Source organism: Ooceraea biroi, chromosome 14 (genome assembly GCF_003672135.1).
Source record: "Ooceraea biroi isolate clonal line C1 chromosome 14, Obir_v5.4, whole genome shotgun sequence".
In the NCBI taxonomy this organism is placed as follows: Eukaryota; Metazoa; Arthropoda; class Insecta; order Hymenoptera; family Formicidae; genus Ooceraea; species Ooceraea biroi.
The window spans coordinates 1,397,322-1,523,444 of NC_039519.1; the positions used below are offsets into that span (position 1 = coordinate 1,397,322).

Here is a 126,123-nt window from a genome sequence, read left to right on the forward strand (position 1 = left end):
GCTTTTTTTTCTTACTCTTTTCTTTGCAAGTATTTTATATATTTTATATTCTATACATATATATATGTTTAATACAAATTACGTATCCTTTAGGCATATCTAAAATATTTATAAATTTAGTGAAATAGAATGGGCCCCTCCAACGCCCATTCCCGTGAGAACGCAACCAATATATTGTTTCGTCTCTCCGATTGCTCATACGAGGCATGTGAGCAGTAATGCATTTATTTGCAAGAAGTGTTCGTTTGAATAACGCACTCAACGAGCAATAATGTATTACCATACATTTATGACATAAAGTCAATGCCACGTATGTGATGCCTTTGAAAATGACGCATAAACATTTTTAAACTCGGAATAAGCGTCAGTTTGTTATTTCGTTAAATTGTAACAAAATGACGTTTCATACCGACGTTTTCACGTCATTGGAAATCGCTGGCTTTATTTCTTATGCCAGAAATTTCCGCATCTGGCTTTCTTGTACATGTCAGATCACGAATTGATCTGGCTTTGTTGTACAGTTTTTATGTTGGAAAAAGAGTCAGTTCCTGACTTTGCAAAATAGTAAGAAAATGACGTCTCATGCGCTTCACGTCATTGCAATATTTTTCCTCGCATGGATCTTTTCCCAACGCTATAGCAGTAGCAAAGGCGGCAGCATAAATACCACAACTCGTACTATCCGGTTGTGTTTGGACCTTTTCAAAAATCATATCGCTCACGGTTATTTGTGGGAAACGTTTGCGAATATAACCTTTTTCCTTTGCTGCTAATTTGTGGTATGTACAGCCGGGTATGCTGTCATACACATGCAGTTTGGAACCGTCAAAGAAAATGCACCGCCAATGATCGGTACAATTCCCTCCAATTATTTGAATGCTCATGTCGTTATTACTAGCGTCAATGAACTGAGGAGATTCCAAGTACTGCACGCTTTGTGTCTCGAAAGGAGACGTCTCTCTGACGATGCGTAAAAATGCATCTAAAGATTCATCAGTCACTTTGCTATGCAGAGGTAAAATATTCTGCTCCAGCAAAGAGAAAGGAACAATCGTATCGTCGAGAGTGTGTTTCATTCTTCTTGCATCTTCTTCAGTTAATTCTCCGTTGTTCGAATAACTGATAATGATGCAATCATCTTCTTGCTCCTCACACTGAGAAACAGCAGATGGTGTTACTGGACTAATCTGTTCAGCAGTTTCATCTTTCAAGAAGATTTTTCGATCAACTACTGAACTTTTTGTCCTTTTACATGCATCTTTACGTTCTTTAGCTTCAAGTATGTACTGCGGATTTCTTATTGGCAAGTGCCTATTGTGGCGACTGTCCAATATCTCCGGCAGCATGCTTTCATTATAGAAACGTATTAGCAAAGGTAGCATTTGATTTTTCCAAAAACTTTCATCTCTGCTAACACGCACTATTTTAAAGCTTTTAGGCGTCCACACAACAAAGATGCAATAATCTCGCCGTGTGATATTTAATTGACCTTGAACCTGGTAAAAGAATCGATGTTTCTGATTCATTTCATCAGGATTCTTTTTGTCAAACACGGTCTTCAATTGAGGCAATTTCTGTACAGCCTCATCAGCTGTCAAATTCTCAGCTGACAAAGGACATTTAATCTCCAGGAGACCGTCTTCATCAATAAGACCGTCAGGAGAAGCGCCCAAGCATGGATTTTCTTCATCAATAAACAATCCACATGGTCTAATGTCCTTGTTTAACTTTACAGCAATCTGTTTCTTTGCGACGTCCTCCATGTCGCGTTCATATTTCATGGCAGCGATCTCGATGGAAGGAGGAAACAAAATGCTTTTTACTGTCGCTGCGCAAGACGTTGTTGGTCTCATGCGACATACGATTCCAAAATTGGATGCCGTCAACATTTCGCGTCTCAATGAGTGCCACAATTCGCAATCACTTTGACCTCTTGTCTGACATTCAATTTGGTTAGGATTAGCTGCGATTTCGAGCAACCTTTCAACATGATTTTGTTGTAATTGCTCTAACACATGAGGTGGAAGATCTGGTTTTTGCGATTGTGGGCCGTAATAAGAATCTGGCCCTGCCTCTCGCTTAAACCTTTTCTGTCTCCCTTCCACCTCTCTGTATTGTTTAACTTGCGCAACTCTGATTTGTCGTCGTCTTTCTAAATTAGCGACAACAGGAGGAACATTCTTACCCATGCTGTCATGCACTTGTGTAAGAATTTGTTGCGTGTTGTACTGCACAACACTTCCTGCAATTCTGGCATTATATGAACCTCGTCTGCCAAAATGAATGCGTTTTCCACCAATTTCTTTGCAGATGATGGAATCGAACGATTCTGCAGGATTGTTTGTTAAATTTACTAACAAACTGTCAGAATGAGCGCTCAGCCACTTGACAGCACTATCAACTTTTTGATATAGACCATAGAACTGCAAAGATGGCACATAATTATTTTTGTTGCTACAGTTGCTTTCGTTTATATTATGTTGTTTGCATCGCTTATGCTCACCGAAAATATGATTAGGGACATTTAATATGGCTTTTTGCAAGTCCGTAACCTTCATATGGTGAGGTTGCGATCGTTCTCTTTGCACAGCGGCTAATCGCAACACTTCTTTGCGTATTTTCAAAATATTGTTTTTCACAACATTTCGTAACTGTACAAAATTACGCCTCCTATACATGCTTGGCTGAGTCGTTTCTGCTATAGTTCTCAGCTTTTTGCATAGTTGCGAAGCAAATGATTGGTGCATTCAATCTTTCGCACCATCACATGCATCTCGCGGTACGGATCATTATTAATGATGGACTGATATACACTACTATCGCCATCAGCAATAACTGTTTTATAAATCAGTCCATGCATTTCCAGGCTACTGTTAAAACCTTCCGCAATAGCATCGCTCTCCATGCTTGTCGAGCTTGCGTTGCGGTCAAAATTTTTGTAGCATATATGCTTTCGTACCTGGACACCTCGTTCCTCCGCCATGGCGCATAGCGAGCAATATTTGTTTCGGATACCGATGAAGAGAACTTTCCTCGTGTGGTAACCAATTATGGCACCGACGCCGGAAGATGAATCGTACGCAGAACCGTACGACCTCTTCATCCAACTCCCATCCGCTACAACGGTTATATATGGAATGCCATTTATAATGTCATTCCTTTCTATAGCGAGTTGTTTTTCAACCTCGCCTGCCATTTTCATGCTTTCCATGGCAGTTTTTTGGAAATCGTCGACTAAACTTTCTCGACGATTAATGTATGTCTTTTCGGACATACGAGGAATGTTTACAGCCGCACAGAATTCTTCCAGCTGGGCGTAACCAATTCCCATTGTAACAGTTCCTGCTACCGCAGCTGTATTAACATCTAATACATGCGGTTCCATGGGTTCCGACCAGATGTAGTCTTCATAATTGCACATTTGGCATTTGAAGAACAACTGCGTCCTTAACCCACGGCGATTAGAATTTATGAGTTTCCAATCTTTAAATTGGCACTCGATTCCTCGCGCATGCTTATCAAATGTTCTGTGGATTTCATTCCACATATAAGAAATGTCGACAATGCGACGGCCTTCAGGCAGGTTTTCCTGAATACGACCGGTATCCAGGCCGCCACTTTCGACAACCAAATCGTTGTCATCTTCATAAGGCGTCACAGTGCCACCAGCACGCGTGCTTTCCTGGATACAATTTGTATCCAGGCGGTCACTTTCGACAACAGTATTGTCATCGTCGCTAAGTTTCAAATTACTAGTAGATATACCTATAATTGACGCTGACTCCAGACATCCCTGTTTGACTGCGGAACTACTTTTGGATTCCATCTTGTCGTCCAAATATTGCTGCCTAGTACCGACAGGTTTTGCAGTCCTGGAGTCTTTAGATGTTAGCTCCATTGCCCTCATTAGTTGTCTCCTAAGAAGGAAAAACATATTTCATTACTCTGTTACCCCTATTTAAATAATATGCCATAAATTTCATATTATGCATTTCTTCATATAAGATTATTTTGAAAAGTCTGCAGTATGACACAAAGTCTTTTCTCATAAATACTTGTATAATACAATACGTAGTGCAAAACCATATACAGATAGTACAGATAGTAGAATGAATAAAATGTTTTTGAAACATTGTTGCCTCTTATATATTTTTGTAATTACAATGTAAGTGTAAAACACATGTGATGTGAAACATTTCTTATAAGAAATTAGAAATGAATCACATCTGGTTGTCGTGCATGTCAGCCCACGAGGTATCTGGCACTGAAAACTATTGATACATATGTATAATTCATTTCATAAAAATAATAATGAACAAAAGACTGCCTTCCTTTTTGAAAAAAGATATGTAAATAGAACAATTGATTATAATGTATATTTGCTACTTTTCACCCGAATTATTTGCTCAATAAAATAGAATTAGTGCAATATAAGAGTGTATTTTGATTTAGGTAGATTATATCGTAGTAGCTACTGCAGCTAAGTAAATGACTATAAATTTAATCAATCCATCGATCTATCTGTATATGATAATCAAATGCAATAATTAGAAATCAGGTGTAGAAGCTTTCAAATATAGAAATGTGTAATAAATGTAAGAGATAAAAAAAAACGTAGGATTATTAATAATGACTTACCGTTTCATACATGTTTTCTTGCGGGAAAGTCTCCGAACAGAGAAGGGCAACGATTTTTTAGTTCCTTTGTGTGGCATGATATGCACGTACACACTTCACCTTACTTCAATCCTTACACACCTTACTTCACTCTATGTAAATACACAAAGTACAATTTCTTCCGCGCTGCAATGAGTGTAGCGTGCAACGCTCGAGTATCTCAACGGTCGAGTTATGTAGCGCTATTTTGTTTCGCGAGCGCGAGTCGGAGCTCGCATCAGCGCATGTGTGAATTACCTGACCTGCGTGACTGCGAGTATGTATAGCCGCACTTCGTATCAGCACATATATGCATATATATGTTTGCGCGAATCAGCTGGCTTCGCGGCTCACTGCTTCCGCACTTATTTTCAAACAAATATTGCTTGAGCAATGAGATATTTCATATGTTTCTGTGTATATTTATTATGTCATATATTTCACATTTCATAGAAAAAAATTTTTTATATATATAAATTTCCAGAACACGTTTTAAATAATGTTTCCATTGTTATTTTTACATGTCACAGTATGTCTACATTGAATTTTATTAACGACTACGGTAAGTTCCATTAAATGTAAGAATAACAATGAATTTTAAAATTATTCAATAACATCTTTCTCCAGTACATACAATAATAAGTCCAATTTATTTGTTGAGATAACTGGCAATACATTACAAATCAATCGTCGTCATAACGTTTCGACTTTTTTTTGGTAATTATGAAGTGTGATTTTGTAAATTGCAGCAAAACATCGTTTTCTGAAAGTAATATTTCATGTCTGTTACGAAAAAATAGGAAGCAATTATAAAATAGTATTACTGACATAAAGTAACTAACATAAATAAAAATTACATAACAGAATTAAGTAGAAACACACAGCGAACAGTAAGAGTGACATTCTCGAGCAAAGCTGACAATACTGTGTTGTTAAAAATACTGATGACTGGTCTAAACAGATGTTGTTTTTCTAAATAGCGTCATATATGCAAAGCAAGTTATCTGTATCTTTTTACAAGTACATATGTTAAAAATGTCAGGAAGAACATAAAGAAAAACGGTTTCTTTTAACTATACCGAAAGAAGTGGATTGTATTATAAAAAGAGGAAAAATATGCTAACGAATAAGCGAAGAACGGGAGTTATTTACTGAATTTACAGTATTGTAATTCATGTTATATTGGACAGACGAAGAGGCATTTAGAAACGCGTATCAAGGAACATATATATCTGACAGCATGTAGATAATCACTCCGTCGTAAGTAAGCTACATGTTGCAACCATGAGTTTTACTGGTATAACGTGAAAATTATTCATCAAGAAAATCATATTAAAAAGAGAGAAACAGCTGAAATGTTCTATATAAAACGATATGATAACGCTATTACAGATAACTTGCCTTGTACATATGACGCTATTTTTAAAAATGCATAACATCTGTTTGCTTTGACCAGTCAGCAGTATTTTGAACAACACATAGTATTGTCAGCTTTGCTCGAAGATCATGGTTGTCACTCTTACTGTTTGCTGTGTGCTTCTTTCTAATTGTTTTATGTAATTTTTATTTATGTTGCTTTCTGTCTGTAAGTAATGCAATTTCTAATTTCTTCCTTTTTTAAACAATTTACCTAAGGGCCAATAAGGGCCAAGGGTAATATTGTGTTTCATATATCAGTTATATCATGAAACGTAAATTTCAATTGTTATTATCTGTTGCGTATACTTTAAAGTAATTCATGATGCGGTCGGATTGGAAAATATGCAACACAACAATAAATTGTAATGCATAATAATATTTTACATTATGTCATTTATTTAATTAAAACTAAACCCATTCCCAATAAATTAATAACATTCATATCATTACAATTACATTACATGAAACATGTAATAAAATTACATGTAATATAATTACATGTTAAATGTAATATAATTGTAATGACATTAATGTTATTAATTCATTAATACCATCGCAACACATTATAAGAGAATTAAAATGTATTATATTAATATTATATTATATTATACGAAATAGCCACGACCGCCTTGCGGTGTTCCTGCGATCTTGTTAGAAAAACGATACGTCAACAAAGATTATATACATCTGACAGACCGCGCGGAATCGTTGAAATCATGTTGTGTCAACAAAGCCTCAGTTGTTGATAGAAGCGGTGCGCGTTAGCATGAGTGAAAGAAATCGGGCAGTAGTGCACACGTACGCGGTTTTCGCTTGTGTGCGTCGCCCTCTCCTACGGTGAGCCGTTGGGCCGCGGCTGCAAATTGGGATCTCTGCGCAACGCGAGGCGCGACCGTGCCTGTTTCTAGCAGCGCCGACCAATCCTTAGTTCGAGCTGACCTTCCACCATGACAAGATGTAAGTATGACTGCAGTCCTATTCACTTTTCTTTCTCTTTTTCTCTTTTCTTTCTCTTTCACGACTTTTATTTTTTTTCCTTTTTCCTATCTAAATGAGATTATTTATTTTAATTTCAATTTTTGTTGCAGCCAAAAGCAGCAGAAAAAGCTGCACGACAACGACGACCGCGACAGAGACAGCGACGACCGCGACGGAGGCGGCGATGACCGCGACAGAGACGGTGATGACCGCGACGAAGACAGCGACGACCGCGACGGAGACGGAGACGACTGCGACGGAGGAGGTGGCGACTGCAACGACAACAACGATGACAATGGTGACGGTGACGGTGACGGCGGCAACTCAGACGCCCCCCCTAAAAGCCAGTGGGATGCCGCGGAACAAAATTCATACGGCTGGTATGCCGTACGATACAGAGAAGAAGGTAAGTCGTACTTTTATGAATACATACACAGATTCCGCGCATTTGATAGCATACGGTAGCATTCTGTGTCACTCTCGCTCGGACAAGTTGAGTCGAGCGAGAGTGACACAGAATGCTACCGTATGCTACCAAATGGAATTGAGTATCGTAGTGCTCGGAATTAGATGCATATTTTGGCCCGATTTCTGAGGCGACGCCTACTATCCCCCCGCTGCTCCTTCAAGCACGGACAGATCGCGTGTGTGATACTGTTTTCTCAGGAGCGTCTCTAGATAAGAAATTTGTCGGAATCGTATGTTATACATTATTATTATTATTATTAGCTGGCATTCAAAACTCGAAAGTTCATAGCTGCAATTACCAAAGTTCGCCATCGATCCCTGTCCTGAGCTACTGCCTCCCAATCCCCACTCTCGGCGCCTATATCATTGAGATCCGACTGAATATTGTCTACCCATCTACGTCTTGGTCTACCTAACGGTCTCTTGCAATTTGGTCTACCCGTCATAATTTTATACGCGGTTCTATCCTTTTCCATACGTGCGACATGACCCGCCCACCTTAATCTGCGTGATTTAATTACATTAATTATATCCGGACTATCATAAAGTTTATGCAGCTCGACGTTGTGTAGCCTCCGCCATTCCCCCGTTTCCTCATCGCGTTTCGCCCCGAAAATTTTCCGTAATACCTTATTCTCGAAAACCCTAAATTTCTTTTCACCTTGTAAAGTAAGTGCCCACGATTCACTTCCGTACAAAGCTACTGGGAGAATAATGGTTCGATATATTCTAAGTTTTAAACGCTTAGATAATAACCGCGACTCAAGTAATTTACGGACCGAATAAAAGGCTGCATTTCCCGCGTTGATTCTTTTCTTAAGTTCTACCCCAGTATCGTTTCCCTGATTAATAATCGTTCCCAAGTATTTAAAATTGTCTATTCTTTCGAATATATTATCGCGAACCTGTAAATTATCGTTATCCTGATCCCTACTAGTTACCATGTATTTGGTCTTTTCCACACTAACCTGTAAACCGAGATATTTAGCATAATCTATCAATAATTCCGCATTTCTTATAATCGTTTCCTTATCGTCGCCTAGCCACGCAGTATCATCCGCATATGTTAAAACTTGAGTTTTACCGTTCAACTGCAGGCCATCCCCACTCTTCTGTACTTCTCTAATTGCATATTCTAAAACTAAATTAAATAAAAAAGGGGATAATGCATCGCCTCGTTTTAGCCCACTATGAATATCAAAAGTGTTTGAGATTTTGTTACCGACTTTTACTCTACCCTTTGTCTCTTTTAAACAAGTCTGAATTAAACTATTTAATTTTTTGGGTACCCCTATATAGGCCAGAATTTTAAACAGTGTCGTTCTGTTAATTGAATCGTATGCTTTTTTAAAATCTACATACAATTAATGGACTAGTTGACCAAATTCCCATTTTTTCTCTAAAATTTGTCGAAGAGTAAAAATCTGATCCGAAGTTGACCTATTTCTCCTAAATCTGCATTGATGATCCCCGATTATATCTTCTGCGTATGATGTCAATCTCGCGAGTAAAATGTTCGACAAAACCTTATAACAAGTTGATAAAAGAGAAATTCCACGATAATTATTGCAATCCATTTTGTCCCCCTTTTTAAAAATCGGAACTATCAACGATTCTGTCCATTGTTCCGGCAGCTCTTCTTTATTCCAAATAATTTTAACTAATTTATGAATTTCGTTCGTTAACTTCTTTCCCCCCAATTTTAATAGTTCTGCCGGAATCAAATCTATACCCGGAGCTTTGTAATTTTTGAGCCTTTTAATTGCATTTTTAGTTTCTAACACCGTCGGTTCGTCGATTAAAGGTTCCGCCGTATATACTTCTAAGTTTTCGACAGCCGGATCATTTTCAAATTGAACGTTTAACAGCTGATCAAAATAATTTTCCACGTATCCAAAATTCCTGCCGTGTCCGTAATTAAATTCCCGTTTTCGTCTCTGAGTATCTCCGTTTTAGGCTGAAACCCTTTTCTCCAGTTATTTATTCCTATATACATCCCGCGTACGTTTTTATTTCGACAGTTTTCATCGATCTCCTCTACCTTACGTTTTAAGTAGTGACGCTTCTTACTTCTAACTAAATCCCTGGCCGATTTACTACTTTTATTATATAGCTCTTTGTTAGTGTCCGATTTATCCGATAGCCATCTTAACCGCGCCTTAGTTCTTTCTTTAATCATGTTTTCGCATTCCGAATCAAACCACGGTTTATTTTTACTTCTTCTGCAATAACCGATCGTACTTTCCGCCGATTTAATCACAACATCCCGCACGTTTTCCCATTGCTTATTAACCGCGTTATCTTCCGTTTCGTCGACTTCTTCTAATGCCTCGAATCTATTAACTACTTCGACCGCGTATTTGACGCCGTTGTCTTCTTCCGCGAGATTACGTACGTTTATGCGCTTAATTCCGGCCGCCTGTTCTTTATTTTTCCTTGTCGAAAGACGCTCTCTAATTTTTGCAATGACGAGAAAATTATCTGAATCACAATCTGCCCCTCTGTACGACCTAACATCAAGAATATTCGTGTGTCGTCTCCTATCCACGAGAACATGATCGATTTGATTAATCGTATTTCCGTCCGGGGAAATCCACGTTTGCTTATGTATGTTTTTATGTTTGAAGCACGTGGTTTTGATAATCATATTCCTACCGGTCGCGAAGTTAATTACCCTATTACCATTTTCGTTGCTGCCATCGTGTAGGCTTTCCAATCCGATGGTCGGTTTAAAAATTTCCTCTTTACCAATTTTCGCGTTAAAGTCCCCTAACACGATTTTCATATAATCGCTTGGTAACTGATCTATGATGTGTTCGAGCTCGTCGTAAAATCCGTCTTTAATTTCGTCTTCCTTATCTTCGGTTGGCGCGTGTGCGTTTAATATCGCGATTTTATACTAACGACCTTGTACGATAAGTAACCCTAACCTTTCCTTGACGAACCTAATATTCCTGATCACGGACGTGATTTTGTTGTTAATCAAAAAACCGACGCCAAAACTATGGGTTTCCGACCCCCCATAGTGTAGTGTATACGCGCCCGAATTTACTGCCCCATTCCCGTCCCACCTAGTTTCTTGTAACGCGACGATCTCCGTTCTGTATCTCCCTACTTCCCGTATCATCATTTGAAACGCGCCCGGTCTATATAAGCTTCGAACGTTCCACGTACCTACCCTGATATCCCCCCCGTTTTTCGACTTTGTGCCGCATGAATTCCTCAAAGTACCCCTCACCCGGAGATCCGAACGGAGGGGTATTTTACCTCCGGAAAATTTTACCCCGAAAGAATTCATGGCGAAAGAATTCTGGTTGTTTCTTGATAATAGTCGTTTTACGGTGTGAGTTTATTAGACCTACACCCAACCCCCGAACAGGAGGGCCATTTCCAGTCGGCTGTCCGCGGCTGCTTATTCAATTTATTCGCAGCTAGCCCCACATAGAGGCCGTTCCTCTATCCGCAACCTGAGGACGCGCTGTGTCGTGGTGTCTGAGACCTACTCTCTTAGGGAGTTACTAAACCTAGTTAACCTACCCCTAAGACTAGCGGCTGTTGTGCTAGCACAGATGTTATACATTATTATCACAAATATTTATTTCTTATGTAAAGACGCTTCTGAGAAACAGCGTCATACGCGCGAACGACAGCCCGTTCGTCCGGCCCCAGGGGAGGAGGGCGGCAGCAGGGGAACAGTAGGCGTCGTCTCAGCAAACGGGCTCAGGAAATGTGCATGTAATGCCGAGCACTGCACTTACGCTTTACGTATGAGATTTTCTATGTATAAAAATGTAATGATATAATGCAATTTTATTTTCAGCGCAGGAAAGCTGCCGTTCAGCAGGCCCTCAAGAGGGAGAGAGAGAGGGTGGCACGCCGGCAGAAAGAAGGGACAGCGGCGGCTGGCTCACCGGCGCCGACGCCGCCGCCGCCACCGTCGCAAACAATCTACGTACCCCCCCGCCGCCGCCGCCGCCATCAATGTATCCGTACTACGCGCACGGATACCCGCCGCCGCCACCGCTATCGCGATAAATATATTTTAAAAATATATGTTTTTTAAATTATATATGGTGCAATTTTCTTTCCTTCTTTCTCCTTTTCTATTTCCTTCAATTTATCGTGTTTATCTATCCAAAGTCGTATCTTTTTTCTTTCGGTCAGACTCTCTCTCTCTCTTTCATCTTGTTTTTTAGTTTTGAAGTATCTACATATAGTGTATTTGTAGGAAACTACAAGGCTGCGGAATGTATTAATTTTCTTTGGTTTTATAATTAAAAATTGTATAAAAGTTATATGCTTTTGGAACAAAAGAAACAGCAATAATGAGCAAAGCTGGATGTCGTTACTTAATCCGATCCTTATTTATTAGAGTTCAAATATATATAAACGTTTCAGTTCCTATGTTGGACCATCTTCAGTATAACAAACGCAATCAATGCCAAGGTTGAAGTGATATATCAATGATTATAATTCTGTCAAATAAAGTTATTCCGTTATAAAACAAATACAAATTGCAAAAATATCGGATTTTGTACATCTTTTGGCCCTGAAAAGGACCGGTTAATGTATAGTCAATGTATATGATTAGGGTCGCTCGTTGATGTTACGTACCTGCGGTCGGTTCGCTGAATCACGAATGGATTCGATTATCTGGTTTGAAGGATAATGAATATTAGGTTGATGTTGTGCATAACCCATAAACCAGATAATAGAGGCAATGTGTGCACAGGTACCGACAGTGCGAGCACTGGATTTGCACGTGCAGTAATAGCCTTGTATAGGATCTTCATTTTCTTGATCGTTTTCGTCCTCATTTGTAGATTGATATGCGATCCAAAGCTGATGTTTTGCGGCATTACGGAAGCGAGAAAATACTCTTGCTCGCAAAAAACCCGGTTCTGGTAGTCTGTTCCTATCTCTTAACATTTCAATATGCAATTCTTCATCTTCATCTCTTTGTTTATCTTGAATGTACGATGGTGCAAGTTTTACTTGGTATACTCCGATGGTAAGGTTCTTTAGGTATTCAAGAGTTAAAACTGGAAAGTCTAATATTTCTTCAGCACTCAATCGAACCCATCTCTGAACGTTTCTGGTGGCGAGATTTTCAGCTTCAACCAAGGCTTTTACAACATTTGGTTCTCTCGCTTTCTGGAGTAATTGTTGGGCCAATTGAGCATTAGCTTCTCTCATAAAAATAAGAGGATGATATCTATTTATAATCGCTCCAGCTATTCTGTAAAAGTCGCCTACATGTGGAACATGCTGAATTTGCATTGTTTGCTGAAAGAATTTGAATATGGATTTAAGATGTCCATTCCTCGCTTCTACTAACCACCTTAACTTGGTAACTAAATGTGACTCGTTAGCATCTTCCGTTCCGAGTTGACGATCACCAGGTTCGAGGAGCGCCGGCATTTTCCATACAGTACCTAAGCGTTGAAGTAGTTCAGTAGAATCCCTGTATCCCCTATCAACTATAACAATATCATTTTCTTGTAACCATCTTCTCATTCTTTCTGCATCGGTTTCAAATTGATTTCGCAAGATAGCAGCATCGTTATTACGGGCATCAGAAAAATATGGTCCTTGGATGTCAAGTATATACCCGTCAGGGGCCACTATAAGGACAGGTTTAATTAAATGACGGCCCTTATGAACGCAGTATGATTGCCGAAGTACTCTAAAATTATTACTTTTCATGATAAAGGTGTAAGTACCATCAATAATAACAATAACACGAGGAATATTGGGTTCTGGATTAAACAGTTCATTAGCGAATTCTGTCACATGTCTTTCGATGTAATTTTCCCTTGTAATTGCGTCTAATCCAATATTACTGGGCACAAAACGCCTCATCAATGACTTCCTGACGGTAGCAACAGCCCTGCTTGCAGCTGGTCTGTCTGAGTACTGGAAAATACTTGCTAGAAATTTATCAGATAGCCCCTGATGCATTTTACACAAAAATGCTAGCAAGTCTTTCTTACTTACGGATCTATAGCCACCTTCACGACGAGGTACACTGTCGCAAAACGTAAATAACTCTCGAAACTGTTCTTTCGTCACAGGACAAAAACATTTAAACTCTTCATCAGTTATACTACTCTCATCTTCGATTCTCGTGATACTAATCGCCACCTCACGCAGACTTTGCAAGAATACTTGGAGTTCAGGTCCTCTAATAACATATGGTCTATTCACAAAACGTAATCTAAGCAATAAATGAGGTAAAAGTACATCCTTATCATTCAAATGATGTCTACATGACTTGACGTTTTCAGGAATAAAAATAGTAGTAGTGAGTATAAGCGGGTTCTGATCCACTTTTGGGGAGGGAGTAAGATAGGGCCTAACCCAGGTCAGTTATGACTCATGCGCGGTCCTAACCCATATCGGTTCTGAGTCAGCGGCGGCAGTCCAAACCGGGGGCGGGTGAGGGGGGGTATGACGTCACGAAGGGTATGTTTTATGACCCTGCGTCACTTTTCTATCTCTAATGTAGGGAAAATTTTCTAAGAATATGACGAACCGTCATATCTCTATTTGAGTGCCGACACTCGGCTGTTGGAATGTTTAACATGTTATAAGATGTAAAACATTTCAGCGGATAAGCGAAGTTGAGGGCATTTTTCAAACCTTATCATAATCTGCATGGTTCAGGTGATTGAGTGAGTGGTTATATGGGCAACCCGCTCCAAGTTCAATCCTGACATAGGTAAGTCATTTTTACATTACATCATATCGTCTAAACGTTTATCGCGAGTGGTACAGGACCTAGTATGGTATCATAATGCATTCGATAGCACGAAAAATATTTTTTTATCATAATGTACTCGATAGCATGAAAAAGTATTTTTATCTAAATCCTAAACTTTCTATCGGAAAATACAAAGGTGATATAGACTCGCTCGCTGTTGGAAGTTTATTACCTGCGATCCCAAATATTAACAACAAATCCCCTCCACCATCTAAAAATTCTAAATTTTGAAACTAATCTCTTTGCCACGCCCCCACCCACGCCTCCAACCAATCGCTTTACGCGATGTTTCCATCCATAAAATTCTAAATTTGTGGTAAACTCCTCCTCCCAAGATATTTCCCTAATATAAAAGAGTAAGGAGTTCGAGTAAAATTCTTTGTATGAAAAAATCTGCGTGAAAAGTGGTGTCTAAAATAGCGTCTCAAAATGGAACTCTATCAAATCGAAGAAGATGTTGCAGCAGAGTCATCGCAAGTAACAACATTGGGCGAATATTTCGCATGGGCGGAGCGATGTGAAGAATGCATCGAAAAATTAGAGGAACAATGCCGTGCTAAGCGTCCACGACTATCTCTAGGACGAAATCACTTGTTAGTGGCTCGAATCACGCAGCTCGAGGGATTGAAGAAAGAATTGGAAACACGTTTTATACATGTCGGCGGCGGTGACCACGCCGAACAGCCTTCCAACACAAAACTCTCTTGGCGAGAGATTGATACCGCGTTCAAAAACCGAATTCTCACCGGTGCGGTGATCAACGTGGATTACATCGACTCGCGACGATTCTTGGAGGACGCTCGTGATGTAGTGCTAGAGCATGTGCGCAACGCTATTGATAGACACAGCAATGTAAAAGTGAACACCATGTTCAATGGGGAGTTCGTGGCGGGTGAGAAGACCGCTAATAAAAGTATAAACACGAGAAATCGTGAACTCTTTAAGACATCGGATTTGCAAGAGTGGTTCACGCAATACGTGATCGAACCCACCCTAGCGTCTCTCGAGGAGTTCCAGGAGCGCGATAGCGGGTGGGCATTGTCGCGTATATTGAACTTGACCATCAACGTGAACAGACACAATCCGATGCACGCTGGATGTCGCATTAAATTACCGGAGAAGATAAAGAAGAAGAAAGCAGTGGTGAACGTGCAATCGAAGGACAATGCGTGCTTCGCGTGGTCGGTGATTGCCACTCTGTATCCAGCAGAAAGACACACGGAACGTCAATCTTCATATCCGCATTATACAACGGTGCTGAATCTCAAGGGCATAGAGTTTCCAGTGTCGTTGAAGCAAATAAAAAAATTTGAGCTTCTGAACGACATCTCGATAAATGTATATGCCATCCAGGAGAAGAAGAAGAAGGAAGAGGAAAAACTCATGATCGTGCCGATACGACTCGCTGATGAGAAGAAGTGCAAGCATGTGAACCTGCTATACATGCAGGATCCGCTTGACAACGTGGGACATTTCGCGTACATCAAGAATCTGTCTCGGCTGGTGAGCTCACAACTTAGCAGCAATAAACGAAAAAAATATATTTGTGATCGGTAAGTAGTGTTATTATACCTTTATATAATCAGCAAATACTTATGCATTGCTAGAATAAATTAAGTAACAAATCCATCCATTCTTGCAGATGTCTACATTATTTCTATACCAACGAGAAATTGGAGGCCCACACCGCGGATTGCCAACGAATGAATGACTGCGCCATCGTTCTGCCAAATGAAGAGGACAAGTGGTTAAGTTTCACCAACTACAACAGGAAGGAGAGAATACCGTTCGTCGTGTACGTCGATCTGGAATGTATCCTGCAGAAGACGGAGGAGGACGACCCGAAGCTGTACCATCGTCACCAGGTATTCAGCATCGGGTATTACGTGCGATGTAATTATGATGCGTCATTATCCGGATACCGATCCTGTCGCGATACCGACTGCATAGCGTGGTTCGTCGAGAAATTAAAAGATTTAGCGCATCGCGTGAAAGCAATTTTGTCTATAAATGTCCCCATGAAAAATCTAACACGAGACGAGTGTGAAAAGTATAATAGTGCAACGCATTGTTATATCTGCGAGAAACCGTTCGCGTTAGACGACACACGAGTATGCGATCATTGTCATCTCACCGGTCGGTACAGAGGTCCCGCACATTCTAATTGTAACTTAAATTACAAAGATTCCTATACCATTCCGATAGTGTTTCATAATTTATCCGGCTACGACTCACATTTTATCATTAAAGAAATAGCTACCGCGTTCGAGGGCGCTATCGATGTATGACCGATAAACAAAGAAAAATATATTTCCTTTAGAAAACATGTTAATGAGTCAGATGACAAAAATGGCGTAACCACGTGCAATTGCGGTTCATCGATTCATATAAATTCCTGAGCAGTAGCCTGGATAAGTTATCGTCATATTTAAATAAGGATAAACTCAGAATTGTACGATCCGAATTTGCGCACCTCTCTACCAACGACTTTGATTTACTTACGCGAAAGAGTGTGTTCCCGTACGAGTACGTGGATTGCACCGAAAAGTTGGAGGATACTCGCCTACCACCGCGCGAATCGTTTTATAGTTCACTAACCGGTAATACGGTATCCGAGAGCGATTACGCGCACGCTGTCAACGTGTGGCAACGGTTCATCATTCGAACGCTCGGCGAGTACAGCGATTTATACTTAAAAACGGATATCTTGTTGTTGGCCGACGTATTCGAGAATTTTCGCGATAGTTGCATCAACAGTTACGGTCTTGATCCTGCGTATTATTACACTTTGCCCGGTTTTACGTGGGACGCGATGCTCAAACATATGCGTATAAATTTTTAACTCCTTACCGATATTGATATGGTCATGTTCGTAGAACGTAGTATACGCGGCGGCCTGAGCCAATGTTCACACAGGTACGCGCAAGCTAACAATAAGTACATGCAGTCGTACGACCCATCGAAACCTTCATCTTATTTAATGTACTTTGATGTTAATAATTTATACGGATGGGCAATATGTCAGCCACTGCCCTATGCGAACTTTCGATGGGTCGATGACACTTCCAATTTCAACATGATCGCTGTCACTCCCGATTCGCCAAAAGGATACGTACTCGAAGTCGATCTCGAGTATCCGCGACATCTCCATGACGCGCACGCTGACCTACCGTTCTGTCCGACGCGCGATAAGCCGCCAGGCAAACGGCAGGATAAGTTGATCGCAACTTTATGCGATAAGAAGCGGTACGTTATTCATTACCGCAATCTACAACAGTGTACGCGTCACGGTCTTCGCATCACAAAAATTCATCGCGTCTTAGAATTTGCACAATCTCCATGGCTCCGCGAGTACATCGAACTGAACACGCGATTTAGGGCAGCAGCTAAAAATGATTTCGAGAAAAATTTATATAAACTGATGAATAACGCGGTATTCGGAAAAACCATGGAGAACGTGCGCAATCACGTGGATGTAAACTGTTAGCGAAATGGAACGGAAGGTACGGCGCGGAGACAATGATCGCAAAACCGAATTTCCATAGTCGCAGCGTCTTTTCGGAAAACCTGGTCGCGATCGCAATGCGTAAGCTTGAGGTGAAGTTCAACAAACCGATCTACGTGGGTATGTGCATCCTCGATATATCCAAGGTCTGTTTGTACGAGTTTCATCACGAGTACATGTTACCTCTTTATCATGATAAATGCAAAGTTGTGTACACGGATACCGATAGTTTAATTTACCATATCGGATGTGATGATGTATACGAGCAAATGAAACGCGACATTCCGAGATTCGATACAAGCGATTACGCGTCCGACAACATATATAATATTCCGCTCGTGAACAAAAAAGTACCAGGTTTAATGAAAGATGAGAACAATGGCGCGATAATGACCGAATTCGTTGGACTTAGAGCGAAAATGTACGCTTTGAAGGTAGATGGTAAAAAAGATACGAAGAAAGCGAAAGGTGTTAAGACCAATGTAGTCGCACGAACAATAACGTTCGACGATTACATGCAGTGTTTGAAAGACCGCATAGAAATGACTCGAGATCAATCCCGTATACAGTCAAAGCTGCATAACGTGTACACCGTTAACGAGACGAAAATCGCTCTGAGTCCGCATGACGATAAACGATACATCGTACCCAAGTCTACAAACACCTTACCATGGAGACATTACCGCGTACCGTTATAAAATATGTATCATAGGATAATAATAAAGAGTTGTATTTCATTGTATTTTCTTATATTTTCATATGTTGTATACATCATATTGTTATATATCCTTATGTTTGTGAAGAAAGAAATAAATGTATTAAACAGCTTTGTCCTTGTGTATCCATGAATTGTGCGTCCATCGAATCCCAGCCACTTCACATAGACCTTGTCACCTCTCCTGCGCAGTATTTTCTCCACGAGATACACGTTCGGATACCTCGCACGATGCAACTCGTGCTCATAGAACGCTCCAGAGATAGATTTTCCACGATAATCCTCGAGTATATAGGTCACGGGATTGGTATGTTGCACTTTGACGATCTTAAACACCTCGGTGGTCCAATTTGGTGTGTAGCCCTTTTCAAAGACCGTCTTGTACTTGCTGACGCGTACCGAGTCGCCTACTTTGAACCTGGCTAGACCCGCTATCTTTATCGCGCTGTACACCATACTCAAGAGTCTCTCAGCGTCCGCGGGGGTAACGTCGGCGGGTCGCATGCCGATCGTTCGATGTTTTCGGGTGTTGTACTCCGCAACGAGCCGCGGTAGCGCGTCGACCCACTTGTAATTTCCGTTGAGCGTAAACATCTTCCACATGTTATTCTTCAACGTTCGGTTGAATCGCTCGACGATCGAAGCTTTCAACACCGAATACGTGGAGTAGTGATTGATGTTATGTTTCCGCATGAGTCGTTGTACGTCAGTATTGTAAAATTCCTTTCCCTGGTCGGTTTGCAAGTTTTTCGGATATCTCTTGCTCTCTCGAATTATCCCGGCGATCGTAGCAGCTACCTCACTTCCACCTTTGCTCTTGAGTGGCACGGCCCATGCGTACTTGCTCAGCACGTCGATGACAGTAAGTATATAATAGTATCCTCTGTTGACATGAGAATACGGACGCATCTCAACGAGGTCAGCTTGCCACAGATCGTCAAATCCACACACAATGACGCGTCTTCGTGGAAAATTCCTTCTCACTGGTGCATGTAGTTCTTCGACGAGTCGACGCTTTTCGAAACATTTGACAGCAGATTTCACCGATGTCATATCGTAGAGAGTGAAGAGCTATCGACCAATCAGCTCGTAATGACGTTTTCCAATACACTGTTGCGTTTATATTTAATTTTTCGGATGCTTCGATCGGAGCTCCATTATAGCATTTTATGCCTCGTCAACGATCTCACAATGGCCGATCTCTCCCCCCATATCATATCGTTAAATTTTTTTGAGCTGCATTAATCTCTTCTTGCTCATGCTTCATGCTTCGTGTTCCATCGTTGAATTCTTTTTGATATGCATCCAAACGGGTGTTAACGTTTTGGAAACGCTCAATGAAGCCTACCTCTGTATCGTTGATTCTGTTTGACACATGACTTATAAGCGTACTGTAAACGGTAGGGAATCTTTTATCCATCTTATCTATTTTTTCATTTAATTCAGCGACTCTTCTATCTATTTTCCGGTCAAGACTGTCTCGGTAGAAATCTAACATGGCGATTTTTTTCTGCATATCGATGATTTCTTTCTCGAGCTCTTCATGTTTAACTCCTAAAGTATCGATGCTCTTCTCCATATTAGATTTCGTAGCAATGTTATCACTCGTCTGAAATAACGTTTCAGACTCGTTGATCGTCATCTTCGCGTTACAAGTAACACCGCTCGATTGACTCACGTGTTCAATGGTACGTTCAATTTATAATGATATCAGCCTCGCGAAGTTCGTTCCACGTTCTTAAAACTTGCGTTCTCGTTCGTTCCATGTTCTTGACTCGTTCGTTCCACGTTGTTGAGCCGTTTATACACGTTCGATATACGTTCAAACACGTTCGTTAGCCGTTGTTGAGCCGTTTATACACGTTCGATATACGTTCAAACACGTTCGTTAGCCGTTGTTGAGCCGTTTATACACGTTCGATATACGTTCAAACACGTTCGTTAGCCGTTGTTGAGCCGTTTATACACGTTCGATACACGTTCAAACACGTTCGAAAGCCGTTCGCTATCTGTTCAAACACTTTCGTTAGCCGTTCAAACACGTTCGATATACGTTAGTTCCACGTTCTTAAAACTTGCGTCCTCGTTCGTTCCATGTTTTTGACTCGTTCGTTCCACGTTCGATACACGTTCAAACACGTTCGTTAGCCGTTGTTGAGCCGTTTATACACGTTTGATACACGTTCGATGTGAGTGACGTCGACGGATTGAGTCATCCTGACGATACACGAATCAATTTATTATGAGACCAGCTTCTCGAAGTTCCTCGATGATCGACAGCATCTCGTTGTCGTGAGAGTTGTTTCCGGCCTGACGCGAAGCGTTGAGCAATCGTAGACGCTCTACCAGCTCGTTGGGATCGTCCCAGTGCACGTAATCGATCGCATTGTCGTTCAGTGTCATAGCGCGGGGTAATCCTCTTCCGGATTTCGTCTTAGGTTCAGTTGGTAGTAACGGTGCGATTATGTACTTGTACTTGTGTCCCCTGTTACTCTTTACCTGACCTCGCGCGATGTGATCGCGTCTATACGCGTTCGTCACCAGCAACATGCTCTTGTACTTTTCCAAATCGTCAACCGTGTACGCGATGTCATCGGGAATTCTCTTGAAAACCAGCTCGTAAAGACCTGGTGTACCTTTGTATCGAACATTGTCGAGAATTATGTGATCTTCATGGTCTACGTCGAACGGTTTACAACCGAACTTCATTCCATCGTTGCTCAAATAAACTCCGTAAACGTTATCTATGTCTTTGTCACCGCGTATGACAGCCCCGATGAACTTTTGGCCCAGTGGACCCAATTGAGTTCGCAACGCTTCTTGACCCTCTAGCGTTTGTACTTCTCGTTGAACGGACGTTGCGAACGATTAGTTCGTGGTTTCGAAAACGTTCTCGTCCTCGGTTGGAAGATTCATCGGTGGTTGGATCGTCGTACGCGGCGTAGAGGTTATCGTTGGCGCATCCGGTGCATCGCTCGATTTGGTTCGAGGCTGTTTCGATTTATGTGATTCGTGATCCGACGAGCCGTTCACTAGTTTCCTCTTTACCTTACTCCTTATCACATTCTTCTTCTCACGCTTCGGGGCGCGTAGTATTTCAAGCCCTACGTCCGGCTCGCGCTTCAGGGTGCGGGATACTTCAACCGCCACGTCCTTCACCGCGCGCGTGCTCGAGTTGTCAATGATCTTTTGCAGTGGTTCGATAATAGGTCCGAGATGTGTCCTCACAGCGATATCGTCATCGATCATACCGGTCTTCAGAGCATGATGTTTCTTGCGGATTGATTCGCTCGTTTTCTCAATCGCCCTCGCGATTTTTTCACGCTCACGAATATCGCTGCTCCCAACCATGTTGTCGATCGTTCGCGTTTCACCCCGACAGGATATCGACAACGACTAACCGCTCTGCGGTACCGCAAATTCGTTAAATCCTCTTCTGTACCGCCCGTTAGTAAGCGCACTATCCTTGTCTATCACTAAGAATCCATACTCGCGTTGCCAACAACTGTGACACAATGAACAAAAATCACCGTACGGCATGTCGGTATTCACGTGATCATTATACACGTGTTTCAAGTTGGTACCATCCTGTTTGAACAGGATCAGCAGGTTCGCGTTGTCGCGTATAAGATGTTTCGGTATTCTCGCATACGTCTGACATAGATAGAAGGAGTCGACGTTCGAGTGACGTCCCATCGAGAAGTATTCTCTCACCGTATCTTGCTTATCACACGCCACGTCATCAAAGATGAAGATCGAGTTTGGACGTGCCTCGCACGGTGGAATGACGTCACTGTTATTGGAGAACGTAAAGTAACCGATTTCATCGATTGACATCATCAGATTCTCTAGGTACTGATATTTCAGCTGCTGTAACGACTTCGAGTACACGTACACGTTCTCGAAACGTACACCGTGCGGACTTTCCAGTAAGCTTATCAGAACATTGGTTTTACCGCAGTTCGAGGGACCGCAGATGATCACGCGTATAGTGGTCGGCAGCATCGGGCCATGTTTACGTATCGCCTCATTGTCACCCATCTGTCGTAATCTGTCGTCGCAGTTTGTAACCCGTATCGTCAATGGTTGCCGCACGAATCTCATTTTGCCACTGCTAGGTGCGGAGTCACACTCGTATTTATAGGTGTGTGAAACCGCGGATCGCTCAGTGTCAAAATGTTTGTCACGCTGACGAGTCCTTCCGATATACTTGATTTAACCGCTGAGCAGTTACAATTTGTGCCAAAGGTAGTTCTACTGCAAGTGTGTGGGAACTATATCGAACACGTGTGGAACAAGCTCCCGGAACATATAAAGGTGGATGCAGAGATGCAGACTTACCGCCATTGTTACGAACATTACAATCAACCGTGGCAACGAACGCACATCGACGGTCCGGCACCGTTGATTAGGAATTGTTGTGAATGTCAGCGCTCGCGACGAACGAATCAGTGAAAGGCGGAAGTCTGCTGAATCGTGCGATAAACGCGCTTCCTTTCGAGCTGCACATCCCCGGCTATCAGTTTTGCGGTCCGGGTACGCGACTCGCGAAACGGTTAGCCAGAGGTGATCCGGATATAAATCCATTGGACGCAGCGTGCCGCGAGCACGACATAGCGTATTCTCGGAGTAGAGATCTCACTGAGAGACACGCGGCGAATAGGATACTCGCCAAGAGAGCGCGAGAACGTGTTTTCGCGAGGGATTTGACTCTGGGAGAGAGAGCCGCCTCCACGGCTGTCTGGACAGCGATGAAGGCCAAGACGAAGTTCGGTATGGGTCTAAGGACGATGAAGAAGAAGACGACGAAGAAAAGAACGACGAAGCAACGGATACTTCCGATAGCGAAACGCGGCGGTGTATTGCCGATTCTACCGATGTTGGGTACGCTCGGATCGTTGGCCGCCGGGGCAGCGGGGATCGCTAAAGCGGTGAACGACAACAAAGCCGTGCAGCGTCAACTGCAAGAAATGCATCGTCACCATCGCGCGATGGAAGGTCGCGGACTGTATCTCGCCCCGTACAAACGAGGACAGGGTGCAGTAACGAAGAAAAAGAAAAAAAACGTCAAAAAGGCGTTAAAGATGCCTGCGGGTGTAACCAACGTGCAATTGGATCAACTGGCAAGGCGTATGCGCGTGCCTTTCTTTCGCGGTGTTTTCATGCGTAATGGGTTACCGATGGGTGGTGTACGTCGAAATGAGAGCGGTATCGTGAATTTAGATGATGCGGATGGCCCCGGTACTCATTGGGTAGCGTATGCAAAGAGAGGCGACCGCGTCCTATATTTCGACAGTTTCGGTAATCTTCAACCTCCCAAGGAACTGGTGCGCTATTTCGGAGATGCGGTGAAGATTCAATACAATCGTACATCATATCAAACGTATGACCAGAGTATCTGCGGACAGATGTGTCTAAGGTTTCTCCAAACGGTCGATGATCAATATGAATTTAAAGCCTAACGAGGTGCTTTGAATATTCAGTATTCGCTGGATGGTTTCTTCTTCATCATGTCTCTGACACTTACGCTGACCGGGAGGAGCAGTATCCTCACGGCAAACTACTTTCCAGCCATAGATTTGAGCGATGGTGATTACGAACTCGGTCTGGTTGTCTTCGAAACGTATCACACAATACCAAACGTGAACGCTTCGAACAATAAATTCTACTTTGATGAAGACGATATGGAGATTACGATTCCCGATGGATCATATGAATTGAACACCATAAACCAATATCTAAAACGCACGCTCATACACTCACAACATGTGAAACGTCCCATCGATGGTGCACGGCGCAGCGTCACGCATCTAACGAAACGAGTGGACGACAATGATGATGATTATCCGATAGTACTGCGCGCTAATCACAGCACGATGAAGAGTGAAATCAAGTGCGCATACAGAGTGAATTTCAGCAAACCTAATAACATAGGATCGCTGCTAGGATTCTCTGCGAATCGTATCTTACAACCGGGAAAATGGCACGAATCGGATGTATCGATAAAAATAATAAATGTAAACATTATTCGTGTGGAATGCAGCGTGACTGCCGGTGCATACAGCAATGGCAGACGAGTGCACACGATACATGAATTCTCACCGAGGGTGGAACCCGAATATAAAATATCAGAAACGTCTGCGCAGATCATTTACCTTCCGATCGTCGTCAGGAGCGTTACGGAGCTAACGATACGCGTTGTAGATCAAGAAGGACGACTACTCGATTTTCGCGGCGAGGAGATTACCATTAGATTACACGTGCGGCGGCGGCAGTAAGAGTAACGGAACGTGGAAGCGTTGGTGATGCTCGTGTTAAACGACAATTTTGCGAGAGGTAATATTTTTCCGAGGAAGTCAATTGCTGTTACGGTATCGAGTGATAATACAACTCAACAACCTGATAAAAGAAGGAAGCTCACCGCATCGAACGTGGCATTTTTGAGATCTTTGGGTTTCGCAGTACGAAATATCTAAAATGACAGAGATTCTCAACATCGGGGACAAGCCGATCTTTGATGATCGCATCATCAAGATCGAGACTCACACGTACAATTCGTATGCCAACACAACGTTTGGATACAGCGATGAGATACGAATACCCATACAGCAGCAGGATCTGTACACGTTACCATGCGAGAGTTTTCTCTACGTCGAGGGTAAATTAACGATAAAGAAACCCGCAGCGAATAAGCATGTGGTATTGGAGAACAATTGCGTGGCGTTCATGTTCGATGAGATTCGTTATGAACTCAACGGTGTGGACATTGATCGCAGCAGAAACGCTGGAATAACCTCCACTCTGAAAAACTATGTATCTCTGACGGCATCAAGGAATGGGATGTTGAAGAATGCTGGATGGGATATCATGAATTTTTCAAACGGCGAAGAGGGTCACTTCAACTTTTGCGTACCGCTTAGCATGCTGCTGGGATTTTGTGAAGACTACAGACGTGTGGTGATTAATGCACGTCATGAATTGATTCTCATACGATCGCGCAACGACAACAATTGTCTAAGAGGAGATGCTGAGATCCAGCCCGAGATTGAATTACTCAAAGTACAGTGGCGTATGCCCCACGTCGCATTGAACGAGATCAACAAGCTGGCTATGCTACGAACTCTGGAGAGTGGAAGATTTCTGAGCATGAGTTTCCGCTCGTGGGATCTGCAAGAATTTCCTCTGCTGCAGAGTACAACTAAGCATTCATGGACCGTCAAGGCAACAACGCAACTCGAGAAGCCGCGATACGTCATCTTTGCATTGCAAACTGGTCGAAAGAATAATATAACGAGATCGATAACTCGATTCGACGATTGCAAATTAACTAACGTGAAACTTTATCTAAACTCGGAATTTTATCCATACGACAATTTGAACCTCGATTTCAACAAGAAGAGATATGCCATCCTGTATGATATGTACGCGCGGGTTTCCAAATCGTATTATGGAGGCAATCATGATGAGGTGTTTCTTCCCATCGACAAATTTGGATTTTGCGGTTCCTTCGCCGTCATCGATTGTTCGCAACAAAGCGAATCTGTGAAGACTGCCACCGTCGACGTGCGATTAGAGTTCGACTGCATGGAAGACATACCGGCGAATACTACAGCCTACTGTCTCATCATACACGATCGCGTGGTCGAATACAGCCCGTTGACCAACGTTGTGCGCAGAATCACTTAAGCGCGCGATAACATCGAGAACCTGATATATAAAACATCTGTGATTCATCGAGAACGATTGTAGTCGTCTTCTTCTCGACGCGTTGATACAACAACAGCCATGTCCGTGCCAACATTTGTGGATCTGCAAGGCTTCATCGTCGGCGGAAACTTTGTCGTGAAGGAGTTTACCGTGCTGAGAAATGGAAATATTCTCTCTCACTACATTTTTGGACCCTGCGGACCATGGCGCGGTCTCACTAGAGCGGAGAGATCGCAAGCCTCTTGGCTGACGGCGCATCATCATGGAATACAATGGGAGGATGGAACGACTCCATACTGCTGGGCCAGGCGTTTGATCACGAAGACGGTAATGGACGATGACGATGACGATGACGAAGCATCACCCATCGTATATGTCATGGGACTCGAGAAACGAGAATGGTTGCGGAATCTGCTTCTGGATGACGATATCTACATCGAGACTATTGATGCTCACTACGAGGACATACCACCGTTGAATAAGCTGGACGTTATGCACACTTTACGTTGTAACAAACATGTATCACACTGCGCTTTGCAAAATGTATTTAAAATGTTCAACTGGTGGTCTCAACAAAAAAATAAAATATATTATGTATAAAATACGTTTTCCATTTTTTTTACTTCCTTTTCTCCTTCTTTTACAGTAAAGAACCCCCTCCCCAATTGTTGTAAAGAATCCCCTCCCCTGTGGTAAATAATCGTATACACGTTCGAACCTGTTCGCACACGTTTAGTTTAGATAATTCACTCCCCTGTTGCGGTAAAGAATCCCCTCCCTATGGTAAAGAATTGTATATATACGCGTTCAGACGTGTTCGCGCACATTCAGTTTTACATCTGCCACAGCGTGTGAAAAACCTCGATTCTAACCAGCAGCAATGTATACCGGTTAGGAGAGCAGCAGCAGCATGAACTATTACGTTCCATACGTTCCGCCTCATGATGCTGAAACTCCATCGAAAAAATGTACCACGTAAGTTACAGAATTCTCCATTGTCTTATACTTTGATTTTTTAATTTATGGAGAAAGTATTTTTACTCATGATTTTTTTTCCATAGCGTTTTACCCGCACGTCGCGCGATTCGCATACTGAGCAGGCGATATGCACTGACGGCTATGTGGTATAAGTACTTGGAAATTGGCATCAACGTTGGTCCGTCGAGCTATGTCGAGATTGCGATAGGAGATAATCGAGGGAACGAGTTGATCCTGTCTCTCGAAACGTGGAAAGGACTCTACGAACAGCGATGGGATATTCAGAACCGTCTCCGCAAGGATGTTCGCGACCGCCCTATCAGCGTTGGACCGTTGACGGTGCGAATCAGTGAGAGTCCAGTATCTGATACAAAACTCATATGTCTGGGATCATCTAACGTACGTTTGGCGATGACCGAATCGACGTTCTTCACCATGTTCAACCTGGACCGATGTATCAATTTGATGTTCGACCGCTTGAACCATATGGTCGATAAAGTCGACACAAAGTTCACACAATTTTCAAACATGGTGTCCACCAACCCTAAAAATGTATCGAACGCCATACGCGCCAGCGATTGTTTCGATGAGAATCACATTATAGATTGTGAACTGTTGGCTCTATTTTTTTAGCAAGCTACAGATATAACTTGTAAAAATATTATTATTATTATTAATAAAAATACTGTTCTAAGCATAAATTGTAATATTATTTTTTCTACACCTATTTCCCATTTTCCTCACGAGTGCATCTATGAGACATTCAAAGTATTAACTCTTAAAGGGAAGCTGTAGTCATCTATATTACTAACATGAGTGATTTTTATGGGGATCTTGAAGTATCCCGTATTACCGACGAAATAGATGTCATTTTTTAAAAAAATCTTTTTATCAGTAAAAAAGAAAAAATTCTATTTATTAATTTTCTATAACGTTTTTTTATGGGAATCAAATCTTTAGAGTGTGTAGAATTAGGAGCAAAAAGATTTTTAACGAAGATATGAGCAAAAGTACAGCGCAAGATTAGGTCTTTAGCATGCGAAGGAATGGACGAGGTGATGGAGGTAGCGAATAAATTGATGTGGATGGTATTATTTTTATATAATTTTTTTATTTTATATAATTTTTATTTTACATAATATTATATAATTTTATATATATATACACACATAAAAATGTTCTTATATTAATCGAGCGAATTCCTTCTCTAGCTCCGCTCTCTCTTCTCGTATATAATTTCTGTAATTACAAAAGTCGCTTATTAGTTAAAATAAAAATTGAAAAATAACAAAACTTACCAATATCATCCTCCTCCGCGAATCGCACGCGCCTTGCAATGCTATCATCAAATATATTTTCTGAAACAAAAGTCGTTTATTATTTACTGAAACTATCGCAACTGAATTTATTCTGTTCTGAACGCAGTTGTATGATAGTTTTAAAATTCACCTATATCGTTGTCATCGTCCTCTTCCTCATCGTCTTCCTCATCGTCCTCTTCCTCGTCCTTCTCGTTGTCTTCCTCATCGTCCTCGTCCTTCTCATCGTCCTCGTCCTTCTCTTCCTCGTCTTCCTCATCGTCCTCGTCCTTCTCGTCGTCCTCGTTCTCCTCTTCCTCATCGTCCTCCTCTTCCTCATCATCCTCGTCCTCGTCCTTCTCGTCGTCTTCCTCATCGTCCTCGTCCTTCTCATCGTCGTCTTCTTCATCGTCTTCTATCCTTGCCCTCTTTAGTGCATACAACATTTCTGAAAAACGATTGTTTAGTAGTTATATCACAATATAATACTATGTAAAAATAAATAAAAAACTCACCTATATCTTCCTCGTTCCTTTGTCTTTTTCGGAACTCTTCCTCAATCGTCATTTGACTGCTATCATTAACTTCTGACAAAAGTGTATTATTTTATTAATCATAGAACATACTATAAAAATATGTAAAAGAAAAAGAAAGAATGAATAAATAAAATACTCACCGATATCATCCCAATCGTTCCAATTTTCTTCTGCCCATTCATCCTCTCCATATAAATTACGTAGGTTGAATATGTCGTCATCGTTGACATCCTGTCTCGTCCACAGATTGTCAATGTCTTCTACATCAACCCTCTTCCCCTTCCTCTCCCACCGTGTCCACTTCGCGTTCTCAATGTTTATAAATCCCTTGATATTAATATTGGTTGGATCTATAATCTGGAAAAAAGGATACAACAACAATAGTATAAATGTATGTATGTATGCAAGTATGTACGGATGAATGTATATACTTACCGGTGAGGGATCGAATTTAATACCGACCTCGCGGTATAATTGCACTTCTTCTAAGGGCTGGTCACCCACCCATATATACTGAAACACATAAAATAGGAAATGAAAGACAAAGTATGTAGACGTTAAACAATGTTTCTTGAATATGTAACTTACCCCAGTATGCGGGTATCGGACCTTTATGATATCCGCGATGTTTCCACAGACCTGCTGTTGCAGCTCCATTTCTCTTCGGTAAGCGGCCCACATGTTCTTATTTCTTGCACTTATAATACACTTGCACTACTCGCGACCAAAAATCAACTGTTTGGGCGAGAATAAAATCTTTTACATGTAGCCCGTAGAAAAAATAAGAGTAGGGCTAGCGATTTATTAGAGGCGAGGGTGGAGACTTTGCGCGACAAGTGATTGGTTTCAAAATTTGTGGGAGATGGAACTTGGTGAGGAGGGGATTTGTTGTTAATATTTGGGATCACAGGTAATAAACTTCCAACAGCGAGCGAGTCTATATCGCCTTTGTATTTTCCGATAGAAAGTTTAGGATTTAGATAAAAATACTTTTTCATGCTATCGAGTACATTATGATAAAAAAATATTTTTCGTGCTATCGAATGCATTATGATACCATACTAGGTCCTGTACCACTCGCGATAAACGTTTAGACGATATGATGTAATGTAAAAATGACTTACCTATGTCAGGATTGAACTTGGAGCGGGTTGCCCATATAACCACTCACTCAATCACCTGAACCATGCAGATTATGATAAGGTTTGAAAAATGCCCTCAACTTCGCTTATCCGCTGAAATGTTTTACATCTTATAACATGTTAAACATTCCAACAGCCGAGTGTCGGCACTCAAATAGAGATATGACGGTTCGTCATATTCTTAGAAAATTTTCCCTACATTAGAGATAGAAAAGTGACGCAGGGTCATAAAACATACCCTTCGTGACGTCATACCCCCCTCACCCGCCCCCGGTTTGGACTGCCGCCGCTGACTCAGAACCGATATGGGTTAGGACCGCGCATGAGTCATAACTGACCTGGGTTAGGCCCTATCTTACTCCCTCCCCAAAAGTGGATCAGAACCCGCTTATACTCACTACTAAAAATATTTCTTTGAATAAAAACATAAGCTTTACATTTGACTGATAATCTGTGTACATCAATATCGGCATTACAAATGAGACAGGTACTATTTCTAGTCTGCGTTAAAACATTCAACCTCGTACAAGAAGGATCTTGTTCGATTGCTGTGATTTCATCAGTAATTGACTGATTACAATTAAGGCATATTCTCGTTAAATGCGTCACCTCTAAAGGTTGTCTGTCAAAATCATTTCGTCTTCGAATAGCTATTCCTTGTTTTGCAGCATTTGCATCTCCATCAACGCGAGCCATTGTTCTACGAGGAAATCGCCCGTCACATACATAACAATTTAATCGTAAGGCCATGTTATAGGAACGATTAAAGATATTATATATAAAGATTAGAGAGAAATAATTTATTAAAATATTAACTTTGAATATGTTATAAAATAAGTTGTTGAGTAAGCACCACGAGAAGGAAAATAAAATGATCTTTACAAGTTCAAACTATCATGAAGTTTTCAAATGTAAATATATTTTCCTACATCTTTGTTTTATGAAGGAAATCATATAATCACAACTTATGAAGTATTTATGTTAATGGATTAAAAATTCTACATATATGCAATGTTAATACTAAATATCAAGGATAATTAAATACTCGAAAACAAAATAGCAAGAGGAATGCAATAAAGTAATGAAGAAGACTAGTGAAATCAATATAGATAATATAGAATTTTTTGTCAAAATATTGAATAATCAATTATTACTTTCACAATAATAAATCTGAGTGAAGTAATGTTTAATCCATTTGTTTAAAAAACAAACTATATTTTTAACTACAATATTATTATTATTACTAAGACAACTGTAATCAAAATAATAGTCGATTGTTTTTTGTCCACATAGGAATACCGTCAATTGCATTTGGTTAAATAGTACTTTTTGTTTAAAATAATTATGCAAGATTGCCGATAATTATTTTTGAAAAAACGATCTCTAGACATGCGTAGTTGTACTCTCACGCTTCGGTGCATGCAGCACACTCGCACCACTGCATGCGCAGCAGTACTCTGGCTCTTCGGGACATGTGCGCGAGGCGATTCTGGACTGCGGCTCACGGCTCGCCGAGTTGGTGGGGGTAGACTTTGCGCGAAGAGGCCCACTCTACCCCACAACACCCGGCTCTCTCGCGAGTTTTTGAATTCAATGTAATCATGATCATAGGACGGTAGAGACTGAACTAAATTTACCGATTCTTTATTTGGTAACAAATTATTTACTTTTGGCGAACATGTTTTTGATGGAGAGCACATTGACTGATTTAATGGAATGTATGATGATTTTGTTCTGTTAATGAAATAACAAAAATGAAATAAAAAGTAAAGATACAAAAGAAAGTCAAATAAATGGAAAAACATGTTGTAAAAACTAAAAATTTACCTTCGATGAGCGATATGGGGAAGTGAAAACATCATGTGTCGATATAGCTCCCATTCTTTTGCTGGTTGATATCCAGAACCGGACGGTGGCAATTTCTGTTTTCTGTTTTCTCTGACAAACATATCCCTTAATGAAAACCAACGTTTCTCAATTGCTTCAGCTGTACAAAAAACCATGATATCATTATTGTTTTGTTACAAATATAACGTAATAACGTGAAGAAAAAGAAATATTTACCTGATATATCCACATGATACAAGTTTTTAAAATTTTCACTTACTTTTAACCACATTTCTTTTTTGTGACTGATATTTTTAAAATTGAGGTCAGTTTTATCATACAAACATTTATTATCACGAACGAAATCAATAATAATTTCGTCAACACAAGACTCCATTGGCTCCATTCTAACCAAAAAATAAACGTTATAATAGGTTAGGCATAAAGATCGTAAAGCAAGTGCGTGATCGTAAGTCGGAAAAGATGGGACATGACCATCTCTCGTTACGATAACGACAGCCGACATGCGACAACTTTATACGAAATCTGACAACCTAGTACGCATGCGTCCGACATCCGACTGCGACATACGACGTATTGTAGACCAGGCTTAAGAGTCTCTCAGCCTCCGCGGGGGTTACGTCGACGGGTCGCATGCCGATCGTTCGATGTTTTTGGGTGTTATACTCCTTAACGAGCAGCGGTAGCTTGTCGACCCACTTGTAAGACCCATTGAGCGTAAACATCTGCCACATGGCGTTCTTCAGCGTACGATTGAATCGCTCGGCGACCGATGCCTTCAATACCGAATACGTTGAATAATGATTAATGTCGTGTTTCCTCGTGAGTCGTTGCACGTCGGTGTTGTAAAATTCCTTCCCCATATCGGTTTGCAAGTTTTTCGGGCATCTCTTGCTCTCTCGAATTATCTGGGCGATAATCGCAGCCGTCCCGCTTCCGCCTTTGCTCTTGAGCGACACGGTCCATGCGTACTTGCTCAACACATCGATGACGGTATGTAGTGGTAACCTCTGTTGAAACGTGAGTACGGGCGCATCTCGACTAAGTCTGCCTGCCACAGGTCATCGTATCCCCTGTGACGTGACGCCCGTGCGTCCGTCACAAGGGTTCGCCTGATCGAGGTAGCACCATTGGGTGGGATCGTTCCCTCAAGCGGGGGAGCGTACGATTGCGATTAATGGAGCGATTACCACGATGATTTGTGCTGCGCGGAAAGTGCGCGCGCGTATTAGTGTTCGCAGAGTGAGAGATCATCATCTGGACTATGTAATCCGCGAGACATCGAGGTAAACTCAAGAGGCTAAGGAGTCTGGAGAGGCTGAGCTCGGATGTCGGGGTCGCCGAGGAGGATCCGCGCCGTCAGAACCGACCCCGAAACGCAAACTCTCGCACCGGAAAGGGCCCAAGGATTGGCACAACAGCAGCTTTACGGGGATTACCAGCCGTCTGCAAGGCGGAAATAAAACCCGCATCCAGGACCAGGACTCCTGAGCATAACGTCGCCTCTTTCCGCGGCACGGACAAGGGCATGGCCAGCCGGCGTCCGGAGACCGCAGAACCAGGGAGTAACACACGGCAATGGGATCCTGGAGAGTCAAATTTGACGCCTGCCGCACGGCAACCCGCCGAGCCGGCGATAGCGGCGACGGCGGCGATAACGCGGCGATCACGAGGGGCGGATCGATGCGTGGATCGATGCGCGAGGGATTGCTCAGATTGATGCGCGAAGGGCAAGGACCCCGCAAGATTTCGCCGAGGTGTGGTGTTTCTTCGGAGGTCTCCGGGTTCATCTGGATTTCCGACCCGTTTGCCGAGCGAACGTCGAGAGTCGATCCCGGGTAGTTTCGGGTAGCGGTGTGGCCGCCTAGAGATATTCGCCTCGCCGACTGTTTCGAGTTACGCATAATCCGCGCGATCACCTTGAGAATCCTAGTGGACGAGAATTCGTCCGGCCGATGTACTAACGAACCAAATATACGAACTATTTGTTATTTACGTGTGTGGAGCCTTATTGTGTCACGGTTGCCCTTCCAGCGGTCCCAACTGACTTTCCTACGTACGATTTGAGAGCTAGTCGCATTTCGTGCAGATTTCGAATAGTGCGCAGAGACGCACCTGGCGCCCAATCTTCCGATCGTATCGAGAGGTTCGAGTTTATCGTAACTCCGAGTTTGTGACGTCGATAGTGCGTGCAAGGCGGGCAGCGCTAACAACGATTATTAAACGGCGTCGCACCCCGAACTATGACCCGTCTTCGTGGAAAATTTCGTCTCACCGGGGCATGCAGGTCCTCGACGAGTCACCGCTTCTCGGAATTAACGGCACCCTTCTTACGTCTTTCGGAGCTCATGTTTTGACGGGTGCGAATCATCGACTGGTCGGCACGATATGTGCGAAGATAATTACATTATCTCGCAAAGCCGTTCGATACGCTTTCGTTCCCGTTGAGCTGTTTGATTTTTGTTTTTTTGGGCTGTTCGGTACCTGTTCGCGGTTGTCCGTTGTTGAGCCGTTCGCGGTCGTCCGTTACTTGCTCGTACCCCCCTCTAGAGTTATTCCAGGACGATTCGCCGTCGCTCCACGGGGCATTCCAGGACGATTCGCTGAGGCTGGACTAGTGCGGGGGAGTGGGGAAGGGAAGTTGTTGTCTATTCTTTTGAGATCCTCGAGCGCCTGTCGAAGACCGTCTAGCATGGTCCGGTCCTTATCCATGTCCAAATGCGGTGAGAGAGATACTCCTTCGACTTGCAAGACTGACCCGTCTTGATGATACGCGTGTCAATTTATAATGATACCAGCTTCTCGAAGTTGCTTAGCCGTTCGTTAGCTGTTTGATACATGTTTGTACACGTTCGAGACCTGTTTGATACGCGTTCGATAGCCGTTCGCTACCTGTTCAATATCTGTTCGTTAGCTGTTCAATAGCTGTTTCGTATCTGTTTTGAGCCGTTCGTACCTGTTTGATACGCGTTCGATAGCCGTTCGCTACCTGTTCGATACCTGTTCGTTAGCTGTTTCTTATCTGTTTTGAGCCGTTAGTTAGCTGTTTAATACACGTTCGCTACCTATTGTTGAGCCGTTCGCGGTCGTCCGTTACTACAGGAAGGGGTTCGTACTCCTTCCAGAGTTATTTCAGGACGATTCGCCGAGGCTGGAGCTCCCCGGGGGCGGTATGGGGGAGGGCGGCGTGGAGGGGCGCTGAAGCATTGGCGCGGGGGGAGTGGGGGAGGTATGCTCTTCAGGGGGACTGGAGGGCCCTGTCTTTTGCTATCGGACATATTTCGAAGATCGTCTAGCGCGCTCCGATAATCCTTTATATTCAGATGTGGTGAGAGATTGTTCGCGCCTAGAGCACGGCGTACCGCTCTATGGCGGCGAAATCACCCGACTCGGGAATTTCGGCCACGTCCTCACTGTTTACGTGAGGACCTCGCGCGGCGGCCCCCCCGGCCCCCGCGGTCCGCGGGTGGTTGGATCGAGTAGCTGGACTCGCGAGCTGCGGGCCGCGGGGGGGTCGCTCCGACTAAAAATTCCTGAGTCAAGTCGCGTGAACACGCCCGAAACGGGAAGACTTATTAGGTGATGACGAAGCGATACGCGAGCAGTGTAAGATCGGCCACGTGCTCCAAAGAACCTGGTTGTACACGAGAGAACAGCTCCATACGGCCGGACTGATATTTATTGTGATAAATAAATGGTCTTAAAGTGAAGTGCCTTAATCTGACCGGCTGATCACCAATCCCTCCACCCGATCTCTCCAGAACTTCTGTTCGGCCCGGATTCCAACCGGCGGATTCCTCCGTCGGCGAACCACCGAACATTGTGGTCCTTCGAGCCGGATCGAGTGCTCGGGAGAGGAGGAGGACTCGAAAAGGTATGACAGACATTGCCGGTAGGTACCGTCTCATTGATTAGACAATTAATTAAGGCATTGGACACTTAAGTGCCGTCTCCGCGCGTCACGCTTCCCGCGTCTACGAGTGCCGTCTCCGCCCGACGCGCTCCCCGCGTCTACAAGCCGGCTCCGCGCGTCGCGTTTCCCGCGTCTACAAGTGCCGTCTCCGCACGTCGCGCTCCCCGTGCCTACAAGCCGGCTCCGCGCGTGGCGCTCTCAACGCTAAAGGCGTCATGAATCTCGCGATCAAACAGCAGGCCCATACGAAGACGTATATCGAGCGCTTCTGGGAAAATATGCTCAAGTTCGGAAAGGACAAGCTCACTTCCACGTACGTAACGGCACCGTGCGAGCTGCTCGAAACCTATTGGAAACGGTTTATGGATGGTCATCACGCGCTTCTAGCGCACGCCGGAATTGAGATCTCCGATTATATTGCGGAAAATCATTACGGACTCGCGGAGGAGAGCAACCTCGACGTCAAGTCGAAATTGGCGTCGCTCTTGAAGCGCTCCGAGCCCGCGAGCCCTTCTTCCGACTCTGCTTCGTCCAGCGGCCTTCTCAAACAGATTCAACTCTCTCGGATAAGTCTGCCTACGTTTAGCGGCGATCAGCTGGCTTGGGAAGGCTTTCGGGACTTGTTCAAGTCACTTGTGCATAATGTTGACGGCCTCGCTCCGGTTCAGAAGATGACTACCTAAGGGCTAGCCTCATCGGCGAAGCGGCGGATGCGGTGGCCAATATCGAGATATCCTCAGCAGGGTATGCGTTAGCGTGGGAAGAGCTCGCACCACGCTTTGATAACAGGCGCGTCTTGCTCGCCACGCATATGCGCGTTCTGTTAAACATCCAGGCGATTCCTAAGGCTTCTCCCGCCGAGATCAAGCACCTAATCTCCACGGTGAGTCAGGCCGCGCGTTCGTTCAAATCGATGGACCGGCCCGTGGACCAGTGGGATGATTGGTTCGTCCACATCCTGGTGGAAAAGCTCGACGCTGCCACGCGCTTATTGTGGGAATCGTCTCTGGAATCGGGCAACGATTTCCCTCGCTTCAGCGAGCTGCTGGATTTTCTTCAGACTCGTGTCCGCGCACTCGAGTCGACCGGGGTGAAATCCACGCAGTCGTCGCCTTCAATGCAACCGTCGGCCACGAAGCCGACCCGGAAAGGCGGGGTGAACGCGCACACGACCTCGGCAACCACGGATCCGAGTTCCGCGCGCAAACCGTGCTCGCTCTGTCGGGATCGATACGAGCTCCGGTCGTGTTCCAAATTTAAAACGCTCTCTGCGGAACAACGTCGCGAGTGCGTGAAAGGAAGCACGTATGCTTTAATTGTCTCGGCGCGGATCACGGCGCTTCGAACTGCCCGTCGATAAATCGATGCCGTCAGTGCAATCAAAAGCATCACACGCTGCTCCATCCGGCGGACGGTGCAGAGCTCAAAGGGGTCTCCACGGCAGTGGCTCCTTCCGACCCCGGGACTTCGTCGACCACGGACGCGTCCTCCGACAAGACGGCTTCCTCGACGGTGGCCGCGCTCTCTACGTCCACGAACAGCCGAGTACTGTTGGTAACGGCCCGTGTAAACTTGATCGTCAACTCGGGGCGCGTGATCAACGTGCGGGCCCTCTTGGACTCCGGATCCGAGGCATCTTTCGTGTCCGAGCGTGTAGCTCAACTTCTTCAGCTCCCGCGGCAGAAGGTGCGAGTGACCGTATCCGGTCTACAGGGCACGGCGACGGGCACGGCTTCGCATGTCGTCTCGCTGATGGTCGGCTCTCCGCAATCGCCATCCTTGCGAATCGCAGTTCCGCGAGCCCTCGTCCTGCCGAAGCTCACTTCCCTCCTGCCAGGAGAGCGCGTGGAGCTTGGCGACTGGCAGTTCTTGGAAGGTTTGCCGTTGGCGGATCCGGAATTCTCCATCCCTGCCGCGGTGGACTGCATTCTGGGCGCTGACCTTTTCGGTATGCTGCAGGAGGAGGGCGTATGATGAGGGCCTGCCGGTTCGCCGTCCGCGATCCGCACGGTGTTCGGCTGGGTGTTCATCGGGACCGTCCAAGCATCTGGCGATGTACAGCCGAACGTCTCGTCGCTTCATGCAACCGTCTGTTGCGATCTTCATGAAGATCTTCAGAAATTCTGGGAGCTGGAGCGGGCGCCTGCGGAACAGATCCTCACCCCGGAAGATCAGGCCTGCGAGGACCTCTTTCGGGAGACTACCGTTCGTAATAGCGAAGGACGTTACGTGGTGCGCCTGCCTCGGAGATCTTCTCAACGCGAACTCGGTGACTCGCGCCGCGGTGCCCTCCAGCTATGGCGACTGTACGCTGATTCTCTCCCAGCGATTGAGCACCTGAGAATTCCGCGGTGGACGGGCTCCGGCGGGCACACAACGCTACAACTTCATGGTTTTTCTGACGCCTCGAGCCGCGCCTACACCGCGGCCGTCTACCTGCGGTCGGAAGACCCGAAGGGCAGCACGGTCGTCCGGCTCTTGGTCGCGCGCACGCGAGTGGCGCCACTCAAGCCTCTCTCGATCCCGCGTCTAGAGCTTTGCGGAGCGCTTCTACTGGCACGGCTACTCGACGCCGTACAACGGGGTCTGAGTTCTCGACGACTCTATTCACGCCTGGATCGACGCCAAGGTTGTGTTTCATTGGCTGCGCGCGCATCCCTCCAAATGGCGGATCTTTGTCGCCAATCACGTTAGCGAGCTCCAAGAGCTAGTGGCTCTGCACCGTTGGCGTTTCGTACCCTCACGGGACAATCCGGCCGACGTCGCCACCCGTGGTCTGAGTCCAACAGAGCTGGCGAACCTGTCCCTCTGGTGGTTGGGTCCCTCGTGGCTCACCGGCCCGACTTTGGCCTGGCCGCAGGAGCGCAAGGAAGCCCAAGTAGAAATCGAAGAGCAGGAGCTCCGCCCGGTTCAGGTTCTGGCCGCGGCGGTCCGCGCTCCGGTGAACGAGCTCCTCCTCCGGTTCTCATCATATACACGTCTCATTCGAGTCTCGTCGTTCTGCCTTCGATGGATTCGAGCCCTCCGGGACGCCGACCGCCCCGTCCAAGGCGGTAGTCTCACCACTGCCGAACTGCCGCCTCCGGTGGTTGCGCATCTCGCAGCAGCACGATTTCGGGGAGGAGATTCGTCTGCTGTCGGACGGCCAGCGTCTCCCTCGCCGGTCGCCGCTACTGAGCCTCCGGCCATTCTTTGATCAGAATGGCCTCCTCCGGGTAGGAGGCAGGCTGCAGGGCGCTTTACTGTCGTACGAGGAAAGGCACCCTGTGATCCTCGCCAAAAGGAGTCATCTCGCACTCCTCCTGGTTCGCGACGCCCATGGGAGGTGTCTGCATGCCGGGCCGCAGCTCACTCGGAGCGTGCTGGCTCGACGTTACTGGATTCTTCAATTCAACTCCTTGGTTCGAGCGGTCACTCATCAGTGTGTGAAGTGCGCTCGCTACCGGGGCGACACTGCGTCTCAGCAGATGGCCCACCTGCCGGATGCTCGCGTCCGGCCAAGCAGACCTTTCTCGTCGGCCGGCGTAGATTACGCCGGACCGATTCGTTTTCGCGCCCACAAGGGCCGAGGACAGAAAACCCTCAAAGGCTATATCTGCCTTTTCGTGTGCCTGGCCTCTCGAGCCGTCCACCTCGAGATGGTCTCAGACCTATCCTCTGCGGCCTTCTTGGCCGCGTTCCATCGCTTCACAGCTCGGCGTGGCCATTGCACCAGACTCATGAGCGACAATGCTACAAATTTCCGCTGCGCCGATAAGGAGCTTTGCTCCATGTTTCGTTCGGCCACTGACTTCTACGAGCAATGCCGGGATCAGCTGGCAAACGACGGAACGAACTGATCGTTCATTCCCCCGGCCGCCCCGCATTTCGGAGGCATTTCGGAGGCCGGGATCAAATCGGTGAAACACCATCTCCGTCGGGTCCTTGGTGAACAATTGCTTACCTTCGAGGAGCTCGCCACTCTACTCTGTTTCATCGAAGCGTGCCTCAATTCGAGACCCCTACATCCGCTCAGCAACTCACCTGCTGACCTCACTGCACTGACCCCTGGTCACCTCCTCATAGGGGAAGCTCCGATCGTAGTACCGGGCCCCCCAGCGGACCCGGACTCTCGTGGGCACGTCTCCAACCGGTGGACTCTGATATCTAATCTCAAACATCACTTCTGGCGCAGGTGGGCTGGAGAATACCTGCACCGGATGCAGCAGTTGCCGAAATGGAGAGAGACCCGAGATAATCTCCAGTTAGGAGCCTTGGTCCTCATCAAGGACGAGCTAACGCCACCGGCGAAGTGACCACTCGCCAGGATCACCCGATTGCTATCAGGGACCGACGGCACGTCCGAGCTGTCGAGGTGCGAACAGCCACCTCCACGTTCATCAGACCTGTGGTCAAGCTGTGCCCACTGTCCAACCCACCGGAGAACAACTGAAGCAGCCTTCGCTTACCTTGATACGTCATGGCGGGCGGCGTCTTGCGCTAGCATAGGGACAAGTTTTCGTCGCACGGGACGAGGCGGACGGTATGTTCGCGCCTAGAGCACGGCGTACCGCTCCATGGCAGCGAAATCACCCGACCCGGGAATTTCTGGATTGCTGCATCAAGCTGACGTACGCTCAGTTGGATCGTCTCGTCGAAAAGGTCGACGCAAAGATTGCGCAATTTTCGTATATCGTGTCCGCCGAAACGAAGGATGCGTCGAACGCCATTCGCGCCAGCGAATGTTTCAATGCCCATAACATTATAGATTGTGAGCTGTTGGCTCTGGTTTTTAGTAAACCGATGTAATACATACAGAATAATGAAAAATACTTTTATAAAATTCCAAACTCCTTCAAATTCATCAATGAAAATAATAAATTGTTTTTTACTTATTGTATGTTTAATATTGTTAAATATTGTTGTATGTTAAATATTGTTTTAATTATGTTTTAATTATTGAATGATTTTTTTAGTGGATAATAGTAGGCTCAAAGCCGGTATTGGAGATCCCGTTGCGCCGGGAATTTTCGATTGTCTTCCTTCCACCTCCGGTAAGTATATTCTCTTATAATTATATCACAATATATTATATTACAATCGGATAGCATATGCATATTAACCTTGTTTTTTTGTTTCTTTTTTGCAGTACATATCGCGATACGACATCGGGCTCAATGCATATACGCATATCGATGGATATATCAATATTATGGAGAGGAATTGGGTGCGACGGGAGCGGAAAATTCGCAGAGAGAAACGGGAGGACTGGGAGGATTACTGCGAAGAATGGGAAGAAAACGTGTACTATTTACGACAACTATTTGGCTTGGAGGAGTGGGTGGTGGACGAAGAGGAAAATTGGAACGGTATTTTTGTACATATATTATACACCTGCGTTCTATGACGAATAGAACCTTTTGTTTTATTTTTTTCGTCGATTTATTTTTTCAGATTGATATGGAGTTGAAGGATGATGATGAGGAAGAAAAGGAGCAATATTACTACTTTTATATCTCGTTTTTTTTACTATATATATTGTTTATTCTGTTATTCTTATATTTTACATATTACTAGTTTAGTACAATATATATTCATGTAGCATTAAATATTCTAATAATATTCATATATTATTTTTACTTCTTATAACATTCATATATTATTTTTACTTCTTATGATATTCATATATTATTTTTACTTCTTATGATATACCATATATTATTTTTACTTCATAATTACATATTCTTATGATATTGTAAGGGAAAACGTACAAGGTTGACGAAATACGGCCCTGAGATGTTTGCGCGCATATCGGCGAGTCTAGCGGATCAAAACTATGTATAAGAAAGTTCGAGAGAATTCGATAGGGCGAGCGAATGCGAAAATAAGAGCGTGTAGAGTCAGTCGTACCTTAGCCTTCGGACGATGTACAAGTATTAGAGATATAGCTGCGTTAGTAGATAAAATTGGTGCGAGTTATAACTGTTTATAATAATAAAGTCATTTCTTAAATTATATAATAAGTTAGTGCAAGACGAATTTACCACCTGCTCCGAAGAAATCTGTGTTTCTCTCCTTACAACTTACAATTCAGAAGTGGGATAGTCTCAACACCTTCAAAGAGGATCAATCTCTCAGGAAGAAGAGGACAGAACTCAACTCACGGCTTCTGCTCCGTATGGCCTAAAACTCCTTAGCACTGCTGGAGCAACGGTCTTGTTGGAGTGCATGGGGATCTCGTTGAGATACCGTCCGTTCGAGACAGATACTTCAGTTGGACCCGCGCAGGACAGCGTGAGGTGGACTGATCAGTATTCGCAAGTAATTGTACGTTAAGTAAAAGTACGTTTTAGCCTAAGTATCAGCTTCGAATCAGAAAAATGGATCGAGCAGCTATAGATAAAATGAATTTCAAACAACTAAAAGATGCGGCAGCCAACCTCGATCTCAGCGTCTCGGGTAGCCGCGTGGATTACATTGATGCTCTTGTAACATATTACGAGCGTCGTGATTTTGCGGCGGGAGCCGGACCCTCACGGCAAGAGGAATCGCCGAGATAAGTCGCCCAGCCGCCGACGGCAGGTGATAGTTCGCAGCAGATGATGACAACGTTAACACAATTTATGACGTCTATGGTGACTCAAATGCAACAACAGCAGCTTATGCAACAAATGCTCAGCGTGATGGCTACAAGAAATGATAGTACGGCTTCGGTGCATAGTAGTCCTAGCAATTCATCAATTCCGGAACCAAATCAAGAAGTTCCTCGTCAATCGTCAATCGGATCGTCATCGGCGGCTTACGCAGTTAATCTGTTGACACCACAGATTCCTGAATTCGGAGGCACCGATACGGAAAATGTTCGGTTATGTGTTCAAAGAATAGACCGAGTCTCAGCAATCCATAGGGCTCCGGACCACGTTACTCTCCTTGCAGCTTTAAGCAGATTGGTAAAGCGAGCGAGAAAGTGGTTTGACCTCGGCTCCGGACCCATGTTATAATCGTGGATGGGCTTCCGTGAAGCCATCATTAAGCGATTTGAGAGAAGAGTTTTGATCCAGGTTGCCTTGCAAAAAATTGAAGCCCGGAAGTGGAACCCGTCCAGAGAATCATTCCAGGAGTATGCAATGGATCGACTAACACTCATGCACAGTCTTGATCTTTCGGCAAAGGATTCCATCCATTTACTGACAGGAGGAATTGGAAATCAAGCGTTGAGAGTCACGGCAACAGCACTTCGCGTCGAAACGATAGATGAATTTCTGGATGAGATGCATACTATTAGGTTATTCATTAAGTTCTGCGGTTTTTTTGCCCTAAATTAAAACATAAATCTATTGTACTTACACATTTATTCAATCTAGAATGTATTGTCCATCTTGATCGACCACCTTCTGCCAACGTTCTAGAAGGGACATAATGCCGCGTTTGTAGAAGTCGCGCGACTTCTGCGCGAAAAAGTCCTCCAGGTACGTTTGAATATCGTCCACTGAATTAAAGCGCTGCCCGTCGAGATTGTTTTGGAGTGACCGGAACAGATGGTAATCCGACGGCGCAAGGTCTGGGGTGTTTACGTTTAGTAATCGGATTTGCAATCGGATCAATCGCAATCATATCGACCGACTAGGAAAAAGGTCCCTAGACTAATCAGATTTGTAAACGTGTCTATGGAGCGATCGGATTAGCTCGTGATCTCGTTTGTGAAGGTTATGAAGGAACTAAAACGCGAAGCGAAAATTTTCTTGTCAGAATTCTTTAGGAGAAGAAGAAAAGTAAGTATATATGTACTTTGTTATTCTTGCAATAATTAACTTTCATTCTCCTTTGAATGTATATTGATCGATAGGTGTACTTGTGTACTTTACTGATATTTTAGAGAAATAAATAGACTATAACCTCATCCTGTTTGAATCGTTTATGATTCACGATTACATACGTATGTAATCTAACAATAGTTTTATTCTTAGAGCACAAACATGGACTTTATTTTATGGAACGTAATGTTTAATAATAATGAAGAAAACGAAAATGTTTTACAAATACGTCGTGTAAGAGAGCATCATATTAGAATGCATCACTATTTTGAAAATGCCATTCTTAATTATTCTCTAACAGATAAGAAGTACAGACATTCATTCATAAAATTGAACATAATGTAAAACAATTACTTCAGTAATGTGGATTCAATACTTATAAACAATAAAACTTTATTGAAATATTTAATTCGACTTGTATACTTGACTAGGTGTGTAAAAAAATTTAATATATATATATAGTACTATTTGGTAATATTGTTATATATGTATATTGTTTTCTCATAGATTTTAAATCACACTTTCGTATCACAAGAGAAATATTTGAGTTGTTAATACAACATATTGGACCATTTTTATTGCAAAGAGACAATAGTCCTAAAATATCACCAGCGAAACAAATTGCTATAGTCTTGTGGATATTTGGCAATCAAGAAGTTTACAGGTTAGTTAATTTATAAATACATAAAAGATTTGGTTATCTTTAGATCTTCTGTGTATAGTAAAAATAAAAGATAAGTGCAATCATATTTAACGCATATATTCAATTTATGCAACATTAATTATGTTTTATTTTAGATCTATTGCAGATCGATTTGGGCTTTGCAAAGACACTATATGGAAGTGAGTATTTAATGTAGCTTACGTACTACAAGATCACGCAGAAAACTACATAAAATGGTCACAGCATTACGAGTTATTACACATCCAAGAGCAATTTGTAGCTATGAGCAATTTCCCAGGTGTAGTAGGTGTCATAGACGGTTGTCACATTCCCATTAGTGCTCCTAGTGAGCACCCAAATAGTTATATTAACAGAAAAGGATTTCATTCGATAATGCTACAAGGCATTTGTGATCATAAAATGAAATTTATCGATATTTTTATGGGAATTTGTGGCAGTGTCCATGACGCACGAGTGTGGCGCTTAAGTGATATCAAAGAAATGATTGACCATGATATTGACAGATATTTCCCACAAAATACACATTTGTTAGGTGACTCTGCATACCCGCTATTACAATATATGCTCGTTCCATATCGTAACAATGGTCATTTAAACAATGTACAACGTAATTATAATACAAAGTTATCATCAACTCGTATTACGATAAAAAGAGCGTTTGGGATGTTAAAAGGACGATTTCGAAAGTTAAGATATGTCTATATGTATAATACCGAAATGATACCATTACTTATATTAGCATGTTGTATTTTGCACAATATTTGTATCGATAACGAAGATGAACCGTTTGAAAACATTTTAGAGCCAATAGAAAACGAAAATGATTATAATGTTTTAGAAGGTGGTGAAAAAAGAGAGATTATTGCACAGTTAATACATTAAGTTTATATGCAATACGCGCGCACATACACAAACACACACATATGTATATATGTATATATATATTTACATGGCAAATAAATTGTTTTTTCATGTATGAAACGCAGCAATTATGTCTCTGTCATAAACATGTACATATAACAATTACTAACGATCATTCGCAGAACATCTTTTTCTTTCTCTATAATATCAAGAGTTTCAATACGTACAGTAAGAAATCATTAGTAATATTTGTAATGCAAATAAACAATGTTTTGAAAACAATGGCAACAGTAAACATATTATTTCATAATATTTGATAATAACGCCTATCTTGGTAGTTATAAACACATGAATACATATTCAATAAAATATATTTATTATATTTGGTAATACATCCAGAAACTGAACATACATATTTGAAATAAATAACAATTGTCTTCTTTTATTCACTAATACATCTTTCATAAATTATATCGTAAATTAATACATCAGTCAACTTTAATCTTAAATGTTAACAATGAAATAAAATCTTATCTCATAAAATTAACTGCATATAAGTAACTAAAATGAACACCTTTTTGGTTTTACGAACACATTTCTTCACTTTCATGTACTTCAGTTATATTAGGTTGTTCATTAAGTTCTGCGGTTTTTTTGCCCTAAATTAAAACATAAATCTATTGTACTTACACATTTATTCAATCTAGAATGTATTGTCCATCTTGATCGACCACCTTCTGCCAACGTTCTGGAAGGGACATAATGCCGCGTTTGTAGAAGTCGCGCGACTTCTGCGCGAAAAAGTCCTTCAAGTACGTTTGAATATCGTCCACTGAATTAAAGTGCTGCCCGTCGAGATTGTTTTGGAGTGACCGGAACAGATGGCAATCCGACGGCGCAAGGTCTGGGGAGTACGGTGGGTGCTGCATGACTTCCCAGCCAAAGCACTTCAACTTCTTCTTGGTCACCAAAGCAGTGTGTGGTTTGGCGTTGTCGTGGTGGAAGACAACGCCCTTCCTGTTCGCCAATTCCGGCCGCTTCTCCGCCACTGCCTGCTTCAATTTTTCTAACTGAGCGCAATACTTCTCGGCGTCGATGGTCTGACCGCGCGGAAGCAGCTCGAAGTACAGGACGCCTCGCCAATCCCATCACACACTCAGCATCATTTTCTTCGGATGCAAATCCGCTTTGGCAACCGATTGTGACGACTCACCCAGACCGCACCATGACCGCTTGCGTCGAATGTTGTTATATACCACCCATTTTTCATCTCCCGTGACCACCCGTTTGAGAAAGGCCTCCAGCGAGTTCCATTTCAGCAGGGATTCACAGATCATGACGCAGTCCAAAATGTTCTTTTCGGTGAGCTCGTGAGGGACCCAAACATCTACTTTTTTCGACATCCCAAGCCGTTTTAATCGCTGTGCAACCGTTGTATGGGCGATGTCGAAGCGCTCCGCGATCTCCCGCGTCGTCAGGTGTCGGTCTGCTTTGCTTGCGGCCACGATTTGGTCGTCGTCAGTGGTGGATGGACGACCGGAGCGAGCAGCATCGGAGACGTTCACATCTCCGGAACGAAAGCGCGCAAACCAACGCTGACAAGTGTCAGCGCTTATGGCCGAGTCCCCGTACAGGCCACATATCTCACGTTGTGCGTCCGTCGCTTTTACTCCTTTGCGGAAGAAAAATAGCAAAATGTGCCGAAAATGCACCTTTTGATCCTCCATTTTCAATGAATAGCGCGTACACACAACACGTCAAAACACAACAAAGACTCTGGCGAAATGTCAAGCGTTGTCTAACCTGTCACGGAGTATTCGGCAATCCGCGGTTCAGGCGATGCATGCTATTTTTTTCAATGGACAAACGCTATCTATCAAGAAAACCGCAGAACTTAATGAACAACCTAATACTATTAGTAAATACAGCTTATCACTATTAATGCTACTAAAATATAATATAAAAATAAAATGGTTAGTCTGTTTCAAATTATTGTGGAAATATTATTGAATTGTGATAAAAACAAGACTAAAACTATGTATACGTATATTTGTGCACATATACACACATATACATAAAGCTTTATTTTCATTGTTGTCAAGTTAAGAAACATATATTATCTTAACCTCGCAGGTATCATTCTATTATTTGTTGAAGACTTCTGTTGTGCTTCAACGGACTTCTGTTGTGTGGCTACTGATTGAGTGATAGCACTCTTCATCTTCCTTCCTTTTTTAACCACCTGTACCCACGATTGGGCTTCAGGTGGGTTTTTATCTCGCGATAACAGCGGCGCGCTTTTTTGCGTATCCTTCTTCGTAACTACTGTCGCTGATTGCGACCCTTTTGTCGATAATCTTCGGTTCTTTTGAGCCGATCTTGCACGTGGCTCCTCCTCGTGTGGTGCCTTTACTACCTGTTTAAGCATCAAGTCAACAAATTTTTGTTCAATTAACTTCGATATACGGAAAAACAATCGATTTTCCATCGTCTGCATATAGTCGTTATCGACTTGTTCCTCTATAGAGACGGATGGGACATCAATATCTCGTTCTAGAGAGGACGAAGGAGACGGAATTCTCTTTCGTGTTGTACGCATTCTCCTTCTAGCTCGGTGTTCTACCTGTTGAACAGGATGGTCGGATTCCATCACCGACGTATTATCCTGTATATCATCCTCTCTAATATAGGCACGAGTATGAACTTCGCGCTTCATATTCGCAATGACTTCCTTTAACGCCGCAACTTCTGCTCTAAGTGAGCATATTTCCTTATTCAAGATGGCGGTCTTCTTTTCGCCATGTTGATCATCATCTCGTTCTATTAAAATAGACATTGCCGCTTTAACGGTTAATGCTGCATCGCGGAAAGATTTTTGGCATGTGCCCTTAATATTGGAGGACACTTGCACAGTACCTTCTATTTTTTCCATGTTTTCAAACACGGTAGCACGCAAGTCGCACGAAGGTTGCTGTCTCAAGTGCTCCATCTGTTTATTCAAAAATTTCTCATCAAGCTTAATTCGTGTATGACTTTTAGCCGGTAATACGCTATGCTCCAAAAAATCTTTCTCTTTTTGCCACAGTAACGCATCGCGTTCTGCTTGTATCGCATCTCTCTTGGCTGCAGCAAGGGCCGCATACTCTCCTGTTGTTATAGGACGACCACGACCTCGCTTAGACGACGTCTTTGACGCCTTTGAAGACACCGATGACCGTGACTCCGCGTCGCTGGTTGACATTACATCATCCTCTTTTCTTTCTTTACGCTTTAATATTGGCGTAGATACTGTGGTAACCGGAGCTGATGCCGATTCCACAATATTTGGCTTGCTTTTAGTGCCATGCTGCTTAGACAGAGCAACGATTAAACGCCTAGGCTCGAGTAAAATCTCCTTAGAGACTATCTTGTGCTTGGTGGGCTCAAGAGAGGCCTGCACTGTAGACGTTGATGCCTGCCGAATATCATCGGTCTTTCTATAGGGGTGGGCGCCCCTCTCCTTCTTCGTTTTTACGCTTTTTAGTTGTTTCTCTTTTGTTGTGTCTGCCATATTTTATAACCGTTATCTCCTCTAATTGTCATGGGTGTGTATGTGTTGCATGTGCGTGTTTGATGAGTGTATGTGTGTGTGTGTGTTGCATGAGTGTGAGTGTTGGTATGCATGTGTGAGAAGTGCATGCAAGCGTGTGTATGGCATTGTGTGTGTTTGCATGATCAGGATGTTGTTGCATGCTGTATGTTATAGTAAAATAGGCCAATATGCTTCGAACAGCGATCCAAAAAGTGACGAGGGCGCCTGCCACGACCAATCATGTGGCCTCGGGGGTGCCCCCCGCATGCGCGGCACGGTCCCAACCAGTCACCACCTGGCAGTACCACACATGCGAGATTATTCGCTGGCTGATGAGGCAGCCCCGAATGTCTCGGTTACAGACTTCGCGGGCCTCTGTACTAGCCGGGGGGGCCGAACACATGGCCCGCACCCCCCCCTTTAGCGGCACGAGGGAAGCGCAGAACCCCCACCTTACCCCTGTACCCTCTTTAACCAATCACGACAGGCACCAGGCACTTCCGGATACACTGTCGTCACAACCGACCTACTACCATAAGATGCCTTCCCGACGCACACACATAGAGCATCGGGTATTTGTAGGAGGATGTTTATAGAGTGCCTCCAACACTCGTGGTTGTCTAGATGTTCATGACAACCCCCGGGCCCTTGAAGCTAAGATGGTGTGTGCTCACAAGGGCTTACGGTGTTGCGTGGGTTTTTATAGAGGTTGTCCTTCCTCGCGGTCCAAAAGGACCCCCGGTCCCCCGAGGTCGGCAGCAGCCTTCCAAGGGGGGTTCCGGTATGAGCGTATGACGGGGGGAGGATAGAAATCCTCCCCTTACGGTGCCGCGTCCACCGGGCGTTTGAAGTCAGGGTCGCCGCATCCCCTACCGACGAATGGGACGGAAAAGGTCCCTTTCGGAGTCGCCGGGCTCCGTGGGTTTCTTTTATAGAGGTTCCCAGTCCTCGCGGTCCCAGCCGAAGCCAAGACCACCAGTCCTATGGAGCAAGATGAAGTTTGCGTCCCATAGGCTTCCGGTGTTGCGTGGGTTTTTTATAGAGGTTTTCCTTCCTCGCGGTCTCAGCCGAAGCCAAACCCCGGTTCCTCCGAAGAGGCTTTCCGGTGTGGGACTCGGGCACCTCGGGAACGTCAATTCTCGTACCTGCTACACAGTAGCAGGCCCCTGAGGGAAACCTAACCTAACCTTTTTTTCTTTTCTTTTTTTAGGAGGGGAAACCCATCATGGGCCCCCTTGCGCCCCTTGGGCGGAGCGCAAGGGGAGTGTAAGACTCGTACTCACTAAAACCACCTCCAGTTGCCATCCCTGGTGTTTGTTATGGGGAAGCCCAGAACCGCGCGCGGATTCTTCGGGCTTCCCCCACCAAGTATACGGTCCCACGCGCTGCGATAACGCGTGCCCGCAAATGCAGGCCCGTCCCACCCCATGGAGCGTGGCAACCCACCGCTCCACAGGGACCCCCCATCATAGAGGGGGTTTTTTGTAGGGCGAGGGCTGTCCATCCCAAAACAGCTCTCGCCCTCCCATCCCACTCGTCCACCGTAAGGGTCACGATGTCCAAGAACGTCGTGCCAAGAGTGGCCCGGGCAAATACCCCGCCGACCAACTCTCCGGGCGCCTGGCCAATGGCCCGGCTCCCAGCCCCCACCGTGGACCCGCCGCGCACACGACATTGCCAGATGCAATGCCGTGTTGTATCGGGCGAGTGAACGCAGGCCCGGGCAAATGCCCCGCCGGCCCGGCGTAGGGACGGCCTGTGTACCACACAGGCCTACCCCCAGAGCACTTTGATAAAGGTGCTCTGTCACCCGCCCGATACCCCCGTCCCACAAAGACGCCGACACAGCTTAAGGCTGTGCCAGTCCCACCTCCTAACCCAGGAGGGGGACACTTGTACGCGTGGCCCCGTCCTCCTCCTCCACGCTTGCCGCCTCATTCCTCTTAGAGGGGGTGGGGGGTCAAACCTGACCCCCCGGCGAGGTCAACTGGGCGGCCGCCGCCGTCTGCCGACGCCTCTCGCCCCCCTTCCGCCCCGCCGCAGGGCAGGATCGGCCGCCTGCCGCATCCTTTCTGCTTCCTCCTTCTGCGAGATGACTTCCTCGCAGAAGGAGGAGAAAGCCTTCCGGGACCTCTCGCTCCCAACGATCTCACGTAGAATCGTCGGGAGGGAGAGGTCTCCGCCGATCTCGTTGACCAGGACACGGCGCCTCCCCGCCCACGCGGGGCACGCCTCAAGCGTGTGTTGCGCCGTGTCCCGGTTCGCGCTGCAGTGGTGGCAGCGTGGTCCGCGCTCGCGCCCAATACGGCTCAGGTACTCCCCGAAACAACCATGTCCGGAGAGCACCTGAGCCATGCGGAACGTCACTCCGCCCCGATCCCTGTCCAGCCACTCTGCCAGGCAGGGATGGACGGCCTCGGCAATCCGCCGACCCGACGGGATTGTCGGGTCGGCTGAATTGGCGCTGCCATGCAAGCAGCGCCTGTTGCCTCGCCTGTTGCCTCGCCTGTCGTCCAAGAACCTCTTTGGCCCTGGCCGTTAAACGAGCACCCCTCTCCCGCGCCTGCCACACCCGCTCGTACGCGTCTGCGTACGCGGGCGCCAGCAGGACGATTGGGGGTGCCGGCCAGGGCCGTCGCCGCCCTATGGGAGACGGTCCGGTACGTGCGGGCGACACGGGCGGCCACCCTTCTTTCGAAGTGCCGGACGGCCTGTGCCGCCCGGCTGGTGACCGCCAAATCGTCCGCCCACACCGGTGCCCCGTACAGGGCCACCGACCGGATCGCTCTTGCGTATAGGTGGCGAGCCTTCTCGCTGGGGCCCCCCAGATTGAGCATCAGGCGGCTGGTTGCTGCCGCTAATCGCTCCAACCGGGGGGCCAACTCCACGAAGTGGTCCTCAAACGACCAGCGGCCGTCCAATGTGAGGCCCAAGTATTTAATACTGGGCCCCACCGGGACAGGGACGTTCCCCACCATGATTTGGGCTGGAGGCGGTGCACTGCGGAGGCCGTCGTGGAAAAAGACGGCCTCCGATTTGTGCGGCGAGACCTCCAGACCCAGGGTGCGTATGGCGCAAACCACGCATGCCACCGCCCAGTTGGCCATCCGTATCGCTTCCCCCCATCTTGGGGCCCCGGCCACCACCAGTGTGTCGTCCGCGTATCACACTAGGTGGCAGTCCGGGGGCAAGGCAGCCCACAGTACTTTGTCGAACGCGAGGTTCCACAACAAGGGGCCCAGCACGGACCCCTGGGGAACCCCGTGTGGCAACCGCCTTCCGCGTAATTCAGCGTACCGGCCGGTGTACTCCATACATCTGTCCCGGAAATAGTCCAGGATGATGTCCAACAGGTAGCCAGGGAGGCGATGATGACGCATCGCCTCCACTACAGCGTTCCAGGGGAGGGAGTTAAAAGCATTGCAAATATCAATGCTTACAGCAATTGCAACTCCCTCCCCTGCCGTGGTCTCGTCCTCCGTGAGGGACAGGACGCGCTTGATCGCGTCCACGGTCGAACGGCCCTCACGGAAGCCGTACTGCCCATCACTAAGTCCCGGACCATTCCGGGACAGATGCTGGACGATGCGGGAAGCCACCACTCGCTCAAACATTTTTCCCGCTTCGTCCAGCAGACACCGGCCGGTAGGCGGAAGGTTCGTCCGCGGGCTTGCCTTTCCCCTTGGGGATGAGGGCCAGTCTGGCCCTCTTCCAAGATGGGGAGAACCTACCGTGGCGGAGGCAGCTGGTGAACAGCTGCCTCATGTGCGGGGACAGGACTTCGAGGGCCTGGGCTCATGCCTTGCCGGGAATACCATTGGGGCCCGGGGCCTTGTTGCCCCTCAGCCCCTTCTAGCTCCCGGCCATCTCCTCCGGAGTAACCTCCGGCACCTCATTGGCCTCGTAATCGCGCGGCCGGTCCTCAGTGAGGGGGGAAAGCCCTCTCCCATTGGGAAGAGGGCGTCAATGACAGCCTCCCTCACCTGCGGAGGTAGGGACTCCGTGATCGGGGGCGCCCAAGGGCGGAGCTTGCCCATAACAAGCTTGTAAGGGCGCCCCCACGGGTCCCTGTTTATACTCCGGAGGAGTTCGTCCCAGGCCCTGTCTCTGGCCCGGCTGATCGCTTGCCTGAGGGAGTACCTCGCTGTACGGTATTCCCCATAGGCATTGTCGATCCTCGCGGCAATCCCTGACCGGCGGGCGCGCAAAAAGCGCCTCCTGGCGCGGACGGAGGAGCGCCGAAGTTCGGCAATCACCCCTGACGACCAATAAGCGGCCCGCCGGCCTGGAGACCTCCCGGCTCGGGGCATCGACGCGTCACACGCGTCCGTGACAATGTCCCAGAGCCAGGAGGCCTCCTCCTCCAAATCTTCGGCCGGACTTCTGTCCGGCCACGTCGCCGCGAGGAGACTAGCGATCAGCGTGTCCCCGCACATGTCTTTAACCTTCCATCGCCGTGGTCGGCCGCCTCCGGCTGGGCGGCGAGGGAGTGGGTTCGTCCCTGAGAGCGGAGCCAGAGCCATGGAGATGTAGACGTGGTCCGACAGTGTCTCCAGGCCCGCTTCCACCCTCCACCCCGACACTCTGCGTGCAGCAGCGGGGTTGGCCAGAGTCAAGTCACTTATTGACTCCCCCTGCCGCCGCACGCAGGTGCTCTCCGAGCCTGCGTTCAGGACGCACAGGCTCAGAGTTGCCGCCCAATCGACGAGGGCCTCGCCCCTGGTGTCCGACCGCGGGGAACCCCAAACGCAAGACTTTGCGTTGAAGTCCCCCGCGATCAGGACTGGGCGGGGGAGAAGGCTTATACTTACGCATTCCCCCACCCGTTCCAGGTATTCCTCGAATTCGGCGAGGCCCATTGCCGGAGGCGCGTAACAGCCGTCCACGGCAATGTCTCCCCACGCAACTGCCACGAACCCCTTCCCGAACTCAATCAGAGTTATAGGGAGGGAGTTCGTGGCGGGACACCATGTGATCGCGACGGAGCCACGCCCATCGGCGGCCCAATGTGGGTGGCCGACGGGCAGGCGATATGGCTCCGCCGCGATCCCCAACCCGAAACCACACTCGGCCAGGATGTGGACGTACAAGTCTTGAGCCCGGCCGGCGTGGTTTAGGTTGGTCTGGAGGAGGCGTAAGGCCATTACTGGTCGGCCATTACAACCTCCTCTAGGTCAGCCTTCTCGGTGGGTGGGGCGGCATCGTGCGCCCCAAATGCAGCTCCCTCGGTGGGGGGAGGGGACGAACCCTTCTCCCCCGTCTTCTCGGACGTTGGCGTTGGTGCCGGAGAGGCCACACCCCCGGCAGTCGCCTTCGCTCCTCCTATTGCCCTGGGGTCTGCACGGGGTCGTTTAGGGAGGCGCTGCTCCTTTGGAGTCTCCTCCGGGGCAGCGCCGCGCTCATCCGCCTGCGTCGAGGGGTGTTGGGGCTGCGGGGTGGGTGTAACGGGGGCACTAGGTGTCCCCGACCCCTCCACCGCTGCCCTTCCCCATTTATTTTTGCGCCCGCTATGATTGCGGGCGCAGGCCGGACCGCCCAGGCGATGCCCCGCGGGCCTCCCCAAGTCCGTGCAGAGCGGGCAGTGAGGGGCCTCAGCGGGGCAGTTCCTGGCGCCGTGACCAGTGCCGCCACAGCGGTAGCACCGGTCGCCGCGATTCGTCTGGTTGGGGCAGCGCTGCTGTACGTGCCCTACCTCCAGGCATTTATAGCACTGGAGGGGGCGTGGCTCCAGCAGCATCACCCCCACTCTCGTCCAGCCGATCTGGATCCGGGCCTACTTCGCGACCTTGAGTGCCCCGACGGCAGGACACCGGACCCAGATTCGGCCCAGGCCGTCCAGCGCCGTCTTGATGGGGCCCGTCTCCACCGAAGTGGAACTGCAGCCCCCCGCAGTGGCGATGGCCGCCGCCACTTCGCTGGCCGAGATGAGTCCTCCAGATCTCGAACCATCATCTCGGCCCTCTTAGTGGGGCAGACCACCGACCACTGTTCCTCATTGAGGACCCCCCGAATGGCCCCTGCCAAAGTGTCTGCCTTGGCGTGGCATCCGGGCCGGGTACCTTGAGGATGCGGGCCCCCCTGAGAGCCCGCTTCACGCGCACGTGAGCGATTCCGAGATCCCCCAGTTTGATGGCTGCCTTGAAGGCGGCCATCGCTGCCGCGTATCCCTCCTCCGGGCCATTCAATGTAACGGCCACGGAGGCGGGCGGCTTGCGCACGCGAGGTTTCCTAGGAGAGGGAGGGGTAGCCTTTGCTCCACCTCCCTTCCCCCCAGATTGCTGGGGCGCTCATCCACGCCTCGTCGTCGGTGGGGGCGGTGCCGAAGGGCGGGTAGCCTTCTTGGCCGCTCGGGCCGCCTTGCCCCCCACCACCTGCGCCCAAACCTCGCCCTGTGTGGTCGAGGGGGGCAGAGGCGGTTGCGTGCGCGCCTTCTCCTGAGACGGTGGGGGTTACGGGCGGGGCGCCGGTTGGGCGGGGGTTACCTCCCGCCCTTCCAAGCTCCTCCCCTTTCCTTTCCCACCCTTTCCCTTCTTGGCCGCCCCCGTTTTGTTGTTGGGGGCGGGTCTTGCCGTCGCGTCTCGACCGGCCGACTTCGGCGGGGGTGGGGGGAGCATCCTGCTCTCTCCCTCGCCGCCGGGGCCACCCGTTGGGCGGGGGGTGATCGCGCCAAGTCGGCGGTCTAGAATGACCTCGACGCGAGCGACTATTCGCTCCTCGAGGCCACTCGTGGCCGTCGCCTCCTCTCTCCGTCTTGGGGGGGGGGTGTTTACCCTCCCCCGCGGCTGAGATTGAGGGGATCGGGACCTATCCCCTTGTCTTCGCGTCGCTGAGCGTTGAGGTGGGGAGCGTGGGCGGGGCAAATCCCTGGCCGTCTCCCTCTCTCCGCTCGCCGTACTCGTCGGCTGGGGGGAGGGTTTACACCTCCCCTATTGCCGACGTCCCTAAGGGCTTTACGCAACTCACGTACTTGGGCCGTTAGGGACTCCACCTCTTGGCGGAGGATGTTCGTCTCCTCCGCCCCACCGTCTGCAGATCGCTGCATCATGATGGATAGAGCGGCCCGCACCTCTATCGACGCCTCCTGAAAGGCCCTTATGTAAGTGCCCTTCAGGTTGCCCGACGTCTTGGCCACCCTCTTCACCACCGTCATCCGTTCGAGGATGGAGGCGGCCAAATCCACGGATGGATTATTGGCCAGCTCTCGCATCCTCGATTCGGTGGCGCGGCCGGTGTTGATAACCGCGCCCCGCTGCAATGCGCCAGCGGGAAGGGAATCGGCGAACTCCCGTTCCCGCTGCCCAACGCGCTTCTCCCCCGCCGCGGCGCGGAGCAGTTTTTTGAAGGTGTATTCCCCGGTTGACTCGGGACGCCCGCGCTTCCTGCTCTGGGTGCTTGCGGAGGAGGCGATGGACTCAGCGTCACTGAGATCCATCACCTCCCCCGGCCCTGCCAATGAACAGAGCGACCGAGCTGATGATGTAGCCCTGCTCACGCCGCTCATGGGGGTCGCTAGTCCCGACCCCCCGGCATCCGTGCTGTGCGACTCCGCCCTTTGTGCGTGTACGGTGGGGAGCAAGCGTGCCACCCTCGTCGTACACGAACCTTATCCTCGCGTCCAGCGCGGTCGCCCTCCTCCTCTCCTGGGAGGACATGTTAGGGGTCGAGGGGGCGGAAACCGTTTCCGCGACCCCACTCTCTCGATCCTTGTCCTCTTCGTTCCTCCTCCCTTTTTTATTTTCTGCCATTTCTTTTTAAATCCCACCACCCTGCACGGCTCCAGTCCACTGGGGTATACCCCCATCCTCGCAAGGAAGGGGCCCCAAGTTCCCCCGGGGAGTGGGCGGATGACACGGGCCGGGGAATTAACATCCCGGCACTGGTCTCCAGCCCCTTATTCACCGCTGGGCCAGGAGAACTTCCAGCCAAGGGCTTTCGGGGGACCCGGGTCTCCGACAACCCGGGCACCGTGCAGGGCGCCGCCACGCGGGGGGCCCCACGGACGGTACGGGTCAGTGTCGCTACAACTCGGCGCGACCTTTCCCGCCGTGGGCGCCAGCATACAGTGTTAGGTTGGGTCGAGAGTACGGTTTTCCTCGCAAGGAGGGGGGTTGTAGTCCCGCACTCCCGACCCCTCCCTCCTTAGGTCCCGCCTCGGAATATGTCCGAGCGGCCCCGCTCCTCATCCTCCAGGCTCCCCCCACTCAGTCGCCTCGGATCGCGTCCAAGGGTGCAGCAACTGCGTGAGGGGGGTCCACACGGCCCCGTCTCCATACCACGTACGGTCGTGAGCCGCGTGGACAAATCCGCTCCCGTCGCATGCCGGAGCACCGGCGTGCAACGACGGGTGCGGGTGCCTTCCACCCCGGCCGAGACGGCATTCCTGCCCGACCAGGACGAAAGACAACCCCCCACTCCCCACAGTGCACGGAGGGAGGATGGAAATCCTCCCCTGCGGTGCCGTGCCACCGGGCGTTTGAAGTCAGGGTCGCCGCATCCCCTACCGACGATTGGGACGGAAAAAGGTCCCTATCGGAGTCGCCGGGCTCCGTGCCCCCTCCAGAGGCTGTGCGCACTTGGACCCTATCCCTCGCCCCAGGGCCTCCCGATGGTCCGAGGACCAATCGGTACCGCCGCCAAGGGTCAACGAGACAAGAAGCCCTCCCACCACGTCAAGGTGGCGCACATGGGAGAGAACCTAACCTAACCTAACCTTTTATTTTTTCGGAGGGGAAACCCGTCATTGGCCCCCTCGCTCCCCTTGGGCGGGGCGCGAGGGGAGTGCGAGACTCTTACTCACTAAACCTACCTCCGTCTGCCAGCCCTGGCTGTTTGGGGCGCGAGATCGGCCTAACGGCACTTCGTTTGCGCCCCACGTTGCCCGGTGTACGTACCTAGCGCCGGTGCATTGCCCTTTCGGGCCCTAATCCCCACCCGCGGAGTGTGGCAGACCGCCACTCCGCGGGGACCTCCCCTCTTGTGTTCAGAGGAGGTTTTAGGGCGACGGCCGACACTCTCAAGTCGGCCCTCGCCCACCCGTCCCCGATACTCCCCGTTGGGGGTTGCGGAGTCCTCGGACCCCTCGACGATGATGGCCCGGGAAGATGCCCCGACGACCAGTCACCCGAGTGCCCGGACAAGTGCCCCGCCGGCACTCTGCCCCCAACGGGGGTCACGCGCCTGCAGCCCCAACTCCACCCGAGATGGGGCCCATCCCCGTGACTCCGGAGAGAGGTCTCACCGACCTCCCTCCCGAGTCTCAGCCCCTGCTGCTCGCTCTCCCGCCCCGGACGCGACGAGGGGGCCGCCGGTGTCGCTACGACAACTCGCGGCTCCCCGTCGTCATCCGTGGCCGGCACCCCTCCTTCCGACCCCAGGTCGGCGCTCGCGCTCGGCCCCCTCCATCCGCAGCATCACCTGCTCGCAGAAGGAGGAGACCGCCCTCCAGTTCCTCTCGCTCCCGACCATCTTCCTCATGACGGTCAGAGCGAGAGGTCCTCCCCTACGACGTCCTTAAGGACACGGAGTTCCACACCCCACGCCGCGCACTCGGCCAGGGTGTGGTCCGCCGTGTCCCCCTCCGCCCCGCAATGGTGGCAGTGCGGCCCGCGCTCCTTCCCGATACGACACAGGAACTCCCCGAAGCATCCGTGTCCGGAGAGAACCTGTGTCGTCCTGTAGGTCAACATCCCCCATCCCCTGTCCACTCACTTGCAGAGGATGGGCTGGACAGCCCCGGCGCCCCTCCGACCCGATTCGTCCGGGTCGGCGAGTCGCCGCTGCCACTTCAGCAGCACCGCCCTCCTCCCCTGCTCCCTTAGGGCCCCCTTTGCCCTGGCCGTCAACACCACACCCCTCTCCCGCAGGTCCCGCCGGCGTAGGTACGCGTTAGCGTGCCCCTCCGCCAGCAGCACCACGGGGGGGTGCCCGCCAGGGCCAGCGCCGCCCTGTGTGAGACGGTGCGGTACGCCCTCACGACCCTCCCGGCTAGCCGCCTCTCGGCCGCCCTCATCACCTGGAGGGCCCGACGGGAGGCCGCGAGGTCCCCCGCCCAGACCGGTGCCCCGTACAGGGCGATCGACCGCACCGCTCCCACGCTGACGCTGACCCCGCCGACTCTAATCTCGGCCGTAGGCTGCAAACCCCGGCGATGGTCGAAAAAGAACATCGCCTGGGTCTTCTGCGGCGTCACCTCCAGCCCAGCCTCCCTAATGGCGCGGACCACCACCGCCACCGCCACCGCCAACTCCGCCAGCCCGGACGCCTCCCCCAGCTCGGACCCTCGGCCATCACGCAGGTGTCGTCGGCGTAACACCTCACGTGACAGCCGGGCGGAAAAAGGACGCGCGTGACCCGCTCGTACGCGAGTTACCACAGGTACGGTCCCAAGACCGACCCCTGTGGGACGCCGCGTTCCATCTCGTGGGTCCTGGTGCGCCCGTCCCGGTCGACCCACTCCAGCGACCTGCCCCGGAAGTACTCCAGGATCACCCTCGCGAGGTAGGGAGGGAGGAGCTGCGTGTGCATCTCCTCCACTATCACTCCCCAAGGGAGGGAGTTGATGGCGTTCATTATGTCTAGCGACACCGCCACCACAACTCCCCCTCTCGAGACAGCGGCCTCCGTGAGGGCCCTCACGCTCAACACAGCGTCCACCGTGGAGCGGCCCTCCCGGAAGCCGAACTGTCTCTCCTCCTCACTCGGAGCACCCCCAGGGAGGTTCCAGACGAGACGGCCCGCTATCACCCGCTCGAACAGCTTGCCGATCTCGTCCAGCAAGCATATCGGCCGGAACCTGCACACCGCCGCTGCGTCTCCTCCGTCCTTCGGGATGAGGACCAGCTTGGCCCTCTTCCAAGCCGAGGGGAAGTGTCACTTCGCCAGGCATCGCTCGAAGAGCGCCCTCACCCTCGGGGCCAGGACCTCCATTGCGAGGGCCCAGACCTTGCTGGGAATCCCGTCCGGCCCCGGGGCCCGTTGGCCCCGAAGCCGGCGCAGGATCCCCGCCCACTCCTCCGGACCGATCCCCGGTATCTCCTGGGTCCGCTCGGAGGTCATCCACTCCGGGGGTCCCGGGCACCCGCCTCCCGCAGGGAAGAAGGTGTCCAGGACTCCGCGCAGCTCCAGGGGATCCATCTCCTTGGTCTCCCGGGGCGTCCATTGCCGCAACTTGCCCATTACGAGCCGGTACGGACGCCCCCAGGGATCGCCCTCCACGGACCGGAGGAGCTCCTCCCAGACCCTCGCCTTGGCGTCCCTGATCGCCGCCCTCAGGGAGCTCCGTCTCTCCTGGAGCTCCCTGTAGTGCACCTCCACCTCGGCCGCCGTCCACCTGCGACGGGCGCGAGAGAAGCGGCGCCAGGCGCGCCTCGATGCGCGCCGCAGCTCCGCCAGTCCCGCGCTCCACCAATAGGTGGGCCGTCGCCGAGGCCGGCCGGCCCGGGGCATCGCAAAGTCGCACGCCTGCGTCACGATGTCCCCGAGCCAGCCGGCCTCCTCCTCCACCGTGCCCTCCGGCCTTTCCGGCCACGTGGACGCGAGCAGGGCGGCGACCAATCTGTCGCCAGATAGCCCCTTGAGCGCCCATCTCCGTGGCCGGGATCCGCCCGTCCCCCGTTGGCGGGGGGCGGAGACACCACCATAGATATGTATCTATGGTCTGACAGCGTCTCCACCCCCAACAACACTCTCCACCCCGACACTCGACGCGCGAGGGCCGGAGATGCCCAGGTCAGATCGACTCATGAGGGAGATGGTGTCCCTCAATTCGCCTATCTGCGACTTGAGGGACTCCACCTCCCCCCTCAGGGCGGCGTTCTCTTTGCTGAGAGAAGGGGCTTCGGCGCTCCTCCTCTCCGCGATCACGGTGAGCGCCGCCCTGATACCCGCCGCGGCCTCCTTCAGGGCCTTGACGTACGGGCCCTGAAGGTGGCCCGACCTCTTGGCCACCTTCACCACGGTTCCGAGATGGTCCATCACCCGAGCCGAAATCTCGGTCGACGGACACTCCCGGAACCGCTCCACCTGGACTTCCCACGAGTCCCGCTCCCTCTTATCGGCTGGCGACGGAATGGAGGCGAGAACCTCCTTCTCCCGCTCCCACTCCCTCGACAGCCGATCCTCCTCCCTGTGCGATGCGTTTCGCCTCCGCCAGCCCGACGTACCCCCCGGTGGTCGGGGGCCTCCCGCGCTTGCGCTTCCTTCCGGCCTCGCTCACCGACGCGTCCGTGTCGACGTCCCCCGGCAGGTTTAGCAGCGCCAAGTATTTTGAAAAGACACTTATATGTAGTAATAAATATATTTATATGTATTAAAATATTTATTCGTATAAAAATATCTGCTTAATATTATTATGTCCTTTACTTTTTAATATCAAAGGCCAGTATTCACAGTCTGTTCTTATTTCCAGACGATCTGAAGTAATGTCTTAAGATGCTAATACGACTGTGTGATTGGTTTCAAATATCTTATGATTGTACTTAAGATGGTCTTAAATCAGAATCAACAATGAATATCGACCAAAGAGTAATAATAAAGTAATAGATTTTCTGGTTTGCATAAGTACCTATTGTAGTTGGCGCAATTTGTTCATATCATTAGTTTTGTAGAGTCCTTTTTTGAAAGAACTTCAGGCGTGTATACTTGGCGCTTTTTTGTATAGACAAATACGTGAAGAGTGCAAGAGAGAGGAAAGTGTACCGTACAATGAAACTGATTATTACGTGAAGAAAATAATTGAAAAGACCTAGTGTAGCGGTCGTCCTAAGATGCGTCTTAAGATTTCTGCGGATTGCGGCAAGCATGTGGATGTGATAATTTTGAACAAATATAAAGTGGGTTATTCTCCTTGTACAACGACGATGCATGTGTGCTACGGGGAGTACCCGGAGACTACCTATAATGGTAAGTGGAGCCTCAACTGGGACCTCATGGACTGGGAAGATTTTATGGACATGAACTGTACTGTTAATGGCATCAGGCGATATTGCGACGTATGCGGACAAACGACGTGCAAGTGCTCAGATAAAAAAGTATATAATTGTAAATAAAGAAAATGTATATTACGAGAAAGCCGATCATGTAATTCTCAATTTAAAATATTTATGTTACAGAAGGGGCCAGCCGGTTGCGCGAAGACCGCGCTGCGTGAAGCAGGGGAAGTGGAGCGGGAGGAGACAGAAGAGGAGGTGGAAGAGAGGGGGGAAGGGAGAGAGAAGAAGGATTCAAAGCAGTGAGCCCACCTACTGTAATAATGCCACGTAAGTTGCAAACTAAGTAAAAGAAAAAAAAGAGCTACTTACAATATAATACACTGACTAATATATTTTTGTTATTATTTGCAGTGACAATGGCGAGTTGAGTGAAGGAGCGGGTGGAGGAAGACAAAGGAAAATAAAAGAAGAGAATATAGTGTAAGTTGTAAGGAGAAAAACAGATTTCTTCGGAGCAGATAAATTCGTCTTGCAGTAACTTATTATATAATTTAAGAAATGACTTTATTATTATAAACAGTTATAACTCACACCAATTTTATCTACTAACGCAGCTATATCTCTAATACTTGTACATCGTCCGAAGGCTAAGGTACGACTGACTCTACACGCTCTTATTTTCGCATTCTCTCGCCCTATCGAATTCTCTCGAACTTTCTTATACATAGTTTTGATCCGCTAGACTCGCCGATATGCGCGCAAACATCTCAGGGCCGTATTTCGTCAACCTTGTACGTTTTCTTTTACAGTTTCGGCCAGACTGACATTTCATTCGTCTCGAATGAAGGAACGCTTTAATCTGATAACAATATGCGAATCGATCGATGTAAGTACAAGAAGTTACAAAATAATGCAAACCGACGAACAATATATATATCACAGAAATCTCTCATGCTTATCAAAATCAAAAACAATAAAATAAAATTGATAAAATAGAATACTCGATCAAGTTAATAAAATGGCTTACACTAATCTTAATCTAAGGTGGACTTACAGGTCTAATCCACGGTTTGATTCTATCAGGTGACAAAATTGAGTTGTATGGCTTAGCTGTTACATTGAAACCGGGGATGTCCTTAACGACGTAACGATTTTTATTCAACGCCTTCGCAATTACATATGGACCCTTATAATTAGGTTTTAATTTTCGGTTCTCGCCGGGTCTACTCTGCGTGTCTCTAATGAGCACGAAATCGCCTTCTTTATATTTTGTAGGCTTTTTATGCTTACTATCATAAATGTTTTTATTATAATCACGAAGTTGTTGTGTCGCCTGAATCGCTATATCACGTCGTTCTTCTCGTTCTTTGATTAAGTCTGCATCAATTTGCGTCAACGATTTGATTGCATTCGTAAGAGTATGGTCGGCGTGGTTTTTCTGATCGTATCCGAGAAGGAGTTTCGAAGGTGTCGTTTTTATGGTGGAATGAAACGTATTATTAATAACGTACGTTGCTCTACCGAGGTATGATTTCCAATCTTGCGGTTCGCCAATTAATTTTCGCAGTGTCGATTTTAAAAACCTATTTACGCGTTCAACGAGACCATTGGCCCATGGGGCCGCGACTGCCACTTTATGATGGGTGATTTCATATCGCTCTACGAAAGCAGCAAATTCTTGAGCCGTAAATGCAGTACCTCTGTCTGAAATAATTCGAGTTGGTGCTCCGAATACATTAAATAAAAATTCTAAATAATCGCAGACTTCTTTGGACGAAGTTGATTTTGTCGGAAATAACCACGTGAATCTACGGTATGCATCCAGTATCACAAGAATATGCTTGTAGCCATTTTTCGTTTCGTGTAATGGGCCAAAATGATCCATATACAGTGTGTCGCAGGGAACTGTTGACGGAGAAATTATTTGCATTTCGCCTTCGCGCGTGTTGATTGCTGTATTCGAAATTAAACATGTAATACAATTGTCTACATAATCGCGAACCTTTTTCCGCATGGACGGAAACCAATAATTTTCGTTTATGCCCTGAGACGTCTTTTCCACACCGCAATGGGCCATATCATCGTGATATGTTTTGAGTACCGAATTGAGCATGGATTCAGGAATTACAAAACGCGAACGATCACCATCCTTCTTATATACCAAGCCTTCAATTAATTGAAATTTATCACTATCCTCATATTCGAGATTATGTGCGATTTCTTTAATTTTTCCGTCTTGCAATTGTTTGTATTCTAATTCTCTTTCGAGCGGTAACGAGTCAATATACGCAATCTGCCGGCTAAGAGCATCCACATGCGGCATCTGTTTCCCTAATCGGTGAATTAATTTAAACCGGTAGTTTTGAAGGTTAAGAGTCCATCGGGCGATCCTTGGATTTAAATTAGCCTTATTCACAGCATACACCAAAGCGTTGCAATCCGTTACTATTGTAAATTCGATGCCGTATAAATATATATGAAATCTTTCAATTGCTCTCACGATGGCCAGCATCTCGAGCTCGAAACTGTGATATCGTGTTTCTGCGTCATTGGTCATTTGACTAAAGTAAGCAACAGGTAGCTGATTCCCGTTACTGGCCTTTTGAAACAATATTGCTCCGAGACCTTGTGAACAAGCATCCGTATGCAGCTGAGTTTCGGCAGTTGAGTTATATATACTCAGAACCGGACGCGAGCATAATTCGTCTTTAAGGCTTTCGAATACCTTCACGCACGCATCATTAAGATCAAATGCGACTGATTTCTTTAATAAATTATGCAACGGTTTTGCCCTCCGTGAATAATCCTTTATGAATTTGCGAAAGTAGCCAGTTAGACCAAGGAATCGCTGAACTGCTAAGACCGTATTGGGGCGCGGAAAATTTCGAATCGCATCCGTGTGACGTGTGCTTATCGTGATTGCATTTGCCGTAAGAATGTATCCTAAATATTCTATCTCTTTCTTAAGAAATTGGCATTTATTGTAGTTCAACTCGAAACTGTATTTTTTAAGAATAATTAGAACTTCTAGCAAAATTCGCAAATTTTCTTCCACCGACTCAAACGCAATCAAAATGTCATCGATATAAACGATAATTTTCCCCTCCCAAATAAGTTTTTAAAGGATAAAAACTAACCGTTTTTGAAATTCAGCGGGCGATTCGCAAAAGCCGAATGGAAGCCTCATGTACTCGAATTGCCCATCGGGTGTAGCAAATGCAAAATATTTTGTATGGTCTGGGTGTATCTTAATATGGTGGAAGCCGTCCCTAAAATCTAAGAGTGTAAAAACAGTTTTACGTGGGGGGACCCAAAAGAAACCGGAATTTTGTAATAAAAAATTGTGTATTTATTTTTAGGTGTTATGAATTGAATCTCCTTCAAAATACTGTCCATTTGATGCAATGCACCGGTCTAAACGTGTTTTCCACTTTTCGAAGCAGTTCTGAAACTCCTGCAAAGTAATGCCTTTTAATGCCTTCGTTGTTTCTTTCTTCACCTCTTCCATGTCGGTAAAACGTTTTCCTTTGAGGACTTTTTTCATTCGCGGGAATAAAAAGAAGTCGCATGGAGCTAGATCGGGTGAGTATGGCGGGTGAATAAGTTGGGTCATGCCGTTTTTGGTTAAAAATTGTTTTACACTCAAGGCTTTGTATGCTGACGCGTTGTCGTGGTGAATCCACCACTCTCCATTTTGCCACAATTCGGGACGTTTTCGTCTCACCGCATTATGCAAACGTTTCAGAACTTGTAGGTAAAACGCCTGATTAACAGTTTGACCGTTAGGAACAAATTCGAAGTGAACAATGCCGTTTGCATCAAAAAAAGAAATCAGCATCGTCTTGACATTGGACTTCACTCGCCGCGCTTTTTTGGGACGTGGTGACTTTGATCTCTTCCATTCACTTGACTGCTGCTTCGTCTCTGGGTCATAGGCGTAGCACCAGCTTTCGTCACCAGTAATGACCTTCGAAAAAAGATCAGGGTCGATTTCCAAGTGTTCTTTCATTTCACGACACGTATCCACTCGAGACTGCTTTTGATCAGCCGTGAGCACGTGAGGCACAAATTTTGCTGCAACTCTTCTCATCTGCAATTCCTCGCTTAAAATCCGTTGGCAGGAACTCCAAGACACACCAGATAAATGAACAAGTTCGTCAATTGTTCTGCGACGGTCTTGCAAGATTAGTTCACGAATTTTCGCGATGTTTTCATCAGTTCGGGAGGTCGAAGGTCGCCCTGAGCGAGGTTGGTCTGCAAGTGACAATTCACCATTCTTGAAGCGGGAAAACCACTCGTAAACTTGTGTTTTCCCCATAGCAGCTTCCTTGAAAGCTGTTTCAAGCATTACAACTGTTTCTGTTGCCGTTTTCCCTAACAGAAAACAGAATTTCACAGCCGCACGTTGTTCTAACTTTTCAGTCATCACAAAATCGACGAACAAGCGAGAGGGGCTTAATAAAAGCAATTTACCATGTGGCACCATGACTTCACTTAATGACATCGGCCGACGGGCTGATGCAGAAGGGTCCCTACAAGAGGCATCTAGCGGCAGAAGCACGTACTACAACGGGCCCGCCCACCAGAGAGTAATTCCGGTTTCTTTTGGGTCCCCCCACGTATTATTCAATCTTGCTATACTATCCTCTGTGAGGGGAAACGGATACTTTTGTTTAATTACCTTATTATTTAATGGTCGTAGATCGGCACACAAACGAGTTGAACCATTTTTCTTTTTTACGGGGACCACACGAGCACAAAAAGGTGAAATACTTTCTTTTATTATACCGCGTGCGAGTAAATCGTAAGTAATTTTTCGGATTTCTATTTGTTCCGCTAGTGCAAATTTCCGCGGGGGCATATCGATACGGTGATTCATCTTTAAGATGAACAGTAACGCAATAATCGTCGTCCACCCTCGGCACGGACGATTTCCATGAGCAAATCCCTTAATTGTTGTTTTACTTGCTTATCAAAATCAATGAAAATATCTTTAATTTGATTTTCAACTGACGATGAATTATCTGTTTCGCTATAAGCTAATAGTCTTAAGAGTGAGTCTGGAAATAATTGAATATTATCATTTTCGTCTTCAAAGCCGTTAGGCTTGTAAGTCGCAGAGATATTATGTTTATCTAAGAAGTCACGACTTAATATTATTTCCGTCGCTAGACTAGTATCCTGTAATACGTGAAGATCTACTTTGAATTCGACGGCAGGTATTTGCTCTAAGGAGATTAAGATTTCTTTTGAACCGTATATTTGGATCGGTGTATTATTCACGGCTCTGTACATAATATTTGGCGGATTTAACGACTCGGCTGATCGCGTGAAAAACATATTGTATATATCAGATCGAACGAAAGAAACAGGACTGCCGGTGTTGAGAAGCGCAAACAAGTTACAATCTGAACCGTTAAATTTAACAATCTTCAAAGGTGAACCATTTATTTTTATTATCTCACCAGACTCGCGGACCAGGGCTATGGTGTTGGACGGATCCGGATCTGCCTGTACCGTAGATACTGCGCCGGCCGCCGTCGGCTGGGATGTGCGCCCCTGCTGCTCTTTCCTCTTTAATTTTGGACAGTCGTTCCTAAGATGACCCTGACTCCTACAGTAGACACAGAAGGTTCCAGCGGTTCGGCAATGCTTAGCGAGATGGCCCACCTTTCCGCCACTATTACTCCGCTACTCCTCCGTGTTCAAGGTTCTCTGGTTGCTGAATTGTCCTTTGAAATTTTCCGTTGTCACCGCTGTTATATTAGGTTGTTCATTAAGTTCTGCGGTTTTCTCGATAGATAGCGTTTGTCCATTGAAAAAGATATCATGCATCGCCTGAACCGCGGATTGCCGAATACTCCGTGACAGGTTAGACAACACTTGACATTTCGCCAGAGTCTTTGTTGTGTTTTGACGTGTTGTGTGTACGTGCTATTCATTAAAAATGGAGGATCAAAAGGTGCATTTTCGGCACATTTTGCTATTTTTCTTCCGCAAAGGAGTAAAAGCGACGGACGCACAACGTGAGATATGTGGCCTGTACGGGGACTCGGCCATAAGCGCTGACACCTGTCAGCGTTGGTTTGCGCGCTTTCGTTTCGGAGATGTGAACGTCTCCGATGCTGCTCGTTTCGGTTGTCCATCCACCACTGACGACGACCAAATTGTGGCCGCAATCAAAGCAGACCGACATCTGACGACGCGGGAGATCGCGGAGCGCTTCGACATCGCCCATACAACGGTTGCGCATCGATTAAAACGGCTTGGGATGTCGAAAAAAGCAGATGTTTGGGTCCCTCACGAGCTCACCGAAAAGAACATTTTGGACCACGTCATGATCGGTGAATCCCTGCTGAAATGGAACTCGCTGGAGGCCTTTCTCAAACGGGTGGTCACGGGAGATGAAAAATGGGTGGTATATAACAACATTCGACGCAAGCGGTCATGGTGCGGTCTGGGTGAGTCGTCACAATCGGTTGCCAAAGCGGATTTGCATCCGAAGAAAATGATGCTGAGTGTGTGATGGGATTGGCGAGGCGTCCTGTACTTCGAGCTGCTTCCGCGCGGTCAGACCATCGACGCCGAGAAGTATTGCGCTCAGTTAGAAAAATTGAAGCAGGCAGTGGCGGAGAAGCGGCCGGAATTGGCGAACAGGAAGGGCGTTGTCTTCCACCACGACAACGCCAAACCACACACTGCTTTGGTGACCAAGAAGAAGTTGAAGTGCTTTGGCTGGGAAGTCATGCAGCACCCACCGTACTCCCCAGGGGTGTTTACGTTTAGTAATCGGATTTGCAATCGGATCAATCGCAATCATATCAACCGACTAGGAAAAAAGGTCCCTAGACTAATCAGATTTGTTAACGTGTCTATGGAGCGATCGGATTAGCTCGTGATCTCGTTTATGAAGGTTATGAAGGAATTAAAACGCGAAGCGAAAATTTTCTTGTCAGAATTCTTTAGGAGAAGAAGAAAAGTAAGTATATATGTACTTTGTTATTCTTACAATAATTAACTTTCATTCTCCTTTGAATGTATATTGATCGATAGGTGTACTTGTGTACTTTACTGATATTTTAGAGAAATAAATAGACTATAACCTCACTCTATTTCAATATTTTTAACATATTAGTTTATTAAAATAATTTTTTAGAGGTAATTGCAATGGATATAAGCGGTAGAGAAGTGTTTGAGCAGGATCAGTTCGGTATGTATATCGTAAACAAAACTTATTTTGGCTCAACTTCCGAATAGCCCCCCTCCGATTTTCATGAAATTTTTAGGATATGTAGAGGTAGAGATGAGGAATCCTAACTAACCTGGTTAGTCTCTACACACATCAGTATATTATGTTTTGACCACTAATTTTAAGTAGTAAAGTTTTCAAACTTCTTTTGTTAATAACTTTTTAACAAACAACAAGCGACGGCTAAAACCTTCTGAAGGTCACTCAGGAGGGTGACCTTGACAACATATGTCAAGGTCTAAGTCATCGGAGGTGGGTCCCCTAAACAGCAGTATTACCAATGTTTGTTAATACAAACGCGAGCAGAGGTAACATACTAAGGTCCGTTAAGATTATATATGCGTGCAAAATCCTTAAATTTCTTTTGTTAATAACTCTTAAATTAATAACGAAGGAGAACTAAAACCTTCTACAGGTTACTGAGGGAGGTGACTTCTATAATATATATCAAAGTCAAGTTCTTGATTTGCGTAGACAGCTGGAAATTCGTGCAAAATCATTAAACCTTTTTTTATTAATTTCTTCGCTAGGAGGCGTTTCCGCACAAAATCCTTCTACCCACACCTTCCTCACCTCTACCTCTATATATCCTAAAACTTTCATGAAAATCGGAGGGGGGGGCTATTCGGAAGTCTTACCCTTATTTTAGTTGTTCTAGCTAAACCAATTATATTAATGGTTTTGAAATATGTTCTATGTCTTTGAAAGAAGAAAATATATACTGTGCAAAAATAGTTTTTACATTATACTGAAGGCATTAATGTTATTGTTTTACTAAGTGTCTTATTATTTTACAGAAAACTGTCGATACCAGTGGAACGATAAAATGACAAAACTACTGATAGAAGAAATCAGAGAACATATATCACTATTAAACAAAAAAAATAGTATGCAGAAAAAAATATGGAAGGAAATAGCGAGTAACTTGAAGAAAAGAGGTTACAACATAACTGACGAACAATATTCTGTTAAGTGGAAGAACCTGAAGCAGAAATATAAGTCGGTACGTAATGCTAATAATGAGACTGACAGTGCTACAGTATCTTGGGTATACTTTGATTTGATAGAAGAGTTAATGAAAACTACACCTGAAGTGACACCTGTATCACTTGCTTCGAACATACGTGGATTTAGAGTGCACAAAGAAAATGTTAGTACAAGAGAACATAGTGAATCCAACGATGGAAATGCAGTACCCAGCACTTCTTATGGTACAACACGCAATGTCAGAAAACGTACACGAGAAGGAAATGAATTAGCATATTATGAAAAACTGTATAAACAAAGAGAAATGCATCATAAGGATAACATAGAAATGCAAAACAGATTTTTGACAGTACTTAAAGAAATTTACAAAGATGATCAATAGCAAAATAAGAAATAGTGTTCCTACTAATAATACCTGTTAAATTATTATTTCTCTCTCTCTCTCACAATATACGATTGTAAGAAGACAGTATTATTTATGTTTTAAATTTCTATTTTTTGGTTTACATATGTGATACAAAAGTTTATTTATGTTTGTATACGTATCTTAATATGTATTAACATTTCATATATGTCTAAAGGTTTATATTTCAATATATAAGACACTAATATAAAGTATAGTGCAAGAATAAATAATATGCTATTTCATATTATTATGGAATTTAATGTAAAGTATGTTTCATACTATGGAATTATAAGACTTTAGTAAGAATACTTACTAAGGAAGATTACAAGAATGTAACCTTCAAAATTTGTGTTTTTTAATTATTAAGCTAATATCGTTAACCTGCGAGTGTACCCATAAAGGATAAAAAGAAGCGAACCCCACCTAAAGTGGCGATTGTATCATTAACGGCACTAGACGGGAAATATGATGAGGCTTTACTTAAAGCTCAACAAAAGGTGACACCGGAACAACACGGTATCAATAATATGAGAGTCAAAAGAGGCCTAACAGGAGGCTATCTCTTTGAGATTACAGGCTCTGAGGGTCCTGCAAAGGCGGACGCGTTTGCAAATAGCCTGCAAGAGGTGTTTCAGGGATCAAACGTGAAGACATCGCGCCCTATTCTCAAAATGGAAGTTAGAATACGTCGTCTAATAGACTCTACGAAGACTGAAGATGTTGTTAATGCTATAGCGCAGACTTATGCCTGCAGACTTGCAGACATTAGCACAGGAGTGATTCGGAAGGCACCAAATGGATTAGGAGATTTATGGGTTAGACTCCCGCTAGAGGTTGGCGAAAGATTGCTAAAAGAGGCCCGACTTAAAGTCGGTTGGACTCTCGCTACAGTGGTAAGGCTAGAACCGCGTAAGTTATTATGTTATAAGTGTATACAATTAGGACATGTGCGAATAAACTGTCCTAATGAAGAGCGTAGAGATATATGCTATAGATGTGGTGAATTAGGCCACTTTGCTCGCGATTGTGAAGCAAGAGCTTCCTGTTTTGCCTGCAAAGAGAGAGGTTTACCCACAGGACATCGTATGAGTGGACCCTTCGTGTCCCCCAATATCGAAAAGGGAGAAGAAGAAGACGGGAGGCCAACGGGGCCCTGGAGCCGCTGTAAGCGGACAGGTTCCCGAAGGCCAAACCGACCCTTCTCACTCGATTTCCGATGAGATAGTAGATAATGATAGGACGCAAGATAAGGTAATACTTACCCCAGGACAGGTAGAGTCCAGTCCTATACAGCAGGAAGAAACTCCGATGGATGTTGCACCGTTGGATGTAGTTCATGTAACACCTGAAGTGACGATGACACCTGTAAGCATAAGAAAGAGAAAGATTAGTCAAACTGAAGACCCTCTCGAGGGCACTTCTAAGGAACCTCCTGACGCACCTGATTGGGCACCTGAAGGAACGGGAGTATCGTTTAACATCGAGGCAGATCAAACAGGAAAGATTAGATGTTGACACAGAGAAAAGATTGGATGTTGGCACGAAGGAGCCATCTGTTATTACAATCGACGATGATTGCACAACTTCTTCAAATTAATTTGAATCATGCAAAGCATGCGCAAAATTTGCTTTTGTAAATGATGGTTAAGTTTAGATATAAAATCACGATAATATCCGAACCTTATTATATACCGGATGATCACCCACACTGGGCGGCTGATATTACCCGTAAAGTAGCTATAAAATGGGGTGCCCTGGCTGACTCACCTCCCATGCGAGTCTTACATAGAGGAACTGGCTTCTTGGCAGTTTCCTGGAGAAACTTGTACATAATTGCGTGCTATGCACCATCCAGTTTAGCTTTAACAGAGTTTGAAGATCTTTTAGATCAAATTGGCTCTTTCATCCGCCAATATATAAGCTCTCCTGTAGTCATCGGAGGTGACTTTAATGCTAAGCACTTTGAGTGGGGATGCAACACTATTAGTGTTCGTGGTCAAGTATTGTATGACTGGGCCACAGGTCTAGGCCTGCACTTACTTAATTATGGTAATGTTGCTACATGTGTACGACCTCAAGGAGAGTCCATTGTTGATATTACATGGGCATCCTCTGCGGCACTTCGTTTAGTAAAACAGTGGCGCGTCCTTCAAGAACAAGAGACGTTATCAGATCATCGTTATATAGATATAAAGCTATATAGATATAAAGCTTTCTTTTGTAACAATTAGTACATATGTGAAGACACCTTTAGCCCGTCGCTGGGTACTAAGGAAACTTGATGAAGTTTATTTACAGGCATCCCTTTTGGCGAATACCTGGTGTACACATGAAATGATATCTATTAATGATGAAGTTCAATGGCTAGATAATCTCATGCTGAATGTATGCGATTCTTCTATGCCGCGAAGTAAGAATAAACCTCTTAAGCGTTCCATGTACTGGTGGAATGACACACTGAAGTCGCTTCATAGTAAAGTAAATAAGTTACGTCGAAGATATTCTTATGCCAGAAGGAGTAAGGATCCGGTAAGGATAGATAATGTGCAACAACAATATAAGGAGATCAGACGAGAATTTTGTATTGCCATACAAGTGGCCAAAGAAGAAGCATGGCAAGATCTTATAAAGTTGGTCGATAATGACCCATGGGGTCGGCCATATAAAGTAGTCTATAATAAACTTCGACCATGGTCCATGCCGATCACTCAAAGTTTACCTACTACAGTTGTTGAGAATATACTTGATCGTCTATTTCCGGCAGGTGAAGGAGTCTATCCTAGACCTACACCAGATATGTACGATGTACCTAAAGTAACGCCTGAAGAAGTGCTGATAGCAAGGAAAAAGCTTGCTAGAAGCAAAGCTCCTGGGCCTGATGGGATATCAGGTAGAGTCTGGATCTTGGCCCTTAATCATTTAATGAATGAGGTGTGTAACTTATTTACACAATGTCTGTGTGAAGGTAATTTTCCAACCGCTTGGAAGTGAGCGAACCTCGTATTGATACCTAAGGGTAAAGATAAAGACCCCAACGACTCTGGGGCATACCGCCCCATATGTTTAGTAGACGAAATTGCTAAATTATTCGAGCGAGTAGTTGCTGCGAGAATAATTCGACATATGGAATCTTAGGGTCCAAATTTGCACGATTCGCAATTTGGCTTCAGAGAGGGTCGCTCAACTGTAGATGCTATTCTACATTTCCGCAAGACAATAGATAAGATTAACGCAAATGGTGACGCGGCGATTGCAATATCCCTTGACATCAGTAATGCGTTTAATTCCATCTCGTGGAATGCTATAAGACCGGCATTGAATGCTTTGCAGCTACCTGATTACCTGATACGTATCGTGTTGGCTTACTTAGAAGATCGTCAGTTAATATATGTAGGAGAAGATGGTAAAACTCATACGCGCTCAATGTCTCGAGGTGTACCACAAGGTACGGTACTTGCTGCCCTTATATGGGATATCCTTTACGATAGAGTATTGCGTGCGCCTCTTCCAATTGGGTGTTCTTTGGTTTGCTATGCCGATGATACCTTGGTTATTGTAGGAGGTCATAGTTGGTTAGCGGTTAAAAGACTGGCGGAAGCTGCCATAGCGTGTATACAGGGTGATTCAGAACAACCACGCGTCCTTGCAAAGACGTATTCTGGAAGTAATTCTGAGACGAATTTTCCTCTACGAAAATTTTGTCCGAAGCTTACTTTTTGAATTATTAAAGGAAATAGTTAACGAGTAACGGGCCGAGTATAAGAGGCAGACAGGGGCGGCGCACGACGCGACTTACCGCGACGCTTACGCGGGGCGCTCAGCTGATCGCTGCACACACGATACCTACTAAATACATGCATGTAATACATCACACACACACACACACACACACACACTCTCTCTCTCTCTCTCTCTCTCTCTTCTCATTCACTCACTCACCTGTACAGATTCGATGTTCTCATACTTGACGAATTGTAGCTTGACGGATGAATAATTTCACCGTGGCTCAGATCGCACCTCACGTTTCCATCGACAAATCCACACCGAGTAATAATCCAGAAGTTTTTTCTGTCATAAATTGTCATCACGTATCGATACGCATTCGGATTTACTGACGCACTTGAGTGATAAACGAATCTATCGATTTATTATTGCTAGTCGCTACCGATAAATCATTCGGCGACTGAAAATTATTCAAAGAAAGAAATACACATTACGTACAATTACAGTAATCGATCAGAAATTTTTTGGACACGTCTTTTATAAATTGTATCGCGTATCAACACTTTCACGGATTTATTCACACACTTGATCGATAGAATGAGGCATTTACGAATGCCTCTATCGATTCATCACTGTTAATCACTACCGGTTAATTATTCGGCGATTAAAAATTATTCGAAGAAAAACGCGTATACAACGCACGTAACCCAACGCGGAGATAACTCGATAACAACAATCAGGTTATGTTTTTATAGTAAACTGCATGAATTCGTCAAGGCTGACTTATCGATACTGTAAATCCGATCGATAAATTAGATACTATGATAACCGGCAGGGAAATGCTTCGAACATTCGTACTGTCAAGGGAATAGTAGATAATGTCTGCCTGTAACGTATCGATTTTTAAAAAATAATTTGCGAACTCGAAGAGAATGTTCCTCGAAAATAAAATATTTGGTTGCCCTGAAAAGGGCAGATTAATTATTTTAGAACACTTCTTTTTACAGCAAGTGTTCGAAGTGTCCGCCATCCATTGTGATGCACGCTCTCATGCGTCTCAATAAATTTTCTTGCGTTTTCTCCAGAACTTCGTCCTCGATTGAGAAAATCGCATGGTGAAGTTTGTCATTTAATTCTTCGATGGTCTCGGGAAGCTGCCTGTAAATGACTTCCTTGCAGTAGCCCCACAAGAAAAAGTCCAGTGGATTGAGATCTGGAGATCTTGCAGGCCACCGTATCGGGCTATACCGGCCCATCCAACGTCCGGGAAATTGCTGATTTAAAAAATTTGTGACAATTCTGGCGTTATGTGGACCAGCACCGTCCTGTTGAAATACAATTTTATTTCTATTTATTAATAGTACTTCTTCCAGAAAGTCCGGCAGATTTTCCGTCAGAAATTCCATGTACGATGCGCCATTTAATGTTTCTGGAAGAATAACTGGGCCCAATATTTTTATACCCATAATTCCAGCCCAGACGATCAGTTTCCAACGAACTTGGAAATTTCTGAGTCGTGTCGGTCGAGGATTCTCGGCGTCCCACACATGCATATTGTGTGAGTTCAATATTCCTTCTCGCGTAAACAGCAATTCATCGCTGAATATTACGCAAGACGGAAGTTCTGGATCTTCGTTCACTCTTCTGAGGAAATCCGCGTAAAATCTCTTTCTCCGAGGATAGTCTTCTTGTCGTAAGTGTTACACGCGAGTGTAATGATAGGCGTGTAATTTTTCTTCTTTCAATATCCTTTGGACTGTGGAATAAGACAATTCGTGCTCTCGAGCAATGTCCCGAATGCTATTGGGTCGTCCGGAAAGTTCGTGCCGATTTTGAAGGAAAATTCAAAGGCAACATTTTTTTATGTCGATAAATATTTATTGACTTATGTATGCACCGTTTTGTTTGACAACCTTTGTCCATCTTTCACGCAACTGGAAGATTTCATTCTCCCAGAACTTCTTAGGTTTCTCGGCGAAAAACTCCTCAAGGTGGTTTTTTATGTCGATCAAAGAGTTGAAGTTCTTGCCGCTAAGAGAATTTTGCAAAGACCTAAATAAGTGAAAGTCTGAAGGTGCAATGTCTGGTGAATACGGTGGGTGAGGTAGCACATCCCAGCCAAACTCCAACAATTTTTGTCGGGTAGTCAAAGAAACATGAGGTCTGGCATTGTCCTGATGGAACACGACGCCCTTCCTATTAGCTAATTCTGGACGTTTTTCCTGAATCGCTGTCTTTAATTCGTCCAGTTGCGAGCAGTACTTATCTGCATTTATCGTTTGGTTGTGTGGTAGGAGCTCATAATATAGGATTCCTTTCCAATCCCACCAGACACAGAGCATGACTTTTTTTGGATGAAGGCCAGCTTTCGGAGTGGTTAATGCTGGTTCATTTCGCTTACCCCAGGATCTTTTTCGTTCTACATTGTTGTAAATGATCCATTTTTCGTCACCCGTCACTAATTGCTTCAAAAATGGTACGTTTTCGTTGCGCTTGTACAGTGAGTCGCAGATAGAAATGCGATCCATTAAATTTTTTTCGGCCAAATTATGCGGAACCCATACATCATAGCGACTTACATAACCAAGCTCGTGGACAGTGGTTTTCGATATTTTCAGTATCTCTGCTAATTCACGTGTCGTGTAGCGCGGGTTATTCTCGATCAGTGTCTTAATTTGGTCATCATCAGTAGTAGAGGGTCTGCCCGAGCGTTCTTGGTCTTTAAGGTTAAAATCACCAGCTCTAAACTTAGCGAACCACTTACGTACGGTTCTTTCAGCTAAAGCGCCTTCTCCGTAAACAGAACATACCAAATTTGTTGCTTGTGAGGCATTTTTGCCTTTCCGATAATAGAAAAGCATCAAGTGTCTAAAATATTCTTTATTTTCCTCCATCTTCAAAAGAGTACAAAACTGACACGAATCAATTTATCTCAAACAATTTTTTTCCTAAAGATGCGTTGAAATGTCACCTTTAAGCATATGTATATAAATCGTATGTTTTCAATAACATTGATATATTCAGACATGTTCCAACGCCATCTATTAAAAATCGGCACGAACTTTCCGGACGACCCAATAGTTTCAGGTTCTTGCTCAATAGCACGAACGACTGTTTCCACGTTTCGTAAGGTTCTCGCATCACGATGTCTACCAGTGTCTTTTTTCTTCGGTAAAACGCTTCCGGTTTCGTATAATCTTTAAGCTGCTGCAAGTATAACGTTAGGCCTGGGATGTCTTGCTCTGTTGGGATATAATTCCACGTATCTCCTCGCAGCAACGTGATATTGTCCCTGACACTCACCGAGTGCCATCAGCATATCGTAATATTCTTCATTTGTGTACGCTGCCATTTCGCTCTGTTTCTTCGCTTTTAATAATCGAGGGGTTATTGATTGCAGTATCGATCGCTTCATACTATTTATGCGATCTTCGCGGGAAGTCGGTACCCCCTCCGCAACCCCGCGGACGAATCGCGACTAGCAATAATAGATCGATAGATTCGTTTATCACTCAAGTGCGTTAGTAAATCCGAGTGCGTATCGATACGTGATGACAATTTATGACAGAAAAAAACTTCTGGCTTATTACTCGGTGTGGATTTGTGGATGGAAACGTGAGGTGCGATCTGAGCCACGGTGAAATTATTCATCCGTCAAGCTACAATTCGTCAAGTATGAGAACATCGAATCTGTACAGGTGAGTGAGTGAATGAGAAGAGAGAGATAGATAGATAGATAGATATTTATTTGCACTCTGGGACAAGTCCCCTCAAGCGCTCGACACAGTGATATACATATGTATAATCATTACAAAATATTACCGGTGTAGATATAAAGTAGCATACATAACATGAAAGTGAAATAAAAAGATATAAATGAAATATACTATAAAATAAAATAAACTATACATGCAGCAAAATATAATTAAAAAAAATACCATAGAAAAGAGCTCCAAAGCAGCTGAATAAAAGTATAATAGAAAGAGCTCCACTAATAGATGCACATACTAAACACAACTGGCGCTACTAATCACACAGCTCTCCCTTAAACCACGAGACAGAAACAAGCAAGAGAAAATAAACTAAAAACTAAACTAATAGACTAAAAATAAACTAAGAATGCAGTGAAAATACAATAGTAAGAGCCCCGAAATACTAGGACCGCTTACTAAGGAAAAGGTCATACAGCTCTCCCTTAAACCGCGAAGCAGAATCAAGCGATTTCAACTCTTGTGGTAGAGCGTTCCATAGTTCTGCAGCAAAGCACCTAAACGATCTTCTATACTGTTCCGTCCTACACGCTGGAACCTCCAAGAGTGAGCCTGACGCACGAGTGCATCTCACGCTAACATCGCTTCTCCAAGTCAGTTCATTTACTAGTGTTAATGGCCTGCTGGATAAAATCACGGAATGTATGAGAGTCACCATTAGATACTTTCTACGCTCATCCACTTTTAGCCATTTAAGTTGTGCAAAGAAAGGGGTAATATGGTCATCAAGCCTACGTTGCACTATGAACCGCACACATGCATTTACCGCCCTTTGTAGACGCAGATTCTGCATCCCCGTAATATCGCTCATCGCCGTGCAACAATAGTCAATATATGAGAAGATCACCGTGGTAACCAGTGATCTTCTTACACTTTCGGGTAAAAGATCTTTACAGAGTTTGAATTGATACAAGGTGGAGTTTACCCTACTTACAACCGCACTGACTTGTCTGTCCCACGCAAGAGTATTTGTGATAGTCAGCCCAAGATAAACAACGGAGTCCGTGAAAGGGACAACCTCTCCATCCACTACTATCTGCGGTATAGGCCCCGTCGCGATTCCATTTAAATATCTCGCTGTGCCTAATAACATTGCCTTAGTCTTGCTGGGGTTAAGCCGCAGGTTATTCGCATTTGCCCACTCTGAAATACCTCTAATATCTTCGTTTATCAATTCAATGGCGTGCCCAAGATCCCGTGGATGGCAGCGACGGTAAATTGTTAAGTCATCCGCATATAGGTTATATTCGGAGTGCTGCATCGCCCCTCCCAAATCCAACAAGTATATCAGAAAGAGCAGCGGTCCCAGTACGGAGCCCTGAGGAACACCCGCATGGGTGCAGATGAAGGGCGACACATTCCTTCCAGACAATTCCCTCACAGCTTGCGTTCTGTTTTCCAAGTAGGAACAGATCCAGCGCAAAACCGTATTCGAGAAGTTCAAAGATCTTAGTTTCTCGATTAATATCCTGTATGAGACACAATCGAAGGCTTTTGTAAAATCAAAGAATACGGCTACAGTAACCATTCTTTTGTCCATTGCGCATCTCACATTATCCAGCACTCTAATGAGAGCAGTCTGAGTGGAATGTCCTCTACGGTACGCATACTGGAAAGGATCGAACAGACCCCTCTGCTCCATAAACTCGACGATTTGATCTGCCACCAGACGCTCCAGTGCCTTAGACACGCAGCATAGAATGGAGATCGGTCTGAAGTGCTGAAGCAAAGTTGGTGCCTTAGTCTTAGGAATTGGTAACACAAGCGCTGCCTTCCAGATGGTAGGAAAAACTCCATATGACAGAAACCAATTATAAATGTGAGTCAGCACAGGCATAATACAAGGCATGGCGATATTTATTAGTTTACTGGACAACTCATCAACACCTTTCGCCTGCGATTTTATCCTTGACAGCGCCGCACGTATCTCCATAGGTCCCACATGTCTCCAGTAAAACTTGTCCTCACTATAATCCAGTTCACCCAGGTACATGCTCTCTTCGAATTACAGCCGGGACCAGCTACAGACACAAAGTACCTGTTAAACTCCTCAAGAGAGAACTGCAGCAGGCTATCCGCATCACGAGATTTAACAAGACCAAGTTGCTTTAACCTGCACCAAACTTCCTTCTGATCCTTACAACCGTTAAATGTGTCGTAGTAATAGTTCCTCTTGGCGGTTCTAACCATGCATTGGACCTCGTTTCTTAGTTTCTTATAGCGTTCGTACAGAGCATCACCTCTGCACCTCCTCCATCTCCTTCGAGCCTTATCCCTCGCAGCCATCATCCTCTTTATATCCGCACCTAACTACGGAGCAGGTAGTTTTCGCGTCGCGATGAATCGCTCCGGCGCATGCTTGTCGATGGTGTTCAAAATGAATCCGTTGAAAATCTGTACCATCACGTCAATGTTGCCCGTCTGAAACACATCACTCCAGTTTAGGGCCTCCAGATCCACCAGAAACGCATTCCTGTCGCACCTCCTGAAGTTTCTTGCATAAGTCCATCTGCGCGTTAATCGTTCAACTTTAACCCAATAAGTTATGTATATCAGATCATGAGCTGAAAGAAAACAGGCATCATGCTGTCCAGACCTCACCACCTTCTCACAATCATCAACCAGACAAAGATAGAGCCAGGTCGCAGACTCCCTCGTACTATGAGTGCAATTGTAAGGCACTATGTACTGATTATAGCAATCCGCAAAGTCAAGGATCTGTTTCGAGTCATACGTCTGAATACAGATTTGGTTATCTGTGTTTTGTGTGTCAGGAGAATAATGTGTCCTGGTGTAACAAAAGAAGAAAATGTTAATTTTGCGTTGAGAGTCCGTCCGAAATTTAATGTAAATCTCAATTCCGAATACACCCGTTGAACGCGCCCGCACTCGCTGAGATATACCGGTCGAATGAACTTCTGCTTGTTTGCTCGCCAGTCTCGACTTCTGTGTCCTCCTGGAAATCTCTCGAAGACTTCAAAATCTTCCCGAGAGAAAACCTTTCGCTTTCCTATCCATTCCGCGGGCTACGCTTAACTGTCTCTAAACTTTGACTCGCGGTTTTAAATATGACGTGCATGTGCATCGGCGCAATCCGTATAGCAAAATACAACTTTTACTTGATTTTAATAAATTACGACGGTTGTCTGTAACGGCTTCCTCTATTATTGTTTTCTCGCTTTCCGTCTCGCGTGTTGTCTACCTTCATCAGTTGTTGACTCTGTACCCGTATGTACGCGTATGTATATGTGCGTGTATATGTGTATCATGATACGTTGGGTCGCGTCTTTCTAATTTCTGGGTCTGCGGCGATGCAATCGCCACACAGAGATCCGCATTAAAGTCTCCGAAGATTATCGAATGTTTGTAGAGTACATTCAACTCAGCGAATACCTCAAAAAACTCGCTCAAGTAACCGCAATGCGGGGGCCTGTACACAACTGCAAGCAGTAGCTTAGGTGCATGCACTGTCGTAACCTCTGCTAACAAATATTCCGGCCTGTCTCTGAACTCTTGGTCCGAACAGTTCACCACACTGGCATGAAGTGAAGAATCTATAAAGAAGGCAACTCCTCCACCGATCCTACCTCTACGGTCATTCCTAAACAATTTGTAACCCGGTAAGGAGACAAATTCATCCGATACTTCAGGGCGGAGCCATGTCTCAGAGATGCAGATGATATGATACCGTGCATTGCTGAAGAAGGATCGAAATTCATTCAGATGCGCAACCAACGATTGACAATTTACATGACATACCGTAAGATCTCCCATCTCACTGTCTTGCTTAATCATAATTGGTATGTTTTATTTTTTCTAATATACGTCTCTTAATAACAGAACACTTACGACCGTTCGTCGCGGCATGCTTTAGGTCTTCATTCGGGCTCCATCTCTTACAGTTAACGCAAATTGGCCCCGAGTTTTTGTTATGGCAATCTCTAGTCTCATGACCCTCAGAGCAGTGACCACATTTCGCCGGTATTTTACATTTGGTAGAAATGTGCCCGAAACTAAGACACTTATAACACAGCAATACCCTTACATGGTCCGCATATCTGCACGCCGAGAATCCAATGTAAATACACGGTTCTTTCTTTAAAGCCGTTCTAACCACCGGGGAAACCTCAACAACGCAGCTAGTATACCGGCGATCCCTCGATGGAAATATGCGCACAACTTTTACGTACGACTCGGTCAGCCTCCTAAGGTTCAGGGCCTTGATTTCGCTGCAGATCTCTTCGCCGGATAAATGCGCCGGCACTCCATATATTACGATTTTTGGAGTCAGTCTAACGTCCGATTGCACCTTAAGTCCAGCACTGCCCAACTCAGGCACGCTTCTTATTCTGTCCAGATCAGGATTTATCGCATCAATCCGCACTCCATTTCCACCGGCCATGGAGACTTTATCCACCCTCAAAGCAATCCGCGACGGCTTGAAAGTCTTCTGAACCGCCTCCATCGTTGCTCTAGAGGAAGGGTACCTTTCGTCGTTCGCATTCTCAGGTACAATTAGGAAGCTCGTGGTTTTTGGAACACTGATCACCGGACCACTCGACAATCGCACCTTTGTAGCAGGCAGCTTCGCCACAGATGCGTAACTTCTTCCGCTCGAAGTGTCTTCGCCATTTCCAACTTCCCTAACACTCCTAAGCTGACCGCCTAGACTGAAATTCTCTAATGCGTTATCACTGACCGTCCTAATATCATCTAATTTCAAACTGTTTTGCCCGGTCTGTCTCTCATCCAATAAACTTAAGTAGGCTGCAGAGACCTCGAAGAAAGCCTCCTTACACGCTCTAAACGCGGATTCCAACGACTTCCTTTTCTCAATCGAATCCTTACTGCCCAGCAAGACCTTAGCAACATTATCATTGTGCCTATTAACGGATCTTCTCAACGAGTTAACTCCAGACGCGGACAATCTATCTCCCACATCAGTGAAACTAGAGGACAAACCCCCCGACACGTTCACCCCTGGCGCGCTAAACTGCGGATCGTCCACCACATCATCCCGCAAGGACGAAGCATTATCCTTCCTGTCCATTCTCGAGGAGTGCAGACCCAGCCGCCACGCAATCCTCCGTCTAGCATTCCTGCCGAACCTCCGCACCGCATGCAACCATTTGCACAGCTCAACGCGTCGTCCTTCCTCGTCGATAAAGCAGAAAACTGCCCCGATCGCAGAGTATGGCCTTCGTCACAAACAAGACTGACAAACAACCTTGTTTGTCCTGCCAAATCAAACGGTCCAACCGAGAAATTCACTATCCAGTACAGAAATCTCCACCATACACCGCAACGGCCACAGCAAACTAGCCACCAGTAACTTCAAAGAGTCAAGCAATATTGCCTTGAATATCTAATCTGCAATCAAAAGCCTCGAAGGGCAGTAAACGGCAGAAAACACCTCTTAAATACAGAGCAGTCAGAAATACGTCTGAGCCACACTTACCAAAACAGAGAGAGAGAGAGAGAGAGTGTGTGTGTGTGTGTGTGTGTGTGATGTATCACATGCATGTATTTAGTAGGTATCGTGTGTGCAGCGATCAGCTGAGCTCCCCGCGTAAGCGTCGCGGTAAGTCGCGTCGCGCGCCGCCCCTGTCTGCCTCTTATACTCGGCCCGTTACTCGTTAACTATTTCCTTTAATAATTCAAAAAGTAAGCTTCGGACAAAATTTTCGTAGAGGAAAATTTGTCTTAGAATTATTTCCAGAATACGTCTTTGCAAGGACGCGTGGTTGTTCTGAATCACCCTGTATCGAGGGTATTATTAGAACTTGGACTAACGATTGCGCCTAACAAGACGCAGATTACGTACTTTACAAGAGGATCTGATGCTCCGCCATCAGATCTACAGATAACAATCGGAACAGTACACGTTCCGATTGGATCAAGCCTTAAATACCTAGGTCTAATTATAGATTCTAGCTGATTGTTTACGCAACATTTTGCTTCGCTTGAGCCGAAATTGATGAAAGTTTCTGGTGCACTTAGTAGGCTTATACCAAATCTAGGTGGCCCGCGAGATTCAGTAAGACGGCTTTATGCAAATGCCATACGTTCCATTGCATGTTATGGTGCGCCAGTATGGGCAAAAGACCTATCACGCTCTACACGAGTACTTGGTGTAGTTCGGCGCTTTGAACGGATTTTAGCCATTCGAATCGCTAGAGCATATCGTACAGTAGCACATAGAGCTGCCCTAGTATTGGCATCTACACCGCCAATTGAGATCACTGCGTTAGGTCATGCTGAAGTGTATGACAGGATTAAGCAGATGCAGGCGATAGGCATTCGGGTGTTACCCACGGCAAGAGAGGCTCTTCGTAAACAAGTACACAAGAAGGCGCTTAGACAATGGCAAGTATCTATTGAGAGTGGATTTTACGGTCAGTGGACTATACATGCCATTGGCCCTTCTTTCCAAGAGTGGACAACTCATTCACATGGAGCGTTAAGTTACAGAATGACGCAGATGTTATCAGGACATGGCTGTTTTTCCAGTTACCTATATAAAATCGGACGAGAAGAAACTCCACATTGTGTGTTTTGTGGTGACCCTAGCGACACAGTTGTGCACACGATAGCGGAATGTGTTCGATGGAGCAACGCTAGAGATGATCTTATCTCAACTATTGGCGCGAACTTATCTATTGATAATATAGTTCATAAGATGCTACTATCCGAGAAGAACTGGAAGGCCTTTGCGGACTTTAGCAACGAAGTTCTGATAGCTAAAGAGAAGCACGAGCGTGAACGGGAAAGACTGGGCGATCGAACCCGATCACGAAAACGTCGTCGAGGTAGATGTCAGTAGTGAGGAGTTGAGAACCCATGATAAGGGTACATAACTCTTCAAATTCAGCGTAGTCAAAAACGAGATGTATGCGGAAACAGTGGTGCTTGCAACACCATGAGATGTACGAGTGAACAAGTTAGGTCTACTTCTAGATATAAGTTTAGGTTAGTTAGTTTTTTTAAGATTAGTGTTAATCTTGAGTTAATCTTACGCTTAATCTTAAGTTGCGCGCGCGCGATGTACAGAAGCCACGCGTGGGTTTGGGAGCCACGCATTGCTTCAAAACCCTCCGCCGAGGGGAGACTCGGATCCCGATAGGGTCCCGGGCCTCCCAACAGGGGAGGTTATAGGTGGGGTGTGTTGCCACACCCTATCTATATTAGTAAGAATCTCGGGAGCTTCCCTCCCTTTGAGTAATGTCTAGGACTCTAAGCACGGGTGCGTAAGAGTGCCAGAGGGACAACCTCGCAACCGTGTTATAGAGAGATGGCAACCTGGGGGTTTTAGGGCGGTCGGCGATGATGGAGGTCAGCGTTTTTCTTGCTGTTCGCTCCGGAGACAATCCCCACACCCCCTGCTTTCACGTCAAGGCCCTGAAGGAGGCCGCGGCGGGCATCAGGGCGGCGCTCACCGTCATCGCGGAGAGGAGGGGCACCGAAGCCCCCTTCTCTCTGCAGGGAGAAGGCCGCCCTGAGGGGGGAGGTGAAGTCCCTCAAGTCGCAGATAGGCGAATTGAGGGACACCATCTCCCTCATGGGTCGGGCGACCGCGGGGACGTTGAGGGATGGGGACGCCTGGGACGGGGGGGAGAGCCAGCGGGTCGCTACCTCCGCCGTCCTGCGCGTCAAGGGGAGGAGGCTGGAGACTCCGCCGAGTACTCCGGCGACGGTGGAGGTAGGACTCCGGACGGAGGCCACCCCGCAGAAGGGGGGAGGTCCTCCCGCCGAAAGGGCGGACCACACCCTTGCCGAGTGCGCGGCGTGGGATGTGGAACGCCGTGTCCTTAAGGACGTAGTGGGGGAGGACCTCTCGCTCCCGACCGTCATGAGGAAGATGGTCGGAAGCGAAAGGAACTGGAGGGCGGTCTCCTCCTTCTGCGAGCAGGTGATGCTGCGGAAGGAGGAGGCCGAGCGCGAGCGCCGACCGGGGGTCGGCCGGAGGGGTCCCGGCCACGGATGACGGCGGGGGGCCGCGGGGCGTCTTAGTGACGCCGGCGGCCCCCTCATCACGTCCGGGGCGGGAGTGCGAGGAGCCAGGGGGTGGAGACTCTGGGGGGAGGTCGCGGAGACCTCCCTCCGGAGCCGCGGGGAAGGGCCCCGACTCGGGTGGAGTCGGGGCTGCAGGCGCGTGACCCCCGTTGGGAGCAGAGTGCCGGCGGGGCACTTGCCCCGGCGCTCGGGTGACTGGTCGTCGGGGCATCTGCCCGGGACGTCATCGTCGAGGGGTCCCAGAACTCCTTGACCCCCAACGGGGAGTATCGGGAACGGGTGGGCGAGGGCCGACTTGGGAGCGTCGGCCGTCGCCCTAAAACCTCCCCTCAACAGAGAGGGGAGGTCCCCGCGGAGCGGTGGTCTGCCACGCACCGCGGGTGGGGATTAGGGCCCGAAAGGGCAGCGCACCGGCGCTAGGGACGTACACCGGGCAACGTGGGGCGCGAACGAAGTGCCGTTCGGCCGATCTCGCGCCCCATACAGCCGGGGCTGGCAGACGGAGGTAGGTTTAGTGAGTAAGAGTCTCACACTCCCCTCGCACCCCGCCCAAGGGGAGCGAGGGGGCCCATGACGGGTTCCTCCTCCGAAAAAAAAAAGGTTAGGTTTCCCTGGTCCTGGACTACTTCCGGGACCGTCGGCTGGTGTACACCGGTCGGAGCGGCGAAGAGATCATGCGATCTCAGTCACGTGGTGTCCCACAGGGGTCGGTAGTTGGGCCGACCGTGTGGGACATCGCATTCGACAAGATCCTGCGGGCTCCCCTGCCCCCACGCTGCCAATGCTTTGCATACGCCGATGACGTGCTGTTGGTGGCGTGGGGGCCAGGATGGGGGGATGCGGTGAGAGCCGCGGAGGATGGTGTGGCCTGCGTGGCCCGAGCTGTGCGCGCCCTAGGGCTGGAGGTGGCGCCCCACAAGTCCGAGGCCGTCTTTTTCCACGACGGCCTCCGTGGGGCCCCACCTCCAGCACAAGTGATGGTGGGGAACGTGCCCGTCCCAGTGGGGCCCAAGATAAAGTATCTGGGCCTCACACTGGATGGCCAATGGTCGTTCGAGGACCACTTTGTGGAGTTGGCCCCCAGATTGGAGCGTGGGGCGGCAGCCATAAGCCGTCTCATGCCCAATCTCGGGGGTCCACAAGTGATGACTCGTACCCCTATGCGGGGGCGGTCCGATCGGTGGCCCTTTACGGGGCACCGGTGTGGGCGAGCGACCTGGAGGCCACCCGCCGCGCCAAGTTAGTGGTGCGCCGCTTCGAGCGGAGGGTGGCAACCAGAGTCGCTCGCCTTTACCGAACCGTCTCCCATAGAGCGGCGACGGCTCTCGCGGGGCTGGCCCCCATTGCCCTCCTGGCGCCCGCGTACGCAGACGCGTACGAGCGGGCGCGGATGGCGAAGGATCAGGGGGTTCGGCTGACCGCGAGAGCCAAGGAGGTCCTCGGGCGACAGGCTCGGCAAACGGCGCTGCAAGCATGGCAGCGTCAACTCTCCGATCCGAACGACACATCGGGTCGGAGAGTAGCCGAGGCCATCCATCCCTGTCTGGCGAAGTGGCTGGACAGGGGATGGGGCGGAGTCACGTTCCGGATGGGCCAGGTACTCACCGGACATGGTTGTTTCGGTGAGTACCTGTGCAGGATAGGGCGCGAGCTCGAGCCACGTTGCCACCACTGTGGCGCAGACCAGGACACGGCGCAGCACACGCTGGAGCATTGTCCAGCGTGGGCGGACGAGCGCCGTGTTCTGGTCCAACATATTGGTCGGGACCTCTCGCTGCCGGTGGTCATGAGTTCGATCACCGAGAGCGAGAGATCATGGAGGGAGTTCGCCTCCTTCTGCGAAAGCGTGCTCTCGCAGAAGGAGGCGGCCGAACGCCTCCGGGAACCCTAGCGTCCCGGAGGATTGCGGCGACGCGGGGGAAGGGGGTGACCGTTGTCTCGGACAAACGGCCCCCCGGGGAGGGGACCTGGTCGGGCGACAGGGTGCCTTTATCGAAGCACCCTAGGGGGTGAGACTGTGGGGACCGCAGTCGAACCCCTCCCTCGTGTCGGCGGGGCATTTGCCCGGACGCGGGGGGTCGCTCAACCAGGTCGGCGCGTCCGGATGCGTTCGCGTACAGCGGGTCATGGGCGGAGGCAGAGTGCCGGCGGGGTATCTGCCCGGGCACTCGGGTGGCGGACCGGCGGGGCATTTGCCCGGGTCTCCATCGTCGCGGGGCCCCTCTCCGAGGGTCCCTGCGTCCTCCGCACATGATGTTGGGAAGGAAGGGCGGGTGTTGAGTTGGGATCCTCATCACCCGTCCAAAAAACCACCCCACTATGGTGGGTGGTCTCCTTGGAGCGATGGTATGCCTCGCTCCTCGGAGGGGAACGGGCCTGATATTAGCGGGCAGCGCTGGCTGTGGCGCTGAGGCCGTCATACCAGGTGGTTAAGTGGGGCCCGGAAGAATGCTGGCGGCGTGCCCGGGCCTCACGTCTGACACCAGGGCTGGCATACGGAGGGTGGTTTAGTGAGTAAGAGTCTCACACTTCCCTCGCACCCCGCCCAAGGGGAGCGAGGTGGCCCATGACGGGTTCCCCCTCCTTAAAAAAAAAAGGTTAGGTTAGGTTCCCCTTTCCTCAGGGGCTACGTCCTTCAAGTCTGGAGGGCGTAGTATGGTAATTAACGCTCCCAAGGTACCCGAGTTTCCGTAATTCCTCCGTAGCGGATTACAGTCACACATCCAGGCATCCATCACATACATACGCATTCACACACATCCACACACAGTCACACACACACAATAGTTTACTTTATTTTACGCACACATTCCGCACATTCACATAACACACACACACTCACAAGCCCGCCTACGGAGGAACCGGAGGTTCTTCGGAACCGCGAGGACTGGGGCCCTCTATAAAAACCCCAGAAAACCTCTGCTCATCATGGAAGACAAAAAGGATACGGACGATACCAGCCTTGTTTCTCGGATGAGCAAGGCATCAAGTGGTTCGGAGAGTGGAGGTTGCCGGCGCTCTCCTGAACCCTCTGGCGACTGGCAAGGGGAAGGCTGCTCCGCGGGGCCTTCCACCGAGGTGACAGCGACTGCGATGACCCTTCGGGGTGACGACCTGGCGAAGAACACGGATGATGGACCTGAAACACGGAAAATACAAGGTAAGAAAACGGATACGAACAAGAGTTTGAGACCTGTGGTAGTTAGGATGGAAAGACTACCAATAAGAGTGGCCAAACGAAGGAGAGAAGATCACCGGAGGAAAGTAAAGGTAGGAAGAAGGAGTAAGGACGGAAGAATGGCTACATCCCCGGCTCGATCAGTCGTCTCAGCGGTGGGAGACAAGCTGTCCGAGACGGAGGGTAGTAACTCAAGGACGGAGGATGTATCCCCTAAACAACAGGCGAAAAGAAGAGGAAGAGGAAGGCCACCTACGACCGGCGAATATATAGGTCTGGCAGCGGCGAAGGAGAGGTGGTTAGAAGCAGAGAGGAAGGAGAAAGACTTGGAGGAAGAGAAGGAATTGTTGGAAAGGTACCCACGGCTAGGAAATACGAACTTGATTAATGAAAGTGAAAGAGAGAGGAAAGAGAGAATGAGCGAAGAAAAATCGGAGGATATTGCGATCGCGGTTCTGGACAAAATCGCAATGATAGATAGGATGGCAAAGACGTCAAGCAACATAAAAGGTACTTACGTCAAACTCATGCGGGACATTGTGCAAGAAGTACGTGTTTCTGCGGCGGTTTTGCTGGAAAGGACGAAAGAGGCGGATAAGGAAGAGACGAGGATAATGAGAACAGAGATTGAGGATCTAAAGAAGGAAATAGAAGACCTACGAAAGGAAGTTAGGAGTCCGAAATCACAGGAAAGTTCTAATATACGGATTGGAAGGACTCTAAGTGACCTAGAGGAAGAAGATAAGCGAGAAGGTGGTGCAGAAGGAAGAAGCCATGTGGAACCAGAAGGAAACACCGATATGGTTTACATGACACAGTTCGAAAGGAGAGTAAGCGAGGAAAGGATAAGTCCACTGCCTGCTATGAATGAGATATGGTAGAGAGGAGGATTCTGGATAGGATAGATGCATTAATTGATCAGAGAATGGAGGTGCTGCTGGACATCAATAGTGGGAAAGGAAAGGAAGAACTAGCGAGGCGAAAGGAGGAAGCGGAATACCCACCGCTTCCTCCCACGCGGGAAACGAATAGAAAAGGGAAAATAAAAGAAAGCGTACGAAAGGAAAATACTAAACAGCCAACAACGGGAAAGGACAAGGAAAAGGATAGGATGGTCGGAAGAACACTAGAGGAAAGTGAGAAGATAGTAGAGGTGAATGTGGAAAAGAGAAGGAAGAAGGAATACTTACCTAAAAGGACCCGAGGAAATAAAACGGCGGCGATATCCATGCGTGTAGACGGCAACGATGCTACGACGTATGCTGAAGCTCTGAAAACAGCGAAGAGAAATATTAATATTGAAGAGATGGGTATCCAAAACATCAGGATTAGAAACTCTGCTACAGGTGGAAGGATCTTGGAGATAGGAGGAGAAAAGGCTAAGGAGAAAGCGGATGAATTGACATTAAAATTGAAGGAAGTACTTGTCAACTCGCAGGTAAGGATTCGCCAAGTACAGAGGAAAATGGAGTTACAATTGTGGAGACTGGATGATTCCATGACGGAAGATGAAGTAAAGATGGGAATTGCTAAGGCAGGAGAATGTGCAGAGGAAGAGATCGATTGCGGGCAAGTGAGGAGGACGGTGAATGGATTGGGAACGGTATGGATACGGCTCCCGATGAGAGCAGCGTGGAGCGTCTCTAGGAAAAAATCTGTGAGGATAGGATGGAACGTGGTTGGAGTAACAATGCTTGAAAAAAGGCGTGTGCAATGTTATAAATGTTTGGAATATGGTCATGTACAAAGTAAATGTGTTACTAACGTTGTGCGCAGTGATAAATGTTATAAATGTGGAAAAACAGGGCATATTGCAAGAGTGTGTGATAGTGAGAGCCGATGTATGTTATGTGGGGATAAAGAGATAGATGATAAGCATAGGATGGGAGATAGAAATTGTGGAAGCAAAGTGGTGAAGGAGAAACGCGATAAGAAAGGATCGGAAATTGTGGGTGAAGTGATGGAGACGGATAGTGGTGACAGAGTGGACAGTGGAGAGATGGAAACACAGCCTCCGGCTCCTATGGATCAGGAGAGAGAAGGAGAGGAGGACGAGGACAAAAGCGTGGAAAAATCCTTCGAAGAAGTGGTGTCTCAGCAGGTGGAAGCGTATCATAAGGCTATGATTGACTACCAGACGCCGAAACCGCAACGAATTAGAATGAGCCATGACAAGGAGAAACCGGATGACGGGTGAGTCTACTATCTAAATAGTGGTAATAATAATAGATTATAGGATATAGGCGGATTGTCATGTGATAAGGAAAGATGGCATGGAGAATAGAGTGGAAAGTCCACGTGGCAGGTTACAGTCAGGCTCTACATACGCACGCGCGCACACACACACACACACATACAGATACATGCGCAGGCACACACACAGTCACACATACTTACCCTTCCTAGGCATACACACCAACACACTCATTCAATAGATGCGCATACACATTCACACACACACACACATAAGCCTGCCCACGAGGACATTGAGAACGGGGAGCTACTTTGAGTAGGTTAACAGGGAAATGACATCATAGATACACCCGATAGGAAACGTAGAGGGTGGGGGTCCCTTGATGACAACAACCCCCAAAAATTTCTGAATATGATGAAAGGCACGAAAAAGGATAATTCGACTTCATCTATTCGGAAAGATGAGGACCGGTCCGGGAGGGGTGATGGCTGCCTGGCTCCCCCCCGATCGTTAACTGGCGACGGGCAGACCACAGATTGCTCCGCGGGGTCTGTGGCAGTAAAAGCGACTGCGAGGATCATTGGAGAAGGGGAAGGGATCTCTGTCTCTGGTGACTATGCGACTGGACTGATTAAGGACACGATTTCGGATAAAACTTCAAGGAGCAGTAAAAAGGATAAAGAGGAGGGAGAAAAAACAATGGAACGAAACGAGGGAACACCGTTGGTTACAGAGGAAGAGATGGACTATGAGATGGAAAGAGGGAAAAAGAGAAAGAATATGAGCTTTATGGACGACGAGGGATCGGACACGTCCTCAGTTACAACAGCTAGCACGAAGGATGGACAACTTTATCTGGGAGGAACGGCGGTGAGCATCGGATCTCAGATGATGGAATGGATAGACGATATGGAAGAGATGCGGGGAAAATCAAAAAATTTACAGGGCAAAGTTAGCGGTAAAATGAAGCGCTTACTTAGTAAAATGAGGGATGGTATTAAAATACTTACCAAGAAATGCGTTGAAGCACAAGGGGGAACCATCGATGAGAGCAGAGAGACTGAGATTGGAGAACTCCGGGCGGATATGGTGAACCTAGAACAGAAAAATAAAGAGTTAGAAAGGACGATGGGTAGAATGAAGGAAGTAAATAAGAAATTAGTAGAGGAAAACACAAAGATGGACAAAGAATTGAAGGTCAAAAGGAACTGGGCCCCAACGAAGGAAACGGGGAAGTTAGGAAGGGATAAGGTGACGGAAAGAGAGAAGACGGATGCGCAGAGAATGCCGCCCCCTCCGATTAAAGAGAAAGAGAAAGAAAAACCGGTGATAAGGAGTTCGGTAAGACCACAGAAACCGGTAAGATTGGAAGATCTTAGACAAGTAAAAGAGAGAGAGATCTCGGAGCAAATAGCGAGGTTGGTGGAACAAAGACAGGAACTAAGGACGAGGAGAGAGGAAGAGACGAACGCAATGGGAGAGACACCGCTCCCACAAAGAAAGAGAAGAGAAGGGGTTAGATTTCGAGATAGGCAAGGTACGACGACGGAAGGAGAGTCGACGGATGGAGGGATGGAGGAGCATTTCCCGCCACTACGTGATCCGCATGAGTGGACAGTGGTGGAAAACAAATATAGAAGAAATAGGAGAATAAGGGGTGATGAGAGGATGGAGGCGCGTGGTAATTGGACACCGAGTAGAGGAGAGACGGGGAACAACGAGAAGAAGGCCACCGAAGACTGAAGCAGTATGGATGACGGGAATCAAGGAAGGTATCACAGGAGCGGACATCTTAAAGAGAGCCAAAAAGGGAATCTCATTAGAGGACCTTGGGATTGAGGAGTTGAGGACCAGACGTACGATGACAGGGGCAACGCTTATAGAAATAGCGGGAGAAGGAAATGAGAGAAAAGCGGATGCATTGGCTGCGAGATTAAGAGGAATATTTGCGGAGACAGAGGTGCAGGTGAGGAGACCAGTCAAAAAGGCAGAAATAAGAATCGTGGGTCTCGATGAAGACACTACGGAGGAAGAGGTGCAGTTGGCAGTAGCGAAGGCCGGAAGAGGAGACAGTAAGGACATTCGGACAGGAAAGATCGCGAGAACGAGGATGGGAACGGCGATAGTATGGGTTCTGTGCCCTTTGAAAGTGGCAATGGAGGCTACGAAAAGCGGAAAGATTAAGATAGGTTGGACAAACGCGAGAATAGAAATGTTACAGGCGCGACCGATACGATGTTTTCGCTGCATGGAAAGTGGACACGTTAGGGACAAATGTACCAATGAAATAGATAGAACAGGTATGTGTTTTAAGTGTGGAGTTACAGGGCACAAAGCAGCGAACTGCGCAAACAGACCGCACTGCCCGATTTGTGAGAAAAGGGGACAAGACGCGAATCATAGAATGGGCAGTGTGATCTGCCTACAGAACAAGGAGAACGGAAGAAGCACGGGGAAAACTATACGGAGGGTAGGAAAAACGGACGGCGAATATGATAGTGTTACAAACTAACATTAATCACAGTAAAGCGGCTCAAGACTTGCTAATAAAGACAATACAAGAGACCAACGCGGATTTGGTCGCGGTAGCGGAACCCTATAATGTAGATATTTATAATTGTTTCGCGGACGAAGAGAAACGAGCCGCGATTATTTATAACACGAATTCTACGAATGTGAGACTAATTGAAAAGTGTAAAGGTTTTGTTATCGTTGAGTGGCAAAATGTGATTGTAATTAGCGTGTATATAACTCCAAACTGTAATATAGCTCGATATGAAGAAGTCTTAGATAATTTGTATTATAGTTCAATTGTATATAGGAATCGATTGTTATTAATTGTAGGGGATTTTAACGCGAAGTCTAATTTATGGGGGGCCTCGTATACAGACACGAAAGGACAATTACTGGAGGAATGGGCGGCAAGTATGAATTTACAGATTTTGAACGAAGGAAACGTACCCACCTTCGAGCGCGAGAGAGAAGCATCTATTATTGATCTAACATGGTGTTCAGTAAATACGGTAACGCGAGTATCTGGTTGGAGGGTAGCGGAAGAACTTGAAACGCTATCGGACCATAAGATAATTGAGTTTGAAGTGAACCTAGGAGAGGATAGAGGTAAAAGAATTAGTACTAATAAATCAAAATACTTACCACGATGGCAATATAAGAAACTGGACCCAGAGCTGATGGAAGAGAGCATCCTGCGGAATACCTGGAAGAAAAAAGAACAATTTAGAGACGTGAATCAAGGTAGTGAAGAAACTGGAAAGATACTTACCACGGTGAATGATGACTCCATGAAGAGGGTGAAGACGGGAAGCCAGCGACGTCCGGTGTATTGGTGGAACCCAGCGGTGGACCTGCAAAGAAAAAGATGCGTTAGTGCAAGGAGAAAATTTTTAAGAGCGAAGAAGAAGAAGGAAAGAATGGATGAAGGAGAATATACGGCGGTCTTAAGGAAATATCGAGAGGAGAGAAATGGTTACTGCGAAAAGAAATAACGATAGCGAAGAAAAAGGCATGGCAGGAGTTACTAGAGACACTGGAGAAGGATCCGTGGGGGAAGCCATATTTAATAGTTTTGAATAAAATAAAAGGTAGCCGAAATGTATGCGAGACGATGGAATTAGATAAATTAAATCGAGTTTTAGAAGTTTTATTTCCGCGAGACGCGAATCAAAATGTTAATTTATTACGCCGTGTCGTCAATGTGAATGTCAATGTTAATGTTAATGTTGATGCTAATTTATTACATAGTGACGTCCATAATTTATTACCTAGTGCTGTTGAAAATAATTTATTGTCACAAAGAGATACCGAACCAGAGGAAGAAGAAACGCGAATGATCAGCGAGGAGGAATTAGCAGTAATAATTAAACAAATGATGGCCAAAGGACGACCGGCGCCTGGGCCAGACGGAATAACAAACGTTACGATAGGGATGGTGGCGAAAACGGCCCCAGAACTATTACTAAATATGTTAAATACGTGTCTGAGAGAACGGGAGATCCCAGAAAAATGGAAAATAGCTAGACTAGTATTAATAAAGAAAGAAGGGAAGCCTGAGGGAGAACCGTCGTCGTATAGGCCATTATGTTTGTTAAATGAAATTGTGAAGCTTATGGAACGGGTCATTTTACATAGAATAGATGTATATATTGAAGAAAAGGGACCTAATATGTCTAAAAATCAATATGGATTCATTAAAGGGCGATCTACAATTGACGCGATAAATGAAGTTAAAAAGAGAGTACAAAGAGAAACAGAAGAAGGAAGATATTGTATAACGTGTAGCCTCAATATAAAAAATGCATTCAACTCGATTCCATGGGGAGAAATAAACGATATGATGTTAAACAGAGGATTTCCGAGATACCTAATAGAGTTAATTAAAAGTTATCTAAGCAACAGAAAACTAATATGGATAAACGAATACGGAGAGCTACAACATTACCGAATGGAAAGAGGGGTACCACAGGGCTCTATACTTGGTCCTAGACTGTGGGATCTCGTATACGAGGCGATAACGGAAATGTGTATGATCGAGGGAGCGTTTCTAAGTGGATATGCGGATGACACGTTAGTTGTAACAAGTGGTGACAACTTGGAGGAAGCGAAGTTTAACATGGAATTAGTAATAAATAACGTAGTAAGGAGAATACGAAAGATAGGACTCGAAATAGCGGCACAAAAATCGGAAGCGGTAGCTTTCCCTCCGAGGGGTCACAAGAAATGGAACAAGCGTGTATATATTACGGTAGATAGGACAAGAATCATGTGTAACAACGTAGGGATTAAGTATCTAGGGATAACAATTGACCCGCGCTGGTCGTTTGACGCGTATTTTAAACTAGTGATAAATAAAGCGAATATAACTGCATCGAAACTAACGGCGTTAATGAAAAACTTGCGAGGACCAAGTGACAAAAAGCGAAAACTGTATGCGAATACGATCTACGCGGTTTTATTGTACGGGGCACCAATCTGGGCAGAGGAATTAAAAGCGAATAAGAAGGCGAAAATAATAATTCGGAAACTACAAAGAAAGCTAACGCTGAGAATTATCAGTGCATTCAGGACGGTGTCATATGAAGCAGCCGAGATACTGGCAGGTTTACCCCCGGTGGATTTGGTAGCGGAAAAATTAAAGAATATCTACAATAGGAAGCAAGCAATCAAAAGAGATGGAAATGTAGTAACAAATAGGGCAGTTAACGCGATTAAGAAACAAGAAGAACAGGGTCTAGTGCAAAATTGGAAAGAACGGCTAGAAAGTGAAGGACTGCCAGGGAAGAATATACGCGAGGCGATAGTACCGAGACTTGAAGATTGGTTAAACAGGGGACACGGAAACTTATCTTTTCATTTGACGCAATTACTAACGGGACACGGCTCCTTTGGAGAATACCGACAAAAAATAGGGAAAACGAGAAACGCGAAATGTTATCATTGTATATCACCGAGGGATTCAGCACAGCACACGCTGGAAATCTGTGTTGCATGGGAAGAGGAGAGAAGGATATTAAGAAGGACGATAGAAGGACCGATGACTCTAGAAAATTTAATAGAGGAAATGTTGAAGACAAAGGAAAAGTGGAAAGCGGTGCAAACGTTTGCGACGGGGGTGCTGAGGAGAAAGGAGGAGGAGGAGAGAAGAGAGAGGGAGTTGCGCCATCGGGATAATGGATAACGAAGGCGAAATCGTAGTGGAAACTACCAAAGAGGGAGAGTAGCGAAGGATGGAGAAATTGTCTTTGTACTTACCCTTTTGTTTCGGATAATTACCTGTTCCTTGTGTGTGTACTTACCTTATCCTGGTCCGGCAATTTCCTGAAATAGAAACAAAGAATTAGTCCTAATCCTACAATAACGTAAATTATAATAGTTACTTACCTATATGTGTATATACTTACCTGTGGTCGTTAATACTTACCTTGTCCTTTCTTTGATCCTTGTTCCTGTCCCGGTCCTGTCCCTTCTTCGTCCTTGCGGAATCTGTCCTTCGTCCATTCTTGAGGAGGGGGCTCCGGAGTTGAGTATGCAGTCGTGCCTGGAGTCCTCGCTGATTGATTGGTTGGGGATAGAGACCGACGCGGTGAGGGTTGTTTTTGGGGATTGCTCCCCTCCCCTCAGGGGGGAAACCTTCGGCAAGCCCGGTTGAGCTCGCTGGGGGTCATACAGCCTCTACGATGGGAGGTCACAGTGGGATATTGGCTGACCGCATTCTGCTGTGGTGGGGAAAAAAAAAAAAGCCCTACGCGGGGCCGCTGGGAGTAGCCGTCAGTGCTCTCTCAGTAAAACGCGGACTGAGGGGAAGGGGGCCCCCGGGGGGCGCTTTGAGCGTCTTCGGGCCTCTAACCCTTAGGCAGGTCAGTGACGGTGGTTTACCAGGGTATGCTCTGGCTGGAAGAACGACTTTGGCCCGCATTCGTCCCAGATGCGAGTCCCTGGACACCCCCAAAGGGTTCACCGGTAACCCCACCCTCTTTCGGCTCTCGGTGGGACTAGGGTTGGCCACCCGAAAACCGCCTCTCGGCTGTCCCACACTTCATTAGGGAAAATTTACCGGGGGAAGGTTCCCCACTGCGGTGGGGACGCCATGATGGCCGAACCCGAGGGATTCAAAACTGCAACATGAATAACGCATTTTCTTTGTGGAAATCGGGGGGGAAGACGGGCGCGGAGGCGCCGGACGGCGTGGACGAGGAGGCGTGGGAGTCGCCTCGGGAGGTGGTGCTGGTGTCGGACGTGGAGGAGAGGATCTCGCTGAGGGCCATCTTGGACCCGGCGGTCGCCTCCTCCTCCGCGGCCGACGGCAGCCGCGGGGGCACGCGACGGCCGCGGACCCGCCAAACGGCGAGGAGGGGAGGGTCGAGCGCGCGATCCGGCAGTCGGGCCGGTCGGGCCAGCCGGGACAGTTCCCGGGAATTGGTTGCCTCGACGATGTGCGACGTGGCGTCCCTTCCGGGGGACGTCGACACCGACGCGTCGGCGAGCGAGACGGGAAGGAAGCACAAGCGCGGGAGGCCCCCTACCACCGGGGAGTACGTCGGCCTGGCGGAGGCCAAGCGCGCCGCCAGGGAGGAGGAGCGGCTGAAGAGGGAGTGGGAGCGGGAGAAGGAAGTCCTCGCCTCCATTCCCTCGCCAGCCGACAAGAGGGAGCGCGACTCCTGGGAAGTCCAGGTGGAGCGCTTTCGGGAGTGCCCGTCGCCCGACATCACGGCTCGGGTGATGGAGCACCTCGAAACCGTGGTGAAGGTCGCCAAGAACTCGGGCCACCTTCAGGGCCCCTATGTCAGGGCCCTGAAGGAGGCCGCGGCGGGCATCAGGGCGGCGCTCACCGTCACTGCTGAGAGGAGGGGCGCCGCAGCCCCTTCTCTCAGCAAGGAGAACGCCGCCCTGAGGGGGGAGGTGGAGTCCCTCAAGTCGCAGGTGCGCGAACTGAGGGACACCATCTCCCTCATGGGACGAGCGACCGCGGGGACGTTAAGGGATGGCGAAGCGGGGGACGGGGAGGAGAGCCAGCGGGTGGCTACCTCCCCCGTCCTGCACGTCAGTGGGCGGAGGCTGGTGTCCCCGCCGAGGAGCCCGGCAACGGTGGAGACGGGACTCCGGACCGAGACCACCCCGCAGAAGGGGGGAGGTCCTCCCGCCGAAAGGGAGGACCCCCTGGTCGCCATGGAGGCCAGAATTATGGCCTCCATGGGGACCATGGTCTCGCGGATCGTCGCGGAGGCGGTGGCGCCCCTAATTAGGCGCGGCGCGAGAGAGGGAGCGGAGCCTCCCCGGCAGGATGGACCGGAGGAGACGAGCGTCGACACCGCGAGGAAGAAGAGGAAGAGGAACAGGAAGAAGGGTGGTGGTGGGGCGGGCGGAGTTCCGCCAGCCCTCAGCCCCCCTCCGGCAGAACGGCAGTCCGGGCAGGCGGTGGCCGGCCCGGTCGGCCAGGCTCCGGTCGGCGAGAAGGAGCAGCCGTGGTCGACGGTGGTGGGCAGGAGGGCCGCGAGGCCCACCGCCCAGCCACCGGCCCCCGCGGGTAAGGGCAAACCCGTGCCGGGCAAACCCGCCCCAGGTAGAGGGGCCAGCGGGGGGGGCAAACCCGCGACGGGCAAACCCTCCCCGCCCGGCGGTCGACCCGGCGCGAAGGGGCTGAAGCCCCCTAAGGCGCCCAAGACGGCGGCCGTCGTTATCACGGCCGCCAACGGCGACTACAAGGGGGCCGTGGAGAAGGCGCAGAAGGGCGTGGACATCGACGCCCTGGGGATCGCCGCGCCGCGAGTGAGGAGGGCCCTGACGGGGGCCCTCATCTACGAGATCCCGGGGCCGGAGTCCGTCACCAAGGCGGACGAGCTGGCCTCCCGCTTGGTGAAGGTTTTTGAGGGGTCGGGTGTAAGGGTCACCCGACCCCTCAAGAAGGCGGAGTTGCGCGTCCGACGGCTGGACGACGCGGCCACGGAGGAGTCGGTGTCTCGGGCGGTCGCAGCCGCGGGAGGCTGCGACCCCCGAGACGTCGAAGTAGGACCGATCCAGAGGTCCCCAGACGGTCTGGGGACCTCTTGGATCAGGCTTCCTGCGCAGGCCGGCGGAAAAGTCGCCGACCTGGGCAGGATCAGGGTAGGCTGGGCCTGGGCACCAGTAAGTGTACTGGAGCCCAGGCCACTTATGTGTTACAGGTGTCTGGCTAAGGGGCACGTGCAAGCGACGTGCCCCAGTCGGGAGGACCGCCGAGACCTGTGCTACAGGTGTGGCGCGGCGGGTCATCGGGCGCGCGGATGCGCCGCTGACCCGAAGTGCCCTCTGTGCACGGGTCTCGGTAGGAGGGCGGACCACAGGCTGGGTAGCGCGGCCTGTGCTCCGCCCTCCAAGGGGGGAAAATGGGGTGCAAAGGGGGTCGGAGACGGCGGCCCAGGGAGGGGCGCGGCCGACGGAGGCCGCTCCTCGCCTGCGAAGGGTCGCCTCTCCGGCTCCCAGACAGGCGGCCCCGTCGGCGGGCGCGGCACCGGAGCCGGCGCCTGCCGATGGGGACAAAAGAGGGGCGGCTCCTCCGCGGAAGGAGGAGCCGAAGCCCCAACGGGTGACCCGCTCGATGGGGAGGAAGATGGCGGAGGCAGAGGGTGAGAGGGGCCTGGAGGAGCCCGCCATGGACGTGGAGTAATGGCGGGCCAGGTCCTCCAGGCCAACCTTAACCGCGCCCGCCGGGCTCAGGATCTTTTCCTCCAGAGCCTGGCGGAGCGCGGTTACGCGTTGGGCATCGCGGCGGAGCCCTTCAGGCCCCCCGCGGACGGCCCCAGTTGGGCCGTCGGCGGGGGGGGCCTCGTCGCGATCGTGCGCGGCGACGCCGCGGGCTCCCCTCCCCTCCGAGTGTTGGAGGTCGGGGGGGAGTTCGTGGCGGCGCAGTGGGGAGGCATCACCGTGGTCGGGGTCTACGTGTCCCCGAGCCTGAGTCTCGCCGAGTACGAGGGGTTCCTGGACAGGCTGGGGGGGTGCATAGTTCGGCACCCCCGCGGCCTGTTGTTGGTCGCCGGGGACTTCAATGCGAAGTCCGCGCTCTGGGGTTCCCGGCGGCCGGACGCGAAGGGCGCGGTGCTGGCGGACTGGGCGGCGGGTCTGGGCCTGCATTTGTTGAACGTGGGCTCGGACAGCACCTGCGTGCGGTGGGCGGGGGAGTCCGTGGTCGATCTGACCTGGGCATCTCCGGCCCTCGCGCGTCGGGTGTCGGGGTGGAGGGTGTTGTCGGGGGTGGAGACGCTGTCGGACCATAGATACGTGTCTATGGTGGTGTCTCCGCCCTCGGGCTCCGCCCCCCGCCAACGGGGGACGGGCGGACCCCGACCGCGGAGATGGGCGCTCAAGGGGCTGTCTGGTGACAGACTGGTCGCCGCCCTGCTCGCGTCCACGTGGCCGGAGAGGCCGGAGGGCACGGTGGAGGAGGAGGCCGGCTGGCTCGGGGACATCGTGACGCAGGCGTGCGACTTTGCGATGCCCCGGGCCGGCCGGCCTCGGCGACGGCCCACCTACTGGTGGAGCGCGGGATTGGCGGAGCTGCGGCGCGCATCGGGGCGCGCCTGGCGCCGCTTCTCCCGCGCCCGTCGCCGGGGGACGGCGGCGGAGGTGGACGCGCGCTACGGGGAGCTCCAGGAGAGACGGAGCTCCCTGAGGGCGGCGATCAGGGACGCCAAGGCGAGGGCCTGGGAGGAGCTCCTCCGGTCCGTGGAGGGCGATCCCTGGGGGCGTCCGTACCGGCTCGTGATGGGCAAGTTGCGGCAATGGACGCCCCCGGAGACGGAGGAGATGGATCCCCTGGAGCTGCGCGGGGTCCTGGACACCCTCTTCCCGGCGGGAGGCGGGTGCCCGGGACCCCGGAGTGGATGACCTCCGAGCGGCCCCAGGAGATACCGGGGATCGGTCCGGAGGAGTGGGCGGGGATCCTGCGCCGGCTGCGGGGCCAACGGGCCCCGGGGCCGGACGGGATTCCCAGCCGGGTCTGGGCCCTCGCGATGGAGGTCCTGGCCCCGAGAGTGAGGGCGCTCTTCGAGCGATGCCTGGAGGAGGGACGCTTCCCCGCGGCTTGGAAGAGGGCGAAGTTGGTCCTCATCCCGAAAGGCGGCGGAGGAGACGCGGCGGCGGTGCGCAAGTTCCGGCCGATATGCTTGCTGGACGAGATCGGCAAGCTGTTCGAGCGGGTGATAGCGGGCCGTCTCGTCCGGCACCTGCCCGGGGGTGCTCCGGGTGAGGAGGAGAGACAGTTCGGCTTCCGGGAGGGCCGCTCCACGGTGGACGCCGTGTTGAGTGTGAGGGCCCTCACGGAGGCCGCTGTCTCGAGGGGGGGAGTTGTGGTGGCGGTGTCGCTAGACATAGTGAACGCCTTCAACTCCCTCCCTTGGGGAGTGATAGTGGAGGAGATGCGCGCGCAGCTCCTCCCTCCCTACCTCGCGAGGGTGATCCTGGAGTACTTCCGGGACAGGTCGCTGGAGTGGGTCGACCGGGACGGGCGCACCAGGACCCGCGAGGTGGAGCGCGGCGTGCCGCAGGGGTCGGTCCTCGGACCGCACCTGTGGAGGCTCGCGTACGAGCGGGTCACGCGCGTCCTTCTGCCGCCCGGCTGTCACGTGAGGTGTTACGCCGACGACACCTGCGTGATGGCCGAGGGTCCGAGCTGGGGGGAGGCGTCCGGCCTGGCGGAGTTGGCGGTGGCGGTGGTGGTCCGCGCCATCAGGGAGGCTGGGCTGGAGGTGGCGCCGCAGAAGACCCAGGCGATGTTCTTTTTCGACCATCGCCGGGGTCTGCCGCCTCCGGCCGAGATACGGGTCGGCGGGGTCAGCGTCCCGGTGGGGACCAAGATGAAGTATCTTGGCCTCACCCTGGACGGCACCTGGTCCTTCGGGGAGCACTTCGGCGGGCTGGCGCCGAGGCTGGAGGGGGCGACCAACGCGCTGAGTCGCCTCCTCCCGAACCTCGGGGGCCCGGAGACGCGAGTGCGCCGCTTGCTGGTGGGAGCGGTGCGGTCGATCGCCCTGTACGGGGCGCCGGTGTGGGCGGAGGACCTCGCGGCCTCCCGGCGGGCCCTCCAGGTGGTGAGGGCGGCCGAGAGGCGGCTGGCCGGGAGGGTCGTGAGGGCGTACCGCACCGTCTCTCACCGAGCGGCGCTGGCCCTGGCGGGCACCCCCCCGTGGAGCTGCTGGCGGAGGGACACGCTAACGGGTACCTCCGCCGGCGGGACCTGCGGGAGAGGGGTGTGGTGCTGACGGCCAGGGCAAAGGGGGCCCTGAGGGAGCAGGGGAGGAGGGCGGTGCTGCTGAAGTGGCAGCGGCGACTCGCCGACCCGGGTGAATCGGGTCGGAGGGTCGCCGGGGCCGTCCAGCCCATCCTCTGCGAGTGGGTGGACAGAGGATGGGGGACGTTGACCTACAGGACGACACAGGTTCTCTCCGGACACGGATGCTTCGGGGAGTTCCTGTGTCGTATCGGGAAGGAGCGCGGACCGCACTGCCACCATTGCGGGGCGGAGAGGGACACGGCGGACCACACCCTGGCCGAGTGCGCGGCGTGGGGAGTGGAACGCCGTGTCCTTAAGGACGTAGTGGGGGAGGACCTCTCGCTGCCGACCGTCATGAGGAAGATGGTCGGGAGCGAGAGGAACTGGAGGGCGGTCTCCTCCTTCTGCGAGCAGGTGATGCTGCGGAAGGAGGAGGCCGAGCGCGAGCGCCGACCGGGAGTCGGCCGGAGGGGTCCCGGCCACGGATGACGGCGGGGGGGCCGCGGGGCGCCTTAATGGCGCCGGCGGCCCCCTCGTCGCGTCCGGGGCGGGAGAGCGAGAAGCAGGGGCGTGGAGACTCGGGAGGGAGGTCGCGGAGACCTCCCTCCGGAGTCGCGGGGAAGGGCCCCGACTCGGGTGGAGTCGGGGCTGCAGGCGCGTGACCCCCGTTGGGGGCAGAGTGTCGGCGGGGCATTTGCCCGGGCACTCGGGTGACTGGTCGTCGGGGCATCTGCCCGGGCCGTCATCGTCGAGGGGTCCGAGGACTCCTTGACCCCCAACGGGGAGTATCGGGACGGGTGGGCGAGGGCTGACTTGGGAGTGTCGGCCGTCGCCCTAAAACCTCCCCTCAACACGAGGGGAGGTCCCCGCGGAGTGGTGGTCTGCCACACTCCGCGGGTGGGGATTAGGGCCCGAAAGGGCAGCGCACCGGCGCTAGGGACGTATACCGGGCATCGTGGGGCGCGAACGAAGTGCCGTTTGGCCGATCTCGCGCCCCATACAGCCAGGGTTGGCAGACGGAGGTAGGTTTAGTGAGTATGAGTCTCACACTCCCCTCGCACCCCGCCCAAGGGGAGCGAGGGGGCCCATGACGGGTTCCTCCTCCGAAAAAAAAAAAAAAAAAAAAAAAAAAAAAGGTTAGGTTAGGTCCCCTCAGGGGCCTGCTACGGTGTAGCAGGTACGGGAATTGACGTTCCCGGGGGCACCCGAGTCACGGTATGAGTGTATGAATGAATGGGCCCCGGTCGGCCCGCTGTGGATATTCCCCGCAGACTAGCCAAGGGGGGAGTAGTAGGCCCCCGACCGTGCCGCTCGTTGCCGGCCAGGTACCAGGCCTCTTCTCCCGGGGCGTCGGGCAGTGCGCCCGACGTCGCGGGGCGAATGCGGAACGTGGGAGCCCGCTGGTTCGACCGCCGGGGGCTTGCCCCTGGCGATCGGCCGGCGGGGCGCCTGTGGTGGGGGCCGTCGGCGGCGGGCGGAGGATCGGAGCCAATGCGGGGGGAGCGTCGGCGGGCGGGGGAGCGGGGGAGCACTCGGCCAGTGTCTGTGCGTGGTGCAGGCGGGGAGTACTGGAGCGTCCGGCGGGGCGTTGGACCCGCGGTCCCTGCGCGGGTCGGGACGAGCCCAAAATTTGTGTCGGCGGTCACGGCACCCTCTTTCGGCTCTCGGTGGGACTAGGGTTGGCCACCCGAAAACCGCCTCTCGGCTGTCCCACACTTCATTAGGGGAAAGAGGGTGGGGTTACGGTTGAAGCCGGGCCCCCGACTACAAAATTTTGGGGCTTTACGGTCCGGGACGACGCGCAGGCCCCGAATCCGAACGGGGTCCTTACACGGCCCCGGCCCGGAACGGGCTCCAGGCACTCACCACCGCTGAGCAGCCAACGCGGTTTACGGGGAGACACTGGCCGAGTGCTCCCCGCTCCCGCCCGCACCGACGCTTCAACCCCGGCATTGGCTCCGATCCTCCGCCCGCCGCCGACGGCGCCCCACCACAGGGGCGCCCCCGCCCCCGGGCCGATCGCCAGGGGCAAGCCCCCGGCGGTCGAACCAGCGGGCTCCCACGTTTCCGCATTCGCCCCGCGACGTCGGCGCACTGCCCCGGACGCCCCGGGGCAGAAGAGGCGCTGCGGTACCTGGCCGGCAACGAGCGGCACGGTCGGGGGGCCTACTATCCCCCTTGGCTAGTCTGCGGGGAATATCCACAGCGGGCCGACCGGGGCCCATTCATTCATACACTCATACCGTGACTCGGGTGCCCCGGGAACGTCAATTCCCGTACCTGCTACACCGTAGCAGGCCCCTGAGGGGAAACCTAACCTTTTTTTTTTTTTTTTTTTTTTTTTTTTTTTCGGAGGAGGAACCCGTCATGGGCCCCCTCGCTCCCCTTGGGCGGGGTGCGAGGGGAGTGTGAGACTCATACTCACTAAACCTACCTCCGTCTGCCAACCCTGGCTGTATGGGGCGCGAGATCGGCCAAACGGCACTTCGTTCGCGCCCCACGATGCCCGGTATACGTCCCTAGCGCCGGTGCGCTGCCCTTTCGGGCCCTAATCCCCACCCGCGGAGGTGGCAGACCACCGCTCCGCGGGGACCTCCCCTCTCTGTCGAGGGGAGGTTTTAGGGCGACGGCCGACACTCCCAAGTCAGCCCTCGCCCACCCGTCCCGAATACTCCCCGTTGGGGGTCAAGGAGTCCTCGGACCCCTCGACGATGACGGCCCGGGCAGATGCCCCGACGACCAGTCACCCGAGTGCCCGGGCAAATGCCCCGCCGACACTCTGCCCCCAACGGGGGTCACGCGCCTGCAGCCCCGACTCCACCCGAGTCGGGGCCCTTCCCCGCGACTCCGGAGGGAGGTCTCCGCGACCTCCCTCCCGAGTCTCCACCCCCCTGCTTCTCGCACTCCCGCCCCGGACGCGACGAGGGGGCCGCCGGCGCCATTAAGGCGCCCCGCGGCCCCCCCGCCGTCATCCGTGGCCGGGACCCCTCCGGCCGACTCCCGGTCGGCGCTCGCGCTCGGCCTCCTCCTTCCGCAGCATCACCTGCTCGCAGAAGGAGGAGACCGCCCTCCAGTTCCTCTCGCTCCCGACCATCTTCCTCATGACGGTCGGCAGCGAGAGGTCCTCCCCACACGTCTTTAAGGACACGGCGTTCCACCCCCAGCCGCGCACTCGGCAGGGTGTGGTCCGCCGTGTCCCTCTCCGCCCCGCAATGGTGGCAGTGCGGTCCGCGCTCCTTCCCGATACGACACAGGAACTCCCCGAAGCATCCGTGTCCGGAGAGAACCTGTGTCGTCCTGTAGGTCAACGTCCCCATCCTCTGTCCACCCACTCGCAGAGGATGGGCTGGACGGCCCCGGCGACCCTCCGACCCGATTCACCCGGGTCGGCGAGTCGCCGCTGCCACTTCAGCAGCACCGCCCTCCTCCCCTGCTCCCTCAGGGCCCCCTTTGCCCTGGCCGTCAGCACCACACCCCTCTCCCGCAGGTCCCGCCGGCGGAGGTACGCGTTAGCGTGTCCCTCCGCCAGCAGCTCCACGGGGGGGTGCCCGCCAGGGCCAGCGCCGCTCGGTGAGAGACGGTGCGGTACGCCCTCACGACCCTCCCGGCCAGCCGCCTCTCGGCCGCCCTCACCACCTGGAGGGCCCGCCGGGAGGCCGCGAGGTCCTCCGCCCACACCGGCGCCCCGTACAGGGCGATCGACCGCACCGCTCCCACCAGCAAGCGGCGCACCCGCGTCTCCGGGCCCCCGAGGTTCGGGAGGAGGCGACTCAGCGCGTTGGTCGCCCCCTCCAGCCTCGGCGCCAGCCCGCCGAAGTGCTCCCGAAGGACCAGGTGCCGTCCAGGGTGAGGCCAAGATACTTCATCTTGGTCCCCACCGGGACGCTGACCCCGCCGACCCGTATCTCGGCCGGAGGCGGCAGACCCCGGCGATGGTCGAAAAAGAACATCGCCTGGGTCTTCTGCGGCGCCACCTCCAGCCCAGCCTCCCTGATGGCGCGGACCACCACCGCCACCGCCAACTCCGCCAGGCCGGACGCCTCCCCCCAGCTCGGACCCTCGGCCATCACGCAGGTGTCGTCGGCGTAACACCTCACGTGACAGCCGGGCGGCAGAAGGACGCGCGTGACCCGCTCGTACGCGAGCCTCCACAGGTGCGGTCCGAGGACCGACCCCTGCGGCACGCCGCGCTCCACCTCGCGGGTCCTGGTGCGCCCGTCCCGGTCGACCCACTCCAGCGACCTGTCCCGGAAGTACTCCAGGATCACCCTCGCGAGGTAGGGAGGGAGGAGCTGCGCGCGCATCTCCTCCACTATCACTCCCCAAGGGAGGGAGTTGAAGGCGTTCACTATGTCTAGCGACACCGCCACCACAACTCCCCCCCTCGAGACAGCGGCCTCCGTGAGGGCCCTCACACTCAACACGGCGTCCACCGTGGAGCGGCCCTCCCGGAAGCCGAACTGTCTCTCCTCCTCACCCGGAGCACCCCCGGGCAGGTGCCGGACGAGACGGCCCGCTATCACCCGCTCGAACAGCTTGCCGATCTCGTCCAGCAAGCATATCGGCCGGAACCTGCGCACCGCCGCCGCGTCCCCTCCGCCGCCTTTCGGGATGAGGACCAACTTCGCCCTCTTCCAAGCCGCGGGGAAGCGTCCCTCCGCCAGGCACCGCTCGAAGAGCGCCCTCACTCGCGGGGCCAGGACCTCCATCGCGAGGGCCCAGACCCGGCTGGGAATCCCGTCCGGCCCCGGGGCCCGTTGGCCCCGCAGCCGGCGCAGGATCCCCGCCCACTCCTCCGGACCGATCCCCGGTATCTCCTGGGGCCGCTCGGAGGTCATCCACTCCGGGGGTCCCGGGCACCCGCCTCCCGCCGGGAAGAGGGTGTCCAGGACCCCGCGCAGCTCCAGGGGATCCATCTCCTCCGTCTCCGGGGGCGTCCATTGCCGCAACTTGCCCATCACGAGCCGGTACGGACGCCCCCAGGGATCGCCCTCCACGGACCGGAGGAGCTCCTCCCAGGCCCTCGCCTTGGCGTCCCTGATCGCCGCCCTCAGGGAGCTCCGTCTCTCCTGGAGCTCCCCGTAGCGCGCGTCCACCTCCGCCGCCGTCCCCCGGCGACGGGCGCGGGAGAAGCGGCGCCAGGCGCGCCCCGATGCGCGCCGCAGCTCCGCCAATCCCGCGCTCCACCAGTAGGTGGGCCGTCGCCGAGGCCGGCCGGCCCGGGGCATCGCAAAGTCGCACGCCTGCGTCACGATGTCCCCGAGCCAGCCGGCCTCCTCCTCCACCGTGCCCTCCGGCCTCTCCGGCCACGTGGACGCGAGCAGGGCGGCGACCAGTCTGTCACCAGACAGCCCCTTGAGCGCCCATCTCCGCGGTCGGGGTCCGCCCGTCCCCCGTTGGCGGGGGGCGGAGCCCGAGGGCGGAGACACCACCATAGACACGTATCTATGGTCCGACAGCGTCTCCACCCCCGACAACACCCTCCACCCCGACACCCGACGCGCGAGGGCCGGAGATGCCCAGGTCAGATCGACCACGGACTCCCCCGCCCACCGCACGCAGGTGCTGTCCGAGCCCACGTTCAACAAATGCAGGCCCAGACCCGCCGCCCAGTCCGCCAGCACCGCGCCCTTCGCGTCCGGCCGCCGGGAACCCCAGAGCGCGGACTTCGCATGAAGTCCCCGGCGACCAACAACAGGCCGCGGGGGTGCCGAACTATGCACCCCCCCAGCCTGTCCAGGAACCCCTCGTACTCGGCGAGACTCAGGCTCGGGGACACGTAGACCCCGACCACGTGATGCCTCCCCACTGCGCCGCCACGAACCCCCCCGACCTCCAACACTCGGAGGGGAGGGGGAGCCCGCGGCGTCGCGCGCCGATGCGCGACGAGGGCCCCCCGCGCGCCGACGGCCCAACTGGGGCTGTCCGGCGGGGGCCTGAAGGCTCCGTCCGCGATGCCCAACGCGTAACCGCGCTCCGCCAGGCTCTGGAGGAAAAAGATCTACTAGCCGGCGGGGGGCGGTGGGGGGGGAGCCGTTAAGGTTGGCCTGGAGGACCTGCCGCCATACTCCACGTCCATGGCGGCTCCTCCGAGGCCCCTCTCACCCTCTGCCTCCGCCATCTCCTCCCCATCGAGCGGGTCACCCGTTGGCTGGCTTCGCTCCTCCTTCCGCGGGAGGAGTCCGCCCCTCTTTGTTTCCCCATCGGCAGGCGCCGGCTCCGTTCCCGCGTCCTCCGACGGGGCCGCTGGCTCTGGAGCCGAGACGAGCGCGCGCGCAGCGAGAGAGCGGCCTCGTCGGCCGCGCCCCTCCCTGGGCCGCCGCTCCGACCCCCTTTTGCACCCCATTTTTCCCGCCCTTGAGGGCGGAGCACAGGCCGCGCTACCCAAGTCCTGTGGTCCGCCCTCTTACCGAGTACCGTGCACAAGAGGTGCACTTTCGGGTCAGGCGGCGCATCGGCAGCGCCATGACCCGCCGCGCCACACCTGTAGCACAGGTCTCGCGCGTCCTCCCGACTGGGCCACGTCGCTTGCACGTGCCCCTTAGCCAGACACCTGTAACAGCGAGAGCGCTCGTCGATGAGAGCATCTGGTTCCCAGCCCAGCAGCGTACCCTGACCTGGCCAGGTCGGCGACTTTTCCGGCCGCCGCTGCCAGGAAGCTGATCCAAGAGTCCCCCAGAACCGTCTGGGGACCTCTGGATCGGTCCTTACTTCGACGTCTCGGGGTCGCAGCCTCCCGCGGCTGCCGATCCCCGAGACACCGACTCCTCCGTGGCGCGTTCACGTCCAGCCTCGGACGCGCGCAACTCCGCCTTCTTGAGGGTCGGCGGTGACCTTACAAACCCGACCCCTCAAAAAAACTTCACCAAGCGGAATTGAGCCAGCTCGTCCGCCTTGTGACGGACTCCGGCCCCGGGATCTCGTAGATGAGGGCCCCCGTCAGGGCCCTCCTCACTTCGCGCGCGGCGATCGCCCAGCGGCGTCGATGTCCACGCCCTTCTGCGCCTTCTCCACTCCCTTGTCAGCAGCCGTTAGGCAAGAACAACGTAGATACCGACGGGCACGCCAACGACTTGGAGCGCCATGAAAAATATTTCGTGCATTATGAAAAATGATATACGATGTCGTCAATCGTGTCTGCGTGACGTGACGAGGCAAACTCGCGACAAATGAAATTCAAATTTAGCGAATTACGACTTGTGATTATCGTTTATTGCGAAGTATTAAGGAAGCATAATGGATTAACGAGCCTGCGATTGACAGTATGGCACGACAGAACAAAACTAATCTCGCGAAACTACATAGTCGAATCAAGCCGATGCCCCGATTCATTCTCCATGCATGCTTTTGATGCTATCCACCATTGCACAGCAAATGGGTTTGTGCCACGCGAGGAGTAACTGCCAGCTAAATAATTTGGTTGTCATCAGTTTAATATTATCATACCACAGTTGCACAAGTACTTTGTTTGTGGAATATTAAAGTTTATGTACTATTCGCAAATTACACAGTATTCCAGCCCGTAAAGATGTTTTAACCGGTGATAGTCCACACAATTACGAATATAATTAATCACATCTACAATTTAGTACATGACAGTATTCAGTGTATAGTATTATATTATTTATTTATATAAATATTTATAATAATTGCATTAACTTTATGATAGAGTATTTCATACATATATAGTATTATATATATACAGGGTGTCCCGTAAAGCTCGCATCAACGCTTAAGGGTAGATTCCTGAGACCATTTTGAGACGAAAATTCTAATACTAAAATGTCGAGGCTATACTACTTTTTGAATTATAAGCATTTATAGTTAACGAATCAGTGCGCAAGCGCAAGCTGTCAGGTAATAATATAATTAATATAATATAATTAAATAAATACCAGATTTCTGAAAGAAATATTTCCTGACAGTTTGCGCTTTATGTATCACGTAAAAATAAAAAAAATCTACTTCCAATAATATTAATAAAAAGAAAATGTTATTATTGCACAATGCGTATGCAGAAATATCAAAAAGAAATATCAATCTTTATATTGATATTAACAAGAGGAGCAACAGTCAGCTGTCGCCTTTAGCACTTTGTGTTGTACCACACCTGAGCGCGCCAACTGTACGCGCGTTTACCTGTGTAAATTAATTATTCGCGTGATTGTTTGCGATACTTCGAGATTTTTTTTGTAAATCTTTACTTAAAATGAAATTACATTATGCACCAATGGTATTTTTTATCCATGTAATAATCCAAATTCTCTTGTTAATAACATAATATATTTTTTAATGTAAGAAGAATTAAACTGACTAGTGAAATAAACCTTTTCACCTGTAATTAGAGATCTTCCGACGTAAGAAGAAAATAATTATGGAAGTTTGCGAGAGTACAAGACCTCTGTTATTTCGTCGACCCATGTCTCGCGTGGGTTTGGTCAGACACATATCTCGTTGATCTCTCATCCTGTGAAAAGAACAGACGTAATTTTGGAAATACGTCCGAGAGAAGTGAATAAGAGTAGCAGAAAGATTAATTGCGTGTGAAGCCATGATGGAATATTCTATATCATTTTCTAAATATTTCACTCATAATACTGTTATCATCATAGGTATCATAGGTGATATGCTATTGTTTTAATGCTGAAATATCAATGTGAAGTTTCATCAAAACAGGAACTCTCTTAATATCGTAAGAGTTCAACAAACTATCAATATCTTTTATAGAGACATAAAGAATGTTTCCTTTCCTCAGAAAATATTCTGCTAGGAACATTTATAAATATTACGAATCGGATCAAATTTTTAATAAAACTACAGGTCCATTGTGAATCAATAATATACAATAAGTGAAAATTTCCAAGTTCGCAAAATATGACAGCACATTTGAATGGTATGCATACAAGTGAATTGCCTGAGGTTGTACAAAAATCAGTTTCACGCGTGATCAAATTCCTCCCAGTGGGAACGATGCAGTTTTTCCTGCCACTTTCTTCCATATACGTGGTTGTAAGAATATCGTTAACGGTCGCAAACGAGTTCGCAGACTTCTTTTTAAAAATGCATCAATCTAAGTTCTTAACTTTGTCTTACGAATGTCATTAACTTCTCATACAGATTTTATGTTCCTAGATTGATATCAATCTAGGCCGGTATTCATAGTCGGATCTTATATTTAAGACTGTCTTAAGTGTATCTTCAGATACTCCATAGCTAATGAATTATCCATACAGCATTTGCAGATGAATTTAAGACGGTCTTAAATATAAGATCCGACTATGAATACCGTCCTAGTCTATGAGATAAATTTGTCTTCACTATGTCCGCAAAGTTTCGTAATTGTTTATAGAAGTGAAAGCGAAGAATATTGTATAAAATTCTGAATTGAATTCGTGTTATAATAATAATAATAAGATGAAAATGTTATACGGATGGAGTTTAAATAAAAACAGATTATTCTTATTTAAAAAATATAAAACAAGATCTAAATCATTAATACACATTGAGATATCATTGGCGTAGTTATGTAGTATATCTCAAGTTTATCTATTTTAATGCATTTATATATGTAAAACGTTATAAACAATTATAAACAATTTCCAATTTCCACCAATGCAATCATATCAATTTATTATTATAAATTTGTTGAATAATCAAAAAGATCGCGTACAAAGAAGATGCCATGCGCACACGACTAAATGTCACATGTTTCATGACAAATTAATTTAAGCCATTTATTTACTCGACATTAATCATATAAATAACTGAGATTGCGATACAATGTTTCGATAGATCAATTGCACATTTCATTGAACTGTCAAATGTTTCGAAAACGTTACGGTGCCTATAGCTTGCTGCTAACTATTACAGATTTTCCATGTTGCACGTTGGATCAACACTGTCCGTAACTACTGTCCGTTTTCTAACAAGCCCTATGGCGTAATTGAGATGGCATGTAACTGCTGTACGTTTCCAATTCTCTAACATTTCCTGCAATTGAGATAAGCCTCATGATACTTGTTTTCTAGAATAGTCTCTCCAAATTTTATTGATACAACATGTAAATAACTAAGTTCCTGTTTGATCAACATGTAGAAACAGAAATAGAAATTTCGTAATTATATAGTGATACGTAATACACAGATATAGTATTTTTATTAGAATGGCCTACAAACAACGTGTGAATTGGATTGCGATAGTTTTACATGTCTTGTAATATGATTAAGTAGTACTCAAGAGCAAAGATGTCTGCTTGTTGAAAGTAATTGCCAATCTGCAGAATGTAGCCTGCGTCAGTTTTCATCTATGTCCTAGACGGTCTCTAACGGATGTACATTTCGTACAGCTCGATGTATAAACAACGTTATTGGTCTTGTGTTGTGTACGTAAATGGTAAACTCAACAGGACCTTTACATCTCATGCATAACTGTTCTTCGCTCATGTTTGAAACTCGAAGTAGCCTTCTCCGCTCGACGAAGTCCGTGGAGATTGGTTCGTGTTTATGTTAATTACCGATGTCACGTTACATATAGGCGATATTCGCTCCCCAAAGCCATGCCAGTAAGCCATACTATTAATATTGAAAAGCGTATTACATAAAGCAAATCTCTGATTATGATGCATGTGCTCTGAACATTTCTGAACTGTAGGAACTCAAGCGAGTTCTGAAATTTAAAGGAAGTTTTCCGCTCAGTTTTCCGCACTCGATACACTTGATACACATAAAATGTTGCATTTTAAGTGACATACACGGCTGCTTGTAAATACAACAAGCGTTTTGATGATTCCAGAGATCAAATGCTGTTTTTTATCAAGCGAGAAAAGAAGCGAGCAAATTGTTGATACATAAAATTAATTTCATCCGCAATGTATAAACATTATAGATCTCGTTATGCTGACCAACGCCGCAATTGAAACATTTTCGTAATAATCCTCTCAGAGTCCGACCTGGATTAAGTTTGAACCGACCTCGTGGCGGCTCTTCAGCACGCTGTCAAATGCAAATACTACGTTGGTGCGGAATTGCCGCGGCACAAGGAACCGGGTCAGCAAACAAGCACGCGTACGCGCGTTTAATTCCTAAGGTCGAGATTTTTAATGTCGTTGCGACAGTACAACACGTTCACCAATTCAATATGAATTCATAGAAAAACTTACGTCTTTTATTAAAAGGATTATAAAAACAATTCTTCGAACAAAGTAAATGATTCGATGTCTGCCTCCTGGTGTATCTGCAGCAAGTAAGATCTGATACTTTCGTACGTCTTGTACGGCTTTTAAACGTGTCTCCATAATCCTCTCGCCTGATCTGTCGGTCCATTTGTAATGTCGATTTAATGTCAGGTTTGTCAGATTGGACATTAGTGTTTTTTCAGCAAAGTTTGCCCAGGACGCGATGCTGACAGTGATATAATCCATTGACTAATCCGATTATCCGGATATTCTCGAAATCTCGTTTATATTGCTGCTACTATTTTTAATTTATATTTCTGATCTCGTTACTAAGAACAATATTTCTTTTTACAGCTTATGGAACATCACAGCGTTATTCCGATTTGATTTGTTTTATCATTTATAGGTTTCATTCATCAAAGGAGAGGTTGATGCATCTGAATAGGCACCATACTCGATACCGTCATATTTTGCCTCGACGATACTTGGCCAAATCGATTATCGGGACATTCCGTTTTACCTAACAAATTAGTGACGAGTCAAATCATGTGCTTCTCGTGTAAACATATCATCGTGTCACGTAATACATTGCTCTCTCTGTGACTGTGCTTGAACCTTAACACATATATCCATGATACCATTCGTAATTTGTTTTTAAGCGATTGTTGTTGAAAGTGATCAATGTGTATCGAACATTACGCATCGCTGTTGATTTGCGCAGATGATGAATTGCGTGCCGAAGCAGAGAAAATTGTTTACTCGATGTTGCTTGCATATTCAAAAGAGGAAATGAAACGCGACATTATATCATAGCATGGCGGGCTCGAGCGAGAAATGGAAAACAAAATGCGAAGATGCGAAGGAGCGCTCGTTCGCGAACAAGGCAAGCGACGAGAAATGGAGAAACGAGAGCGACATTGAGTGTGCTTAATAACGCTAATTGCACATCTCTCTCTTCTCAGTTAGCGTTGGCTTTTACGATACAGTCCCGTGCACAATCTGGATTCCGTACGTACGTGATCCAGTAGGTGTAACGCGTAAGTTTACATGCATGTTAACGATCGTCTACCTATAGGTATACGCGTGTCAACTGGACACACATATACGCACGTTGCTCGAGCTGTTATAAAAATTGTTTTCGCTAAAGACAACCGAACGATTTATTAAATCGCATTGTGAGTTTACGAAATTCACAGTTCGTTACACGAGTACGTGCATTTTTTTAAAATCGTTTTACCGCTAACATTTCCAGCAATTTAAAGCGTGCTAAGGTCTAAAATAAGATATATGTTAATGTTACACGGGAATTTAAGTAAAACCATACATATTTGCACAACAGTTGTTTACAGTGATGTTTTTTTGTATTTTTATTAGTCTGTCAAAAGTGCAAAAATAACTTTTAAGGAAGTAATTAAGCTAATTTTGTTCATGTGTCAACATTCTTTAAAATTTCCATAAATTATTACACATGATTGCTAAGTAAATTAATAAATTTGATTAAAGTGCATTTTCTCTTTCCCGCTTTTATATTTCATGCGTATGTAATTTCCAGTGCACAATTATGTTTATGCATAAATATTAAAATTAGATATGGTAATTAAATTCGATGCTCTATTTCGTTTTTACATGATTATTAATGTTTTACTTTCACCTTGCTTTCATGCGGTTCGAAATTTGTCTTTTAATTTTAATAAGAATATATTCAATTAAAGTAATTATTGGATACACGTATCCCATACATTCACGATTTCATAATTCAGATACCACTAAAGTAACGTAACATAAACGCTGCCGAACAAAGGTATACTATATAATTAAATGGATTGTAAACATAATCAAGTTTTCAGCGCTGTATTACAGGCATTTTATTTAAGCTTTATGGAAATACCAATTTGATGTATGTGAGAAAAATATACATATTAATTTTGAAATACATACAATCAATAAGTAGAGTATGTAGTATCTATGTATGAACTGTTGCAAAAATGATCAAAACAAATAGTATGTATTTATATTTTTCAATTTTGCAAACTAATACTTTATTACAGTCACTTGACAAGTTTTATAGTTCAAGTTTTCTTTTGGATATTCCATCAATATAATATGGAACGTTCTAAAATAAATAATATTTTATCTAACAAAGTGAAATGTATTAGAATACTCCACTTTTAACTCGATTAAATTTAAGTAATAATACTTTTTCGAGAACAAATATAAAATGGACAATTACTTAGAATAATTAAGTCTGTTATGTAATGCATTTCATTAATCATTATTTATGCAGAAATGATTAACGTATAAATAATATTAAATTTGTCATTTAGTCGCTAGCATAATTGCGTTGCAATAAGAAATTTGTATCATTATATCATTAAGCAAGAAATTATTTCAATATTTATAATATGTTGCAAGAGACTCCTCTCGCATTCTTTTCTTTTACAATTACAATTATAGCTCACAAAAGAATACTTGACTGTTCGTAAATTTTTCTGAATTAAATTTTATTTAAATGCCATTGAAATATCCTTTCTGTGTACTAATCAGTTTCTTAATGAGCACGTTTCAGCGATCAGAGTAGATCGTTCCGTAGTTTTCGCAAAAGACCGTGAGATCCGCCTCTGTGAAGGATATAATCTTTGATATTAGAGTGATAGAGGAGTGCGTATTTAATGAATTATTGTGCTCCCAATTGGCAACAAGTTTTGTAATTGAATTTCGCCAATCGACCGACGTTGTGCGCGTCGGTGCTCCAAGGAACAGGCCGTTGGAGTTATCTTCTACCTGCGAGTTATCGCACGACTCATCGAGCCGTAGACAGCCTAATTAGATTTTGAGCTCTCTCGCGACGACAACCAGGCACTGCATACATCGCCTCGCAACGAGACACGACATCGGCGTTGCACACTGGTTTAAGGATTAGTTCAGATTTCGCTAGAATCTGGACAATCTACATTCAGCCAGTTGTATTAAACTTAACGAGTATGTCCGACACTCTGTCGCACGTAATCGGATTACTATAAGTGAATCCGGATAGTTTATCGTTTTCAATCTGTAACGAATTTGACTATCGACTACTTGAGTGATATGGCTATTCTCGCGTGCTATTGCAATGCAACAGATCAAGCATATCGAAAGTAATGGGATCGTCTCTTAGAGAAACGTGTTTATTGCTACAAGATAAATAGAAATGCTCGGCCATCCTTATAATATTTGTGCGAACGGAAGCGCGCGGGAAAGGTAGCAAATAGATACAAACTAACGTGGGGTGGAAAAGACATTTTTCTTATGACGTTATCTCCGTGCGGGCACGAACGTTTATTAAATTAGATTCCATTACTTGGCGTAAAGTTCCGTGCTCCAGCTCGCGTGCGTTCGTTACGTTCTAACGCCGAAATACAGCGCGGATATCTACAATTATCAAAACAAGACGAGTCGCGCATGTATTTGTCCGGCAAATAAAATGCGGATAAACCCATTTCCTCTCGTTGTTTTATTCAGTCGTTTTCGAGTCTAATGTCTGGCCCGACATCTTGGCACGACATTGCATAACATTCTTGACACGTTCTTCACGTAACGCTAAACTAAACGGTTGAGCGTTTTCCTCGTTGGATTCAATGCTTTCAATGCTTCGTCGTTTGGTTGGTATCGGGTGTAAAGTTTGCAACAGGTATATAACGTCGTGTCGACGTGTCCGCGTCATGTGACGGGCCAGCTTTGCACGAGCGATTACCGCGAGTGAAATTGCGAAATGTACTACATCGGCTATGCGTCCTGTTCATTAGTAATGGATCCGATTTGCCCCTGTAAAACTGATTTAATTGGATACGGTCGAATCGGTGGTTTTCCATGTCACGCTGCGTTACGCGCAGCGGATAGACAAGAGATTCCATGGATGTGAATGAGCAGCACGAACGATTTTATAACGTGCCTAAACATTTCACGGATAAGATAAATCTAGCGACTCGCGAGTGAAACACATCTCTAAGCTACGTCGAGTACAACGTAAGATATACTGAACTGTGTACCGCTTTTCGTTGAAATAGTATAGTACAACAAAGTATAATACTAGTATAATACAACAAAGAGTCTACACGTACAATCCAACTTTTCTGTATGCACCTTTTTGAATAAAAATACATCTTATTGTAAAGTCTGCGCGTCTTGCATGTTACTCGATCCCCTGGTGGCAGATCGTACGAGTCTTGCGACCTGTTGCATTATAACCGCGTTATTCTTTTATAATAGATGCGACAAGGGATGCAGAAACTGAACCGAACTGTTCCCAAAGGCTCTTCCCGGCCCGCCTTTATTTCCCGCGTTCAAAAGCGCATAATGAGTTATCATAATAAAATACCCTACGAGAGGCTTATTAATCCCTTATTCTGTAATGTAAAAATTCAATCGACATCTTGTATGCCGGCTGAATAATTCATTAGGCTCGCATCTTTATCATGTATAACATGTTATTATTGCGACCGCATTTCCAGATGGAATACAGAAATACGCGATTTGCGTGTGATGCACTGCGGTTGAGCGTGCTGCGAGAACAGCGAACTTTCCGTAAACACGGCGGCTACACAGCCATACATTTCCAAGCAGAGAGAAAGAGAAAGGAAAGAGGAATACGAAAACTAATTTCGAATAATTATTCATTATTTTAATTCAAGCCGCCGACTGATTTTAATTATGGTCTGACAAGAAACTGACGAACTTCTAATTACTTCGAAAGCAGGTAATCCGATCTGTGGGGTGCGAGAACTGTAAGAGAACGGAGAGTGGTCGCTGTCATGACCAAGTCTGGAAAGAAATTTCTCGGACAGTGTGCAAGAAAAAATAAAACGTAAAGAAAATAAATTGTAGCGCGGTTGCAGTTGCATGTGGCATTTCAGCATCCCGGGGCAAAATTATGCGGTATAGGCGGCGCAAAGGTCAAAGCATTAAACTTGGCAGAATTCCATTTCTTCCCAACTAAACTTTGCCGGATTTGTACGATTATATCTTTTAATATCCTGCATTAAAACTTTTACCTCGTCACATCTTTATTGCTCCTTGTCACATGGAGGTCTTACGATATACATATCTTTGACAACGTTTCTAATAATTATCTTTTGAAACTTATTTGTTTAGTGGTTCATATTTGGTTAATTTTATTCTATTTTGATACCATTTAATTCAATGAATTGTTCGATCGTAATTAGTTTACGTTAAAAAATACATGGTAAAAAATAAATATCGCTAATCGATATGAAACATCATAAATGAATGATGAAAAGGAATTTATATAATGAATACATATATTGGGTCATTAAGTATGAAACTTTACAAATAGAACATAAACTTTTGCATATTTTGGCACATGGACATGATTTATTTTCAATCGAAGTATGCGCCCATGTTATCTACACACTTCTGCCATTTTAGTGGTAGTTGGTCTATGCCTCTACTATAGAAGCCAGGAGTACGGGAATCGATGAAGTCGCGGAAGGCTGTTTCGACTGCCTGTTGAGAATTGAACAATTTTCCCACCAACAAGTTGTCCAAATTCCGGAAGAAGTGATAGTCGGTAGGTGATAGATCTGGTGAATATGGTGGGTGACGGAGAGTTTCCAATTCCAACTCCCGTAGCTTTGCCACGGTCAGTCGTGCAGTGTGCGGTCGAGCATTATCATGCAACGGGATTGGCATTGACCGATTGACCAATTTCGGTTGTTTAATAGCAAGTTGTTGCATCATTTCGTCCAGTTGCTTGCAATATACTTCAGCCGTTATCGATGTACCAGGTTTCATAAAGTTGTAGTAGATAACACCTGACCTGAACCACCAAACAGTCACCATAAGCTTCTTCTGTGTAATGTTGGGTTTCGCGTGATGTCTCGGTGGTTCATCAGCGTTCAACCACTGATGTGAGCGTTTACGATTGTCGTAGAGTATCCACTTTTCATCGCAGGTGACAATTCGATTAAAAAAAGATTCATTTTTGTGACGGGAAAGCAAAGAAAGGGAAGCCTCTAGACGTTGCGCCTGCTGCGCATCGGTCGATTCGTGCGGGACCCATTTGTCCAACTTCTTTATCTTACCAATTGCAGCTAAATGAACCAATATGGTGGGTATGGAAACATTGAATCTCGATGCCAATTCACGTGTACTTTGAGATGGATCGGACTCTACTACGGCTCTCAAGTGATCATTATCCACCTTCGTCTTTGGTCTTCCACGTGGCTCATTAGCGAGGCTGAAATCTCCATCTCTGAAGTTTTTGAACCAATTGCCCACCGTTGCTTTAGTAGTTGAACCTTCACCAAATACAGCGTTGATATTACGAGCTGTCTCCGACACTGTGGTTCCACGGCGGAACTCATATTCATAAATCACACGAATTTTGGACTTTTCCATAGTTCTATAAAAAAGAATCCACCAATAAAACTAATGAAGATATTTGAACAAACAAATATGACATTTGAAGAGCGAACATACATCTATCACACTAACCTAACCTGATACTGACGTCTGGCGCCAAATGTGAGGTAACAAATGTTAAAGATGGCGCTTTTACATTTGTAAAGTTTCATACTTAATGACCCAATACATTGTTCAATCTCTTATTTAATCGGAAAACAACATAAAGATAGTGTAAAGAAAACAAATTAAGAAAACTTGTTACGCGAAAATTACGTGTTGAACGATTCGATTTTACCAGGTTTAAGGGTATTGAGAGGTAGGCCCTTGGTCCGTAGTTAGAATCTCGAAATAACAGCATTGAAGATAAGAACGATGTAGGAGCGTCGTAACATCGCGAACGGAGGCATCCGAGAAAGCGGCTGAGATCGGCGGAGAGTCAAGAACTTTCGAGCAAGAAAACGTATAAAGAAGTTTCAAAGAGGAAAACTCGAAAGGATCGCATCGATGGTTCGTAGGACGTTCTAATAGAAGTAGGCGAAAACGCGCGCGAGAGAAACTCGAATAGAAATCGAGTAAAAAGGTCAACGGAGAAAAGTGAAACAGAAAAATAGCATGGACACGTACCAATGATAGTTGGAGACTCCGAAATGTCGATTCTACTAGAGTTACGATAAAACATTGTGATCTTACACAATCTTAGAGTTTTCTTACTTACGTATACTGCCAAGTATAATGCGAATACCTAAGAACGTTAAGATTAGGAATATAATATTTCGGTTTCTTATGCATATTACATAACAATCGAATATTCTTACTTAAACTTTTCTTACTTACTAATGTTCCATTATTGTAGTCATAGTAACAGCAGTATGCGTAACAACGCAATTACTCTGTAAGAATTTTCGAAGACGGAGAGATCATAATCCTGTCTCAATGTACTTCTCACTTGTGCTTCATGCAATTTCTGCTGTTGTGCAATAACCATTCCGTGCGTGCTCTCAATACGTGAGACTAACTTGTTCCGGATTAAAATGAACTAATACGCGTGTTGCGTATAAATGCCTCTCGAAACAGCTTATAACAATCGTTGAAAATAACAGGTTGAAGTATTTATAACGACTACCACTTCAGCAATACAATACTTTTCAAACAACTCGCTAAGCACTTCGTGTCGAATAATGGGTTGCGAATCGATACGAAGAAACGTTACACGACATAAAAATTGCAAAAATGATAAGTTATAATGTCGTTTATATAATCATTGAATGCTCTATTTCGATGCCTGTCATTTGATTAAAAGCGTTTTATCCATAAAAAGGATTTCTCATCGTTTGTAAACCAGATATTTGTAAATTACTTTTAAACAAGATATCTATTATATTTGCTTGTAATAGGTATATCATTTCGTAATTTCTGTGAGATTACCTGGACTATTAAACGAACGTAAAAGGTAAAAGTGGAAGACAAAGTGATGTGAAGTAACAAAAGCGAGAGTTTTACACTAGCTCTTACACAGAGTCGGTCTGTGCGTTATAGGAATTGCAAGATTTCAACTTTTACGTTGAAACGAGCCGATGCAACTTTGAAGTTATGCAGTCGATTATGAAATTCTCGTGATGCATCTATTCGAGTATAACACCCGCGAAAACGTGTTTCCAACTTTTTCCGCATTCCGTGAAATTATTTAACCGAATCAAACAATTTAACTTCTCGTCTTTAGCACCTCGCGGAAATTTGCATCACGATAAATTGGAAGAAAATTTATCAACAAGTCTTGCTCAAAGAAAACGGAATATTTTCTAAGAAGTTAAGCTTTTATATCAGTCGTTCTTTTACATCTGACATCTAAGCTACTTCAAGTTAATTTAAAGCGAAGCGAAGAACTAAAGTCAAAGTTGGACCTAAGCATTCAGCTTACTTAACTTACATATAACTCTCCAATTTAAATTAAATCTAACTTTTAATCTAGTTTAAGTCTAGCAATAGACATCTAGCATGACAATCGATATATAGTGAAAAATCTAATTTTTCGGAAGTAATGTGCATCTATTGAAACAATCAATCACAAGATAATAATTTATCATTTAAATTATACATTACAACTAGATTAACATGACTTCATTGAAATCATGTGATTACTCGAAATAATTCTATATGAATAGTGGATTTTGTAAAACCTTTAATGAGAGATCGTATATGCCGTATTAGTTGGCGAATATCGATATCGAGAGTTTTCGGTGAAGGATACAACGAACAAACTGTCTTACATTCTTTCTCTAGACTGTATGTCGGGTAAACGCGGTCTCCGCTCGTTCGAGCATGTCCGTTGAAATTCCCGACGTGCTCCTTCCTTCTTACTAGAAAAACCGGACGCTTGTCGATTTATCGCCGACATATACCTCCCTAAACGAAGACGTTTGGGGAAACATTCACGGTTTGTTGCACATAAAACATTCGACGATACACACGCAATACGAATAACGTTCAAGAAACGGGAGCGGTTTACGTATGGTGATTGTAAGAATTTACGAACCTAGCAGTAATATAATTTGGGATGTGCGAAGATTCTCGATTGCTTCGCTATCATTCACTTTTCTTCGTATTATTTCAATTTAATTAATTTTGCAATTTATTTTTCTAGCTGTTTTAAAATTTGTGCTTATATAATCTTTTAATTTAATTCTACTAATAATTTAAGTAAAACATGTAAACGATCTGAACTAAAAGATAATAAAGCAAATATATATTCTACTTGTAAATATCTTAAAATAATCGATCAAGTCTGTCTAAAGAAAGGGTGAAAGGCGAAAAATTAAGTGTCTAACCACGAGATCGATGCGGTACCCTCGACATTTATAAATAGTCTTAGGTACACAACGTTTTATAGCTGCTTTAAAAATTCCCAACAAACATCTATTGGTTTGCCAAATGAAGAAACTTTCGAGAATTCTCAAATTCATTTATTCTAATACGCACAAATGTTTTTCGCGAAATAAATATCAAATTACTTTTCCGTTTTCCGTTTTTCAGCCGACGTAAATGGAGTTTACATTGCGAATGAGACAAGATAAATTTCAATTAAGTTTTAGAATCTCGTTTATAATTTTATTATTTATTTATAGGTACGTACATATATTCATCTTGTTAATATTGCGGGAACAAGAAGTTATTTTTTAATGTCATGATCTTTTTTCTCAAAGATATATTATAGATTGACAAATTTACTTCGTCGGCAAATCGTCACTGCAAAGATTCTCAAAAGTGTTATTACGGTCAGTTTCCACACGTTGTTCCAGATCGATAAACCAATACATGCCCAATCGCTGCAAACAACAGTGCTCTTCTGCGCGTCAGTTTAAGATTTAGACCTATACGCTCGAATAAACAGCGAACATTGCTATAAACGTTTGACATCATCATGATGAAAAACGAAGGAGACGGTAACGACTACATTCTTTCGATGTATTTGTTGGCAAGACGCGACACTGTCGATCGGGGCTTAAGATGCCTTTCCTCCAAACATATTTTTCTCGGAAGAGAATTGTCGACATTCGGCTTTAATCGTTCGAAAGAAATGGAGAGACGCGCGAGGAGCAAGGAAAAAGGCTTGAATCAAGGAAGTTCGTAATGTCGAGGGCTGTTGGCGGCTGAGAGATCGAGCTCGAGCCAGAACAGAGAGCGACATTCTTGAAGGACTATTCCATCCGGAAAAGTTAGCTAACTCCAGATAGTATTGCCTTGCTCACACGTGCTAGAAAAATTTTACAAATTGATTTTTACATGGCGGATTTTAGTTTCACATTCTTTTTCTTTACGCTACACGCGACGTATTTTAATCATTCATAAGATGACTTGACTATTAATATGCCATTAGCAGTCTTAGCGTTTTTCCAGCAGCGCAATACAATGCAATCCATCAGGGGATTAACCTAGATGTCCAACTGGGAAAAGAATCTCGAGAACGGAGGAAAAAAAAGAAACGAAATAAAATACCATTGTAAATCTTCATCAGCGACCAGAGAGGAAACGCGGAGCACGAAGGAACCGTGCGCTAAAACAATACAAATTATCATACACTTTTGCCGGCTGCAGAACCTTCGCGTGAGTTTAAAAGAGCTGGCCGCGCTATTTAGCAGCAGCGGGGCAAAGGGGTAATACACGTGGAACATATTGTGACGCATATTTTTGAATGGAATCAGACTGATTCCAGGCAACGCGAGATGACAGACTTCCTGGAGTATTAGGGCCGACTCTGCGAGCGTTCGTGTTGTTGCGCCCGTATATATCTGCAGCTCCTTTTCCAGGTGGATTATCAAAGTCTTATGCTCTTATCTCAACGAACGCCCGGCGCCAGAGACGCGAAAGAGATTTCTACGCCGATCGAAGTACAAGCGACTTTTATCCCGAGTCCTTCTCGTTACTTCTTCGGATTGCCTCGTGCAAGATGACCAGCCAGTAGTCACGGCAGTAGCCTGGAGGCAGATAAGTAGCGCTGGACGAGGCGGGGTGGGAAATGCGAGTCCAGCTTTAGAAATTTAATGGGCGCGAGCGACAGTATCTGCGATGCAGCTCGACTTGGAATTTCTTACGAATACTTTGAGATATTCTACTTTCTTCTGTACGACCCGTTGATGGAACGCAAGTTCGGAGATTAATGAGAAACTCGACTTTACGAAACAACACGCTCCGTAAATTCACGGACAGTTAGATATACGTAAATCGACATATTCATTTCGTCTCATTTGCTGATTACTAACGTTAAGCTAATGTATATACATTATCGTATATATTTGATAAGTAGATTAAATCATAGTAGTAAGACATATAATTGAAACAACTAGTAATATTTCGAGTCTCTATTTGAGGTACTTAAGCTAAGTAACATCATAGAAAACATAAAACTGTCGCGAAATTATTAATCTGATACTAAAAAAACTATGTGAGTAAAGAATGCAATTGTAAAAAAGTTAGAAGAGCATACATACTAGTAGAAATAGGGCAAAGGAGGAATAAAACGGATTTGAAATTTTACCAATGTAAGCTTGTTCTCGACTGTGACAGTCTCTGAAGGGCATTCGAAGATCTTCGGAAATAGTGTCCTTTCTATGGACTAGAGATATAAAACTTTAATAAGATATAATTTTATCAGAAAATATAATTTCTTCAAGAGGAAAAATTAAGGAGAATAAACGTTGTGTGTGAATATACATATTATATATATCAATAAAGTTGCCAGTCAGGTCAACCATAAAGCTTTTATTTGTTTAAGGAGAATAAATTATGATAAAAATATGAATTTTTATATTTATAATTTACAAAGGTGAAGTATGTACGAGTTTTGAGTTGAACGCATGCCTGAGTTTGTGGAACAAACTGAGCCGCTAATTTAAAATTTTGATTCAGACGATTGTATCATTAAATTACACTATATAGTTTGTGCTTCGCGTAAAGTTGAATTCTGGTCGGACAGTTGGATTCTGAATCGTGGCGCTCTATCTACGAGCC

The 126,123-nt window shown here is 47.8% G+C and overlaps 14 protein-coding genes across 14 annotated transcripts; 8 read left to right on the plus strand and 6 right to left on the minus strand.

Moving 5' to 3' along the window:
- Positions 1–2,707: 2,707 nt before the first annotated feature.
- Positions 2,708–3,547, minus strand: LOC113563425. The gene has a single exon (XM_026975070.1). The coding sequence runs from the start codon at positions 3,545–3,547 to the stop codon at positions 2,708–2,710; it is 840 nt and encodes a 279-aa protein (XP_026830871.1).
- A 4,231-nt stretch (positions 3,548–7,778) lies between these two features.
- On the minus strand, positions 7,779–10,819 carry LOC113563426. Its single transcript, XM_026975072.1, is given in 3 exon segments — positions 7,779–8,363; positions 8,427–8,662; positions 9,388–10,819. Coding segments are annotated over 3 exon segments (2,253 nt in total).
- Positions 10,820–15,142: 4,323 nt separating this feature from the next.
- On the plus strand, positions 15,143–16,572 carry LOC113563427. Its single transcript, XM_026975073.1, has 2 exons — positions 15,143–15,837; positions 15,927–16,572. Exons 1-2 carry the CDS (start codon positions 15,152–15,154, stop codon positions 16,570–16,572), a joined length of 1,332 nt encoding a protein of 443 aa, XP_026830874.1. The 5' UTR covers positions 15,143–15,151.
- An 8,409-nt stretch (positions 16,573–24,981) lies between these two features.
- Positions 24,982–26,190, plus strand: LOC113563428. Its single transcript, XM_026975074.1, has one exon. It carries the CDS (start codon positions 24,982–24,984, stop codon positions 26,188–26,190), a length of 1,209 nt encoding a protein of 402 aa, XP_026830875.1.
- Positions 26,191–31,548: 5,358 nt separating this feature from the next.
- LOC113563429 lies at positions 31,549–32,389 on the minus strand. The gene is made up of 4 exons (XM_026975075.1): positions 32,230–32,389; positions 31,993–32,152; positions 31,803–31,899; positions 31,549–31,716 (listed from the first exon to the last, which is right to left on the minus strand). Exons 1-4 carry the CDS (start codon positions 32,387–32,389, stop codon positions 31,549–31,551), a joined length of 585 nt encoding a protein of 194 aa, XP_026830876.1.
- Positions 32,390–36,737: 4,348 nt separating this feature from the next.
- LOC113563430 lies at positions 36,738–40,221 on the plus strand. The gene is made up of 6 exons (XM_026975076.1): positions 36,738–37,082; positions 37,301–37,894; positions 37,988–38,131; positions 38,556–38,867; positions 38,917–39,744; positions 39,880–40,221. The coding sequence occupies exons 1-6, from the start codon at positions 36,738–36,740 to the stop codon at positions 40,219–40,221; spliced, it is 2,565 nt and encodes an 854-aa protein (XP_026830877.1).
- A 10,978-nt stretch (positions 40,222–51,199) lies between these two features.
- On the minus strand, positions 51,200–51,943 carry LOC113563431. Its single transcript, XM_026975077.1, has one exon. The coding sequence runs from the start codon at positions 51,941–51,943 to the stop codon at positions 51,200–51,202; it is 744 nt and encodes a 247-aa protein (XP_026830878.1).
- A 2,036-nt stretch (positions 51,944–53,979) lies between these two features.
- LOC113563433 (branchpoint-bridging protein-like) lies at positions 53,980–54,573 on the minus strand. Its single transcript, XM_026975078.1, has one exon. It carries the CDS (start codon positions 54,571–54,573, stop codon positions 53,980–53,982), a length of 594 nt encoding a protein of 197 aa, XP_026830879.1.
- A 4,956-nt stretch (positions 54,574–59,529) lies between these two features.
- On the minus strand, positions 59,530–60,420 carry LOC113563434 (collagen alpha-1(III) chain-like). The gene has a single exon (XM_026975079.1). The coding sequence runs from the start codon at positions 60,418–60,420 to the stop codon at positions 59,530–59,532; it is 891 nt and encodes a 296-aa protein (XP_026830880.1).
- An 8,070-nt stretch (positions 60,421–68,490) lies between these two features.
- LOC113563384 lies at positions 68,491–70,427 on the plus strand. The gene has a single exon (XM_026974966.1). The coding sequence runs from the start codon at positions 69,841–69,843 to the stop codon at positions 70,381–70,383; it is 543 nt and encodes a 180-aa protein (XP_026830767.1). The 5' UTR covers positions 68,491–69,840; the 3' UTR covers positions 70,384–70,427.
- Positions 70,428–87,303: 16,876 nt separating this feature from the next.
- On the plus strand, positions 87,304–87,804 carry LOC105280827. The gene has a single exon (XM_011341645.2). The coding sequence runs from the start codon at positions 87,304–87,306 to the stop codon at positions 87,802–87,804; it is 501 nt and encodes a 166-aa protein (XP_011339947.1).
- A 5,234-nt stretch (positions 87,805–93,038) lies between these two features.
- LOC113563436 lies at positions 93,039–93,797 on the plus strand. The gene has a single exon (XM_026975081.1). It carries the CDS (start codon positions 93,039–93,041, stop codon positions 93,795–93,797), a length of 759 nt encoding a protein of 252 aa, XP_026830882.1.
- A 4,127-nt stretch (positions 93,798–97,924) lies between these two features.
- Positions 97,925–100,408, plus strand: LOC113563437 (actin cytoskeleton-regulatory complex protein PAN1-like). Its single transcript, XM_026975082.1, has one exon. It carries the CDS (start codon positions 97,925–97,927, stop codon positions 100,406–100,408), a length of 2,484 nt encoding a protein of 827 aa, XP_026830883.1.
- Positions 100,409–100,444: 36 nt separating this feature from the next.
- On the plus strand, positions 100,445–101,662 carry LOC113563438. Its single transcript, XM_026975084.1, has one exon. It carries the CDS (start codon positions 100,445–100,447, stop codon positions 101,660–101,662), a length of 1,218 nt encoding a protein of 405 aa, XP_026830885.1.
- The last annotated feature ends 24,461 nt before the right edge of the window (positions 101,663–126,123 follow it).

What these genes read in the sequence shown, in the direction of transcription:
- LOC113563425 (XM_026975070.1), bottom strand. Translation starts at nt 3,547, where the DNA reads ATGTGGAATGAAATCCACAGAACATTTGATAAGCATGCGCGAGGAATC.
- LOC113563427 (XM_026975073.1), top strand. Translation starts at nt 15,152, where the DNA reads ATGTTCAATGGGGAGTTCGTGGCGGGTGAGAAGACCGCTAATAAAAGT. An exon ending in AAAAAATATATTTGTGATCG is followed by an intron (nt 15,838 to 15,926) that starts GTAAGTAGTGTT and finishes CCATTCTTGCAG; the next exon opens with ATGTCTACATTATTTCTATA.
- LOC113563428 (XM_026975074.1), top strand. Translation starts at nt 24,982, where the DNA reads ATGACAGAGATTCTCAACATCGGGGACAAGCCGATCTTTGATGATCGC.
- LOC113563429 (XM_026975075.1), bottom strand. Translation starts at nt 32,389, where the DNA reads ATGGAGTCTTGTGTTGACGAAATTATTATTGATTTCGTTCGTGATAAT. An exon ending in GTATCATGTGGATATATCAG is followed by an intron (nt 32,153 to 32,229) that starts GTAAATATTTCT and finishes TTTTTTGTACAG; the next exon opens with CTGAAGCAATTGAGAAACGT. An exon ending in TGTTACCAAATAAAGAATCG is followed by an intron (nt 31,717 to 31,802) that starts GTAAATTTAGTT and finishes GTTGTGGGGTAG; the next exon opens with AGTGGGCCTCTTCGCGCAAA.
- LOC113563430 (XM_026975076.1), top strand. Translation starts at nt 36,738, where the DNA reads ATGCGCGTTCTGTTAAACATCCAGGCGATTCCTAAGGCTTCTCCCGCC. An exon ending in GTATGCTGCAGGAGGAGGGC is followed by an intron (nt 37,895 to 37,987) that starts GTATGATGAGGG and finishes GGCGATGTACAG; the next exon opens with CCGAACGTCTCGTCGCTTCA. An exon ending in ACCTCTTTCGGGAGACTACC is followed by an intron (nt 38,132 to 38,555) that starts GTTCGTAATAGC and finishes ATCGACGCCAAG; the next exon opens with GTTGTGTTTCATTGGCTGCG.
- LOC113563431 (XM_026975077.1), bottom strand. Translation starts at nt 51,943, where the DNA reads ATGGCCAACTGGGCGGTGGCATGCGTGGTTTGCGCCATACGCACCCTG.
- LOC113563433 (XM_026975078.1), bottom strand. Translation starts at nt 54,573, where the DNA reads ATGCTGCTGGAGCCACGCCCCCTCCAGTGCTATAAATGCCTGGAGGTA.
- LOC113563434 (XM_026975079.1), bottom strand. Translation starts at nt 60,420, where the DNA reads ATGGGCGCTCAAGGGGCTATCTGGCGACAGATTGGTCGCCGCCCTGCT.
- LOC113563384 (XM_026974966.1), top strand. Translation starts at nt 69,841, where the DNA reads ATGACAAAACTACTGATAGAAGAAATCAGAGAACATATATCACTATTA.
- LOC105280827 (XM_011341645.2), top strand. Translation starts at nt 87,304, where the DNA reads ATGGCGAAGGATCAGGGGGTTCGGCTGACCGCGAGAGCCAAGGAGGTC.
- LOC113563436 (XM_026975081.1), top strand. Translation starts at nt 93,039, where the DNA reads ATGACGGGAATCAAGGAAGGTATCACAGGAGCGGACATCTTAAAGAGA.
- LOC113563437 (XM_026975082.1), top strand. Translation starts at nt 97,925, where the DNA reads ATGAATAACGCATTTTCTTTGTGGAAATCGGGGGGGAAGACGGGCGCG.
- LOC113563438 (XM_026975084.1), top strand. Translation starts at nt 100,445, where the DNA reads ATGGCGGGCCAGGTCCTCCAGGCCAACCTTAACCGCGCCCGCCGGGCT.